At 38.2% G+C, this 144,179-nt stretch overlaps 1 protein-coding gene across 1 annotated transcript; it reads right to left on the minus strand.

Moving 5' to 3' along the window:
* Positions 1-1,584: 1,584 nt before the first annotated feature.
* Positions 1,585-112,250, minus strand: LOC111562870 (neuropilin-1a-like). The gene is made up of 18 exons (XM_023261647.3): positions 111,482-112,250; positions 110,415-110,589; positions 81,110-81,291; positions 68,878-69,105; positions 60,064-60,234; positions 51,797-51,963; positions 36,850-37,005; positions 35,176-35,320; positions 30,946-31,121; positions 29,524-29,679; positions 23,946-24,090; positions 15,462-15,644; positions 14,878-14,922; positions 11,007-11,144; positions 9,101-9,405; positions 7,187-7,283; positions 6,147-6,191; positions 1,585-4,910 (listed from the first exon to the last, which is right to left on the minus strand). The coding sequence occupies exons 1-18, from the start codon at positions 111,573-111,575 to the stop codon at positions 4,636-4,638; spliced, it is 2,883 nt and encodes a 960-aa protein (XP_023117415.2). The 5' UTR covers positions 111,576-112,250; the 3' UTR covers positions 1,585-4,635.
* Between the last annotated feature and the right edge of the window lie 31,929 nt (positions 112,251-144,179).

A 144,179-nucleotide genomic window follows, 5' to 3' on the forward strand; every position in this document is an offset into this window, starting at 1 on the left:
AACTATTACAGAGGTTGTTGGAAAATTGTTCCATCTTTAATGTAATTCTTTATCTTCTTGTCTGTATTGCATTATTTGTATTATTTAAGGGGGTTAGAAACAGAGTGGTCTAACCCCCAAAAAATCCAAACTGAGTTTTATATAATTTCTGTTAAAATTTATGTCTAGAGTTTAGTGGCAAAGTGGTCTAACCCACAGCCCAAATACAGCGTTACAGTGGTGATTTGAATGTTAGATGTCATAGATGTTAGATGCTATGGGAAGAAGCTGGCAGAGGCAGTGTGGTGCTTTGGGTAACGTTCTGTTGGGGAACCTGCAGCCTAAGCAGTGTTACAAACCATATACACCCCTGTACACCATGTACACCCTTTAATGAAAACGGTATTCCCTGATGGCTGTGGCCTCTTTCAGCAGGACAATGCACCATGCCACAAAGCAACAATGGTTCAGGAATGGTTTGACGAGCACAACAACCAGTGTGAGGTGTTGACCTGGCCTCCAAATTCCCCAAATATCAATCCAATGGAGCATCTGTGGGATGTGCTGGACAAACAAGTCTCATCCATGGAGGCCCCACCTTGCAACTTCCAGGACTTAGAGGATCTGCTGCTAACATCTTGGTGCCAGATACCACAGTACACCTTCAGGGGTCTAGTGGAGTCTAGGCCTTGATGGGTCAAGGCCTAGACTCCCCTAGTCATGCAGACGCTGCATGATGCAAATTTTGCATCTGCAGAAGGTTCTGCATGGACTGGTTCAACACTGTCCTGAGGGTTGCCATGTTCAGTATGAGAAGTATAATGTGATTTATGAACATTATGGCACACAAAAATATTATAGTAGATCCCTAAAATAACATAAAGAACTTGTATATAGCATAATATACGCTCTTTAGGTTCCCACTGCCTGATCCTTATAGGATTGGGTCAAATTATGATCTCTTACCTTTAACTAAGAGATGAGATCATTTTTTATTTCATTTCCCCACGTTTTGAGATCATTTGTCTCAAAAATAAGAGAGATGAACAGACACGTACCACCTACCTAAGCAGAATTCAATTTATACAACCGAGCGCATTTTTAAAAGTACATTTAAAATATTATTATTTTAAAAAAGATGGAACTTAACAACACACAGATTCTAAACTACAATTATTAGTTTTATTCCTCATAAATCGTTAAATAATGCTCGATAAGTTAAAGAACAATTTTTGGGTTGCCAAGTTTTTCCTTTAAGGTATTTCCAATACACTGTTTAATGTTCAATTATCTTGACCATTAGGACATCATGTGGCCTAAATCCCCTTTTCAGGCTCAAACAGCGCTGTGGAAGCGTCTCCAAAATGAACTGAGGAGCTAAAATGGCAAGAAGAAGGTCACGTTTGAGGAGGATTTTCAACAATTTGGCAGCCCTAATCAGAGAGCGGTGCCAAAATACAATAAAATAACATCTGTTTCGGACAAAATGTCTCTAAAACTGAAGTAGACAATGTCTTAGATGATAACATTCCTGCAATAAAAACCTTTTTCTGTTAGACTGGGTGAAAATTCTGTTCTGACATTGTAAAGAAACAGGAGAGCAGCTTTTACGTAAAACATTTATTTGATCCAATTCTTTGGAATGTAATAGTCAATGATGAGAGTCTGAGACAACAGAGACGGATGAGTCTGGGCGCTGACCAGAAAGTCAAAGTACAAACAATACTTTTAGTCACATAAGGCCTCACTGCTTTCCAATTTATTTTACTTCCTTCTTTCCTTTCTTTTCATGTTTTTTTTTCTGGATTCGAGACGGCAAAAATTACAGAAACTCTTCTGAAAATAAAACATTTTTCTTGCCATACAAAGAAAAGAAAAATAATAAAACAATGGCACGTACATCAGTGACAGTACAAAAACACAAGGTGATATTATACCAAGTAAATAAAACTGTTACGCTTCAAAGAGACGCATATAAGCTTTTTCGAGAATGAAAAACATCTCTGTAAATTGTACATTTCAGAATTATAAGCATGTCATCTGAAACCGTGTTAAAAAGAAGCAACAATAACACTGTCCTCTCCTTCCTCTCTTTTCATAAATCAACATCATAAACACATAGATTTTTTTTAAATATATCAGTGCAACATTTGTTTTCACGTCGAGTGCTGCAGCATCCTTTCTCGAGCTTAATCGGCTGAAACATTACAAACACATTCTTGCCGGGCTGAAGGTTAATTTGGAAACCCGCGATCTTGTCTGGTTATTTTGCTGTTTGCATTTTTAGCAACAAAAACCTACAAGTCGGCTTTTATAAGAGCAAATTATGAGCATCTCAACAGTCTGAGCGGATTCATTTGATTGGAATCGTTCACTAAGAAACAAGCTAATGATTTGATTTAAGTTGAGTCGAATGATAGAGTGGATTTCTTTCTTTTGTTGTTGTTTTGAAAGCCTCATCTTAATGGAAAGAATTAATGCTCAGGTGTGATGCCACGTAATGCTACATTAAAAATGGGCAAATTTGTGCAGTAAAATAGCAGATAAGTGGAACTACATCAGTCTGTCATATTCGTTTAATGGCTTTTTGATTATTGTAGGTTCTATATCTGCATTTAGTAAGAATTTTTGAACATATAACATCTGTTGGAGGTTAACTGGTTTGATGATAGGTGACATTTCTGGCTTTCAAATCTCAATCTTTTCATCTATATTGCGCTATCAACGAGTGACCAGTATCACAACATGTGTAGCTGCAAAAGCTAAAACACAACAAAGCAGTATTATTAACACAAGACTTGTTGCTCTTGCAATTTTAGATAGAAAAACTATGCAAAGTTCGCTTTTCACAGATTCAAAAGTTGTCTCCTAGTAAAAGACCAACTCCAGATTACAGTAAATAAGGTCATTTTTGTAAGGAAAGGCTCCTGGCAACAAAAAAGTGATGAGGAAAAAGGGGATAAAATGCGAAATGAGGAGCAGGATTCCACAAAAACAACATGCTTGTGCTGCAAATTAATATTTTAAATCTAATTTTCACCAGCTTTCGACAATCAAAACAAAGTAAATAACCCTTTGGTCTCTGCTCTGATCAGCTTGTGAAACTTTAATGTGACTTCCAGGCCACCGTAGCTCTAGGCGAAGGGACGTATGGAGCAAGAACTGTGAAATATGATCAGTGTTTCTGATTTTATTTAGCTCCAGAGAGCACATCCTGACAGAGAACAGCAAAGTCACGGCAAACATGAATTCTTCGAGACAGTGGGCATTCAGAAACCTCCTCATCCTGATGCTGAGAGACACTTGCAAGTCCTTCTTGTGGCTCCCAGACCGCCGGACACCTCTGGTTAAAGGTTTAACAGTCTACTGGTGTCAGAAAACAACCCCAATGATCCATCCTCGATTCATCTTCCTGGTGCTGAGGTTGTCCTTTTTACCCTGTACCAGAAAAACCCTCCAAACCAAAACCAAACAAAACTCCCAAGACGGCAACCAGAGCAGATTCATAACAGAAACAACTCTGCTTTTCTGTACATTTTCAAAATTTAGAGATTAAGGGTGAGTTTGATTCCAACTTGGAAAGGATACTGCGGCACTGGTGTCATTTTTCTATAGAAAAGGGCGCTCAAATATATTAAAACCTATGTACAATATGTTGGATGTGTCATGTGCCATGAAGAATGAGGCGTTCAGGGCCCCTACACGCTTCAGGAGATCCCACACGATTCCAGAATCTGAGCTTGGGTTTCAACAGTTTAGCTCGTGTCAGTACGACTGTCATGAAGGCATGAGGATCTACAGATCTACACTAACACGTGTGATATGTGACAGCACGCTACAACACTAAAGATTTTATCACCGCAGCCTGGAAAAGTGAATGTTTCCTGTGTAGGAACCCCGGACGGAACGCCAGCCGATGGGAAAAACAACCAGCAGAAAACAAGGCAACAGAAAAATTGGAGGAAAAAAAAGGCACTGTCGGAACTAGACGCAGGTCAACGGGTCGCTACCTGCTTCACACACGCTTCATGTGTACAGATAAACATGAGTGAAACACACACACACACACACACACACACACACACACACACACACACACACACACACACACACACACACACACATGCACACACACACATGCACACACCAGCCGGACATACACACCTTAAATGCAGATGTATATGAGCGTGACACATGTACACACACTTTCATACACTCTCACAAGGCCAAATAAAGAGCCGGATATCAGAATAGCAGACTTCACCGCAGCGTCTGAAAGAAAAAGACAAGAAAAACGACAACAAAATCTTATCTTTCCGTAAAATTACATAAACTTTCATCTGAATTGGTCTCAACACCAGCATGTGATTACATGAAATCAACGAAGCACGCCGAAAAACAAATAGAATCCTTAGTTTTCTTCTTCTTTTTTTGTAAGTTTTTTTTTTTTTTGCTGTACAGATTCTTTTTATACACAGTGCCCCCCTACAGGTCAGTCCACTTCCACTGCCGCTCCTGAGAAATAAAATTACATCGGCTCACTTTCAGCCCACCCTGCCGTCCCATTGGTGGCTTCAGCCCTGCGTTTCCTCTCCCTTGATTGGCTGCATCAACGTGTCCACGCGGAGCAATCGCAGCTCCGTCCGTCCGTCCCACTCACGCCTCTGAGTAGTTAGTCTGTCCGTTCATCTTGTCCTTCTTTAGCTTCACGCCGTCCACCAGCTCAAAGTTATAGTTTTCCAGGGCAGATAAGTTCCTGTCCGTCATGCTGCCCTGTGAGCAGGCGCAGTACAGCACCACGCCACAGATGGCGCCCAGGAAGACGCCCAGCGCTGACATGGCGATGATGGTGATGAGGATGGGGTCCAGCGTCTTCAGCATGTTGCCTGGGCCGCCCAGTTCGCTGGTCTCCTGGGAGAGGGAGTCCATGGCTGCAAGAGGCAGAAATAAGATTTAAATCAACTACAAAATGCAGAAATTCCTACTACAGCTTCCATGCTTGTGTGTAAGTATAGTATAGTATAGTATAGTATAGTATAGTATAGTATAGTATAGTATAGTATAGTATAGTATAGTATAGTATAGTAAAGCATAGTATAGTATAATATAGTATAGTATAGTATAGTATAGCATAATATATTATAGTAAAGCAGAACAAAGTATAGTATAGTGTACTATAGTATAGTATAGTATAGTATAGTATAGTATAGTATAGTATAGTGTACTATAGTATAGTATAGTATAGTATAGTGTAGTATAGTATAGTATAGTATAGTATAGTATAGTATAGTATAGTATAGTATAGTATAGTATAGTATAGTATAGTATAGTATAGTATAGTATAGTATAATAAAGTACAGTATAGTGTACTATAGTATAGTATGGTATGGTATAGCATAATATAGTATAATATATTATAGTAAAGCATAATAAAGCATAGTATAGTGTTCTATAGTATAGTATAGTATAGTATAGTATAATAAAGTATAGTATAGTATAATAAAGTATATTATAGTGTACTATAGTATGGTACAGTAAACCATCGTATATTATAGTATAGTATAGTAAAGCATTATGATATGTAGTATAGTACAGTACAGCATAGCATAGCATAGTATAGTATAGTATAGTATAGTATAGTATAGTATAGTATAGTATAGTATAGTATAGTATAGTATAGTATAGTATAGTACAATACAGTAATAGAGTTAAGGCTATTAATTGTCCAAATGAATACAGTACCTACCTACAGTATGTTAAAGTTTGCTCAAGTTAAAATGAGTTCAAAATGTATAAAAATCACTAAAGATTGGATATCAATTGAAGAAATGTTCATTAGATATATGTAAAAAACAAAAATCCCTTGGCATTAAGATGTAATGGAAAAAGAAAAGGACACAAACACAAGTTCATGATTCCGATCCTGGCATTAATTTAATGTTTTGTACTATGCAACGGACTATTCTGCACACAGCAGCTCAGGACCAGCAGCTAGCAATTGTATCATTTTTGGCAAATAGCTGTGATTTTGACAAGGTTATTATGACAATTTCACTGTAAAGATGCAGAAAAGGACATCTGAAAAACTATAAAGATGTGACCAGTAAACATAAGAGCGTGCACTACCAAAATGACTGTACAGTGACGAAGCTGGTGACGGTACTTACGTAAGATGAAGATCTCGGTCGGTGGAGACGTTGGAGCTTCAGGATCTGGAGTCAGAAAACAGAGTCTCTATTAGACTGTATACAACACAGAACAAAGCTGAACAAAACACCACAACATTAAATAACTCTGAGTATGCGACAAATTCCAGAAGCATTTTCTGTTGATATTTGTTGAAGATCTTTTTACATCCCGACAGCAATCAAGTTAAAGTAAATCAAGTTTGACATCTTCCACTGCTAAATATGCCATATAATTGCATTTATTTGTGCATTTGTGCATTTTCTAGTGGTCTTTGTTGTGTTCACTTTCATTTAGGGCTTCATTAGAGTATGAATCTGAATCTGTATACAAGGTTAGATGTGTCTATTCATACAGTTTATACAATACAGACTATTTATATTGTTAATATAACTATTTATCTCTACATGTATATTTAGATTACTATTTCATATTGTCTCTATACATTTATACATTCATATATTAGTGTGTTCATACCACTTTGTCCATACAGTATATTCTATTTATACTGCAACATAATGCACTTTTCTGCTGCTTAAACACCTTAGACATGATGTCAGCTATGAGAACAATTAAAACTAGAGCAGCACCTAATGTTTTTTCATTGTTGTTTACTATATCAGTTATTTTCTAGATTAATTAAGAAATGTCAGAAAATGGGAAAAAAATGTCAATCGTTCTTTCCCAAAACCCAAGAAAACATCTTCAAACATCTTGTTTTGACTACAACCCAACAATATTCAGTTCACTGTCATACAGGAGGAAAAAAAAACTGAAAATATTCACAGTTAGGACTCTAGACTAAGAGAATATCAATTTAAAAACATACCCAAACTGAATCATCAACTGGCAAAATAGCTGCAGCTCTATCATTAAAATTACACGCAGAACATCTACGTTATTCAGATGTGTGAGAATTTGAAGCTGATATCTATATTTTGGTTGTACGCTTTCAAAATCTGGCTTATTCTCGCTCCTACACAGTCTAGCTTCATGCATCGTCCAGCGCTACAACACTCACCTCTACAGTCCTCAGCGTTGAGTCCATCCAGGATCTGGATGTTGTCCACAGCTATGTGACCTGCACTGCGCCTGTCTGCGACGCCTTCAATCACCACCTGAAAATAACAACACACTCAGACGGCAGCTTTCGACACACAGCTGACAAAAAAACTCCCAAATCATGTATTTTAGAGGATATTTAAAGGTGCAAATCCCTGTTAAAACAACAACAAATGAGCTGATTTTGTGAGCATCTTGTGGCAGTCAGACATCTCCCCGACGAGTTGTAAGATAATAAGAGAGATTTATCTCATTCTTTGCTTTTTCTTGGTTTAGTTTCTACTTTCACCTCTTCTGACCCTAAGAATGAAGTAAAATGAAAGAGAATAAGAAAATAAAATCAGTAGTTCACTGTGTTTTTGAACAGTCAAATGCCAAAAAGTTTGGGCACAACTTCCTTATTTTGTTAGTTATTGTGTTTTAGCTTCATCACAACAGGAAAATAAAACTTAACAATCTTATCCGGTAAAAACAGGTTATCATTTTTCTATTTTCAACACGAGCTCACGCTGTTCAAGGAGCCCAGACCCAATCTCAGCATGCAATTTACAAGAAGCAAGAAATGCACAAAAAAAAGGCCACAAGTTTATCACTGGGAAATTCTGAGTTTCCAGTTGTTGCCACTGAGCATGTTTTTGTCTTTTTCCATGAATACTTGTGGACTGACTTTGGCAAAAAACTGGAAGATGCGAAGTCCAGCCAGAACCTTCTTGCTGTGAGATGACACATCAAATTTCACTTTAACAGCTCAACGGTTCTTATATTTTTATTACAATTTTGTTGTTTTGTTGCCTCTTTCTTGATCTCTATGAAGGTTTTACACAAGTTGTTCATGTCAGTTTATGGCTAAATAATGGCATCAATTTGATTTAACTCTCTAAACTTTGAAATTTGCCAGTGTGTTCGGTATCTTTGAAAAAATGCAAAAATTACACCTTTTATCAAAACATAAAACTGCAAAAACAGAAAAAATCTGCAGTTTCAACTCTCTATTGGCTGTTGAACTACTGAAATGTGACGTCCTGTTTTGTCTTGAAAAAATATTGTACATGTAGATTCCAGGTTTTTTAAATGTAAGTAAAATAAATAATTAAAAAAATGAAACTTTTTATGATGAATGGCATGATAACTGACATTTGTTAGTTGTCTCTCCTTCTAGTCATGGTTGTGCTGGTTCCATAGAGGTGCAGGACTTTATACTGCAGTGAAAAATGAACCCACAGTGGATAAAAATGTGACAGAAGCAAATAAATACTCAAACTACTTAAGGTTTAGAAGGAAAACTGTCCAGCTACAGAGGGGAATATCTAAAAATGACAATAAACTTGGAAATCTGATATATAAGGTTAAAAATGCTCATCTATAGCTATCATGTATTGTTATTTTTAGTGTTTAATAGGCAAAAAAATGAAAGCAAATTAATATGATGTCCTGTTTTGTCAGGAAAATGTTCTAAGTCTAAGCTTAAAATTATCATATTTCATGTAAATCACTTTAATCTATGTGTCTCATTAAGAAATTCTCCTAACTGAAATGAATCAAATTGAAAATCATCACCTTTAGCCATAATTTATTGTTAATTTCAGCGTTTGATAGGCGAAAAAGTGAAAGCAAATGAATGTGATGTCCTGTTTTGTGAGGAAAATGCTTCAAGTCTAAGCTTAAAATCATCAAATTTCATCTAAATCACTTTATTCTATGTGTCTCACAGAGAAATTCTCCAAAAATAAATAAATAAAGTTGAAAATCATCACCTTTAGTCATCAATTATTGTTATTTTTAGTGTTTAATGGGGAAAAAATGAGATGAAAAATTCCCAGGAAGGTTCTAGTCTCCTCTGCTGTCATTTTAAAATAAAAGCAGGCTGTATTACCTGATAAGAGAGGCTGGAGTGGGGCAGTAACACTCGGCCTTCCCTCCACCGGTTGCCCTGGTGGCCGCTGATGGTCCACAGGATCTGGCCCTCCTCCGCCTCCCGCCGCTGCTTGATGTGCAGCGCTCCAGCGTGTTCACCAAACATGTGGTACCAGAAGGACATGCACAGGTCAGCGTCTGGGGAGGCGATGGGAAGGCTGTCCAACCTCGCCACCTTCTCCTCCTCCTCCTCCTCATCCTCGCCGGTTTTACTCGGCAGATCCGAGTCGGTCAGCTGCATGTAGATGAAGTTCCCTGGTCCTCCTGCAGGGGGCAGCAAAAGACAAGGTAAGAAGTGACTCTCTGACAGCTTGTCAGCACAATACTGCTCATCCTTAAGTACTCAATTACAGAGTGAGATCTTAAATAATGTACAAAGGCAGCCGGTAAAACTGATTTCTGCACATTTTTGCCTAACACAGGCTTTAATTAGGTTGAAAGCAAACTACTAAAAGTTCATTCTACACTCACTTTATCTGTTAATGTCCTTAATAGAGTGTTTCTCGGTCTTTTCATAGAATAAATACTGAATATTATCTGTGCAACTGTTTCAAATCAAATGTCACAAGCTCTCACAGACATCAAATTCAAGGATTTTCAAGGTTTTGTGGTGAAAACAAAAGGACTCAGCGGAGAAAAATCTGACTGTGCATCACCAAGAGCCTCGTTTTTTATTTGTGATCCGGTTAAGTCAAGAAATCAAGGTGAGATCATTCATTTCAGAGCTGCTGCCGCTGCCTCCACACAAACATCCATCACATCCATCAGGCTGGAATGGAGAGAAGGCCAGAGAGCTGAGGTGTGTTGATGAATTTCAGTGTTTCTTTTTCAAAAAGTCGCAGATTTCAGGGCCATTTATTTGTTGTCTAAATCTTTTAAAGCTTATAACATCCACGCATCCTCCCCACTTCTATTCAGAGCTGAACGCTTATCACGGTAAATAGAGTTTGCACTTCTTTTCGAAGCCGCTGTGAATGATGGATGTTTCAAACTGCCATTTAGGACGTTTGTATGTATAAATGACATTGTATTCATCACTTTTCTAATAGCATTTCTGTCTAATTCGGATTCTGTAGCATTTCTTGTGTGATCTATCTGTAATCCATTATTATTGTTGCTTAAGAATATTCATGAAATGAGATTTTTAATAATAAAAAGCAAGTTATGCTTCCCGTGGTTATTAATACTAAGATAGAGTTGTGTGTTGGCTTTAGTTTGAACCCTCACTTAAAATTTCCGGCAAATGTCCAATAAAACTGAATTTTTCTTTGTAATTAATACCCAAGGATGTCCATAACTTTAATCTCGCCTGTGTTTATCCTATTAAACATGAAAAACAGAATGAGACAGAAGAATCTGCCCATATTTTTGTTGGTAAGTATCCTAGTCAGAGCGAATGTCACACATTTCTCAAGTGTTTTTCTGTTCTGTTTTTTTTTTATCAGTGTGGTCCAAGTTATGGAAATTACTGCCTTTCTATCTGCACTTTATATCCAACTGAGTGGCTCCAGGCACTAGAAAAGCATGACACCACACACAGTATCAGGCAAACTTTTTGTCCTCCACAGCAGAGTTAAGATATCCAGCAGGAACTTCTCTTTACATCCTTGGCATGTTTTTCTCATTTCTTTAAGCAGAAAATTCAGTAGGTGCTGTTGTAAATTCCCTGCAGCTCAGTCAGTATAGAGACTTATTTCAAGCTTTGTTAAAAGTTTTCCAACTTCCAGCACAAGAGGCTTCGACAGACTTTTGAACAGCTGCATGGTAACATCGAGAGCTACCGAGTGCTCTCCCAAAGCATCTGTCAAGTGCCGCTGGTTAATAAAAAAAAAACTTGAACACAAAGGTGAGCAGACATCTCTTACCTGTGTGGTCCAGGGTTGGTCCTCTGTGGACGGCTGGAGCCCCGTTGGCCTCGATGAGCCACTCGGCTCCAGTGCTCGTCTCTCTGGTCCAACCGCAGAACGACGAGAAGTCAAAGTTGCAGGCGAACCACAAGTAAGCTGCAGCAAAGAGACGAAAGTCGCTGTTAGAAGCTACAAAACGCTACAGATAAACTGCCTGGAATGAATGCGCAGTCATCTGACCATAAACATCAAAGAAAACACAAAAACAGGCAGGTGTAGAAGTGAACAGTTCATTCAAGATCCCAGCAATCTGAATCCCTCACTGGCTTCCCACCTGCCAACACTGTTAAATAAGTTTAGTTTCACACTTTTTTTTTTTACTTCTCTGTTGCAAACTTGTTTACAGAAATGAGACCTATCAGTCCGTCAGCTTGCTTGAAGCTCTGGTTGGCACAATGTATTAAGATCTGTGAAATATCGGATCAGCTGATATATTTCATATTCTAAAGACACCAGAAGCAATGTGCTATGCAAAAACCCTGGAAAGTCAGTGAAATTTGGTGACTTTTTGCAATGACAGGTGAAAAAAAATCATAGGCAAAGCATAACTGAGCAGATACAAAGTTAAACTACCAATCTATCAATGGGACTACCAATAGAACCAATGACAGCGAAAGATACTGTTGGGGGCTGCACAGTGGATTGGTGGTTAGCACTTTTGCCTTGCAGCTAGAAGATCCCCGGTTCGCATCTCCGCCTTCCCTGGATCTTTCTGCATGGAGTTTGCATGTTCTCTCTGTGCATGTGTGGGTTTTCTCCGGCTTCCTCCCATAATCCAAAAACATGCTGAGGTCAATTGGTAACTCTAAATTGTCTGTAGGTGTGAATGTGAGTGTGCTTGTTTGTCTCTATGTGTAGGCCTGTGATAGACTGGTCACCAGTCCAGGGTGTATCCTACCTTCGCCCTAAGTTAGTTGGGATAGACTCCACCCCTAATAAGGATTAAGCGGTGTATAGATAATGTATGGATGGATACCGTTGGTAGACTTATGATACCATCACTGAGTTCCCTAAACGCTGACCACAAGGAGACATCGTCCACATCTTCAGTGCCCACTACAGAAACCTCAAAATGCAAGAGTAGGACATTAATGTTGTCTCAAACAAACCTGAATAGCTCAACTGCATTCACAACTCATGAGAAAAATCAAAAACATGGTACCTGAGATACCATGGAAAGTTCACTGTGAGGGTTAGCTAGTTGTGGAGACCCGGTAGAATCTAACAGTCAGTGAAATAGTGTATTATTCTTCATTTCAGAAAGGTGAGCTGTCACAAACAGTCACAGTTGTACAGTTAAATCATTTGGTTGAGCTCTGAGCTTCACCACATCTGTCAGGATGCTGTTTTAATGTTCGTAAAAGACAGATCCGTTTACATACGTCCACTGAAGTACGTATGTGTGACCTGAAAGATACTCAACGTAGTGAACTGTTACTGTTGAAGCAGAAAGTAGCCATGTGAAACGAGGACATAGTCTTTATTCTACTTTTAAATTTCTTGTTTTGTTTCTTACTTTGCTTTGTTTAGCTGTTGTAGAGTAAGGGCTCAGTGAAGTTCATCTTATCTTATCTCGTATCCATCAGAGACAGTTGGGGTGTCAAATATACAATAAGATGACTACCGCAATTACAGCCTGATGCATCCTCTAGTGACCAAATGTCAACTACAAAACCCTTGGCGATAATCAAATCCTTTTATATGTGGAAGATGCTTAAGTCTTCTTTACAGCAACACTGTATGTTTGCTGAAGCATAATACCAGGTAAAAGTAGTTCAAAAGGGTTTTAATAGCAACCTTTGGGAAAAAACACTCCTTAAATGAAATTCCAAGTGCGTTTATTAAATGATGTATGTGTAAAACCATCCACAGCCAAATCAAGTGGTGCCAGAAATGCTGCTATGTGGAAGGAAAGGCTAAAAACTCTGCTCCTGTGCTGCTTTCACTGCTTCATTCAGGAGAGCTGGAGCAGACAGCCTGAAGAAAAGGACTATAAGTCTTGTGGCATCATTATCAGAAAGCTGCTCCTGCTGCACTCAGAGTGTAAACTGTGTAGTGTGTGGAGAGGTCCATGTAACAGGCCTGTGCAGATGGACTGGGGGTGAGGAAGACAGAGTTGTGATTGTATTCGTCGCACAGTGCTGCAGGGCTTTTTCCTTGTCGAAAAACAGAAGACGAAGACTTCAGCACTGATAGAAAACAGCGACGCTACGTTACATATGTTTGGGATCAGCTCTGAGGAATGGAGGGACCTTCCACGGAGGAGGGCGGGGTGCCACCAACATCAGCGGATGTGGCCCCTGAAGAAACCCCAAACAGAAAAAAAAAACAGAGAAAGAAAAAAACCAACCTCCCTTCTTCTCTGCCGGTGCCAGCAGTCGACTGGCGGCAGCGGTTCACCACAGCATCCAAATAAATGCAGAACATTTTCCGAATAGTGGACGTGTTGTTTCTGAGAGGCTAATAGGATGCAGAGATGACCGTGGAGCTGCACGGTAACATCCCCCCCACCTCCAACCCTCCAACCCCGAGCTGTCTTCACGCGATGCTTCAGCTCAGCTAATTGAGACCCAAGAGGGCTCTATTCTTCTTCTGCAGCTCTCACTATGCCTCCCTCCATTCCTCTCTTTATTTTACCTCCCTTTCTCTTCATGCCTCTTCATCCTCCTCACTCACTCTGCCTCTTTCTCCCCTCTCATCTCTATTCACTCCTTCCCACTGGCTTCCCCTGCTCTTTATTCCTCTCTGTCACGGCTGCCATTTTTCTACCTTTCTGCCTATTCATTCCTGCTCCTTCTCCGGCCGGCTGTTTACTCCAAATGAGTTGAATTTGGTGCATTCACAGGGGATGATAAACTGTGACACAGTGCTAAAAAAAAAACTGCTATAAATGACCAAAAACAAAGCCCTGCGTTTGGCTTTCAAAGTGTTTCTGTGCACCAACACCTGCAGTTGGTCCACAGCGTCTTGCCGTGTGTCTAATACTTTCCCACCACGTCTCCCAACTTTCCCTTTCCTGCTGTTGCGGCCACTTTCATAAAATACAGCGCTGCTTTCATGCAGAATTAATAAGATCATGAGTTTTTGAACCTCAGATGCCCTGAGGCAGGTTCCACTTGTTGTCTCTTATTAATGCGACACCATAATTTAATTGTCACCAGATAAAACTGAAGGGAAAATATATTTATGCTGCATAAATTATTTAGCTGCATTTTCACCTTTTTCTCTTTGGACCTTTAAAAACCCTTCAAATTAAGCAGTCTAAGAGAAACAAAGCCCTCTTTTGTTACAGCGAAGGCCATAAACTGTGAACAGGCATTGCAGTGGTACATGTAAGATAACTACAGTGCCATAAATATCCTTTTATTTTTGCCTAAACACATTTTTTTTTTCAATGTTTGGTCTCATTTTCTGCCCTCTTTATGCAGAATATCTTAATCATAGTTTTTTGTTAACATGTCTCAGTCTTCTCGTTGTATTTCAATTGAAATGGAATTTACTGGCAAATCAGATAAAAACACTGTCGAAAACAAACAAAAAAAACCCCACTGCAGATGCATTTAATAGCAAATCTATCAGCCTCTTCTCTCAGCGGCCTCGTTTGTGAACTGGGGCGTAGAAAAAGCCATTTACTCTAATTGCAGTCGGCTTCACTGTTCTTTGTGACTGTGGTCAGTACTGTTGGTGACACTTGAATGATGGCTGAATTAATGCACTGATCTGGCAGCTATTTCTTCATCTGCCAGTGAAATGCTTCGACTTGACTTTGAGAGTTTTTTTTTTCACAGAGAGGATTTGGAAAACGGCAGATTGCGGCAGTCGCACTCACCTGGTATGAAGTCCATGATGGGGTTGGCGGCCGTGGTGCCTCCTGCTACAGACAGATGGGACAGTAAAGGTGGAGTCAAAGGTTAGAGAGGCTTGTCCAACCCACACAGATGCCAACACAAAAAAGCACAACACACCTCCCTCTATGAAAAGTCAATAAAGAGCCATCACGCTCAACAATTCAGTCAGATGAATTTCTTTTCCTCAAAGTTCTCCAAACTCAGAAAACAGAGACAATAGTTGGGTCTGACAGTAAAAGGGAAGATAAAGGAGAATCTGAAAGAGGGATCGGGCAATTAAATTTCATTTCTAAAGAAGGGCAAATAAATAAATGAAGTTGAGCAGAAAAAGACACCATTCAGTCAGTGAAAGGGAAGATAAGGGAGAATTTTTCATGATCTTGCTGCAGCTAGCTTCCTTTGTGTCAAAATGCAGAATATACGCAGTTTTAGTAAACATGAAAGAGGCATGATTTACAGAAGACAGGCTTTTAAGCTGTTTCCTTTTATTGTGTTGCATTTTAGAACTTTTGGAGAGAGCTTTACGTGGGTGGTGGGAACAAAGTGAAGTGTTTCAGTGTTTTACCTGTCACTAGGTCGTAGTTATCGGGCGCTTCGGTTTCCACGAAACAGTCCTCTTGTCCTTCCTCGCAATCGATGGTCAGAGTCGTGCCGGGGAGCGTGATCGGCGCCGTGGTGGTCGCACCAAACGTGGTCATGGGAAGCGTGGAGGCAAGCGGCGTGGTGGGAGGTGCTGTAGTTGTTATGTCTGAAAAGGGAGACAGAAAAGAGACAATTAGTTAGATATAAGGACTGTTAAGAATTGAACCAGATTGAAACTTCAACACCATTAAAGTTGGGGTAGGCAGAGTTTCTTTAGCCTTTCAGAATATTGTGAAATAAGTGGTTTGGGAGGAAAGTGGACTCCAGCTCCTCCTCTTTGCTCTGCTGTCAGGCGTTAGAAAGTTAAAAAATCAAAGACTTTAACCGATCATGGATCTTTTCAGACAGAGGGCATCGTTCCTATTGGCTGTTCTAAAGATGCAGATGCACATCCAATTTTAAAAAAGCCTGATTCAGATGGGAAATGATGCAGTAATTGTTACTCCAAAACAGGATCTTGTATGCATTTCCCCGATCAAGTTTTTGATCCGATCCAAGTCATTTAATCTATAGAATGAATCTGCTGATACTGACACTATTTTCCTACACAATACATACTTTAAATATTATACATTAGTGGTGTGAGTTGGTTGATCCACCAGCAGGAGCTTCTTACTGTTTAATACTGCAGTGACCAGGGGAAACAGTCACTTCTGTGTTGGCAAACAGAAAGCTTGGATATTTAAAGGAGCACCATGACAGAGACTTTTATATTATGAATACATGTTAACTTGATCTGGGATAATCTGAGATGATGATCCAACACTGCAGAAGAACATCTGATAGGTACACCTGCAGTTTTATTTCACATTTCTGCATGAAATCCAGTGCAACCAAAGAATCCAGCATGAGTTTATGCCCCAAAACTGGTCACATAAGCATACAAATGACTGTCATGTGTTGATTATTGAACTATTATTTGTTTCCACAGTATTTTTTGCCAAGTAATTACCACATAGAAAACATTTTTTTAAATCATTATATCAAAATAAGAATTTTTCAACAAATTAGCAGAATTTAAACCAAAAGTCTGCTACACTCATATGTATTGGATCAGTTCAATGACCATGATTCAATGAGGTGATAACAGCCGCCTGGGGGCTGAGTAGGCAGAGGAGGGCATCAAATAACAATGTATATGTTAGTTGGAGCTATAATTTACTTTGTGATTTGTGGTGGTCTGTGGCTTCTGAACAGCTGCCGGCTTTGCTCGGTTGGTAATCCAGCCCTGGGTGGTTTAGTTTCAAATTTAGTCTATACATGACTGCATCTGTGAGGTTTGTAGCACCAATAGAGGATAGAACTTATGGCCTCTTATAAGAAACGAGGAAACATTGTTATTTGAGGCAGAGGGTGTAGTCTTGATGGATACAACAATGACATACACAACTTTATTTGGTCCCTAAAACATCTTGAAATAAAACAAGGAAAAGGACCTTGATCCCTGCTACCGTGAAGACTGGCGTTCTCAGTGTGGTACCTTTATGTCCGTCAAATTTCCTTTTGAGGAAAACTGTCTAAAACTTTTTGCTTTTTCATCTGCTGCCAGTCTAACTCAATTAATATTCACTGTTCTTAAAGTGTACTGGAAATGCAAACAGGAATGTTCATTTATGTTTGCTTGAGCTCCATAAGAGGGAACTTTTTAAGGGAAGAACTTGTGCAAGTTGTGGCTACTTTTGGAGGCAAATTGGGACGAGTAGTGGTTATACATAGGCATAAAACAAACAAACAAACAAACAAACAAAGGTGTTGGTTTTCATTGAATTAAAAGTCTGATCTAAACTTTACAGCTCCTAAGATGAAAACATGAGGATGTTTCAGGGGCTTAAAAGGCCAAGAAAAAAAAAAAGAAACACTTAAGGTTGGGTCAAAGGAAAGATTGAATGACATCAATGTTCAAGAAATTAGAAGAATAACAACAGACATGATAATAAATTGATCATTCATCTTTACAGCAAACATACAGGCCTGAAAATGAAGTTCAATTTAGCCAGATTTAAGACGTATCTATTCATCGAAATAACACCTCCAGTTTAATATTAGCTTTGGCAAAATTAATATTAAACCTCCAGTTTAATATTACCTTTGGCTTATTTATGTAGGGGAATTGTGAGTCACTCATGAAAAGACAGATTGGGTTGGATACAAAACACTCTCACTGACAACTGAGTCTGAATTTCTCTGAAGGTTTAGATCCGACGCTCTTCTTTCCCCATCAAGCACCGAAGTAATAACAACAGAAACTCTTGTAGCTGGTTAAATTCTACTATACAGCCTATGTCTGCCGATGTGTTTTTATGGAAATGAAACAAAGTGAGCTTGAATTAGCATATGCAGGCAACGTAAAAAAAGAAAAAAACCACAGATGGTCTGCATGTAATTAAACTTTGTAAGGAGACGTGTTTGCAACATTTTGAGTGGGACGGAGGTTTGCTCTCGCAGCAGCGTGGATGTAAGAGAGTCGATGATTTAACTCAAAGCTTGGAGCGGCATTAGCGGCGACAAAACATCTGATTAAGCTGCTGAAGCTGATCTGCAGGCCTGCTGTTGGGCTTGTTAGTTTCCCTCCGTTGTGCGAGCTTCACTCGGTATCTTTCTGCAAAAACAGGAAGAGACGCCACCGTGGCTCTTAGATCCAATAACAGAAACCCCTTTTGAGTAGCTGTTATTCAATCAATCCAAATCAACTGCTAGTTCGGTGAGCCTATATCTTGTATTTAAACAACAATTTTTGCACCTTTTGTTCACTTAACAGCATGAATTGGATTTGTTTAGCGGTTAAGGACACTTGAGGTCAAAGCTTTATGATTAATGAGGCGTTAAGCTGCTTCAGTGAGCATCAGGGCACCTACAAGAGGGCTGTGATTTGGATAATTGAGCATAATTGCTATTGTCTATATACTGTGCATCTGCGTGGGTTTTTCAAGTGTACACATATGGTTTTCCTGTGTCTGTACGTGATCCGAGCAGCTTGATCAAAGTCTCAGTCTGTGTCACGTCTCCTGCAACAGTGTGTGTCGTCTTTGTTCTTCTGCTTTTGAAGTGAAACTGTGTTCATCTGGGACAGACGTGCAGCTTCGGATAACATGCCTCCCCCTTTTTTTTTCCACTCTTCTTTTCCACTCCTTCAGTTTGCTGCTTGCTCTATGTGTTGATCTTTTTTAGCTTAAGTTGTTTGTTTAATGATATATGCATGTCTGCCGTGACAGCTCAATGCACCAAAAACTAAAAACAACACATGCAAATTGAGAAAAAATCCTCAACAGTCTGACAAAAACAGGAGCAGCATGTAGAAAGCTGGAATTACATCCTTTGCAGTTGTCTGAATCTGAAAACCAGTTCATGTCCACGTCTGTCCAGAGTCATAAAAGTTGCAGTAAAGACTTTGAAGTGTGTAAGATCATTCAGAAGAGTTAAATTCCTTGTATTTTTCCATTCTTGGCCAAATTATGCTGTAGTAGTGCTTCAAAAACGCATGTTGCTGCAAAGATCCTGCTGAGACAGAAATGCCAAAATCGTATCTTCAATCCAGCAGCACAGTAGCTCAATATAGTCATCATGGTTTCAAAGTAGGAATACAAAATTCAGCATCCGACTAAATCAGAAATATGGTCACAATCTCCACTTCTGTCCCCTCAGCAGGCAAAAAGCCTGATTCACGAGTGGAAAATCATGTAGTAAACATGACTCCAAAGTAAGGTCTCGTATGCAGATCCCGATCAAGTTTTTGCTTTTCTTTACCACCAATCCAATCCAAGTCATTTAATATTCAGCATCTGCCAATATGGACACAATTTTCCTAGAAAATACACACTTGATATATTGCAAATTAGCTGTGGTACTTGGTTTTTCCACCAGCAGGAGCCTCTTACTGTTTAATACAGCAGCGACCAGAAGACACAATCACTTCTGTGTTGGCAAGCAGAAAGCTTGGAAGTTGAGCTTGTAAAGGGGCACCGTGACAGAGACTTTTATGAGGCTTATTAACGTCAGGTTAGTGAACACGCTAGCTTGTGCTGAGATGATGAACCAACACTCCAATTAAGAAAACATCCTCACCAGTTTGACAAAAACGTCAAATGTCAAACATGGTCACAATCTCCACTTCTGTTCCAGAGTAACGTTGTTTAATAGTGGCCAGTAAAGTGTTTTTGCAGAATATTAATCATTGTGTCATCCGGTTATACATTTACATTACACTGTGTCATAATTAATACATGAATTCTTGAGTTTTAAGCCAAAACTGTGTTTTTGTGACATCACTGTGACCTTTGATGACCAAAATTTTATCAGAGTCCAAGTAAACGTGCTAAATTTGAAGAAAGTCCTTCAAGATGCATCTAAGGTCTCGAAAACATTACACAGCTGTCTTTGGCGATAAGGCATAAAAATACAGAACATGACACACTGCAGATGTGAATGAAGTCAGTGTTGAAACAAACAAAAGACTCCAGTAGCTTCATGAGTCACAAACTGTTGCAACAATAGTGATGTCGCAGCTGTGTTCATCATTTTTTTGTGCCCCCTGGAAACATTTCCATAGTCGACAGCCATGACTGAAGCTAGTTTTTTTGGCCTTTGGTTGTGTTTTCTGTATTTACAGCTTGTTTCTGTATTTCACCGCATTTTCTGCATTTGGTCGTGTGTTTTTTTGTATTTGCAGTTAGTCTCTGTCTTTAGTCGCATTTTCCATATTCAGTTTGTTTCTGTCGTTAGTCATGTTCTGTGTCTTTAGTTGTGTTTTCTGAATTTGCAGCATTTTCTTCCAAATGCTGATTCTGCATCTAATTCTGAATTCATTTTGCTTGTGCTTTCTCAAGTTGCAGTGCATGAGCACAATTTTTATTTTGCATATGGCCTGGTTACATTTTACTAGATTTAAGAGGAAGTGCACATGTGTAGTTTGTGCAGGGGGTGCTGGAATTTAGCTGCCTGTCCCTTTCTCTGTGCTGCTTCTCATGTATTTAAGTTTGCAAATGTTTTACTTTGCAGTTCAGAAAAACAGAAAAGAGAAGTAGTTGCTGAGAGATTTGGAGGTTTTCAAGACTTCTTAGAGGTTAATTTAACAGACAAACACAATTTATAGATCCAAAACTTCCTCCCATTTCATGTTTCTTACAAACTTGATCGTCCATCTCCAGTTTTTCCTCTCATCTTTGCCATCATCTTGTCTCTCCTGACCTTTTTTTCATCTTCTTCTACGTTCTCTCTAACTCATAATCTCGCCTGCTTTGACTGATTCTTATCATCGTCCCTACAGGGCAACCAGATACTCCACCAGAGAGCCCACTTCCTCCCTTCATCTGTTCCTCCCTCGGCTGCTGTGAGAGGTCGAGGCCTCCACACACACACACACACACACACACACACACACACACACACACACGCACACGCACACGCACGCACACACACACACACACACACACACACAGTCTGAAGTGTAAGCAGTTCACTGTGCAACGGCTGACACATTAATGCAAATATATCTGAAAACGCTGTTTGCATGCTGAACATTCACATTAACATTTTGTGTACAAACATATTTTAACCTCCTCTGATGGACACTTGAGCCTCGAGAGCCCCTCCACACACACACACACACACACACACACACACACACACACACACACACACACACACACCCTGTAGTGTCAACTTATCTAACATCTGTCCAACGAACTCAAAAGTAGGTAAAGAAGCACATATGTTTGTAACTGGAGGGTGAATGCGATGAAACTGCTTCCATTGTGGAGCATCGGTGCTGGGAAACAGAACAATAGTGCATCTTGACAGAGCAAGTATCAACTCGTGGTGGCAGCCAGAGTTAGAACACAAAAGGCGTCGTTGTTTAGATGAGTATTAATATCATCAGCTACATTTCAGTATGTGTGCTGTGATAAATTCTGACATTCTTCATGGTGCATCTCTGGAGTGCGTCATGGTCACGCATGCAACATGTATGAACGGTCATAAGACTGTGTGACGCTGCACTGCGCTACAATTGTGTTATACATGGCTTCGTGTCTTTTCAAATCATTACATTTTCAGAGCATATTCTGCTCAACCATCTCTGAATCGCCTGAATTTTTTTATATCATAAAATGTTAATATTGATAGAGATATTTATGAAATTGTATATTCATATATCAAATAGTTTGTCAAATAACAATATTTTAGAAATTGCCAGTTGACCCACTTTGCACATATTTTTCACAGATTTGAGGCTGTGTTTGAACAACATAAAAGAAAAATTTTGAAAATGTCACCTATTTCTCATCATGTCAATGATTCAGAATCAACAATATTAGATGAAATAATCTGCTAAGTCTGGAAAATTGATGAGAAATATTAGTTGACCACTGCATTCTCAGTGTTTTTGTTCATTCTCAGTGTTTTTGTTAACGTAAGCTCAAAGATGGGACTCTTCATGACTGCTTCGATTTCTTATTTTACATTTCAGCTCACCAAGAATCAGAGACTATTTGATCTATTAGATAACATTTCAGATTCAAGTCATATGAAAAGAACAAATGAATAACAGTCGTAATTTCAGGCTTTTATCTTTAATTGTTCCTGAGATATTGTTGTTCAAACATGGTGTCACATTTCAATGTGTGAAAAAAATGGGCTGAAAGTGGGTCAGTCTTAGAAAATAATGTATTAAATTAAAATTTCACAGAAATCATTGTAAATATTCATCGTTTATGATAAAAAAAACTTTCAAGGAAATCAGAGATGGTCGAGCAGAAGGCATCTGATGATTTGAGACGGACAATCCCATGGTTTATTGACCACCGCTAGCTGCATGTTTGTGATTTCTACACGGATTTCAAACTCTAGCAGAAAGCAAATGTCCCTTTCTGAGTTAGCCTTAGGATGGGCTGATCAAACCTTCATGTTTAGAATCATCAGTGGTGGTCAGAGGAGGGTCTGCAGCTACCATCCACAGAAGAAACAATAGCTCTTACAGTGGAAAAGCTGCAACCTCCAAGACTGAACTAAGTGCGTCCGGTGAGGGGCATGTTTGTTGTTCTCTTCAGCTTTCATGTGGTTATGCAATAGGAAATACTGCTGGACTGTCAAGGCCGAGTTCTACTTGAATGTTCTAAGGTGTCCCAGGTAGAACATTTGGCTAAAATGACATGAACTGTGGCTTGATGGCATGTTGGTGCTCCAGCTGTGCACAGCGTGGCGCAAACACTGGATTTTTGGCCACAACAACACAACAATTGCCCTCCTTCTACCCTGCTCACTAAATTTGGCTCCCTGTGGCTTTTTTTCTTTATTAAAATTAAATTCAAGTTGAAGGAACACTGTTCTGATGCAATTTGGAAAATCCAGAGCTCACTGAAGATGGTGTTTGACGTGTTTACCTAACAGGACTTCTACGTAGCATTACAACAATAGGGAGTGATGTAACACTACAGAGTCAAATTCAAATGAGCTGCAGTTTTTAAATTCTATAGGCCCAGTCTTGGAATTTTTTGATTGCCAACCTGAAGATACAGCATAGACAAGATTTCAACTGGCAAAACGGACAGCAACCGAAGAGGGATCAGTTTGGCTGGTTGAGATGTATCACCTTTTAAACTTTTATTATCAGCCTTGTCTTCGTGTTTACCTTCAGCATGTAATCTTACAAGGACAGTGTTTCAACTCAAGGTTTCTGTATTGACTTTGAGGACATGCTGATTGAATTTGGGGAAGAGAAATTGCACATTTCGAGGGTCACAAAGTACTTAAAGAGCCTCATGAGCAACTTTGCAGTTTGGCTGACGGAGCATTAGATGATGAGGATTCACTGGTTTTCATCACAATCTGTGTGATGCCACCAAGCGGTTTTGTGGTTGTGTAGTCTTAAAAAGAAATGACCGCTTTTAAACTGGAAAACTTTAGTAAAACTTACAATAATTAGTACTCTGGTTTTAGATGCAACATTTGACTTTGGGATGTCGAGGGAATGACTGTGAGGCATACATTTTATAGTTAATGTTCACTCTTGTGCTTTTTAAAGTATATTTTGAAGTATTTTTATCCGCCACAGACTGTTTCTGCTTGAGTTACCTCGACTCCCTGATGTAAAAAGCATCAGTTTCTGTTATTCACCTACATGTCTGGATGTTATTCACTATGTTTTGTGAAAGATGAGCAGTATTTTCAACCAAGATCAACTCTGCCAAAGCCAGAAACCACAGGGGTTTCCCGCTTTAAAGTCAGCCACGGTGTCATATGAGGATATTAAAAGATAATAAGCTGTTTTCCAGTGTAATTGTATCCACATGCTCTCTGTCTTACTGTTTAGGTAATGTTGTAAATGTATGGATCTGCTGTATCTCCATTTTATGATAGAAACGCAATATATGATGGAAGATTAATACATCTTTAGGTGGTAAATGCGACTCACCGTCCAGTTCACAGCCCAGCAGCTCCAGACGGAGGCCCAAGCCTTCATTGGTGGCTCTTTCTGGGTAGATTCTGATGAAGCGGGTCAGTAATGGACCTGTGGATCTCAGTTCTGGGGTGTCATGGTTCTGATTCCCGATGAAAATCTGAGGGAAATACAAAAACAAATATCTCAGAGCCTAGATTTACTTTATCCGAAGATTCAGACATTTGCTTTTAAATAATTGAAGTTGCAAAATAGAATTTCTGATCCAACCTGGTGCAACTTTTACCTCAGGTGAATTTTAAGCAGCTCAGTTTACCCACAAATAGAGAATTTACAAAATTCCTGCAACTGTCATGAACACACTAAGTTCAAAGGCGTTTCTTATGTGAGTTAGAATGATGTTTGCGGTGAAATAATGATGAAATTCTGTCATCTATATTTGATTCAACACAAGGAATTCTGCAGAAAAATTTTACACATCAGAACGAATCAACAGGTAAATAATAAATCACACAGCAGCTGGCAAATCCAATGGTTCTTTCCAGCTATTTTTAAAACTGTGCAGCCATCGTCGCTCTGCAAAGCTCCTTCCACAGAGGAATGAAACAAACAACAGCGTGTACTGTTTCTGATCAGGCATCAGTCCCTTTGATAAGAAGCTGAAGCAAAATGAAAGAAGGAAACAAAGGCAAAAGCCAGGAAATCAGAACCAGAGGCCGTCCTTTCATATGTCCAACATGGAAGCAGCACAGATGAAAATGGTTACAGTCACACTGGGAGCCAAGCGGCGGGAAACCAAACACAAAACGCTGTCCTGCCTGTCTGAACCGCCGAGGTTTACTTATGCTTCATTTATTACAGGCTGCAGCGTGGCACTATGGATGGAGTTATGACATGAGGGTGTGCTGGAAGAGCTGAGAGAAGTTTAGTTTCAACTTTGAGTCTGTATGTGGGACTAAAAAACACTTTCAAGGTCCCATTCAGCAAATTAATCAAAGTTTCACATGTACTCAGAGTGTGAAATTCAGCTCAAATTACTGGTTAATTTCACCACGACTGTATGACTCCTATTTTTAGTGCTATATGCTACATAGCACCAATTCTTACTGGCTTCCAAAGCTAAGTGGCTAACTCAAGGAATGGCAGAAGTAAACGTATTTATATCTCAACAGTTTTTGTCTCATGCCGACAAGTTTAAAGCGATCGCAAAACACAATAGAAATGTTTTTTTCACCATATGGGACCTTTAAAATTGCTCCATCTATGGGTGCATGCTAACACTTTAGCATGCTAAATGTTGACTGAAAGTGACTAAACGTAAAACTATAGCAGCTCTTTAAATCTAAAACTATCAAAAAGCTCTTAAATTTTCACAAGGTATGATACAAATGTATGTGTTTTATTTAAAAATGACCCTTTAAATGAAAAATAAACAGACAGAGGAGGTCATGGCAGCTAAAAGCGATGCTGTCTAATGACTGAGTGCTATGTGCTAATGCTAATTGTTGCATCAATTATTGGTACACGTGTATTTTACTGCAGTGGCTTGTGCAGAATATTTGGCTTTTAGGCTCATTTGAACATGCTAGCTTCACGAGATATGGAGTGTTTTTCACTTTTTGGTGCTTTGTTTGACATTTGAAACTGATTTAACAGATGATTTGCCTTCCAAACTAAGTCCGACTCATTTGAAATAGTATTTTTTCCTGTTGATCAATCAGTATTAACTCTGACAAAAAGACAATTGTGTGTACTAAAGTTTACTTCAATATTTTGCCAGTAATCTTTGTTAATACTATATATCAGGCAAAGCAGTTATTTTCCAAGATTATGCATGTTTGGTTGATATGATTCCATGATTTAAAAAGCTAATCTCGACCAAGACTTTTTGGGGAGGAAAAGGTGCTAAATATAGATAAAATACAGACAGTTTTCTATTGGAACACTAACTGACAACATGGCAGTAAATAGCAGGTCAGCTGAACATGCAAACTGTTAAATTTACTGACAAAAAGGCTCAAGATTCAGAATATACCAAGACTTATCCATCCTATAATTAGTAAGTATTACTTTTATTTCAAGGTAATTTCCTTTTTTAAAAATATAACTAATATCAAATAAGGGTATTTTTTCCTGGAAAATTTCTACTAATGTATTAGGAAAACACAAAGAAATTACAAACTTGCATGATTGAAAAGACATTACCAGTGATAAATAGCTCTGTAGTTACTGTGCATCAGCTTTGAGAAATTATGAAACTACAGGACAATTACAAGTTGCTACTCCTTCTAACTGTGATCCCTTAATTCTTACTCAACATAACGTATAATGCAAGTATAATACCTCCCAGATTTATCTTCCAGGGCTGGTATTTTTGCTTAGGTAGGACAACCACCACTGCATATGCTCTCATCTTTATGCATGAGCATGTAATGTATGTACAGTGCCCCGGTGCATCTGAATACATGCAGCCGCTCCGGCCTCACTGAGCCTTCCTGCCTCGTCTTTTGAAGAGGTTTTATAAAAAGACACACAGGAAACAGAGCAGAGAGGCTGAGAGGAGGGACGGAGGAGCATCTAGATCTCCGTCTGCAGTAAATCAGCAGGAGTCTGACGGCCAAAACCGTCCTCTGCCTCGCCATCTGGAACGCATAGAGGAGGATGTCGCACCAACGGGGCCAGCCGAGGAGGGGAAGTGGGGTCTTCAGAGCAATGACATGAATTTCCTCTTGTGGATCGGTGCTGAAGTTAACATTTAGAGACAAAGACTGCCGGGTTCAGAGTTGAATGTATGAAAAAAACTGATGTTGATTTTGTTTCATGCTTAAGGATGTAGTAAAAATGGTTTCAGGTGAAAGGTTAATTAAAATTAGAATGATATTGATCAGTTTATGGAATGACGTTAATGGATTTGAATGGTATCAGCCTATTCTGAATCAAATTTCACAAACTAATTGAAAGCACAATATAACAACAAGCATGTGATACAAATGGTATAAGCTGTTTAAGATACCAATACCACAGCAACAAATAGCTTCTGACATTATAGTAGGAGTACATAAATGACAAACTTTTTCTCTCAGCTATGGAGGGAACAAAATTGTTAAATAACTTGGTGCTACCTGCTTTTTCCAATGCTAAAATGCTTCAAGCTTTTAATCCTTTTTGGTAGGAAAGAGTTTACACCAAAATGTTTTATTGTGCGCATATTTTAATGGCGATCATACAAAAAGTGCAAGTGAAATCTAAAGTCTGTCTCGAGTCACGAGTTAAACCCCTAAAAACTCCTATCTGTGTATCAAAGTTACATATTTTAGAAGATTTTCCATGAAAAGAATCCCTTCATGACTTAAAATGGTTTACATGTAACTCTACACCTTTGCTCGAACACACCAGTTCACCTGCAGTTGGCTTAAAAACTGTAAACAACTGTAAACTACACAATGGCAGTTTGTAATCTTGGCGTAATTCAGCCGTACGTGTTTGAACCAGAAATTGATTCTGAAGAAGAATAACATCACAGAAAGTCCAACACCACAAGCTGAGTGGCTAATTGGTTTCTTAGGTTCGTTACGTACGAAGCCACAGAAGTCTAAATCTGTGGTTTGAGAATGTAACTGGAACAATGCTGCTTTTTTGCTAAAGGGCTAGTGGCGCAATAGATAACGCATCTGACTGCGGACCAGAAGAGTCTAACTTTATCCAAACCCTTTACCTCATCAAGTCTAGTACATTCCTAGTACTCCTTGTGTATACCTGGAAGACTGTGCATGAAAAGAGCTGTATAAGAGATTACTGCCCCTTCAACATGTGCCTAAACCTACCTCTTACAGTCAGACACAGCTTTTATTAACGCCATGTTAGTAGTCTGAGAGTAATTTTAGCTCGTTTCGTTGGTAGAGCTGAAGACTGTAGTGGTCCTGACCTAATGGTTGAAGGTCCTAGCTACTTGATCAGAAGGTTGGAGGTTCCACCAAACTGCCACTGTTGGGGCCATAAGCAAGTTCCTGTCTCCTCGAGGGGCTCCTTATCATAAGATAACCCTTTATTAGTCCCACAGTGGGGAAAATGGGGGAAAAAATAACTATTATAACAATAATTATTGCATATCAGTGGTATTGCACAGATTTTCTGATGAAAAGAAATACTGATTATCATTACACAGATTGTCTATATTGCACAAATTGTATGTAAGTAGAGAGCTAATGAATAATATACTCAGAATTTACAGAATGTATTCATATTGTACCAAGGAGATGTATGACAGTTTTTTTTCTGGTGTATAAAAAATTAATTGCTAACTGTGTTGTAGCGTATTTGTAACATATGACATTTGAACAACCATATGGACATGTTAACAAGGTAAAAAACTAGATCAATACTCTAGGGCATCTTTAAATAGCTCTTTTTCAAGAACTAATACATACTGAAAAATCATGTTTTTCACCTGTCTTTGCTACAACCACCCCTCCACTTGTCTTTGATTAAGATTTATGATCTTTTTAGGAAAATATTAACCGTCTTTACCTGAAAAACATGGACATATTCATGTTTTTACAGCCGCAGATCCAGGACTACACTTCAAGTATAAAATTCAGTTACACACTTGAGGTGCTACACTTTATAGCACTTTTGGGTTTCCATTAAAGCAAAAATATTGTTAGGATGGCGATCAATAAGAGAATCATTAAGGTATGAACTCTAATGTTTCTTTAACACCAACATTGTCTAAGCAGCTCCTGTGCAGAGGTAATGATACCATAAAGGGGTTGCTGATATACTGTGAATGGACAGCAGAAAGCTTGAGCAAATGAGCCAGTAACAGTTAAGTAACAAATTAAAAACAAGTGGTGATGCACAAAGAAGCTAATTTTACTCTCCCTACTTCACCTGTTTATTCCCACAAACTTGTCTGTTGTGCGTCAGTATATAAACCACAGTTACTCAACTCTTTTTCCCCCCTCTTTTCTGCCTCCTTCTACTCTGTATTTATTTGTCGCATTGTGATATTATTCGCTCCCACAACAACCTAAAATCCCAAGTTTTGCCGACTACTTCAGGCAAAGCGCCCAACAAGCGGCACACCACCACGCAGAGCTCGTATGAATAGCAGCCTGTAATTTAGGTGCTTCGGTTTCATTCCAGAAGCGGTGTTGTGGCCAGCAGAGCGCCTGTCTGATGGATTTTTTATTTTTTTTTGAATTACAGATTACTTTAGGAGGAGGTTTATTTCATGTCAATAACTTTTAATCTGGCTTTCTGTTAATTTGTGGCCCTGCTTCACAATGCTACAACTGACTGAGGCGGAGAGCAGGAATAAAGACAGGAGGGGAGTGGGAGCTAGTGATGGTAGTCTTTTAGCCTTTCACATCCTTTAAACCTTTCATATGCATTCTTTGTGCTCTTGTAAATAAATCTGCTTCTTGACAAGCTGTATTACAGATAAAAAAAGACAAACAGCTTGTTGCTATGTGATTGGGTCCCATATCACAGGCTATAAATACACCCAACAATGACAAACCCTTACAGCAGTTAAACACAGGCTGGATTTACATTATGTATACACGTGTTTTCTGTCTGTAAGTGAACTAACCTTGGGTCTGGTAGTGTTCTCCTCCTTAACAATGGTCCACTCCTCTCCGTCCAGGCTGTGTCCCACCTTAAACCTCTTCATGAAGACGTTCCTGTCGCGGTGTTTCCCTCCCTGGATCACCACACCGCTCACCATCTTGTCCTGGCCCAGATCCACCTGTTCAGGGTAGAGTTACAGTACTGACAAAGGCTTTTATATCACTGCATTTAACTTAGCTCGAAAACAAACCCCAGGCAGGAGAGGTAAAATATACAGCAGTAGTTCCTAACTTTCAGGGTCAAGACCTCTACAAGGTCACAGAATAAATTTGAGGGATCAGAGCACGGAATTTATTTATTTATTTTTGTCCTAATGTTTCTCTGATCTTTGTTTTTTTCTTGTCAGTTTCACCTTTTCTTGCATCTACTCTTTTAGAAACAGGGGAGTTTCAAGAACTGTGGATATTCAAAGAAGTCTGTTGGTTTGGAGGTTCCTAGAGGAACCTTAAACAACTCAAGTCAGAGAGAAAGTTGCTGGAGGAACAACACTAAATGCAATTTTGCACATTGCAATGTTTCAACATATATAATATAATCAGTTTAGTTCAACTACACTGAAGCGCTGAAGCAAGAACTCAATGTTTGAGTTTTTTCACCTGTAACACTTAAGAAACACACTGAGGAATTATTTTAGGTTATAGTTTTTCAGAATTAAATCATGATCAAGCTATTTATGCAGGTTTTAGAGATTTTTTATGTATATTTGGGCAAGTTACCATCTTCAAAATGACTCTCAACACTAATACCAAGCTCCCTATTTTCCTAAATGTAAAAAAAAACAAAGTTTATTTAAGGACACCTAAAATATTGTTTTATATTTTTTTCTTATATTTGGAGGTTAAAAACAACATAATCATAAACATAATTGAACCCCAAACCCTCAGGAAATGTTTTTTTTTCCTAAGGTGTTTCTCATGGAACCATTTTTAAAGGCTCCTCAAGGACCTGCTACTACCTGTGATGCAGTTATTCAGATAGTAAAGTAAATCTGAGTGGTTATGAGGGTAATTAAAATCTTATATTAAAGAAATTGTTAGATATTTAACTGATGATGAGGCGTCACAAGCAGATTCTGTTTCATTTCTAGGAGTTAACTACCAAACCGGTTGGAAAGATCTGGTCTAGGTGATGCAACTGTTTTTTTCAGTTGAATAAATATTTTCTTGAAGCAGAAGAACAATGAGATAAGAGAATCAAATTGAACCTATTATAATGTAAACAAATGCAGGACACACAACCTGGGATGTAGGTTCAGGGTCTTGCTCAAGGACTTTTCAGCATTGTAGATGTTTCTTGACATTGGTTTTGACCCCCAAATCCCGAGCCATCTGTTAAACCACTAAACTCTCACCGATCCTCATCATTAAACTGAAGTGAAACCCACCTGTAGCCATTCATTTTTGAAGGGCTGCTTGGTCTGCTGTCCGGTCCAGCCTGACCTCCCCGTCAACAATCGGGCATTCTCGGCCACCCAGCCTCGGTCGGCGTAGGACGAAGCGCTGATTTGGGCGTCTGAGATCTGGCCGGACACCATCCCCAACATCCCTGAACACCGATAGTCTGCACAGTGAGAGGAGGCCGAGGAAACAGACAGTGGGTATAAAACTTTTGAAAGGCATACAGTGTGATAAGAAATGCCACTGCCGTCATTATCTTCCCACTGCTTTAGTCAGCGGTTTTAGCCGATGCCCCGTGGGTGCTGCAGCAGCGTTTAAACCCAAGAGTAAAAATACCAAAGAATCATCTATAATCTCTCTGAGTTTGTTTGAGTTTGAACAAGGAATGATGAAGCTTTTTTGTGTCTACAAGGCCTTAAGAGCAAAGCAAGGATGCGGCATCGGTTCTCCTCGGCACAGTTTTTCATGGTACTTGGCAGTTAAGTTGCTCCAGACATCTTTTGTGGATTAAATCTGTCTCGGTAGTCCTTTTATGTAATCCCAGACTGACTCCATGATGTTGAGATCAGGACTCGGTGGGAGTGATGCCATCTGTTGCGAGACTCCTTGCGACAGAAGACTGATCTTTATGACTCTGACATTATGTTTGGGGTCGATGTCACGCAACAGATTTGGGACCAGTCAGATGGCTTCTACATGATGACTAAGGAATCGAAAGTGAGCAGAAGTTTTGTATTGTTCTTGATATGCAGCTTCTATGAGGTCATTACTATCTAAACCTAAGCTTGTGTTTTACTGCTGGTCTGACTATTAGTATACTGATGTGACTGCTGTTATTACTACAGTGGTGTTTCCTGTTACTCTACCTGTCATGTCAGAATACAAATTATACCAGTACTACAACTGTGCTGATACCGTAAGGCCTGATATACTCCAAAACCTACACAATCACAGAGATCGACGTTTGTCGACATGTATGGAATAAACATGTACGCTACTGTTCAAAAGTTAGGAGCCACATAGCAATGTCCTTATTTTTGAAAGCAAAACAGTTTTTTTCAATGAAGATAGCATTGAATTAATCATAAATACAGTCTAGACATTGTTAATGTGGTAAATGACTATTCTAGCTGGAAACAGCTGATTTTTAATGGAATATCTCCATAGGGGTACAGAGGAACATTTCCAGCAACCGTCACTCCTGTGTTCTAATGGTACATTGTGTCAGCTAATCATGTTGAAAGGCTAATTAATGATTAGCAAAGCCTTGTGCAATTATGATAGCACATGAATAAAACTGTGACTTTTCATGGAAAACATGAAATTGTCTGGGTGACCCCAAACTTTTGAACGGTGGTGTATGGGTGTCTTGTCAGTGAAGGAATGCATGATTCATGCTTTGCCACTATGTATAGTCTCAACTACTGTTACTATGGGTTTCAGAAGCATGTTCAGACCAACAGAACAAACTGTTGTCTTCTTTGTGGTTGTTCAGAACTAAAACAGCATCAAAAAAGCAAAGGGTTGCATTTATGAGGGAGTGTTGCTTTAGGTATAAGCCTAGACTGTATATAAAAGATGGATGCTGCCACCGTGATGTCACCCTTTGGCTTGTAGACTACCATTCGGAGCCTCAAGTTCACCATATTGCCATAGCCATCCGGGGACACTACACACACCCGTCCGGTAGTGACTTGTCAACAACAAGTCAGCCACACACTAAAATATACCACACTTTATTGTCTATTTTATTCTAAATGTCACCAATTTCACAAAATGAAAGCCGTGTTGTGATGAAAAAGACTTGAAACATGGGATTGAGACCATAAACTCTTTGGAAAAATAATGACTGAACTAACAAATCAAGTCAGAAGTAGAGTCATTTTCTCATAGACATCTGTAGATTTGGATATCCAGAAGAGTCGCCCCCTTCTGGCTGCTAGAAAGAATGCATGTTTAAGGCTCTCCTGGAGGCTACGTCTATCTTTTATATACAGTCTGTGGGAATATGTGTGATGACTAAACATGACACAAGAAGTTTAGTTTAAGATCCTTGAGTCTAAACATTCACTGGACATCAGAGCACTACGAAGAAGTCGTCACAACCTTATTTTTATCTTGATGAGCATGATGTAAACAGTAGTGATCTTGCATTGATGGTACAAAAGTAATCTACCAGGAATATACACTTGCCAAGACCTAAATGTTACTATAAGCTGAGATGAAACTTGAGTCTCTGAATTATTATTATGTTCCAGACTGGCTCCATTGATATCAACAAAAAGGCTGCATTTTTATAGCTAAAGCTGTTCTGAACAAACTCTTTTTTTTTCCAAAAATATTGAGGGCTCAGACTCTGGATGCTTTCCTCAGACTGCAGTGAAGTCAAGTCAAGTTAATTTTATTTATATAAGCAAAATGACAAATTTGCCTCCAGGGGTTTTTCGGTCTGTGCATCATGCAAAACAGTTTCTAGTCCCTGAATTCAAGTGAAGCAGGAAAGAAATGTTTGCTTCTATGAATCTGGAATTAGCATTTTTTGCATGTGCATCTCACATCATCAGAGGTCAAGAGGCAGCTAGTTGCAGAGTCCTTGGAGTGTACTGAAGATTCAAAGTCTTGCCTCACGGGCATTTCGACACTGACAGACTCACTGACAGCACAAAAACATGACCTTGAGAGTACAATACAATCTGTTGGACAATCAGGCCATTCTGCTTTCTCTCATGTTGCTATTTAAAGTGTTGAAGTAGTAGGAAATATTCTGCAATAATGACCAGCTAATTGGGAGACTTAAGCTTTCTTGGAAGAAGAAAACTTAATGAAACTCTCTGATGCATGAATACAGTAGTGTGGCCATTGTGAGCCAAGTTAAATCCATCATCCATAACAAGCTAAATCTAATATCTGGACTCAAACAGTCATGGTCTCAGGGCGACATTTGCATTTGACAAATGCTTCCACAGTTAGATAAGGCATTCAACAACAGCTCCTGGGGATGTAAATTCTTCCACAATGTGAAAATACAGCTACTCAGTGTTCTTTATGGAAACCTCCTACAGGGATGCCTGTGTGTGTTCCACTGTTTCTCAGCTTATGAGAACCAAATGTCCTCCCAGTGATAGAAAAAGTAGGTTAAACGTGACAAAGGGAGCCTTTCTTCCTTGAATTTCATCACTTCCTTAAATTGCGTGTTTTGGATTAGGAGCTTGGTTGAAGATGGAGTACAGAACTTGGATTAAATGTAGAACAAAAATGAGGATCAAGTTTAAGGTTATGGGTTTTGGAGCACATGATGCTTCATGTGCAATACACACAGACTTTCCCAACAGCGTCACTATATCTCCTGAATCACCTGTCCAGTGACGTGCAGCCCTTTCCCCAGTGAGTTAGAGCCTAATATCTGCTTCATGGAGCTCTCCTACTGAGAGCTGCTTGTAGCACATCAAGGACTGAGGTTTAATGTTAGCGGATGAGTAATGAGGCAGCATGATTTTGCTCTGCTCCACTGTAATGAATAACGGTGTCCTTCTATGGGGGTGTGTGCTCGCTTTGGAAGCAGCGATTATTTTAAATCAACAGCAAGCAGCAGGAGGCTCTCATCTGCCACCAAAAAAGATGTTCGTTTGATTCACGATGTGCGAAGAGTGAGAAAATGTTGAAAGGGAGAGTGCAGAAGCAGGTAAAACTTCACTAATCTCCTCGAGAGTTAAGAAGCATTTCGCACATTTCGCTGCAGTGCAGGTTCAGGGGAAGGCATTTTCCCTTTTTGAAATTCTATAAAATGTTTAATAAAGTTGGTTTTGTATTAAAAAAAAGGGCTGCTGTTTGCAGAGTTTCCTGAACATGAAAGAAAAGCAGCTGTCAATGTAAGCTGCCAAGCCCTGAGCCTCTGCAGTGGTTGCATGCTTGATGTAGCACATCAGAAAAGAGAGAAATCAAATGAGTGTGAGCAAATGCCCACACTGCGTATGTGTGTGTCAGATTAGAAAAAAATTAGATTACATTAGACTTCAATGATGCCTATAGGGACGGGGAAAGTTAATTAAGAAGAAAATAAATGAATGGAATGTGGAAAAAACATGGATTCTAGCACTAACGGGATGTGCCAAGAGTAATTGCAAAGCATAAATCAATGCATCAGGAGTCCAGGCTGGGTGTGCGGTTTCCCATCAGCACGTGCCAGTGTGTGTACCTTGTGTGTTCGCAGAAGTTACCTGACGTCCTGCAGCCATAGATCTCGAAGCGCATGCAGATTCCCTGTTCCCAGCTCATGGGGCGGATACGAATGTAGCGAGCCAGAGTCTGTTTGGGGAGGAAGGCTCGAACTTCGTCCGTTGGGTTGTGGTTCCCCTGAAAGATCTGGAGATAAGAAGAAAAACTGATAAGATCTTCTGGTACTGGTCATTCTTACTGTTAGAGCTACTGGTACAGCTTTTAATAACTGCCACTAGCTCCACTACTTCTGCTTTCACTGTGGCTACAAAAGCACTTTCACCACTGTTGATACTGAAACTACAACTTCCATTCCTCCTCCTCCTACAACTCTGACTTCTACTGCTGATACTACAGCAGCTGCCCTTATTACTGCTGTTGCAACCTCTGGTAAAGCTGCTTTTACTACAAGTGCCGCTTCTACTGCCTCAACATACACTTAATTTTACTTCTGAAACAGAATGTTGCATTGGTGCTATATGTATAGCTACAGCCATGTGACTATAAAGACCGTAAGGCACTGAGATTTCAGTGTGTTTTTTGCAGGGCTGTAGTCTGCATTGTATTATTTAGTCTTTGAAATGCCTGAAATACTACATGACTACACCAGAGTAGTAGAGATGACATTTTTTCTTTGATAGCATTCATAATGGAACACTTTATTGAATATTTTGGTTAACCCTCTGAATCCCAGAGTCTGCTGGTGGGTTTGAAAGATATGTTATCTATACAAAAACCTCCAAAATGGCACCAGAGTCCAAGCTTTAAATTTTTGTGTGACGTGCAGTTTTGGTGAGAAAAATAACTAAACCTGAGCTTAAAATCATAATGTTTGATTTTATTCTACATGCTTCATTTAAAAATTAGCCAAAAATAAATTGTTTATACTCATCATATTCTGTAATATACAAAAAATTCTGCACTCCTCGGCAGAACTGAAAAGCCATGTAGGAATCAGTTGTGACCAACAGTCATGTCACAAAAATTGTAGGACTTTTCGACTGAACTGCAGGCAGTGTTTATACAAAACAGATACAGTAGGACACAAGTATAAAAACAAATTATAAATGTAAGTACTAAAATATGTATAGGATGCAGAGCTGGTGATACCTGGAGTCTTGTGAAAAAATGTTATACATGTTGAATCCAGGTTTTTAAATTTTTATAAAATAAATAATGAAAGAAATTCCCCATTAGTTTTTTCTTTTTTTCGCTTTACAACAATGTCATACTGCACATGCAGTTCTCTAAACTTCTGATCATGGTTGTACTGTTTTCATTGAGGTGCACAACTTTATATTGCAGTGCAAAATGAGCCCACTGTGAGCAAAAATGTAGCAGAAGCAAAAACATCCATAAACTACTTGAGGGTTCAGAGGGTTAACGTCAATCTCTAGAAGTTGTCAGTTTATCTCTGCACCAACTGAGACAATCTCCAGTGCAACAGTGTCCCTTCCAAGAAATTAATTCTGCTCACGCTGAGAGAAGTGGGATGTAAAGCAGACCTTCAGCACACACTTCAGTCAAGGCTCAGCTTAGGCTTGCAGCCAAACACTGTTAGCCTTGGAAAACATTGATTCAGCCATCCTCCTCGCTGATTAGAATGCAGAGTCCTTCATTACCCGTCGATATTAGGTAGATGAACATTGTTACAGCATAAAATGACTCATCATTACCTTCTGCTTGGAGCCCTCCTTCACGGTCACCCAGTCCTCCCCATTGGAGCTCAGGTCCACTTTGTACGAGCGGACGTAGTAGTGCTTCCTGGTTTCTTTTGAGATCGCCCCCTGAGTCCCAACGGCTGTGACGAACCGGAGAAAGCCTAAGTCCACCTGGAAGCACAAGTAATTACGAGGACAGGTCAATGGAAAAACTCCAGGTGGGATTAAAGCTCAGGTAGCTGAGGACATCACATGCATTGCAAATACAGCAGGACATCACATAACTACTCAGCTGCCACTTCTCTACACCATTAAGTCAACTGTAGAACCTGAGCGTGACATTCAACACCAGTTAGTGGCCAGAAAACGGGCAGACAACTCTAAACAGTTAGCTAAAAGTAATGAAAAAATGAACGAAAGAGCTGAATTTTGGATGAAAAGCCTAAAATATGTATGTATTAGCTGAACCATTCCTGAACAGTAATGAATAAGTGTGAAATGGATTGTATGCTGATGGAATGCTTAAATTGCAATGTAATAGCTTGATAGTTATTAAAGAATAATAAATAAAGGGTTAAATGAAGTAGACAGCTCAAAGCCAGCAGAACAGCTGAAAAGACAACAGTTGTGGATAAATGGCTAAACTTAGCAGGCAATTGTTGCTGACAGTAAAAATGATGGACATAGTTGAATTAACTGACCAAATTTATAGCTAAAGGTAAATAGTTTTAAGGTATATGTGTAATTAATGTTTGAAAAAGTTAGCTAAACCTTGGTTAGGTAAAAGTCATAAGCTAAAAAGGACTGCCTTAGCTAAAAAGACGAACCAACAGTTAGCTGACAGTAAAAAGCTAAATTAATTCACCAAATTTATAGCAGTATAATAGATGAATGGTTGAAACACAGAGCTGATACACATTTGAAATACATAGCTAAGAGTAATGAAAACATTGTGGTATTTAATGGTTAAAAAATTTTGCCATCTGAACCTCCGTCAGCTAAAAGCTGAAATTTTAGCTAAAGTAAATGGCAGAAAGTCTAATAGTATCAGATAAATGGAAGTAACACTTTTCTAAAATGCAATACACACTGAAAAGGGTAAAGACAGATAGAAATTACATGTGGTTTAAAAGTGCAGAGTGCATCAGACATAATGAAAAGTTGGAAACAACTGCCACTAACAATTAAAGAAGTGGATTTTTTTGAAAGAAAAGCCTCATGGAGACAACAGACAACTTCCCCTCTTACAGCAATTACTGTCAAAGAGCACTTAAACAAGGAAATGAAAGCCTGCAGTCCACAAGTTTTTAATGTTTTGAGTCCCAATTCAACCCCAGTGCACTCAAGCATGATGCTGTTTTTGTTTTAGGCACTTCTTAAAGTGTCACATCGTGCATCTACATCAAATGAAAGCAATTTCCGAAGCTGAAAAGAAGCTTTTTTGTGGAGGTTTTTCTTCTAGTGAATGCAACAACAGAAAAATAAACACAATTTGAAAGTGAAAATGCAGCACCAACTTTAGCCGCTCAGACATCAAAAATGTGTACTGTCCTGTACCATGTTTCAGGTGAAGCTTGTGGGAAACAAGGGCTCAGATCTCATTAATTATACTGCGATCCGTCCGTAAGTAGACAGTGAAAAATCAGAGCAGGACGCTGGAGACATGAGAACCCCCATTTGTTAACACACCTCCTCTGCTACATGACCAAGACTTTCACAGAAACGTGATGCAGTCGGTATAATCCATGCTGCAGGTGATGGAGACTCTCCTTAATCATTTTCTAAGCACTTAAACCAGATGAAATGAGGCACTGACACATTAAATTATCGCAGTTATTGTGTGAAACCGGGAAGTGATTTCTGATTATCAATTTAATATAAAACAGAACATGAATGCTGCTCATAAACATTTCTTTCATTCTTTTGTGACGTTTGATTGGATTAAACTGTGCATGTCTTGTTATTGGCAACAAAGCCGTCTTTTCCTGCAGCGGAATGGAGGGTGACATGTGATTTGGGTCATGCGTTTAATTCAGACGGGTTGAAGTTTAGGTCCTCGGGCTGCTGGTCCAACAAGGACGTCCGAGAGTGTGTTTTCTGAGACGCTGAAGAGTGTGTGTGCATGTGTGTGAAGCAGCTCAGCGCCAATTTTACGGCTGTCCACCCACATCGCTGGTAACCAGTGTGTGACCTGTAGTTTGTGTGTTTGTAAGCCTCGAGGTTAAGAGGTTGTGTCAACGCTGCAGCAGATTTTATGAAACTGTGACCAAACATATAACCGAAGCAAGGGAGGAATTTCCAGCAGGGGGGGAAAGTTGCTCCCACTTTTTAAAATCTGATTTTTGCATCTGTCACTTTTACACAGCAGAGTTTCTTTCTGTTTCCCCTCAAAAATCCACATTTTTTAAAGACTTTTTGTCGAAAAAGCTGCTCGATGTAATTGGTAAAGGTTGTCAGCTTTTAGTGGAGATCCTGCAAACACTACTAAAGGCTAAAAAAAGTACATTCATTTCATAGATTTATTTAAATTTAATAGTCTAAAAGACATATGAATTCATTATCAGTTAAATATAAAAGTAAAACCCAGTGGCATTCGTAGCAAAGATGCAGCATCTTTAAGTTTATACTATTATTATTATTATTATTATTATTATTATTATTATTACGGACAGCATAGTGACCAATCCAAAAAAAATGTTTTTGTCAAAATTAACGTAAAATTGGACTAAAAAGAAGAAATTAAATCTGGGAAAGCTCTATATCTGTAGCTCTACACAGTTTATACACTTTGACTAAATGACTCTTTTTTGATGCACTACCAAACATTTTGTCCTACTTTAATAACTGTGTGCCCAAGCTTAATGTAAAACACACAGAAATCATGACAACAAGGTTTTTGTGGATACTACCAGTATGCAGAGACAATATCAGAAGTCCTCGAAAACATTTTAATAGGCTAAAAAAAGGTCATTTGGTAGGTATATATTGTGCTGGATCTTTGCAATGTACAGAAATAAAACTGTAAACTGGAGCATGAAACAAATGGTCGTCTAGCTTTATGGGCTCGTTGGGCTCAAAACTCAAGACAGAAACAGAATATGTCAGTTGGAATATTACAGATGTCTCATTTATACCAGTGATCTATATTCAGGCTATGATAACTTTTGTGTAAACTCGGTATGGAGAAAACTGGTAGCTAGTTCACTAGCCAGAAGGCAAGTTAATGCTGACTCAGTGTTCACTCTGTCTTCCATCCACCAGGCGCCTTTTCTTCTACAAAGCAAATGACAGAAAGAGAATACGTCAACAACACAACCAGGATGTCTTTTTGCTGTCTGGCTTCACCAAACAGCAACGCTAAGCTGTTTACCAACTCGGCAAGTCGACTCAGGGTTTCTCGAGCAACCTATGAGCACATGGAAGAGGTGATAACGGCGACAGATGATCAATCGCACACATCGACAAGTCTGGAGCTGCATATTTCTCACAAGAAGAAACAATACGAGCAATTTAAAAACAAAATGCAGCCTGAAAAGGAAAACAGCTGCTGCAGCCAAAGCAGGAAGGAAAGCTTGCCAACTGTGTGAATGCATTAATAAACATATTAATATCACTGATTCATTATTAAGGCACTGGTAGATGTGGCTATAATTAGGCTACGATTGTGTATTTCATTAAATGTGTTGCTTGTATGAAGCCTAGTTTCTAATGGCATGTATTACAATTTTACTTTTATTCTGTCAGCAGAAGGCCTGCTGGTGTTAAACAGTCTTGGCAGCAAGCAAAGAAAAAAAACTTATAAAACATAATTCAAACCAGTAAGCAGGATTACTGCAAATCTTATGAGGTCAACAAGTACAAGGCTTTAGTGCTTTAATCGGTCTCTGTTTTTAGGATTATATCGCTACAGAAAGGCCTGTAGAACAATAAAAATGCTTTGAATTTTCTTGTATATCTATATCTATATATATATATATATATATATATATATATATATATATATATATATATATATATATATATATATATATATATATATATATATATATATATACATATATATACATATATATATATATATATATATATATATATATATACATACTAATGCTGTTTTCCAAAACAATTGATTGGTCAGTAGGCGATCTTCAACATAATCTGCTCCGGAGCAGGTTCGGTTTGCAGCACGAGTTAGAATGGTAAGAAGTGGACCATCGAGAAACTCAGAATTAAACCTGAACTTATCTCACTAACCTTAAATCCTGCTTCGTAGTGTAGATCTCTCTCGCTGCTGTTCACTGCTCGCATTCATAATATCGCCAATTTCCACAATCAGTTGCGGTTTTGTGTGTTCCTTTCAGTTTTAATAAATGTAATTTGATTTAAATAATTCTCCTGGGTGCCTTAAGATACGAATATAATAGTATTTACATCTTATGCCAATGATTTATCTCATAGTAAAAGACTAATGTCACCTGAGAACGCCTGATACTTAGATGGTTCATTCAAAAAAGACAACCTAATTCTGTAAAAGTTCTACGTTACGCATATTTTGCTCGAACTATTTGTTGGATCTGTAGCTGCTTACTAAAAATTATGTCCATATAGAGGGAATACTGACAAAAACTGGAATAATTCATGTGCTAACATAACTGCACAAGGGTTTTCTAATCATCAATGAGCCTTTCAACACCATTAGCTAACACAATGTAGCATTAGAACACAGGAGTGATGGTTGCTGGAAATGTTCCTCTGTACCTCTATGGAGATATTCCATTAAAAATCAGCTGTTTCCAGCTAGAATAGTCATTTACTACATTAACAATGTCTAGACTGGATTTCCGATTGATTTAATGCTGTCTTCATTGACAAAAAAGCTGCTTTTCTTTCAAAAATAAGGACATTTCTAAGTGACCCCTAACTTTTGAATGGTAGTGTGGGTAAAACAAGGTGATCGCTGTCTCAGCCTAAAATAGCTCACATTCGTTGGGGGCTGAGAACAACTTTTCAGTCTGATTGTGCGACTAGACTCACTAAACTTATTGTCTGATTGAGTTAGAAGATCCGGTGGAGGGATCAAACTCAAGTCTCAGGACAAACTCCCTAAAAATAGAAAAAGACCTCCAATTGGCGATGATTTAATTTAGTTTTACACAGAATCAACCAAAGAGGGTCACATAGGGTACTGTGTATTTTTCTTTTTATTAATTAAATGTGATCATCCTTTTTTTCTTTTACTGAGCAGTTTCACTTGTTCAAAGAAATTCTTAAAATAACCAACTCAAAGTTAAATTCCAGTGACTCTATCAGATCTCGTGGTAATACTTTTTTTCCCCATGAAATTCTGATCTAAAGGCTAAAGAAAAAACAGATAAGGACTTATTCAAATGGCCGATGCTTCTTTTTTGTTTTATCTCAAAGCGGCAAAGCAGCATCCAGTAACAAGACGAAATGCTTAAAAAGCAAACGATAGAAGTGAAAGATTTAAACAGCGATAGTCATCATCAAAGAGAGCAGCAGCGATAACAGAACGCCTCAAAGTGGTCTTTATACCGTCCACGAATACTAACGCTTATCTAAAATTAGGAATACTTCGGCAGCGTTGCAGCATATATGGGATTAAGTGTGTATTAAATGAGGCGACTCTCCATTTGACTTCCTTCTCATTCCATTTCAGCTAAACTGCTTGTTTGTTGAGTTTGTAAATTATCAGCTGCACACTGAAAACACACTCAACGCTTCAGTATGTGGGATGCCTGTAATATATGGTGTGTAATTACATTGCCATAGAGACGCTGCTGCTGTGATAGTTGTGCATGGGAAGGCCCCAGAGGCCCGGATTTGACTTCTCCCAGCGTTGCTTTTTCAGGACCGGAGCAGAAAATAGCTTCCCGCAGGTCTGTGTGGGCTCTGTGACTGACAGCGAGACCCCTGGGAAACCATGTTTCGTGGGATCGCTCGCCGCCGCTCCCAGCTCCGTTCTCGTCTGGATTCCCACGAGATGTAACCCCCCGCATGCACGACGCACACCGTGTGCGACAAAGAGGCCATATACAACAAGTTTTGTTGTGAAATGACACAAACAAGCTACTACATCGGTTCTGTTGTTCGTTACAACATCCAGAACTGGGTTATGAAATGAGGAAAAGCAGTGAAAATGAAGCAAAAAAAAGTCCAAAATACCAATTTAAAATGCACTTTTTATGAAAAAAAATTATCTTAAACCTAATTTAGCACCCTGGATGTTTGGATGTTTCTTGCAACAACAACAACAAAAAAAGAGAGTTTGTAAACATAACATTAAGCTCAACCACATTTCTCTCGTGTTTCTAGAGTGGCCGTTTTGCATTACCGAACAATGACGTAAGAAGAAATCGAAGGACACATGATCTAATTTCTGCACTGAAAGAAGCCAATAAATGAGTAAAAGAGTATCACACGACCAAAAGCAAAGCTGCTTTTCTAGCGCTGGGATGAGGTAATTCCTGGAACTAGGCAGGTTAAAGGTGATGTGGGTCAAACAAAAACGTAATGGAAAGCCACATTAGAAAGTAAATCCTGTGTAGTGGGAATGGAATCAAGAGCGTATTTACAGTTTCAGCAGGTACATTCTCTTAATTTCAGCTTTTAATCATCTTATGTGAGACTTTACTGAATATATTTGATTTGTGGAGCGTTAGACAAACAAGATAAATCAGATTTGAAGGCATTTCTTTCATTATTTTTTTTGACATTTTATAGACTAAACAATGAATTAATCAATGGAAACAGCCAATATTAAACCTACAGTTATTTTTTCTTTTATGTTCTGATGCTTAACTAATATCGACTAATATTTAAAATTATGTAGCAGTTGGAAACAAAGCTTAGGGGATTTCACTTTGAAATTATGGTTTAAATTAAGAAATCTAGATTATATATACTTTTATAATGTCCAGTCCCTAAATGGTTACGTCCATAGTTGTTTTTCACATTTTGAAAAAGTTCTCTCTTGCACTTAAAAAAATCTATTTATGCATTCAAAGAAGCATCTTTTCCCTTTATGGATACAGTTTTGCACATATAGGTAAAGGCACAATCTAAATTTCTCAACATATTTTACTGAGATAGTTAACTGTGGAACTTTAGCAAGAAAACAGGGTGTTTCCATATGATTAGTGGAGCAGATCGGATGATGTTGCTCCATGTTAACCCATTCAGACTGGATCCAGTATGTGCTTGTACCTGCGTGTGTTCAGAGGTGTAACAGGAAAAGCATTTACAATAATCCTCCAGCCAGTCGATACACGTTTTCTGCAGCGGCCGGCGCTCGTAGCTCCATTCTCCAGACTTCGTCCATCAAGTGACTGAGGGTAATTGCTCTTCCATCTTCTAATTACTCAACACTTGGCAGCCACTACCATTTATGCCACAGAAAACAGTCACACTTTGAGCTTTCTAATGAAGGGAACAGAATGCAGGAAGGGGACATAACTCAGTCGAAGCGTGGCTTAATGAGATTGAACAGAAACGCCGCTACTTCCTGCCAAAACAGGATACTGCTTTAGCAGTGATAGTAAAAGAAAGAGCCTCAATTAGTCCATTCTCATCTGAGGTTTTAGTGTTTACAGAGGAGAGCGCAGGACTACGGGGAGGCAGCGGCTTGCATACTAAGAGAAAAAGTTTGCTGGAAACAAGAGAATTTTATGGTTGGTACTTGAGGAAAAATGGATGACTGACAGTGGTTTTGTTTTTTTACGGCATCATGTTCACCTGATTATCAAACTCAGCTGCTATTTTATTCTACTCAACATGAGACTTTGTCCTTATTAGCTGATCTCTTGCAAGGAGAAACATATTTGTCTTGTTGATAAAAAAAAAAAAAATTGTGGTAGTTAGCACAGTTAGCTTGAAATAACTTAAATCAGCTTCACAACAAGTGGTACGTGTGCATCCATCTTATCCACTCTTGTGGTTATTTTTCACGGATGGTGCTGCAGGTAGTTTGTTATGTAGCAAGACAATCCTCATTCTTCATTCTCCCAACTAAAATCTGCTTGACTGTTTGTTGTTTCTCCAAAGACAGTTATCCGTTTAGGAAAAAATAGGACATCTTCCAGTCTTTGTAGCCTTAAGGTATTCATCCTCAAAACAGACTGATTAGACACCCCTGTCTCCTAAAAATCACATTACTACAGAGCTAACTGCATTAGCCTGATGTTTATTGAAATGGATGACACAAGACAAGCAAGTTTCATGAGTCTGCTAAATGAGTTGAATGCCACTTGGATTGCCAGAAATACCTGGAAAAGATTATCCAAATATCTAAATACAGCATGCATTTGAAAATGGGTGCCCAACTGCAAAGTAAAGCTTATTTATATCTGTTAAAAGCTGCTAAAGATATCAGTGTAGTCTTTTACATTATTGTAAGAAAACCACCTGACACATTTACAGGATCCTGCATCTGCTGAGTGACTTTTAAAACCGCACTCATATACAGCACGAGAAAGGAGAATTTCTTTTGGAACCTCTAGATATCCTTTTAAGATGATTTTCTTGCTGCAAGGAAGTCATTTTAAAGTGATATCTGTCAGAAAATTCCAGTAAAATGCATCCTGATATCGAAAATGGTCAGTAAAAACTCATGTATGGAGCTAAAGTATTTGACAATTGCAAAAAATTTGGTTGAAACCTTGTTGAAAAATTTACTTTAGGATGATTATGTTTTTGCGGAGTGACTTCAGAAGCACTAGAAACTTTGAAAACCCAACACGAGAAAGTAGAATACAGGGATCCATACAAAATTAGCAAAATGCTAATTAGAAAACCCTGTTTCCTAAAAAGCAACTTTCATTAGTGTGCTGATAGATTTTAATGCTGCAAGGAAGTCAATTTAAGGCGACATCTGTCAGAAAATGCCTGAAAAACACATCGAAATACCTAAGATGGTCAGTAGAACTCAAGGATAGTAGTTTGTAGCTATATAGTGAAACTTGAGAAAATAGTTTAATTCTTGTCCGAAGATCAACACTTAGGTGATTATGTTTCCACAAAGAAACTTTTGGAACTACTGTAAATTTAAAAAACCCAACAATAAATAAACAACACGAGAGTAGAATGCTTTCTTATGTAATCTCTAGGTATCACTCAAAAATTAACAAAATGCCAATACAAAATCACCAGTCTGTTCCTTGATTTTCATGCAGCAAGGAAGTCCATTTCAAGAGATATCCGTCAAAAAACACGCAAGCAAAATAAATCTAAATATCTAAAATTGTCAGTAAAACTCATGTATGCAGCTAAAATGCTGAAACTTGAAGAAAACAAGGTTTAATTCTTGTTGGACTATGTGTCTGTGCAGTGTCTTTTAGAACCACGGAGTCCTTAAAATCTCATTACACAAATTTTAAGGGACTCCTTAAACCTGATGAAAAAGAAGAAATTCTGTTCCTGTTTCCGCAATACTTTCTTCTAGCAGCCTCGAGGTTTCCATCCAGAGTGAAATAACAGACTAATTGGATCTACTGGGTTTTGGGCATCACTTTCTTTGATGAATGACATAACTTACATTTCATAACCTTCTCCTGGCCTTTTATAAATTTAGGATTTATGATTAACACAGCGCAAAGACTCTCGACTTCTTTGATCACAACAGGCTTTAACTAAACTTCAACACATCTCTATGTTATGAGGTCTGATTTGCTCTCAACTCCAGGTTAATGATATTTTCACAGGTCTGGAAGTTTCGGCGTGGATTTCCCCCAAAGGTCTGCTCTTTAACGTTCTCTGGAGAATCTTTTGTCTTTCAGTTTCCCCCCTCTGAGAACACACCTCGCTCACAAGAGACCTAAATGTGTTCTCCAGATGCAGCCACTGAGCTCTTCCTGGTGGCGTCAGAGAGATCCTGAAGACAAACAGCAGGGTGTCTATAAATACCTGAAGCCAGGGGAAGGAAGCCTTTCCTGGGCTTACATCACTGCTCCCAATAACAAGTCAATTTACTACAGCTTGTAAAGATGCACCTACCGGCCAATATCAAGCCACATTTGTGCCAAAGAAGCTCGAACGTAGTCAAATCTGCTATTTCTGGTTCACTTTTAAAGCCAGTAATTTCACTCAGGTTGCTTGAAACTTGTTTTTATCATTCAATTTACGGTTGACGTATTTCTTCTTGAGCATTGCAGTTAATCCCTTCTTGAATAAAAATGTAGCTGCAGATATGATGGGAGAGAGAAAGAGAGGGGGTTTCCCAGTTAATTGCAAATATCCAGAATTCTGATGAAATGAGTCACCACACTGCGAAATATGATTACAGATTTATCATAAAGATAGATAATGAGCTCATTGTCTGCCGCCAACCAAATTACCACCGGGTGACATCACCCCCCCGACAACATTATGAATAGCGACCTGAAAATAGTATCAATAAAATATAAATGTCTTTAAATGAATAATAGAGGAGTTTGCAGTGGAAGAGGCGAGCATGCGAGAATTAACTAAGTCATAATTTTCTTCTCAAGTAAGATGAATCGAAAGCCGTGAGGCAAGCCATGCTGCGCGGAGCTGGCTACGCACCGCACTTAATCAAATAAAATGGAAAATTCTCTTCAAAAAACCACCAGTCATAACTCAAACGCCTCACGGAGTTGGGTTCGGGGGTTGTGAGCAACAGTGCTGGTCGGGAGGCTATAAATCACAGTGACAGGGGGATGGTCTGGTGTTCCTTCAGGAGCGACTGCCAACAAAGCTCCACTTGAACAACAGAAGGACGCACACATGCATAGAAGAGCCGCCGTCGCGCACAAAAACTTGGACTTCTGGATTTGGGCTGCAGGCGTGAGCGTGTGACCGAAAGGTTGCTGATGGAAACTCGTCACCTCCTGTGGCGTCTGCGGTTGGTGTGTCCTGATGGGAAACACTGGAGCTGCTCAGACGGAGCTCCACCAGGTGTTCTATCTCACAGTTTAGCATATTATGAAAAATTAGCATCAAGGTTTTGTGGCTACTTTGATCAATACTACCTGAACTCTCTCGTTCGGGTCTACTCTCCTTCCTGCTCACTATGCTCAGCCAACAGGCCAACATAGCACAACAGGGTCGGTCGACAGCTAGACTCTTCTCCTCTGTGGTTCCCCGGTGGTGGAACGAGTTACCAAACTCTGTCAGAGTCCCTCTCAGTCTTTAAAAAACCTCCTGCACTGCCTGTAGGCACCAAGGTCCTATTATCACACTTGGACTAGTTTTACGGCACTTATCCAGGTTGTTTCCTTCTGACTAGATCCTTGCTTGTCTTGTATCTACTCTCAGATGTACGTCGCTTTGGATAACAGTATCTCTTAATTGGAACTGTAGAATTATGGAGACGGTCTGACGCTTGTGTAGGCTTTTGTTTGAGGCCCCACAAGCAATAAAAGCAAGAAAATCTGAATGAATCTTCATGATATCTACACAAGAAGGGTGTTTGTTTTGATAAATTAGAACTGGAACATGGCAAGGACACAAGTACGTTACTGCTTGTGTTTTCCTGTCAGTAAGGGTTTTAAAAAGTTGCTCCTTTACCAAGATGGTAAAGCAGGAATTCCCACATGTTCGCGGTGTGTCATTTAGTTGGAGATTATTGAATTAATTAAAGCATCTTTTTGCACACCTGGATCGACACTTCGGCATTAACTCCACGGGGCAAAAGAAAGTTGTGTTAAAAAGTAGTTTTAGGGCAGTCCATATTATATGCAAACATCAAATTAGCAAACCTGGGGCAAGGTGTTGCCTCGACAAAACCTAATTAAAATGCCACATGGACACAAAGTGTGATGGAAAAAAGTGCTTGATGGGGACTCATGGTTATTCAGTTGGTCATGTTAAAGAGAAAACGAATGAAAAATTCATAGTTAACATGCTTTTACCCTCTAACTGCACAAAAAAAACCCACTATAACATTTGCTTGCTGTGTCTGCATTTTGTGTTTTCCTTTGTATTAAAAGGACATTTTCACCATAAACGGATGCAAACTGATGAAACCTACAAATTAAGTAAAGCATGAAACATTTAAATCTAAGAATATGGTACAAGAAAACCCAAAATACCTGTAGCTATGTAGCTCCATTTCCATTTAATCACTTACGTCCAGAAGCACCTCAAAATCACTTCTTACCATGCAGTAAAATCAGTGAAACCTTTCATAAGGGAATCTCATAAACACCAAATATTTATGTGTATTCAGCGACCTTCAGGTACACCCAGCATCTCTACTTAAACCCATTAACCTCCATTAAAACAGGCTCCTTCATATCCGTCTAACCCAGAGGGCTCAGCTGTGAGCCGGTAGCTAAAAGTTGTCCCCAGACAGACAATAGAGAGCTAATCCAGCAGCGCCGCCGTCTTCCTGTTCGGACCCCCACAGGAGGGAAGTGAGGGTCTGCTCTTATTGCGAGGGGCATTGTGAGTCTTCCTCTATGAGTTCCTGTCCTGGACAATGGGACAGTGTTGGACGGCAGCCACGCCTTACTAATACTATATCTGAGGGGGGCGATCCCACCTACGACTGGCTTTCTTCGGTCCAAACCACATGGGGAAAACCAGAACCCTGTTTACATTTTTCAAATCCCAATTATAAGTGAGCCGACGCTAATAAGCACCTAAAGTTCTGTTGACCTGTGATTCTGTGCGATCTGATAATCTAGTGCTGAAAGGAATCCAAACAAATCAGATTCTAGTTCCTGTAATTTTAGCTAAGCATGATGGAGACCACTCTTCTTCAGGGGCGTTCAAGAATGCAGGAAAAAACAGCGTCAGACTGATTGCATGTTTGTTCAAATTTGGTTTCATTATGAGCTGGTTTTCAAAAGTATTCTGCTTTACACTTTCCTTCAACTTTTGTATTTTTAAAAAAATGCTTTTACATTGGAGTTTGGATGTTAGAGCTGCATGTGTGAAAGATGCTATACTAATGAAGCATTATTATACTGAAAAAAGAATCGTTCGACCAACTTATAAGAATTGCTTCAACTGGTTACACACGACAGACTTCAATCTGTTAAAATTAAGTTAGCAAGTAGTATTACTCCCACTGGTTGAAGTTAGAGCTACTTAAATACAGTAATTAGGTTTCTCTTAAATATGCTTTGTTGCAACTTAATTTTATGGAAAATCATCTTGAAGTTTCCAATTTTTCCAGCCTAAGTATTTGCTTTACCTAAACGTCTTCATGTTGTCTTTACTCTGCAATCCTATCAGAAGCAAACAGCAGCTAAGATGCAGCAAAATTAATTTGAAGAAAGCAGTAGTTTTGTTTTACTACTTTTCTACCGCTCGGCATCATTTCTACACATTCTCTCAAGTTCCAACTCCAGTTTAAAGGGACAAAATGTCATTTGAAGTTGCGAGAGTCCACAAAACTAAATTTCCATCATCAAAGCAGAGATATACTACTACTACAGCTCAAATACACTATGTACATGGAAAATTTAGCACCTACAGACCAGATATGATTAAGTACATGCTGCAAGAATCTTCCAAAAATACGAACTATCACTGCAAAGTGCGTGGTGACTACAAAAGACACCGAAATGCAGTCAGGCCAACATATTTTGATTTCTGATGTCTCGGCGATACGCACAAGGTGTTCTTTGGTTTCGGTGCCAACAGCATCAACATCCAACCATGATGTAGATAGAAGTTTTAACAGTTTAAAAGAGCAACATATCAGGGTTGGGAGGTTAGCGGTGGGATAAGCAAGAGGACTTTCACCTGGCAGACTGTGGTTTGTGTCCCAAGTTGGACCATTAATGTTTCACTTAGCTTTATTTTATCACTTAAGTTGATGAAAAGATCGTGGTTTGAGCTAAAATACATCCTTTCCCAACACTGGACAGACTCTACGTTGGCCAAAAAGAAGTGAAAGTGACGCCATCACCCGCAGAAAACATTTGACTACAGATTCACGGTGTCTATTTGTGATTCTCTATACGTCAAGCCAATGATCCTGTGTTAGAGAATGATGCCAATGGGTCCCCAGTGCAACCAAATGTGACACTGAGAGGTTCTCGCAAAGCATTTCCTGAAACGTCTTCCACAGAGCGACAACCAAACCGTAGCTAGCCAAGTGTAACACAATAAAACACTAAACAAAACAAACATGCACACACATTAGAAGTGTTTATAGAATGTAAATAAACGTCTATTTTACAACTTTTCCGTCTCATATCGACACCTTCTCAGCTTTTCCTCGGAAACCAAAGCACCTCGCAGGTTATTTATGAGTTTCACAGTTTAATTAGGTGGTGTCATCTGAGCACTAATTATGTTATTCTCACCGGTTTACCCAGAATTATAAATAGAATAAGTGTCTCACAGTACTAATGCAGTCAGTACAATATGCTGGAATGCAGTCTGGATGGAGCCAAATACAACAACAGCTCTGCCTTGTTAGCCCAGTACAGCGGTCCCTTCAGAAAACTCGCTAAAAGATAAGAAATACAACATTTTCATTCCTACATTCAGTTTCTTGCAGGCTTTTATGTCAGATTTCTCAATGAAGATAAGAAATGTCAACTGTGCCGGAGAGGCAGGCTGCGATAAATAATGCAAGTCATCGTTTTTTTTTTTTTTTTTGGTCCAGTGTCCCCATAACGTGCAGAAAAGTGGTGCAAATGAGTGAACAATATTCAGACCAGATGTGAGCGAGATCTTGGTAGTTCGAGTCAAGTTCACATCAAGGACGTCTGCTTGTCCACCGGGAAATGAGGATACATGTGACATGTCAGTTCTTCCAAGTCGACTGTTTAACTTGGAACGGAAATATTTTAGTAATAACTATCAGGCTGGAATTCTGTGGTGCTTGAGCAACTACTTCTAATAATTTCAACATGTATTTAATCTCACTTAATGCCAACAGTGGCCTCTTACTCTTGCTTAACTATGCTGAATATTGTTGAAACTCCTGATTTAACTACATAAGAGGTTCATGCAGAGTATTTCTGACCTGTATCCACTCCCTGATGGTGTCGTCTGAAGGCGTCCAGCCGTTTTCCCCATAGTTGAGACGCGAGCGTTCAGGTGACCAGTTGGAATTATACTGGGAGGAGGCGCTGATCTGCTCCGAGGAAATTTCCCCCAACTCCATCCCCAGTGGCTCCATACAGGCAAAATCTGCAAAAGACACAAAGATTTCAGGTAAAACATCTGCATCTCAAGTGGAAGTTAAGTTTTCCGATGCCAAAAAAGATCTATTGAGGAGTTAATTAATAAGCTACTCTTCCAAACGCTGAGTTGGATGAATTGTAGAGCGCATAAATTACTACCAGGTTACACAAGGAGAATGTTTATGTATCAAAATCATATTAACGGCCCCTTTAATATGAGTTTACAAATTGTATTATTCACATCATTAGCTGGATGAAGTGAATTTTGGCATTTTGCTCTTTGTGCTGTCATTGCTAATGGCTGAATTTATCATCAAACAAAACTGAACTGGGCTCATTGACATACACTGTATCAGAAAAAAAGAAACTATCTCTGAGTCAGGCAGGAAAACAAGTGAGACTGTGAAGGGGAGTCAACACGGAGTAAATTCAAAGAATTCCTGTGGTATAAGTGAATACAACACAATTGAACAACAAGGCAATTTAAATGCATTACATAAAAAGCATCAAGACAATGAGTAAAAGGAAGATGAAACAATTTTTAAAAAAGACATTTGAATGCAATGAAAAGACCTAAATAGATAAAATGGAAAAAAAAAGAAACAAAATGGTAATTAGAGTTACAGCATAGTTTAAGATATTACATGAAAAGTGTCAATAACCTGGATATTATCACACAAAAACATCAAAAACAGGGATACTAACACACAAAACCTGCACATGTAAGCCCAGAACTGTTAAAAAACAAGATATTAATGTACAAAACTGTCAAAAATCTAAATGTTAATGCATAAAAGTGTCAGTAAACTCTATATTATTGCATGAAAGAATCAAAAACCTGGATATTTACACACAAAAGTGTTCATATCCTGGATATTACTGCACAACACAATTGAAAACCAAGATATTAATACACAAAACCATCTATAACCTGGATATTAACACACAACAGTGGTAAAAACCTGCATATTTAAGAACAAAACTGTTGAAAACCTGGATATTAACATATAAAACTATCAAAAGCCTCAATATTAACACACCAAACTATCAATGCCCTGGATAATAACGATAAAGATATTGCACAAAAGTGTCAGTAACCTGGACAAAAAAAACTGTATAGAGCCTGGATATTAACACACAAATTCTAAAGCCTCAGATTTGGTTCAGTGAAAGGTTTCAAAGGAAAGCTTCAGTTTTCTGGGAGTTTGTTCCAGATTTGTGGTGCATAAAAGGTGACATCTGCTTCTCCTTGTTTGATTTTGGCAACAGAAAATTGACCTGAGAAATCTGGATGTTGCATAACGTAGCAGCAGATTCGAAATGTGTTTAAACCTTAAACTACTCAGTGCTTTATAAACCAACATCAGTATTTTGAAACCAGTCTTTTGGCAGACAGGAAACTGGTGTAAAGACCTAAAACTGGACTGTTCTGATCCAGTTTTTTGGTCTTAGTGAGGACACAAGCGTCAGCTCTGAATCAGCTGACTGATTTTTTTAGAAAGACGTGAAAGATAAAGACATGGATGAGTTTTTCCAAGTCCTGCAGAGACATAAGTTCTTTAATTTTTGATACATTCTTCGCGTTGTAGAACCCTAAACATGGGAATCATTCTAATGTGGCTCCTGAGATTCATGTCTGACTCCATGATTGCACCAAAGTGGCATCAAAACCTTCATGAACTGCACCCTGTGTGCACACAGATGGAGCGGAATCCCACCAAAAACCAAAAACAAGTCCTTAAATTTCACTTCAATCCATTTATTTAAAACCACTCTTGTTTTTCTATGGCTAGGGTCATGATTAGCTACTCTGGAACAATGTAAACCTCCTCAGCCCTTTGAACGATTACTTTTCTTTTTGTTATCGAGTCATTTAGTCAATAAAATGTGAGAAAATCATGTTAAATGGGAGGTGATGATGCTCATTTTGCCTAAAACAAAACAAAGCCAATAATATAAAACTGAAAAGCAATCTTCACATTTCAAAATCCATATGCAGCCTGTGTCCACATTTGAGTTAAAATAAGCTATTAACAATTAGCCAGCAATCAAATCTGCCAAGCCAAGATTTTTATTTTTTATTGGAGCTGCAGCAATTAGTCAATTAAACAATTAGTCAGAAATACAACACATATTCTCTGATTTCAGCCTCTAAAATGAGCGGATTTGCTGCTTTTCTTTGTCCTACATGGCAGCGAAGTGAATTAATTTGGGTTTTTAAATGTTGTCGGATGAAATACTTGACAGATTTTACTAAACAGAAACATGTTTAGATTAATTGACGGTGAAAGTACTGTTTAACTGCAGCCTTGTTTTGTGTGTGTGTGATATAAATACACACGAAACCACACAGGCACATATCGCAGCTGATGCTGGTGAGGATTCAACTCTAATTTGGTAATTTTTAATCTCTATCAGAAGGATGATGCACTCCTCTACGGGTTTAGAAAATTCTGCAATCCCTCGGCGTTACGAAACACTTTCGAAACAGCATTTTGGACGGAGTCGACTTGTGTGTGTCTGTGAGGCGGCAGCGTCCACTCTGTAACAGCAGGGGAGCTCAGGGAAGGAAGAGGGCGGCGGGACAAAAGGAAATGTGTGTGTTTGTGTGTGTGTTTGTGTGTGTGTGTGTGTGGGAGGCTGTCTGAAGACACAGGGTCTGCCAGGACGACACAAACACGCAACACTATTCCACAAATAAATTGGGGAGAAAGTTTGCTTGCGAAATTACCCAAAAAGCTGCAGAGAGCTGGATTTTATCTTCCCCAGTTTGACAGTTTTCAGGCACAAAAACCCTCCAATTCTTCCCCAGATAAGCCAGAAAAATGCTCTGAAACTGCAGCTAGACAATGAGGAAAACACTCACATCGTCCAGCTGATTCATCCACAGAAACTCTCAGCTCACATCTCCACAAATTTATCTTTTCTCATTTCTGTTCAACCTTCACGTCCTCCTCACAGCAGGGACAAACATCAAGCCCCGTCCTTCTCCCTCTCCATCTGAAAAGGAAGCGAGGACGTAAAGCGACGCCCCCGCCGACGGTTCAGCTGATCAAAGGCCCTGTTGGAGGCCACCGCTGATGCTGACGGCTGAGACAGAGCAGCAGAAAACCCTAAATTCACTGCAGGATATCAGCGTTTGATTCTTCTGTGGCCGTTAGTGAAGAGGAGTGAAATATGTTGCCTGAATAAAGATTCTTTATTTTAGGAGCATGAAGGCTTGGTGTAAAAATCTGCGTAAATAGAAGGTTAAAGGTTGTTTATAGCTGTGGCTTTTTAAAATCTGATTTACTCTTATAGTCCTGTCAGATGGCCATCAGTCATGTTTAAAATATCTTTATCAGAGGATTTGAAACTGGTTGTTTATGAACTGTTCTATCATTTCAACCATTAACGATTAAAACAGGATAGTTACGCTCAAAACTCCTAAAAATGTGGATACTAACACACAAAACAGTCAATAATATGGATATTAACACATAAACATATTAAGAACCTTCATGTGTAAGCACAAAACTGTTACGGGCCTGGATATTAAAGCACAAAAGTGTCAATAACCTGCACATTTAAGCACAGACTTGTTCAATACCTGGATATTAACATACAAAACTGTTAAAAACCTGGATATTTACACACATAAATGTCAGTAACGTAGATGGTATGACGCAAAAGCGTCAAAAACATGGATATTTACACACAAAAGTGTTAAAAGCCTGCACATTTAAGCCCAGAACTGTAAAAAACCTAGATATTAACATACAAAACTGCTGAAAAGCCAAATACTAATGCACAGCAGTCTCAGTAAACTTGATATTATTGCATGAAAGCCTCAAAAACCTAGATATTAACACAAAAAACTGCTGAAAAGCCAAATATTAATGCACAGCAGTCTCAATAAACTCGAAATTATTGCATGAAAGCCTCAAAAACCTAGATATTAACACAAAAAAGTGGTAAAAACCTGCATGCTTAAGAAAAAAACACACACAAAATGATGAAAATCATGGTTATTAAGACACTAAACTATCAATAACTTGGATGTTAACATACAAAAACTGTCAAAAATCTAGATATTAACAAAAGACACTTTTAGAAAACTGGACATTAGCAGACAAAAGTGTTAATAACCTGGATGTTAATGTACAAAAGTGTCATTAACCTGAGTATTAGTACACAGAACTGTTAAAAACCTGCATATCTATGCACAAAACCTGTATCCTTGTACCAAAGCTGTCTAAAACCTATATAGTCGCAAACAAAATTGTTAGAAATCTGGGTATTAACACATAAAACGCATAACGTTTATGCATAAAAACCTGCATATATAAGAAGAAAACTGTGAAAAACCTGGATAATAAGACATCAAACTATTAAATAATCTAGATATTAACACACAAACTTTTAGAAAAATGGATATTAGCACACAAAAGTGTCAATAGCCAGGATGTTAAAGCACAAAAGTGTTAATAACCTGGATGGTAGTACACAACACTGTGAAAAATCTATATAGTAACACACAAAACTGTTAGAAATTTGGATATTAATACACAAAAATGGTAAAAACCTGCATATTTAAGAATAAAACTGTTAAAAACTTGACTATTAATACACCAAACTGTCAATAACCTAGATATTAAAACACAAAACACTTAGAAAATGGGATATTAGGACACAAAATTATCAAAAATTTGGATCTTAACACACAAAAGTGTTAATAACCTGGATATTAATGCACAAAAATGTCAGTAACTTGGATATTAGTACACAAAACTGTCAACACCCTGTATTTTAACACACCAAACTATCAATGACCTGGATATTAACACACAAAACTGTTAAAAACCTGCATATCTGTGCACAAAACCTGGATCCTTATGCCAAAGCTGTCAAAAACCTACATGTAAACACATAAAGCTGTCTATAACCTGGATATTATCGCACAAAAATGTTAAAAACCTGCATATTTAAAAAAAATATTGTTAAAAACCCTGATAATAACACGCCAAACTATTACTAACCTGGACATCAACACACAGAATGTTTATAAAACTGGACAATCGCACACAAAACTGTCAATAACCAGGATTTTAATTCCTGTAAGTATTAATATTAAGTAAGTAAGTATTAAGAAGTATTAATAACCTGGGCAATAATATACCAATTAATAACCTGGATATTAGCACATAAAACCATCAAAAAGCTGCATATCTATGCACATAACCTAGATCCATACACAAAAGCTGTCCAAAACCTATATGTAAACACATAAAACTGTGTGTAACCTGGATATTAACACACTAAACTATCAACAATGTAGATATTAACAACCATACTTTTAGAAAACTGGATATAGCACACAAAAGTTTTAATAGCCAGGATGTTAACGCACAAAAGTGTTAGTAACCTGGATATTAGAACACAAAACTGTCAAAAACCTATATATTAACACAGCAAACTATCAAAAACCTGCATATTTAAACACCAAAGTTGTCAAAAACCAATGCAGTAACACAGAAAAGTGACAACACACAAAAATGGTAAAAACCTGCATATTTAAGAATAAAACTGTTAAACGCTTGGATATTAACACACAGAAAGCTCAATAACTTGATGTTACCGCACCAGACTATTAAAAACCTTGATAAAAACACAAAAAATGTAGTCAAACAGAAGTTGTTGATTTTCAGTAGTTAACCTCTTCGGCAGGTCGAGCTTATTTTTACTTTAGACATTCTAAATTCTAACAAGTGGTGTGCAGATTAAACGGCACTTTTTGAGAGTTTTAAGCAACTCTTAAACATTTCCCTGCAGCCGATTCAGAGGAATTGTGATTTACAGCATCTGAGCAAATGTTGTAAAAACCAGAGAAAAGATAAAGAGATGCGGTTTGGAGAGAGGCTTTAATTCAATCTACTGAGCCACGCTGGGGGTCTGGAGGCAAAGTAACCGCCTGAGCGACATAATTACAGCTTTATCTCTCGGACAGACGTATCTGAAACATCTAGACCACCTCCACATAGTAGCACGTTGTCATGGACGCTCAGCATCAACAGCAGACAGCAAAGCCGACGACGCCCACATCTTCTGCCCGTGGCGAAAACAAACAAGTGGAAAAAAAAAAAGAAAAAAAGATAATGACTCTGACCCCTCAGGTGAAACATTCCCTGATACTGTGCTGCTGTGCTGAGATAAAACACTGTGGGGTATCTGATAAAATATACACATTTTGGTTAGTTTTTGGGTTTGAAAGAGTGGAAGAGCTTTTAAACAAACTGAACATCTGGAACAATGTACAGAAAATTAAAACAGTTAAATATACCTCAACTTATTATCATTATAATTATTGTTATGTTATTTGTAATTAAATGCAATTTCAAAAATTAAATAGAAATTAAATTAAGTTATTATTTCATTTTGGCAATGTTATTATTTTATTTGTTTATTTGTATTTACATTTTTAATTAAATTAAATTAAATTAAATTTTATTTTTTTTAAATTGAATTCATTTTAACAGTCTTTTTTCTTTTTTCTTGGGTTTTCTTTATTCTCAACCGACACAGACAAGAAGTATTTAATCAATAAAAATAAATTAAAAAAACTTGTCTGGCCTTCTCTTGTTAAATAGTTTTCTAACTAAAAGCTGCAATATAGATAAAAATATTAGTACTATTATTATAATCTTGACCCACACAACATACGTGCACAGTTAACAGGCTTTTGGTCTTCAGATATCAATTTAGAACATCAAACTGCAGAATTTAGGGTTTATTTCTCCCAAATATTGCTCTAGAAAGTCCCCTCTGAACTGTGGTTTAAGGTTACCAGAGTTCAAAAACCACACGGAGCAACAGAGCTTAAATCTCTGCAGACATTCCAACAAGGTCGTAAAGTCAAGTGACGCAGACTAATGGCCTCTTTTCCCGAACATGTGGACAAACACGAAGAAGATGAAGGACTACAGCGAGAAGCTGCATCTCATGGTAACATCCTGTGGTGTGAAACTGGTCAAATGCAGGAGAAGATAAGAGCCGAAAGTAGGTCAAAATGACGGAAATGTGAGCTATAAATGGAAACAAATCCCATCTTAAATGAATTAAAAAGTTATTTGACGGGATTAAACACAGATTTCAGAGGTTGATTGAGTCCAAACAGGGACTGCGAATAATTTTATGGTTTTTACTCTTCAGAAAATTGATCTCAGGAAAGAGATCAATTAGACAAACGAAGACTGACTGACTTGTTTTTGCATTTATAGTAAAGGCTCCTGCTGCAAATTTAAGCCAAATACATCTAGAAAACTATGATCAGCAAAGTTTATTGTAGTCTGGAGCAGATATTTCATAAATAAGATTATTAATAAGCTAGAAAAGATGTTTTTGCTACACAATATAGTCCTTATTTTTTTTACTTTTTTCACAGATTCTTTGCTCTTTTCTTGTCAAACTGTAGAGTTTCAGGCTATAATTTATTAAAATAAACCAATCTTGAAAGGAAACACTTCTTAAATCAGCTTTCATAAAGTTGTGAAGAGTTGCATCACTGCAAATGACCACAAGCCAAAGAAACTCTTTTTTTTCCCTATTTAACCACAAAAACTGTCTCCAAACTGTATTTAAATCACATTTTTAAACAGCGAACTATAGTCAGCAATGATGACACCATATGAATAAATAATAAATATAATACAATATAATAATAAAGCGATATTATTTGAATAATCTATCACCTTCATGGATCCTTTCTTTAGTTGAAAAGTCCATTAGCGCTGTAATATTAGCTTCCCAAATGTGAGGAAATGTTTGTTTCCCAGTTTTATGTAACATTTCTATTCTATGCATTGCGTTTTTCATGTTTTATATGTTATATTAAACCTAATATCTTTGGTTTTTTTTTTGAAAAACAGCTGATACGGACACATCTTGATAGTAATGGACATGATTCATGACAAAAAGATGACCTTATTAACTACACATGTGCAACAAAAACCGAAGTGAAAAAAATTTCCTGTGAGTCTTTATTCGTGTCGTTTGAAGCAAATAAAGACTCAGAAATGTGCCAGAAGTGAACGTTCTTAATGACGTGTAAACTCCACGTCCAGCTGCTCACCCTCATCCTCGTGTCCAGGCGGGAGGCTCCTCTCTCGGATCGTGTAGTTGGCAGAGAATCCCTCCCTGGCGATGGCGTTGTCGGTGGTGATAGTCATGGACAGGATGCCGGTGTAGGAGACGACTCGACCCGGAGACGTCTGACCGCAATATCTGCCGATGTGAGGCCCGACTGGGGGAGGAGAGGAGGGCAGGAGGGTGAGCAAAAGGGCAACACCTGCTTGTGTAAAACTGCATATATAGTATTAATTTACATGAGGACAAAACTAACATCCAAATCAAAAATCTGCATTTTTGCAAATAGTAATTCGTTTTTTTTTCCATGGTGCAGTCATAAAGTTACACAATTTTACTGCATTTGAATAACAAAAAAAAAAACTTTTTGTGTATATTTGCAGTTATTTTTAGGATGACTTATATATACATTAAAGCTGAAAAAATAGTAAATAATTTTTAACAATAATTTTAGATTTTCCTTATTTTGCTAAATTGCAAATATTATCTAGAAAAAATAAAATAAAAATATAAAAAGTATTAATTTATGGGCCAAAAATTGGCAAAATTAAAAAAAAAAATTATGTACACTTGCAGTTATTTTTAAGAAAATATATCTACATTAAATACTAAAAAAATGCTAAATGAAATAAATTTAAATAATAATTAAAATAAGCCCAATTTGCACATAATATCCAGGTCAAAAACTGTATTTTTAGAAACAAACAGCTAATAGATAATTTTACTGCATTTAAATAAGCAAAAGAACCCAAAAACTTTCTGTATATATTTGCATTTATTTGAAAGCAATCTTTAAGTATATTAACAACTGGAAAAATGGTAATGGTGTTTTTTATAGATTTTTCCCAATAACTTTTTTAAATTGCAGATATCCAGTAAACTCTAAAAAAAAATTACGTTGATTGAAAAAAATAAACAAAATGGACAAAGCTGTAAATAATGTCCACGTCACAGAATTTATGGTTTTATTAACAGTAATTTGTTCTTTTCCAACAAATAACAATTACAGTTTTAGTGCATTTAAATCAGCCAAAAATAGAATTTCAGAGATGTTCACAGTTATTTTTAATAAAAATTATGTAGATTTAGGGTTGGATTTTTAACTGTTATTTTGGATTTTCCCCATTTTGTTAAACTGCAGGTAAAATCCACAACTGTGAATGACATCCACACAAAAATCTGCATTTTTGCAAATACTCATTCATTCTTTTCCTGCTGATGTGAGACCCGACTGGGGTGAATAACGGAGAGTAACATCAGCTTCACTGCTCAGTGCTGTGCAAATTCCTCAAACTTTGCTTGGATCAGTTCAATCTCTCACCTCTGAGGCAGGAATAAAGGTGACAGAAACACTCATTTCCACCACATATTGTTTTGACACTTTCTGTTCCAACATTCTCTCTCTCTCGCTCTCTCTCTCTCTCTATATATATATATATATATATATATATATATATATATATATATATAAAAACACACAGGATCGTATCCTTATGAATCACTCTGTCACATAAACACAGCTCTAGACGTCATGTAACAGAATAAGTCACATCCAGTTAGAAATTAATGGCATAATTTTGCTTTTTGAATGTGAGAAAATGATTAGATGCAGGTGTTGTGACAGAAATGAGAGTCAGAATCAGTGATACTCCCTTAAAGTCTTAGAAATACAAGCAGTACAACAGATATATAGATACACAGAAGTAGAAAAAGTATAAAACATAGGATGTGCATTGTGCTACGAGGAATAAAAATCTGACTGATCAAGTAAATCAATCCTGTAATCGACTATGTCAGACAAACCACTGAGGTTTCCACGATCAATAACCAGGCTGATGCTTTATTCAAGGAGTTTAAATTTTACGGTTACGGTTAGTGTTACGGATTGTTTGACTTAATACGTTTTTCCTGAAGTTTTGCTGAAGTTTAAAGGGGACGAGGTTTGAGCAAGAGTTTAATGTAAGTGTACAGTGTAATAAATAGGGTTACATGGAGGATCATTCATTGGAATTTTTGCACATTATTGACTTAAAAAGTGGAAAATTTTTACACTGAGTCTGACACCAGCAGGAATGATTTCCTGTAGTGCATCTTGAGGTACAACAGGCCAATTTAAAAACATGTTTTAATGGGCAGGAATCACGGTAGTGAAGAATTAGCTGCTTTTCTTTGTGTTCTGCTCATTCATAAATCCGTGACATTTGCAGCTAAAGAAGCAAGACAGTGACTCCCCGAGACGTTTTCTTTCAGCTTTTGCCTCTAGTGCAGCAGCATCACATTCAGGTCGCAGCACTAAAGAATCCATTTTTCAGCGAGATAAATCCCTGACAATCTTTGGAAAAAAAAAAAAGGGAAAAAAAAACCTCTGAGGGCAGAATACAGCGCTGGCTGCAGTTTGGAAGGTATTTCCAGAATCTGGAGAATATTTCTTTTGAGATGAACGAGTGAAAGTTTTCTAGAAAGTTTAACTGAATCCTGATTATAAAAAAACTGAATGTAAACATCACTTTTAACCCTAAGTAACATGCATTTTTTACTCATTTGCAAGAAAAAAAAACTTTATTTGCCATCTATTGAGCTGTTTTCTTGCCTTTATGTACATTTCCTGATCCACGGTGCATAAATAATTACCAGAAATTAATTAATTGGAAGTGCACCAAATGAATTTACGACATATAATTAAATAACAAATGGATTTTGTCAGAAAAATTAAGCTTTTAAGGAAATGATTTAGAAATTATAGCCCAGGAAAGTCACGTTTATTATCAAAAATAACTAGATGAAACATACTTTTCCCAAAATTTCATTCAATAATTAATTGCATTTATGTTAATTTAAAACAAACAAACAAACAAAAAAAAACCAACCTTAAATGACATAACTTTCAGTTCTGTGGCAAATAATAATAACCAATTTCTGCTTTATTTCTTGTTTAAACCTGGTTTAATAGTGTAGCAGACGAATTATTTTAGACTGAGATGCTTAAAAGAGTCTTTAAAGATTTACAGAACAATTTTTTTAAAATGGAGTTTGGTTTTTTTTGCAAGATAGTTGCAAAAAAATAGTTGTAGATTTATGTTCAGGAAAAGAGCTGCAAAAGAAAAAAAAATGGCCAAATTGTAAATTATGTCATAAAAATACAATTACACAGTTTTACTGCATTTAAATCAGCCAAAAAATATTATTTTATATATATTTGCAGTAATTTTTTAAAGAAATATGATTACACATATCGCTAAAATAATATTTTGGCTGATTTAAATGCAGTTTAGGTTTGAAAAAAGAGATTTTTCCTATTTTGTTAAACTGCAGATAACATCTAGTTTAAGTCAAAGAATTTAAAGGCTACAACTGTGATAACATCCGCATAAAACTCTCCATTCTTACAAATAGTAATTTCTTATTATATATTTTTAAAATTATTTTATTACTTTTTGAATATATATTTTTATTATATTTTAAATTTTATTTTATTGTCAAATTATTTATCATTTATTTTAATTAAAAAACAAACTTAAGCTGAAGTGACACTACGCTTTGTGTTACATGGCAAATAATGTGAGAGAATGTTGTTGATAATAATCCATTTCTGCTTTAATTTCTGGTTTAAAACTAAGATGGTTAAAAGAGTCTTTAAAGATTCAGAGAAAATGTATGAAACTGCAGTTTGTTTTTTCAAGATTGTTGTAGATTTATGTTCAGGAAAAGAGCTGCAAAAGATAAAAACTGGACAAAACTGTAAATAATGTCATAAAATTTGTATTAACTGTTATTTTTGATATTCCCAAATTTATCAAACTGCAGATAACATCTAGTAAACTCAAAGAATTTAATGGCCACAACTGTGAAGAACATCCACTTAAAAATCGGCATTTTTACAGACAGTTATTCTTTTATTTATTTTAATTTGAGCCTTAGGGGTTTAAAACTGGTTTAATTGTGCAGAAGACAATTACTTCAGACCAAGATGGTTAAAAGAGTCTTTAAAGATTCAGAGAACATTTTTTAAACTGCAGTTTTTTTGCAAGACAGTTGTAGATTTATGTTCAGGAAAAGACCTGAGAAAGATAAAACGTGAGGCATCCAGCTACACATTTCTTCTGGTTAAAAGGCTCTGAGTCGCTGCTTGTCCACAGTTTGCTTCCATTTCATGTCGTTCTTATCTGGGAGAAACAATGCGAGGCCTGAGCTGCTTCAGATACTGTATCTGCAGGACTCGACGAGGAACATTCAGCTGTCACACGCTACAAAAATTACACTTTTCTAACATTTTCCTGCAGGTACGGAGGAAAAACAACTCAGAAAAGGAGGAAGATGCATGAGGCAATCTGAGTGGAATGCCGAGCTCCAGTAATCTGACGGATTATGTTTATCAGTTACAGTTTAAAGCAGGTAGTCGACAATCTGTGACGGATTACATTTAGGAGTGTCTCAGCCTTATCAGAGCTGCTGTGAAATGGTTTCTGATGCAATCAGTCCCCGGAAAAAAGGAAAAAATCCTGCAGGCAATATGGCCGCATATGCACTTAAGGAAATGGAGTAAACAAGAAGAGAAACTGCAGGAGAAAGTTCAATTCCAGGAATGATCGGTGTGTTAGCGTCAAAATCACACAAATGAAATGAAAAGAGCTTGGGGTTGTGCATTAAAAAAAAAAAAAGAGCCTAATTTATACATAATGTCCACGTCAAAAACTGTATTTTCAGAAATGTTAAACAAATAGTAAAAAAATAAGTGTTTTTTTGTGTATATATATATACAGAAAAAAATCTATTTATTAGAAATATTTGCACTTATTTAACAGAATTATGTATATCAATGAGTGAAAATACAGATATTTTTTCTTTTATTTCCCTTTTTTATGTAAAATTGCAGGTATATTTAAAGAAAAAAGGTATCAATTTACTCATTGTAGGAAAAAGGGACAAAACTAACATCCACATGAAAAATGTGTTTTTACAAACAGTAATTAAATTAATAAAACTAAATTTCTCTAGTGTGCAGTGATAAAGTTACGGTTTTATTGCATTTAAATTAGCAAAAAACTTTACTTTTTATATATATATATATTTGTATATATAATGATGCTTTCTGGGAACAATTATGTGTATAAAAAATGATAAATAATTTTTTAACAGTTATTTGGGATTTTCCTTATTTTGCTAAATTGCAGACAGTATTGAGGAAAAAAAACAAAAGAGAAAGTGTTTATTTACAGACCAAAACTATAAATAATGCTCACATAAAAAAATCATTATTTTTAGCAATGTTAATAAACTGTAAAAAAAAAAGAAGTGTTTTACTGTATTCAATTTTGCAAAAAAAATCAATATATATAAAACTTATTGTGATAAATTTCTGATAATATCTAGTAAAATCAAAGAAAAAAAGTATTAATTTACACGTTGACTGTATAAAGGACAAAGCTAACAAAAATCTATATTTTTACAAACAGTAATTAAACAAAATTAATTAAAGTATATTTTCTCAGAGGGCAGTAATTCAGGTGACACCAGTTTTATTGTATTTCAATCAGCAAAAAAATAAAAAATTGGCTACTTGCAATTATTTTTTAAAAGAAAAATATGTGTATAAAGGATTGAAAAAATGGTAAATAATTTTTAACTGTTATTTTAGATTTTTCCCTATATTGTTAAATCGTAAATATAATCTAGAAAAAAATTAAAATATCATCTGCTCTTAACATTGCAGGTAATATCTAGTTCAAAGAATAAAAAAATAATAATTACATGTTGATTATTAAAGAAAAGAAGGCAAAACTATAAATAAAATCTGTATTTTTACAAATAGTAATTTATTATTTTCCGAAGTATAAACTCAAAAATACAGTTTTACCGTATTTAAATGAGCTTAAAATATCATGATTTATGTATGTGTATATATATATATATATATATATATATATATATATATATATATATATATATATATATATATATATATATATATATATATATATATATATATATATATATATATATATATAAAAAAAAATTATTTTACAGATATTTGACATTATTTTTACAGTTTTACAGATTATGAGCCTGAATGTGTTTTTTTCTGGTGCTCTTCCTTCACCATTCTATTCTCATTGTTACAGTTTACAGACACAGATACAGTTCTGCCCTTGACCTGCTTCCACAGCTTCCAGACACATCTTGTAGCCTTTATATGACAACTGAAGAAACTCTGATAATAAAAAGAAGCCATGAAATAGGGCTGAAAATGAGTGAAGGAGAAGAAGAAGAAAGAAAATTTCATCAAAAAAACATAAAAAAAACCAACAGAAAAAGGACTTGTCAGTCAAGATATTTATAAGGCTGCAATATATTTGTGAGCAAATGTGTGCAAAAATGCCCCAAAGTATAGAGATTTCTTTTGTTTAACCCTCCTGTTATGTTATGGGTCAAACTGACCCAATTTCAAGCATAAAAAACATCTAAAAATATTTTTTTGGTATGAAACGTCTTCTGCTTGGCTTAATCAGTGTAATCGACATAGAAAATGAAATTTCACATATGTGCAAACCCACCCGGAGCAGGAGAGGTGTCCCATGTTAATTTATTAATTCCATTAAAAGAAAATAATCTACATGAAAAATAAAATTTAAAAAAATCAATGTCATAAAACTATTGTATTTTATATGTAGGTCTTTCCAATGTACATTAAAAAAAAGTGAATTATCCTCATTGAACCATGATCTGTGAGAGCTAAAGAACACCACTGCACTAAATAGTGATGGAAAAGGTTAATAATGAGTTAATAATACGATATAATCAATGTTTATTGGGATTTTTTTGTTTGTGACATTTTTAGATAATTAAACATCATTGCTGTTCCTGAGACTCAAACCTAACAGGAGGGTTTAATGCATTAAAAACCAAACTAAGGAGCGTCAGATGTTTGTTTGTGTCGCATTTCCTTTTGAAGAGCTAATTTAGGAAGGGGAAAAGAAAAAACAGCAGTGCATCATGGGAATGTTTGATGTTTGATGGGATGAAGAACTACATCCTGGTCTTTAACCCTGCTGCAGAGATGCTTTGTTATCTGCTGCGACACACGTGTTCGCTGGGTAAACATTCGGCTTTAACATCACACACACACACACACACACACACACACACACACACACACACACACACACACAGATCATTTGACAGGAGAAGCCCTGGCATGTTGTGTATGCTGGCACAGCTTGAAAGTGTATGTCACTGTCTGTATACCTGTGCCAGTCTTTGTGTCCCTGGTGTTCCCATGCCAGTCTCCTCGCTGGCAGGAAGCAGGCAGAGCTTTTGGGCACAGCGGCGAGTATTGTGGGCATCCTGGCAGCCGCCGCAGGCCCGTCCGAGGTATGCAGCCTCTCGCGATTATCTGCACGCTGTACGGCTAATTAGACAACAATAGGAGCCGAGAGGACGGCGTCCAGGCGAAGGGGAGGAGAGCGAACAGAGGGTGGAGCAGGTTGCGTCGTTCGTGGGGTTTTTTTCTCCAAATGTGGCGGGCGGAAGGAACAATGAGCAAGCTGTGAAGGAGCCTCGGTTTTTTCTGCTACATCCAGCCACACAGGAGGATGAGTTTCAAGCAAAAAGATTGGAATTGAGACAAACGAGCGTCAGCCGAGGTGCTAATGATTAATGATTGTTACCTGCTGGAAGCTCCTGTGTGGTTCTGACATGTTGGGAAGCTGTGGTGAGCTGCTAACAGGCACATCTTAGATCTAACTCTGATTTAATCTCTATATGAGCGGCACCGATGCTCTCACGGAACACAACGAGGAAGCAAATGAGGGCGTTTTCCAGCTTCAGACGCGTTGCTCTGCAGCAAAACAAGTTTGAACGTGTATTTCCAATAAATATTCAATTAGCAGTGTGCTGTTGATCTGTAAACTGTGGATACAGTGAGGGTTACGTTCCATTAAATTGTGGGGGTGTTTCTGAGTCCCATCAATTCCCGCCAATACATACATGTTTGCAATGGCTTTTAATGCTCAAAGGAGTCGCAATACTTTAGTATTTTATTTTGATTTAATTTTAGAAATTGATCTTATCAGTTGTGAACCTATTCCGACTAGGTTTCTCGTATTTTACATTTATTTTTACATTTTATTTTTAATTATTAGCAGTTGAGCTTAGAAGTTTTTGTCCCGTTTGGTCTTGTTTTTTATTTTTGAACATTCTGATGTATTTTTCTGCATTAATCATACATCTTTCAAATAATGGCAAATATCTTTAAAATATTCATATTTTTTGCTGATGAACATTTTAAAAGGAAAAAATTCCATTTATAAACACACAGACTTTCAATGTGGATATTATTTACAGTTTTGTCCTGATATTTCTTTATAGTCAAGATGTAAATTAATATTTTTTCTGTAACTTCACTAGTTATTATCTGTTATTTAACAAAACAGGGAAAATCCGTAAAATAACAGTAAATTGTTCCACTTAAAAACCATTAAAAACAGACATTTCTCTTTAAAGTACAAATTTTCATTGCTTTACTTTCTGTTTACTGCACATGTGATGCTCGGATGCTTGTGAATTTATTTCCTAGCAGCATAATCATTTATTTAGCTGCGTAAATCATGTACAGTGAATTTAAATAGTTTGCGAGGGTGACGTTGAGAAAATGTTTTCATTCAGGCAGACACAGATTTCACAAACGAGACGCTGTAGCTGCTGCTTTTGGTTTCTGACATTTCTACCTCAGTCGGAGCTCAAGCCTCTTTCTTGGTGCAGTTCTCTCTCATTTACCAGCTGGAAGTCCAACCCTCGTGCTCACCTGCAGGGAATCCGTCCCAGATCTCCAGCCAGTCGTATCGGCAGAGGGCCCCCGGCGGCGGCGTGGTGTCGGGTTCCATGTCGAAGCTGTCGAACTCCACCACGATCTCCGACATCTTGGGGGCGAAGATCATGAAGGTGCAGTCCAGGTTGTTGGGGTACTTCTCTGGGAAGCCCGGCGTCTTGATGACTCCTCTGGGGAGTGTGAAGTTCCTGGAACATTCTGGACCTGCGAGGGGGGAAGGCGACACACATGAGTTTCTGAAACGTCAGGAGGTGTTTGGATAGAGTGAGTAATTCTCGCCTGGACAGAGGTGTGAACCCTGAGGGGGGTCGGAAAGTGTTGTCACATCCACGTCGGTTCGAATGGGAGCTGAAATAAGTTCTGGTCTTGTAATAAAATGCCTTTGTGTGTGTTCTGTGAAGGAATAATTACCCTTTCTAGGCTCATAATGGCCTTTGGGCATGCAGACGCTGCAGGAGATTAGATATTGTCTGTTCTGACGTGAGTAAGCAGACGAGTAGCCTCCATATTTATTGGTCTGTAGTCTAAATTTGACTCTTTCCCAACTAGAATATATACCTGAAGATCAGAGAGACTCCTCAGAACTGATGCTGGCAATGCTTGCATTTACTGCTGCACTGTTAGCGTCACTTCTCCTTTCTGTTTACTGCACGTGTGACGCTCAGAAAATCAAGGTGTTTTTTTTTTTAGCACATTTTGATGTATTTTTATGCATAAATCTTGTACAGTGAATTTAATATGATCTTTAATTTACAAAACTGTGAACTAACCATTGTGTAAAATAATAGTCACCATTTTTCAATCCTTCATATACATTTTTCTTTCAAATTAAGGCAAATATCTTTAAAATATTAGTATTTTTTGCTGATGAATGTTTCAAAACTATGCAGACGAGTTGTCTCCATGTTGGTCTGTAATCTAATCTGACCTTCTCCCAACTCCAATATGTACCTGAAGATCAGAGAGAATCCTCAGAACTGATGCTGCCATTGCTTGCATTTACTGCTGCTCTGTCAGTGTCACTCCTCCTGATATCAGTAAACATTACTCACAGCCTAAGTCATCTAAGTCATCCTCCTCATCCTCTCTCGACATCGCTGAAATTCCACATCATGTTCAAAGGTGCAACTTTAAAGCACCGAATATCTTTTTATCGGCTTTAAACTGTGCTGCCAGATTGTCATTTCGAGCAACTTTACTTTGGGTTGCTGCTGCTGTTTACCGCATCCTCTGAAGTTTATATTTCTGACCTTTTCTGTCGGCCGCGGCTGAAAAGGATGCAGACATTTTGGAAATGCGCACATAAACCAAACACCATCAGCGTCTGACCTTTCTGAGCATCTGGAGCTTTGGCAGCTTTAACCATTTTTACAGCTCTGACCTCTTAACACTGTCTTTCTAAAGTCTTTAGGGGAGCTTTTCTCAGAAAAATATGGGGAAAATCTGGGAAAATGTTGCACTTTCAAACAAGAATTTCCCACTTTTTTAAAAATTGTTTATTAACCGCTTGACATCACGGCTTCTCATCTGCATCAATTGAAACGATTTCTAATAATCATGCAACCCACTCGGAGGCAGAATGTTTGTTTGTTTGGACAGAATTCATGTGATTTCCTCCTAATCAGTCGGCTCGGCTGTGACTGGTCTCCTCCCAGCTCGGAGCCGTCTGTGTTGTGACTGGGATGGAGGGTTTGACTGGTATTTATTGACGACCTACAGGCAGCAACATACAGACCCTCAGAGACACAGCGGGATTCAATCATTAGACACATCCCAACACTCACATGCAAACCTATAAAAACGTCCGACCACAACCTCATAATCGCTTTTCCTGCAGTACAGAGAACACGTGCTTTAAAGACATGTTCAGTGTTTTTATGAGTGTATTTTTTAAACCATATGTGTTGCCTTTACTGGAAAGAAAGAAATCTTTAAAAAAAAATGCAAAAACTGTAAAAATAACATCAAATATCTCTAATTAGATGATTAAAATATAGTAAGATAGTGAACTTTATAGTCAAACCTTGTGAAAGAATTACTATTTGTAAAAATGGCAGACTTTCGATTGTCACATTATTTAATTTACTTTTAAAAAATATGTAAATTAATACTACATTTTACAACATATTATTTGTAATTAAACAAAAATAGACGTTTAAAAAATTCAGTCTTTAATATACATGCATTTTCTTTCAAATATAAGCATCCATCTGTAAAATAACAATATTTTTGCTTATTCAAATGCAGTGAAAATATTGTAATTTAACAGTCAAGCATTATAAAGGAACAAATTATTTATTTGTAAAAATACAGGAAAAAATACAGATTTTGGATTTGGGCATTATTTACATTATTATTATTATTTTTAATTGTATGTTAAAAATATAAAATGTAACTAATGTCCACATAAAAACTCTGTTTTGTTTTTTCTAAATTAAAGTAATTCATCCTTTCATAATGTTTGACAATATTTTTAATGGAATTTAATTAACAAAAATCTTATTTTACAGATGCTTGCTTATATTTGAAAGAAATTTTATGGAAATTAAAGACAGAAATTACTGTTATTATAATTTTTTTAAAGAGATTCTCTGTTCTGTTAAATTACAGCTAATATCTAGTAAAAATAGGGGAAAAAAGTATTACTTTACATGTTAAAAAATCTAAAATGTAAATAACGACCACATAAAGTCTGCATTTTTTGAATTTAATAATTCATTCTTTTATAATGTTTGACTGTTAACTAACAATATTTTCACTGGATATAAATTAACAAAAACATTATCATTTTAGAGATGTTTTCTTATATTTGAAAGAAAATTCATGCATATTATTTATTTTTAAAGATTTATATTTATGACTATTATTATTTTATTTAATTTTTTTTACATTTTCAATTTAATTAAATTTTTATTAAATTTTTATTTCATAATTTCTTCTTCATCTTCTTCTTTCGATAGTTGTTTTATAATTTTCTTTCCTTATTCCTAGTGTGGCATCAACAGCCAAAACCAAACTCCTTGTGTATTGTGTACGTACTCGGCCATTAAAGCTGATTCTGACAGCTTTTGCTCAACAAAAAGAAAAGAAAAATAAATAAATAAATAAATAAATAAAGCTGATTCTGACTAAATAGTTTGCGAGTTTAAATTGCAATTAAAACCAAGTTTTCATTCAGGAAAACAGATTTCACAGATTTTCCCCCGTAGCTGCTTTGTTCCTCTACAGCTGCACATGATGATATTTTGCCTTAAATTATTGTAAGAAGGTTTCTGGAAATGTGATCCTCCTCTGCAAGACAACAGAGCCCACAGTCTGACCTACTAGAGCTGCGTAAAAGCCTCACAAACATCACATGCTCTGCTCCATCTCTGGATTTTATAATGAAACCTTTCAAAAGTCAATTCGAAATAACAACACGTGACAGAAGCACAAGCAGAGGGTGGTTTCTGTAATGCTGCTGCCGTTTTTTTACGTCTGTCCACGGTGTTTGTGAAATTTCTGAGCGTCGTCTCGCATCAGTCAAACCCCGGCCGGCGCTTCACGCCTTCGCTTGTCGTAAAAGTGACGCGAGCGACGTTACAAGACGGTGAGTGATGTGTGGCGGCGCGAGACGTCCACCAGGGTCAAGCGTCCCTCGAAGGCAGCAGCAGAGAGCGTGTCTGACCGAGTGTTTCGGGGGGGAAGGAGGTTTCTGGTGTCGCCGGGCCAGATGTGACCTGCATGCCGGTAAACACGAATCCACACACAAATAGAAACACAGAGGCACACACACTGGAGCAGACCCCTCGCTGTTGACACAGGTGGTGTCATTAAAAGGGCGACATGATAAATGATGAGGAAGGACGGGCGGCAGGGGATGAGGCTTCGATCCGGCTCAGCTGGCACACTCTGGAGTGCAGATGGGTTGCTTGAATCTGGGTTGACAAATCTGTGATGCTGGATGTGTGTCGAGGCTAGAAATTAATGCGATTTCACGGCATAGAAAGCTCAGGATACGAAAACTAATAATGCTTTTTGTTAGGGTTTTGTTTGTTTGAAGCCCCTGAACCCCAAATCCACCAGCAGGTCAAAATGACACAATGTGTTTTTAAAAATTTGAAGAAATGACACCATTTTAGGGCTGCACAGTGGCTTGGTGGTTAGCACTTCCACCTAGCAGCTAGAAGATCCCCGGTTCACGTCCCAGGATGTTTCTGCATGGAGTCTGCATGTTCTCCCTGCACATACATGGGCTGTCTGAAGCTACTCCAGCTTCCTGACACAGTCCAAAAACATGCTGAGGTTAATTGATAACTCTACATTGTCTGTAGGTGTGAATGTGAGTGTGCTTGTCTCTATATGTAACCCTGTGATTGACCAGGTGTCCCCTGCCTTCACCCTAAGTCAGCTGGGATAGACTCGAGCCCCACCGTGACCCTAATGAGGACTAAACGGTGTATAGATAATAGATGGATGGACATCATTTATCAGAACCAGAAACTCTAAGACAGAAAGAATTGTGACATTGTCTACTTTTTGAATCAACCATTTATTACTTTTGGTTTCAGGAGGAAACAACCGAAACTTCCACTGTGAACTCATTCCTACCCTCCTTACTGCCATTTTGTACTCTGTAATTCATCGACCTCATTGCCAATTTGCACTTTGTATACAATGTTTGCACTAGTATATAACTACGTTTGTGTTTTCTTTTCATTCCTTTTTATTCTTATCTTACTTGCTCAAAAGTTTGGAGTCATCCAGGCAATTTCATGTTTTCCATGAAAACTCACACTTTTATTCATGTGCTAACATAATTGCACAAGGGTTTTCTAATCATCAATGAGCCTTTCAACACCATTAGCTAACACAATGTAGCATTAGAACACAGGAGTGATGATTGCTGGAAATGTTCCTCTGTACCCCTATGGAGATATTCCATTAAAAATCAGCTGTTTCAAGCTAGAATAGTCATTTACCACATTAATAATGTCTACACTGTATTTCTGATTCATTTATTGTTATCTTCATTGAAAAAAAAAACTGCTTTTCTTTCAAAAGTAAGCACCTTTCTAAGTGACCCCAAAATTTTGAACAGTAGTGTCTATATTTATATTTATATTTATATAGGTTCCACCAAACCAAACTTTTTTGTACCGAAGTTGCTGACTGACATTATATTGCACAGAGTTCAGTGTCTTTATCCACAGGAATTATTCATTTTCACTCCGTAAGTTTTCCTTTTCTTCTCTGTAATTCGTACACTTTGCAAAGTCGGGCTGCATTGGACCTTCTGTTGGCCTGGTTTTGGCCCCTGGGCCATATGTTTGACAGCCCTGGCCTATATCATGTAGAGCAACCGTTTTTTCCCCAATATTGAAAAAAATGTTGCAAGCTAATTCCAGATTTTTTTCCATTTTTGTAATGGAAACTTTGGTCTTTACATTTTTTTTTCTGATTTATGACCTTATAGGTGCATTAACTGCTGTCTCCATAGAGGTGCAGGACTTTATACTGCACAGGAGCTAAAAAACGCCCAGATTAAAGCAAAAAATAGCATAAACTAAACGGCATTCAGAGTCCACATACCTCCACCAAAGCTTCTGTTTCTTTCAAATGTGCAAAAGTGTTACAAAATTCAATCAACTTTACATAAACTTTAAGATAAAACATTTAATTTGTTTGACTCGATGTGACTCTAGTGCATCATTTGAAGTTTAAATGTCTCACAAAACAAAACAAAAAAAAGCTCCTAAAAAAGATCAAATGAGCCAGAAATATCTTTGTATATGTGAGTGTGTTTGTGTATTTGTTCTAGGAGGTTGCATACACGGTGCGCTGAAGCATGTCTGTGTTATTGTGTTACGTTTCCAGCACGCTGCCTCTTATCTCCCATCAGCCCGTCCTCCGCCCATTCATCGTTTTATCAGCGACCCTTCAATCAGCTGCAGCTTCAAGAAAATAAAAATAAAAAACTGAACCGCTGAGACAGACATGTGCTTCTGGTTTCTAAACCTGCAATAAAACAAGAGCCAAATATAGCTGCAGGACGACGGCGAGGCCTCGTTTATGAATGAAATGTGCCGTGTGGTCAGCAGAGGGTGGAGTTACGGTTAAAAGAGACGGATGCAGCGCCGCAATCATTAGTCCTGAGATTTAGCCACCGCTGCCAAGTGGCATCTTTAAAGCCAAACATGTCATCTGAATGCTTTTTGTGGGACTGTTTGGGGGTTTTCTTGTCTGTAATGACAGACGGGGAGGAGGAGGAGGAGGAGGAGGAGGATGGAGATGAGGGATGAAGCCACAGACAAGAATATAGAAAAGGTAAGTAGACACACATGTGACATCAAGCACTCAAAAGAGGAAAAACTACGATCTGACTCTGCTGTAATCTACCACTAATGTCACTTTTATTAATAGCGACTGCATCCAAGGTGGTCGTAGTCACAAGAAACCGGCACTGACTGAAGGAAGCTGCAGTTTCCTGTGTGAAAGTCTCACTGCGAGCCCAACTGTCCACGACTTCCTCACAGAGAGGTTTAGCACAACAGCATCGCACTGCTGCTGCCTTCAGAAAAGTAGTCTTTACTGACACAACTGAGATGATTTTTGTGTAAGAAAACACAAACATGCGTCATTTCTGGGTGTTTGAACACACAAATGTTGCAGTTTTTACTGAGGATTATATCAATAACTGGTTTCCTGAATATAACATGAAAAATCCTGGCTTCATATTGTGCAAACTTAGATGAAGATTTCCTATTTTAGCAAGAAGTGCACATTCACCCGTAAACAAAACCAAAAAACTATTTTTGATCATGTACTTATTTAGCATAATACATAATAATAGACACATTGCATGTGTCTAATTTCTTTTCGATTTTACAAATAATACAGAGTTATATTTTACTGAACTAAATTAATTTTATATATATTTTCAGTATTATTATTTCAGTATTATTTTACTTTTTTTAAACTATTTTTTCTGTATTTATATTGTAGAGAAAAATATTGATTAAGTAAGAAAAATAAGCAGTAAATTCATATATCTAATGTAAAATAACACATTTTTTAAACTGTGAATAATTAAATCTTACAAATAATTTAAAATAAAGAAAACTGTATGTTTTTTTCATTTAACAAAAATAGTTAAAATACATTTGCAAAATTTATGAAAATTTTTTGGATGTGTATTTGATGGATGAAACTGTTAAATTCAACTTTAATACTGTAAATATATTTCTAAAATGATATTAGTAAAAGATAACAGAAAAAGAATAACCAGATCTGTATTAAAGAATTATATTTAATTACAAAAAAGGTGAATAAATATGTTTATTTCAGTGTATAATATCTATAAGCGCTGATAAATTGTGACTGTAGCGCAAGAATACTCTGTCCAACCTGAGATATGTCTGTCACAGTTTTTCTCAGAGATAAATCCATTAATTCTAACGATCAACTTTATAAACTTTAATGTTAAACTGACAAACACATTACAAAAAATTACGCATAAAAGCTAATTCTACATTTGAAATTATGTAAAATTAACAGTAGACTCAGGCTCAGGCAATTTGAAACCAAATATGACAGTATCTTCAATTTTTGGGGGGATTTCCATTAAGTAGTAAGATCCTTACATAAAATTACATGATAAAACTAGACAAATAATGGCATTTTTCTGAAATATTATGCCTGATTATTTGCATTTACAGCATTATTTGACTATATTTATAGGAAAGTTTATTGTTTTAGTACATGTAAATATCCTTCATTATACAATAAAAAGCAAAAAAAAGAGGTTATTTTCAGGTATTTAACTGTAATTTTCCGGTACAGCAGCTGTTTTTTTAAACAAAGAGTTTGTAGCAACACATAATAAATTTAAATCTGCAGCAGTGACTTAACACACTTAATTATACATATTTGGATCAATTTGAATGTCTATCTTTCTTTTAAAATCTTGCATTGCTGTTACTTTGCAGTTGTATTATGTATTAAGTGTTTGCTATTTGTGAACAATCAGCATATATATATATATATATATATATATATATATATATATATATATATATATATATATATATATAAAAGGTCTAATATCTAAAATTGAGTTGTTTTTGTCGAATTGTGTCGGTCTGAGACTTCAGGGTTGACTGACATTCACTATTAGAGGCATAAAAACAGAAAGACATGAGATTAAAGGACAAAAACAAAAAGAAATCGACACAAAGGAAGCAGTTTTGTGCAGAGACTAAAGCCTGTTTGTAACCAGAGCGGCGGCTCCATTTAGTTTCAATGCGCTGCTCTGACTGTGATGGATTTTAAATGTGGCGAAAAGCAAAGCGGCAGCATGGCAGGGAGATTACCTGAGTGAGTACAAGTGCTGTTTTTAACTTGTTAGGAGGTGGAGGACCCATATTGAGGCCAACGCACACATTCGCACAGACTCTGTCCTAGTTTCAGCCTCTCGTCTCTGCCAGAGCATCCATCTCATCTGCAGGTCACCCCTGTTGCCTCCAAGGACAAACAGCCCATTAGCTAAATGAGCCTGGGGTCTGTTACACCTGTCTGCTGCACACACACACACACACGCACACGCACACCCACACGCACACACACACACACACACACACACACACACACACACACACACACACCCCAAGGAAGCCACACAAAGAAACACTGACAGAAACACTAAAGCACATTAAAAAAGCAAAGCACGTCCATATACAGTGAATTCAAAAAGGTCGATCAGCACAAACACACAAGTGAATTCCCAGCTGGTTGTGGAGCCGCAGCCGGATGCACTCGACAACAACAACAACAGGAAAATCGTCGCTCTGTATCTCTGACAATCACAAGGTGGGACTAGAGGCTCTCAGACCCGACGTCTTTGCTTCATTCCTGCCGGAAAGATTCAAGCCAGCTCAGATTTGCTCATTTAGAAAGTGGTGAGACAAAAAGTTTCCACAAGCAGCAGAGAGTCAGTAGCTGCTCTGGATCACACAGACCAAAATGAAATATACGGTTCAAAGGTAATTTTTGACCAAAAAGTCAATTCAGGCTAAATAACATATTAGAACGGGGGTAGTTCTATGAAAAACCTGTCAATGAAGATCAAAAACACATTTTTAAACCATTTTTTTCAGTGTTTGAAGTTCAAACAGTGAAAAGCCTTCAAAATCATATAAGGAACTAGTTGTTTAAAGGACTTCTAACATAATTTTGTGTTTACATGTTGCTTTACTGATAATTTGAGGTTATTAGTTCAGAATTTAACCACAACTAAGAGACATGAGCACATCCCTCCAATTTCAGATCGTTTACACTGACTTTCAGTATGTTTTAGGATAGATCTTGAGATCATATAAGTAACTAGTTGCTTCGTGCAAATTCTCACATATTTTTCTGTTGAGGTTATTAGTCCAGAATTTGACCAGAACTATGAAACATGAGCACATCACTCCTATTTTAGCCTGTTTACATTAGTTTCCTGTATGCTTTAGCATAGATTTTAAAATCATGAAAGGATCGCGCTGTTTAAAGGATTTTTTCACGTAAATTCTCAGTAATTTGTCTTTACTTTTACTGGTAATTTGAGGCTATTTATCAAGAATTTAACCAAAATCAAGAGACATAAACACCTCACTCCTGTATCAGCCTCTTTACACTGACTTCCAGTATGTTTGAGGATAGATTTTAAGATTATATAAGGAACTAGTTGTTAAAACGGCTTATTCATGCAAATCCTCACATATTTTTCTGTTTACATGTTGCTTTACTGATAATTTTCAGGTTATTAGTCAAGAATTAAACCAAAACCAAGATATGCAATCACATTGCTCTTACTTTAGCCTCTTTATATTGATGTTTTGTATGCTTTGAGGTAGATTTTAAGATTTTCTAGCACTTTAAAGATCCTTTATAACCTCTCTTAAAACTAGTATTTTCAGGTTTACCTTTAGCTTTACTGATAATTTTGAGGTTAGTAGTCCAGAATGAAGAGATCCAATCACTTTGTTCCTATTTTAGCATCTTTATATTGGCTTCTGGTATGTTTTAGGATAGATTTAAAAATACTGAAATCATATGAGGCAGTAGTTGTTTAAAAGGTTTGTCCACGCAAATTCTGAGCTACCGTCTTTCAGCCTGACTGATAAATTTGGGTTATCAGTCCAAAATTTAACCAGAACTATGAGGCACAATCACATCACTCCTTTTTCAGTCTCTTTAAACCGACTTCTAGTATATTTTAGGATATTCCTGAACGTTTTACTGATTACTTACAAAGCCCTATATGAACTCTATTTAAGCTAAATCTCTGACCTTTTAGCAGCAGTTATACACTTTGGAATCCAAAATTTGAGATCTCTTCCATACTTTATCGCAAAGTTTTTTCTGATCTTACATGAATTTGAACTGCCTTTGTACTGTCATATACTTCTTTCAGTAACACATTCACCTTTTCTAATCATGTTGTGTTTTCTTTGCCTTTTAAAACCTAATGGTTTTACAATTTATGTTCTGTTTTGCTGCCTCATGAGGCCCCTTAATAACTTGGATTTTGAAAGATGCTCTATAACTCCTATTAATATCATTTTATCCATTTTATTCCACCAGCCTCTTGCTAACTTCCAAATTCACCATCACAGGTGTCGATTTCAGCTACAAATGATCCAAACTTCTACTTTTTCTTTAAGTAAATGGGAAGGTGACCCCATAACTCCCCAGACGTCTCTGAATCCCAATCTTATCATTTCTACTCGAGATCAAAGCCGAAATGTAAATCATCAGAATCTTTGTGGAAGCTACATCTTTAAAAAAAAAAAAAAGAAAAAACCTTAATGAAAAATGTTCAGGAGGACGAGCGTCCCTTCGATACTTTGCTGACCTACTTTTAAAAGATTTATTACACTGACTTTCTAATAACATCCTGTCATTCATCAGTCACGGCTACACTTTGCACCCTGAAATTAAAGTTGATACGAGGAGATCTTTTCTTATTTTTTTTAAAGTTTTGATATCAGAAGTTGAGCTTTACTTTGTAGATGAGAGAAGAGACGAGCGAGGAGAAGCTTCAGCTGGGCCTCTAACCTCGCTCCTAGCGCCGCCGTGCTTCTCGTTTAAGCATAAAAGAGCACTTGCCGATCCGTTTTTCAAAGTACAATACAGCACTTTCTAACATGAGGCCACCTGGGGATAGTTATTTCTGGATCCTGTGATTCTGTGAATGGTTATTGCTCTCTGGGGTGCAAATGCATGTTCCCCTTTTTTTTTGTTCATCTGATTTATCTCCAGTCCCCATTGGTGGAAAATTGAAGTGGCCACAGGAGACTCTCTGCTTTGGCGGCTACTCCAGTGGACCCAGGAGGGGAAGAAAGCAAATACAAATGTAGGACACGGTAGCAAGGTTCCTTCCTCGTCGGCCAGTGTTTATGTAGGTCCGTCCTGCTAGCATCCTGCCCCAGCTGGGACTCGCCGTTCCTCCGACGAATCCTGGGACCTTCGCGTTTATTTGGCCCCAAGTTTAGAAGGTCAGTGTACCAGAGGCTCAACCGCGGATGTCAAACACACACACAGGGGGATATTTATAAACCCTAAGTTCTCAGAAAAGGTTGCGACACGGTGCAACTTCCAGGGTTTATCACAACAGAGATGCTGCTCATGTGCAGTTTAAACAGCAATTTCGATTTATTACAAGCGTGTTTTGGGGAAAGTTCATTTCTTGTTGCCTAGACTACTGTAATTCCCTGCATGTTGGTATTAGGTAATCTCCCCTTCAGCATTTAGCTTTTTCACACCACCACATAGAAACCGAGCTACTCTTGTGCTTCAAATGTGACGTGAAAATGATCTGTCTCTATGCTACGCCTTTAAAAACCTAAACTCTCCTCCAGGTCTCCAGTGTTTTCTCTATTGAAGCAGCACAAACAGGAATTTAAAGCACAGATATGAAGAAATGTGTTTAATTTCTTTCTGCTGCTGTCCTTGTGCAGCCTGCCTTTCTCATAAAATATGCAAAATGATTAAAAAAACAGATAATGTTTCATTGTATGTAGCAGGGTAATGCATGTCATCGATCCTAAAGCGACTCTCTGGAAACCTGGCTGAAGTACAAATGAAGTTAAATTGGCTGTTTTCCATGAGGTGATTCATCAGCGGAGTGTATAAAAAACAGAACAAACTTCAGCACTTCAGTTTGAATCCACATATCAACACGAACCTGTCTTGAAGACCTCGTAGCGGACGGAGAATCCGGCTCCGTGGGTCTCGTAGTCGGACACGAACTTGATGAGCAGCTGGCTGCCGCTGGAGATGATCGGAGACGGTGCGATTTTGCCGCAAAACTTCCCCAACATGGGCGAAGACTCGTCGCCGCCGTTGTAAACCTCCACGTAGTCGTACCTGCAGGAGAAAAGAGAGGAGATGTGAGTTTGTGTTGCTGCAAAACACTTGGATGCAGATGTGCTGATGTTTAGATCACAATTGGTTGAATTTTGCCATTTGTTTTTCTGTCCTCTTCTCAGGCTTTTCAATAATCTGTCTCGATTAGTGGCTATTTAAAGATTCATTGCACTGATTTTACATGCAGCTCCAAATGTTTAACACAAAGCTGCTGCTACAAACTACAGGAACTTTGATGAAAGATGCTACCAAGGTGCATTGTGGGAAGGGTAACTCGGCTATTGCTTCTTTTTAAAACCATCTTTTGCAACTTTACGGAGCACAATGTGAAAAGAGACATTAATAGAAGTTGCTCTAATGTACGACCATGTCCTGAGGAATGTGGAGTGTGGCAGAGACAGATTTTTAAATAGCTTTTAGACACACCCACACTGTAAAACCACAACAAAAGGACATCATATTCGTCACTCTTAAGCATGTTTTTCTGACGCCGGGAGCTCCTGGATTTCGACTGAACCGAGGCGTTTCCCTAAATACCAATCTGGTCAGCTGACCGGCTTTGTTTGAAATGTTTAGTCTTCTCGTCCTTTAAGCTGATGCTGCTTCTGGAACAAAATCATAACAGCTGTCGGAGAAAATTCCCAGATACGATGACAGTAAAATGAATTATTCAGCTGCAGGTGAAAAGGGGAATACATCTCAAAGACAAGCCAACGAGATCGGATTTGACTCTAGATCATCTGTGAAGTCTCACAAACTTCCTCTTCGAGTATAATGTCTAACCTCATGTTTTGTTCTGTATTTTCACTGGAGTGCACCTAAAGCAAAAAATAAAAAACAACATTGTGTGCATGTTGTCGCTGCTCACGGTGATAAGAAAATATCAGCTCTTTTGTCAAGTGCAAATGAAAAGAAAATCAGATTGAGCAAACTGCAGTTGCGAACCGAGTCAGAGAGTCTATAAGATTGGAAGCGAGGCTCTCTGGAGAGGGAGGCGGCGATAACAAAAATATGAACACATGGCAGAATGAAGCACCGGGAGGCTGGTGGGATCCCACTGAGCTCACCGAGAGACTTCATCAGTCTCCGCTGTCGGCTCGGACCTCCCACCACCGCTGCAGCGTCGCATCCTTTACCAGCCGACACCCTTCTGTCCACCCACAACAGCTCAAGTGTGTGTGTGTCTGTGTGTGTGCTTTTGTGCGTTTTGTGCACATTGGGTCCGACTTTGCCTCTGCTTTCGTGCCGTCTTCAATGTGTTCGCATGAGCGAATTCTTAAGAGTGTGTTTGTGTCTCTATGAGGAGGTGTTTATGTCTTGATAAACACCTCTTTATGCTCCAGCACAGAGTCTGCAAAACATATATGCAAGGTGGATTCGGGACTAAATAGCTGATTGCAAAGTACAAAAACTCAAAATAAGACTCACCCTCAGTGCAACTTAAATTAGCGTATACCAAATTAAGTTGGCATGACACTGAGTAAAAACAGTGATGCAGTGATATTTGGTTTTTCTACTGTTATATAATGCAATATGACAGAATACAGTACTTTTTCTACAAGATCACTTGATTATCTCTATTTGGAAATCATTAATCGTTAGATTTGTGTTTCATAATCAACCCACAACGTGGAAGGTTTGGGAATGAGGGTATTAAAATATTCCGCCAATTGGAGCAAAAAAGAGAGCACGCTAAAAGAACCACCTTAAATTCAACCTCCGACGCAGAGACAAGGATATAACACCAAAAAGCCTCAACATCAAAAACCCATCCCAACAAAGAACGCAGAAAACATGAACGTAACTGACCTACAATCATTTAATATAGATGTACCCACAAACAAATTGACCTTGCGCTGAGCACGTGTACGTTACGTACGGATACTGAATCGCGTGACCTAAATATGGAGCGGGTGGCGGGAAATGATGGGACTCAGAAACACCCCCAAAATTTAATCAATTGTTCCTTGTATCATTTCTGATGGATAAGTCCCTATAAGTCCGCAGCGGTCGATTTGTAGTAGGATCTCAATCATGTGATTGTCAGCAGGCAGCTGACGTAGCGTTCACTTGTTGTCATAGTTACAGTGACGCTGTGCTGCTATCTCGCAATGATGCAGAAATCTTTAACAAATCCGTGGATCCAGACTATAAGACACATCACTGCCAAAATCTAATCACTTGGTCTTTGAGTCATTTCTGACCTTCCCTGGAAAGTTCATCCAAATCCGTTTTTGACAAATGTTGCTAACAGACAGACAGACAGACGGACAAACATACGCCGATTGTCACATAACTCTGCCGCGTTCGTTAGTGGAGTAATAAAGAGCTGCAATAGATCTTTCTCAGATGGTGCAACACTGACAAAAGCATCCAAAATTTATATTTTTTGCTTTAAAATGCATTTAGATTCACATTCAGAGATTTGTGTGTTGATTCAAACAGTCAAACAAATGATTCATGTCGCCTCGTCCAATGCAAAGCTCTGAAACAGTGCAAGTTTTTGGTTGACATCATTCTTTCTGGAGTTGAAACATTTCCACCCAACTGACGCAGCATTTATTTGTGCAACCGTATCATCCTCAGAGAGGTTTTTCACACCAGTTTCTTGCTAATTTCTAAAACAAAACCTCGGTGTATTAAAGAATTCTTAAATTAGAAAAAAGGCTTCTCCTGCAGATTTGATTTGGAAAATCAAAGCTTCAAGTTTTGTTTTAGTATCAAGCAGCAAAAACCAGTTGTAACGTGATGGGTTTCAGTTAATCCGCCTTAAATCAGTCAAAACGGAACAAAGTATCACCCAGCCCTATACTAGGAAGTCAAAATTAACTTCACATCACTTCTTACTTTCTATTTGGGCGTGTGAACTTTTGTGGCCTTGCAATGCAACTATTTCTGCTGCACAGGTTGCTTAGTATGTGAAAAAAGTTAACTTACACTTGCAAAGACACATTTCCAATGACTCAGATTTGTTTTTTAAGAAGGAATTATTGAAACACATGCATCTTTGACACAAAAAACAACAACAATCATGCATTTTGGTTCTTTAATAGATTTATTATAGGCCTTTTAAAAATATGACAAAATCTGCCATAATACACATCGTTTTGTGGATGTAAACTTTTGTTTTTTCAGGACTAAAGAAGGAAACTTTTAACACAACTTGACATTAATTCCTGAATTGCCAACAGCAGCTTACTTTAATGCTTTAGGAGCTCCAAAATGTAGACAAGACTGCCAGAATATCTTGTGTTTTTTAGATCATAAAGATAGCAGCCGTAATAAACAAGAACTGTGAGTAAATTGTGTGATGCCATTATCCTTCCTACTCTGTCCAGCTACACAAAAAATCTTCAGGTTCAAGGTCCGACCTCTTAAAAGCTTCGGTCTGAGCAAAAGAAAGCGTGACAAAAAAGCACATTTCAACCTTTTATCATGAATGATTCTTGGCAGTGAAAATTACAGGATGGAAGTATTTAAGCAGCCCAACATTTTTTACATCTCCCTGTGTGGATAATTGAGCTGATTTCTGAAGCATCGCTGTGGTCTGGAGGTCTTCGCTGGAAAACTAATCAAGAAAGCAGAGCCACATCTCTTTTGCACTCACTACCTAACTTTCTGCTGGCGGCGTATACCAAGTTGCACATATCAGACGTGTTTGATGCTATCAGGAGAGTTAAGATCACCGTGAAGACTCCTGACAGATAATCTGAGCCGACCATCAGTCCTTTCCCAGCTCCAGATTTCCCCGTTTGGCTGTCGGAGCGGGAAAACCCAGTGGAAATCAAGTGGAAAGCCCAGGATGCCTCAGATATCGGGGTCTGAGAACATGTAGGATGGAAAAATCATTCTTCACAGCAAACGTCACATGATGACGATGATGTTTTCTTCTGCTCCACTTCATCACACGTCACTGTTTGGACATTTGTCTTTTGTTATTGCCTGAAGGCACTTTGTAGCTGTTTCAGTAAGTGCTGCACAAACAAAGCATATTAGACAGAGCTTGTTATATGATATACAAAACCTCTCCCTCATACAGCCAGCTGTGGAAACAATTCGGCCTCGCAAAGAATTCCAGCCGATGCGGGTAAAAACAGATCAACAGTAGCTGCAGAACTGGTCGGTATCATCTGTGGTGATCTGGAGTCAGACAGAAAATCCATACCAGCTTTGGGGTTTCTGTGTTTTCAGGCCGAGTCTGACCTCCGACCGCCCAGACAAGAGGACACAAAGTTTTCCTGAGGAACTTTTAGTTGGGTATCAGATTATTCCTTTAGCGCAGCAGCCTGCTGGTCTCAGGTCAGAATGTGTGGAATCACAGGAATGTATGTGTAATGAGACCCTTCACTTCGAATGCACAGATTCAAAAACAAGCCTCCCGACCTGCAGCCACATAAATAGCCATATTTGCTAGAGCTGAGCTAGAAAAGATAAATACACCTTGAGCATATTCCCACAGAAGCCTTCATCAGGTTTTGACTGAAGCCAGATGGACTGATGAGCTTCCTGATGGCTAACAGCATTAGCATCCAGACAGACGGTTTGTTAAGTTTCAAAGAGTCTCTTTATGAGCATGACATGGGGAATTTGCTTTTCTCTCCCAATCTGTCACAGACATCTGGATTAGAAGGTTCTGAGGTCTATATGTTAATGACGGACAACATGCGGGACAGAAAAAACAAAGCTAGTGTGTAGCATTAAGCTCTGAGGATTTGTCTGGATTAACCAGCAACTAATCTTTTCGATCATAGTGGCGCTTTTTGGGCTTCTGGAAACTGAAGTATTAGCAGTTCAAGGTCTCGAGCAAGTGGACAGAGCCATGAATATAAAGCCTTTTAATGTGTTTTGAAAGATTCCCAAGGAAAAGTATACTTTCTAAATGTGTAAACAGGCTTTTCTTAAAGATTATTTCTTGCCTTTAGGGAGGAATAGCATAAAATGAAGCCCCGATGTTGCTGTTCAAATACTAAATCTGCACATTTAAGGAAGTTGTCAGATTTACTTTCTCCAAACCAGCAATAAGATCCTTCTACATTAATAACCTCAACAATTGAAACTGCAAAATAGAGCTGCAATTATTAATTGATTAATCTATTAGTTTCCAGCTGTTCAATTAATCAGTTTGGGTAATTTCTAAACAACAAATGTCAAAATTCTCTGATTCCAGATTCTAAAATGTGAATATTTTCTTGGTTTCTTTCCTCCTCTATGACAGTAAACTGAAATATATATGGTTTGTGGACAAAACAAGACACTGATCAACATTTTTCATCATTTAATAGATTGATAGAGAATCAGATTAATCAGCAAGAAAAACAATCATTACTTGCAGCACAACTGGAGAAACAATGGACACAAAATTCAAAGTTCATCACCAGAAGCCAAACATTAAGCTCAGTCTTCCTTCTACATCTCATTCATGCTGCAAGTTATTTATGTAACTAACATCAGGATGCTTATTTCTGCAGCGAAACCCTCTGAAAACACAATTATCAAATCAGATTAATAAACAACCTCAACACCGGCACATTCCTCAGCTTTCCATTTCGTGAAGCATACAGCAGCCCTCGGACAGCTCGGGGCATAAACACTGTTTTCCGATGTTTAAATCGAGGTATGTGTGCCGCAGGTGCACAAAATCTGCTCCTCCTCTGACTTTATTTTCCCTCTTTGTCTCTGAGTCTTAGTCTCCATGTGTTCGGCTTTACATGCCCGGTGAGAAATGGACTTAAGTGCTCACTTGTAAAGTCTTAGTGCCGACGGTGATGTTTAGGTGATGGCATTTTTATTCATAGCATCGAACTCCCACCTCTCCTCCCTCCCTCCCCGCCTGCCTGCCATGTCTTACAGAGGCTCATAAAACCAGAGCCATGGGGAGAGAAAGAGGCGTTGCTGCATGCAGATGGCTGCGCTCGCCTCAGTCGGTCGCTGCAGCTCGTCCTGCAGGCAGTCGGTGTTTACGCAGACAGGACGTTTAATGAAGTGGCTCTGTCTCTTCACACTCTAGTTAAGGAGAGTCTTTGAGTCGGCAGCCCTGCAGCTGCCTCCTCTCCATCCCCTCACATCACTCATTAACTACACCGGCCCTCCCAACGCAGCAAACGTCTTGCTCAAGGGCAGAGTAGCCGCCGTTTAAATTAACACCTCACGCTATGAACCACGGCGACGGTAAATGGTGAAAAGAAGTGCAAGGAAAGGTCAGAAAACACTCTTCAAGATGCTCTACAACTCAAACTACTAATAAAACAAATCCCAGATCGACTGATTTATTCAGCAAGGGCCGATAATTATGGCCGTTTTCCTCAGAAAAATCAGACAACCGGATGAATGATGATGTTTTACCCAACTATGTAATTTTCACTGTGGAAATGTGGCCCCAAAAATCCGTTATGTTCTGCTACTTTTACAATATTCCAGTTTGATTTACTTGTGAGAATCTCTCTGAAGGCCGTCCTCTTGCTGCTCTGATGTCGTAATCCAGACGATAGAAGCTGCGGGTTTTTAGCAGAAAAAGGTCAGAAATGCTCGTATTTCTTTCCCCTGGGTTTTGCTTCTCAGGCTGTTTGCTCTAAAGCATGTGATTGGTGGAGGCTGTTGTGGCCAGGAAGCTCTCCAGACACGACGCAGGGCAGATTAAACTAAAGCTTCTTTGTTGGTGCGATTTCCGCCTGTTATTCTAGTAATTTCATTTACAAACTGCATAGTTACTCTGCCAAGGAACGCGGCGGAGTTATGTGACAATCAGCGTATGTTGGTCCGTCTGTTTTTCTTTCTGTGTGCAACATTACTCAAAAACGGAATAACGTATTTGGATGAAATTTTCAGGGAAGGTCAGAAATGACACAAGGGCCACCTCCTTAGATTTTGGCAGTGATGTGGCTTATAGTCTGGATCCACAGATTTGTTAAAGATTTCTGTATTGTTGCGAAATAGCAGCACGGCTTCACTGTAACTATGACAACAAGTGAACACTACGTCAGCTGCTTGCTGATGATCACATGATTGCAATCCTACCATGAATCGATGGCTGCGGACTTATCGAGAATTATCCGTTGGAAATCAAATAACGCCTGAGCAGCCTTGGCAGAGTACTGCGCTCTCTCAGTGCTTTTCTTGTTTTTTCTATTTTTCCAGCACTGATTAAAAAATTAAACATTAAAAGGTAGCGATCTTGATGCAAGAAGTGATTCTCTTTTTAAAAGATGCAAATGTGACACCAAATATATTGTTTAGTATAAATTTGGTGCTCATTTTTAGGAGCAAACAGTGACAACATAAATAAGACTGGAGTTAAGACAGATTTTCCAACAGTGGTCTGAAACTTTTTTATAGAAATAGAACAATAATCGCATTTCTAATTATCTATTTTTTGCTGGATATGAACACTTTTTTAGCTAAAGTGTGTGAGAAGTCCTTAAAGTTCTCAGAGTAATGGAAAGTTTAGTCATCTTTGGTTGTCGTCAAATTCTGAAAAATGTGCGATCAAGTCAAAAACTTGTGAAAAATAAAGCGACTGGAACCAGAGTTGCATACTTTCAGTTTTCCACTGCTTCTGCAGCCAAAACTCTGCTCCTGACTTTGACTCTTAAAGCAGTAAAGCTTTATTTAAAACTACGAGAAGCGGATGGCTAGAATTAGCACAATTTCCAACAGCAAAGAAAAAAAAATCGCACCTACGCAATTTCACAGATTAAAAATAAATCCAATTCGCTGCAGCAACAGAAGAAAATGTAGTTATTAAGACGTGACAGATACAGTCAGTGCAAAGCAAACTGACTACAGCAGAGACCGCTCAGCGCTGACCATTATGCCAAATTTAAAACAAATGAGCATGTGGCAGATTACCACTTTAAATAAATAAGCTCCAGACAGAGAAAGGGGAATTTTTCACACGGCCCTAAATTCCATCCCACCTCTTTCCCGAAGCTACTGGAATCCTGAGCCATAAGCAGACACCCTCCACTCGTACATTGCAGCTCATTAACATGCTCGCCGTGTTGTGCTGCGTTGTGTTGCGATACCTCCTGCCTCAAACGTCTTAATGCAACATCTGGAAGGTATCACCGGAGCATTTACGGGACGAACTCAGAGCTGTTGTTACTGTTGTTCGCCTCCTGCAAAGCAAAGCGAAGCAGGGAGTGACTCAGTGTTTCTGCAGAGCGCCGTCACGCCCCTCCTTCCCCTCCGACGTTCATTTATTCCATCCACCTCTCTTTCCCTTCGTCTGGATCTGTGTGTGCAGACGCCGTCTTCCTCTCCAGACGTTTAACGCTTCTTCCAGGAGCTTCTCTACATGCAGCCCAAACCAGATCTTCACGTGTTAAAGTTTGATCAACTGCTGTAATAAACTTCTTGGCATGCCCACTTTTCTCCAACCGGCCTCATCTACTTCTGTCTCCTTCAGTGGTTTCCTTCATTAGCCAGAATGGCCTTTAACAACCTCAGCAAAAAGACGTGAACTTGTTGCACTCGGCGGCAGACAGAGAGCGGATTTGTAGCAGTGTGTTGTGTCCAGCCACGTTTCCCCAAACTCAGCACATAGTTGTGACGCATCATTGTCCCTTATGGTGCAAAAATAACTTCACCAAAACAGCAAAAGGACTTTTTCTTCAATAGCTGAGCCAGAAATTTGCTGCTGATGCTTTAAATAACTAAAACACTGTCTGCTGTCGAACTGTATTCTTTGGACGTTTGCCTGAATACAACATAGATTCACCTTTTCACTGGAAACAGGAAGCCAGATAAAATATAAACTGCAGACACCAGTGTAAGGGTGAGCTTACTTCCTGTTTTCATGAGTTATTTCTACCTGTCTGAGTGCTAACCCCAGACACGATGGAGCACACGTAGTTTGTAAGAGGCATAGTGCTTTTTATATCTGCTTTCTGTATCAGTTTACTACAGTTACCTCTCACAAAGCAGCTTAGATGTTCAAAAACAAGCCATATTTCTATACAATTATCAAAAAATGAATGTAATTGGAAGCAAACTTTAGAAATATCGCAAAAAAATGTAAAAAGAAAAAGTGAATTTGGCTTGTTTTTACATGAACTGCTTTAGAGTGCGAAATGAGGTTGCAAAATGTTGCCAGGAGAAGCCGGAAACAAAAGCAGCTGTTACCGAGATACTAAAAAAAACACTAAGAAGAAGAAGAAATTAACAAAACTTTGGAGAAAAATGGAGGAGTTTCTGGAAACTGCTTTCAATCAGTAAAATTACAATTATTTCACATTAGCAGGTATTGGTTTCATGCTATCCACGGACAAAGACAATGAAAGAAGCAAAAACAGCAGATAAATCATTTAAGTTAAACATTCAGTATTTCACAACTTTTTACAAAAAGGCATTTTAATCTAGTATTATGTCCAAGAACTCCTTTTCATAAAGTTGGAAACCACCTGAAGCAAACATAAAAACTTTTTTGCAAATTCATATTCATATTTCCCTTTTTTTCCCTAATGCAGTACTTTAAAATGTGTATAAAAATATGTCATAGAAACACAGCTACAGTTGCTATCTGAGCTTCATTTGAAACAGAAAGTAGAATATGTGATAAATCTTCTCATGTGAGGCCCAGGTCCTCTCAGGTACATTTAAAACAAGTCTTTTGTTCACATAAACCTGTGGTCTCCATTAAAACACCACAGTCTTGCTAAGTGGTTTTGTCACTTTTGAAAGCCGACTTTACTCTGATTCCCCGGAGACTTAACCTAACCTGAACCCAAACCGCCAGACTACAAGCCTGACCCTCAACTCTAACCAAGTCAACCAATTTAATAGTTTTCCTTATTGGGACCAGCTTTCAGCCCCTAAACGCAAGCCAAGCCTCCACAATGTGACTGTGTGAACAGATTTTCATCCTCCCACACACACACACACACACACACACACACACACACACACACACACACACACACACACACTCACAGGGGATGCTGTAGGCTACAATGTTCAGATTTTGTAATACATGAGTGGCTTCTGTGTTTTGCTGCAGATAAGCTGACCAGTCACGTTCTGAGCTCTGCTGGGAGGCTACAGATGGCACGTGTGTGTGTTGCATCGGAGTCTGCGAGCAGAGAACACTACGATGCCACCTGCCACCGCACACACACACACACACACACACACACACACACACACACACGCTAACACACACACCAGTCCATCCCTGCTTCTCACCTCCCCCGTGTTCACCGAAAAATCTACATCATCTCCTGCTTGCCGTCTCACTCACACACACCCCAGCTCATGTCATTTTCCTGCAAATACTCTCAGTCTGGCCCCTGCTGTCTCATGTACACTCACATATTTGCATGAATGCCAAACTACTCACATGCACAGCAGCCGCATCGATTCAAAATTTCAACTGTCTCATCTATACGTTTCACAATGAAGATCCAGTGAATTTAGTGCAGGTGATGTCTGTTCTCCTTCATCTTTCACCTCTGGATCTAAAAGCCACGTTATCTTTAAATAAACTGACAAAATAAGTCATTTATCAGAGCCACAAAATGTAACAACAGAAAGAATTCTCAGATTTTCAACTCTCCCACAGTCCTTGAACTACTCACCCATTACTCACGTATTATCTAAGCTTAAAAGCGTGATATGCCATCAAAACCACAATACTCTACATGATTCATTTAAAAAAAACTGCCAAAAATCAACAGTTTGCATTACATAGATTCTGTAAGAAAGAAAAAAATCTGTGGACTTTTGCACAATCGAAAAGTCATTAGTGACTCCCCTACAACCAACAGTCACATGACAAAAATTCTTTATGGCTGAACTGCAGGCAGTGTTTGTATAGAGCGGATGAGAAACAAGTATGGAAACAATTTAAAAACGTAACTTGTAAAATATCTGTAGTATTCACAATCACATTTTATTTCCAGTACTGGTGACACCAAAAATGTTTTTCAAGTTGATTCCAGGTTTTATCAGCTTTTGTAGGTTAAATAATCCAAAGAAATTAAACTTATACAACATATACACTACCAATCAAAAGTTTGAGGTCACTTAGAAATGTCCTTATTTTTGAAAAAAAAATACATTTTTTTTCAATTAAGATAACATTAAATGAATCAGAAATACAGTCTAGACATTGTTAATGTGGTAAATGACTATTGTAGCTGGAAACAGCTGATTTTTAATGGAATATCTCCATAGAGGTACAGAGGAACATTTCCAGCAACCATCACTCCTGTGTTCTAATGCTACATTGTGTTAGCTAATGGTGTTGAAAGGTTCATTGATGATTAGAAAACCCTTGTGCAATTATGTTAGCGCATGGATAAAAGTGTGAGTTTTCAGGGAAAACATGAAATTGTCCGGGTGACCCCAAACTTTTGAATGGTTGTGTATACATTTATACTTTTACGATGTGTTTTACTTTAATCAATTATTACATTAATTGTCAACTAATTTGATAACTGGTTAACAGTTTGAATTTTTTTTAAAGATATCAAAGTCAAAATCTTCTAACTGCAGCTCAGTATTTTCTGGTTTGTTTCCTCATCTATAACAGTAATCTGTTTTTTGTTTGAGTTGTGAACAAGACATTTCAAGGACAACCTTTATTGTAAAACCAAACAACTAATCAGTTAATTTTAAGATAGCCAAATAGATGAATCAGCAGTAGAAACAACTGCTCATAGTGCATTTATGTATATTATCAACATGTAAATTGTGAAGTCTTTTTGAATGATATCAGGACATTTTGATTTTATATTCACAAGGTTTCATTGTTTGCCCGGATACAGCCTGAAAATAATCTGAATTAAATGTTTTTTCTTGCGACGGTTTTCAGGAAAGCTAAGCTAAACAGCATTGTTGCTCGTTAGTTAGCCTATTTTGCTAACTAACGAGCAATTTCAAGCGTTGACGTCCCATCATTGACAAGCAAAAAGATGTGGTGTCGTACCTCTTTGCTTCCACTCAGCACAGATTCTTACTCTAAATACATTGAACCAAGTCTTAAAACACACACACAATACGAGACACTTTCCCAAAAAAATTATCTTACTTTCAAAGTCAAATATTAGTCTGAGAAATATACACTTGTATTTCCTCTCAGATGTACGTCGCTTTGGATAAAAGCGTCTGCTAAATGAAAATGTAGAAATCTAGACAAGGACACGCTCACTGATGTTTGCCTATAATTTCCTCCTACACAACTTAATAAAACCTACACCCTCCTAAATAATAACCTGCAGAAATAACCTCCTTTGCTGATTCCACTCATCCACTCACATTCATTTAACGGACAAATTACCGAACGACCAGCTATCAGATTCTATAAATGGTAAATTTGGTGTCAGATGATGAATTCTTTGCAAAGCTCAGTATCTGCAGTGTGACGATAAAGGCAATTTCCAGAAACTGAGAAAACACATTTGAGGAAATCCTATTAAAGCCACTGGGATCACACACATCCAGCCTCAGAACGTGCCTCCTCTGCCCAAAAAATAAATTGGGCCAAGCAGCCAGAGTATGAATATCCTCATCCTTCACCTCGGCCGTGCAGATACAAAGCCACGGCAGCGCAATCCTGCTGGGAAATTAAAACGGGAGGCGAGGAGGAGGTGGAATTTGTTCTCATTTAGGAAGCCTTAATCTGACAGAAGAGGGAAGGAGAACATGTTTCCTCCCCTCCTCTACTCTCTTCCACTGTTTAGGGACCCTGAAGGATGAAATGAGGTTTGGTGCAAACTCATTGCTGTTTAATGTGGAAAAGCTGAAAGTCAAAGCCGACATTTCTGAGAGCAGCAAAGTTTCTCTGTTACTCATGAAAACAAAAAAAACAAGCTGTCCTTTTTTTTGTAATGAAAATCCACTTGCGAGTGCGAACCCTTCGTCTGTGCTCAGAAAACGAGCTGAAGTTGAATCAGCTTCATAAAATTCGCTGCTTCCTGAGTCTGTCTGGGTAACTTTAGACTTAAATAAACACAGAAGGGCGTTTCCGAGTCTGAATCAAGAGAAAGTCGAAACTTCTCGGTCTGTACCTGAGAGATTTGGGAGGAAAAAGCCCCTTTGTCAAGCAACACTCAATCTACACCTCTCTAAAGTGAGTTAAGGGCAAAGCAATAAACACCGTGTCACTTCCACTGCACTTTGACATGCGTTAGCCCCTCGACAAGTTCATTTGCAATCACAGACGGGCCTGCCTGACTATACATTCGTCCCTCTCGCTCCCCAAAAAACATGTGACATTAATTATCCCGCTCCATTCAGACATAAATATAGAAACTCCAGCAGGGATTGTTTCAGAGAGGCCAGCTGACAGACAGAAAGATGAACAGCAAACAGTTGGAGGCTGTGAAACCGAGAAAAATTGTTATTGAGCAGAACTGCCTGCTGGTGTTGGGACTTAATGACTAACATTTGAAAAATAAACCAACTTATATGGAGATTAGCCCATTTGCAAAATTAGCTTTTCAGTAATAAAAACAAAAACAGCCAAATTATTCTTGCGTTCTTTGAGGATTACTGCCTCTGGAAGCTCGGCGCTAACACTTTAGCATGATGAACGACAGTAGGACGCTGCCATTAGTTACTGATGGCAGATTTCTATGAGAATACCATTTGATTAATTCAAGGTTATGAAACATTTTCACAGTTTTTATGACCAAACATATAATGTACAGTTACTGATAGCCTCACGAGAACCAGCTGAAACATAAAAATGCTCCTTACGTGTAAATCACTTCACACTAAGGGACCATTGCTCATAATAAAGACCCTTATTTTAGTGTCTTTTGTCAGTTCACAGAGGACTTTGATGCAGGAAACTGGAGATTTCTGTTCGGGGTAAGCATCAAAACACTGCAGCTACTTTCTATTACAATCCATTTTAACCCTGTGAACCCCAAAACATGCAAGGGAAAGTAAGTTGTTAACATGTGTTTAAAAGACACTCACAAAAGAAATTTCTCACAGTCCTTGAACTACTCATCTACAATGTGACATTAAATCAGGAAAATTACCAAAAAATCTAAGCTTTAAATCATGATGTTTAATCAAAGTACCAAAAATAACACATTTGCTCTAACCAGATCGAGTAAACAACTAACAATTCTGTAGAAAAAGGAGTGATTAAATCATCTCCTCTGTTTATGTGGGATCCACTGACAAAAAATGTTCCCAAAAGACTTAAAATTTGACAAAACACTAAGAATTCTCTAAAGTGACTTAAACTCAACTAAAAAAAATTCAAAATGGTTCACAATTATGGAAAATTTGACAAAAAATGACTCAAAATGTTTCCACACTGACTTACACTTCTACAAATTCTGTAAAATAGAAACAGGAGTGATTAAATTAGGACACTCTCCTTTTTATGTGGATCGACTGACAAAAACGATTCCAAAATGACTTAAAATTCTCTCAAACGACTCAAAACTTTTCAGAAGTAGTTAAAAAATATTGAAAATGGTTAAAGAATTGTCCAAAATGACTAAACATCTGATTAAAATGACTCAACAATTTTCTAAACTCAGTCAAAATTCTCCAAAATGATTTAAAATGATCTCAAAAGACTCAAAACTTTTCCAAAGTAGTTAAAAATTCTCTAAAATGACTTCAACTTAATTCAACAAAGTCTTCAAAATGGTTCAAAATGTGTCCAAAAATGACTTAAAATTTGACAAAATACTTAAAATTCTCTAAAACGAGTCAAACTCCAAAAAAAAATCTTCAAAATGGTGAAAAAGGGCTTAAAATTTGACAAAAAATGACTCAAAATGTTTCAGAAGTGACTCAGAATTCTCCACTGTGAAGTCTCAATGCACTCATATGCCACCAACAGTCAGTGAAAATTCTGAGAATTCCCGGCTGGACTGCAGGCTGTGTTTATGCAGAGCAGACACTAGGCAAGTATGGAAACCAAAAAACACATACATAGTCAAATATTATAGAAGGCAGATTCACCATTCTTCTATTGGTAACACCTGTGGGTGCACAGAAAAATGTGTTACAAGCTGTAAATAAAACAAAATTTACTTCTGGGATATTTTACGACTTACTACAATGCCATTGTTGTGGACATTTTTAAATTCTCTCCAAATCAAGCCAAGGTTGTGCTGTTTCTATGTAGAGTCATGACATTATATTGCAGTGAAACATGAGTGAAAATGTGACAGGAGCATAAAAAACAACCAGCTTGATGTACACTATACTAACTGTAAGCACAGAATACAAGAGCGAATGATGTTACGCTGACACGCTGATGAATGCGCCGTCGTTGCTTTCAACACTCACGCTGACTAATACACTCACTTCCCTAAAACCTGCTGAGTTTCCTTCAATCAGCATTCTGATTCAAAATTACTGAGAGCTCATGATACAGAGTCACCCCAGTGGTCACGGTTCATGTAATGAACAAAAACTACACCAGAAAACAGTTTAATCAAAGAAAAGCCGCTGGTTTTGTTTAGCAGCCAAGCCGACCCCAAAGATGTCGGTCATCAGGCCGAATACATTCATGTCTGTTGCATCCATTTGTGTTGTGCATGCGTATACCTCGTTGCCTGCAGCACATTTTAATCTGTTTATCATCTACCCCAAAGATCTATTTGCGTCTTCAAACCTCCATGTCCCAGTTGGAGGTCACCCTTAGGCGTTTCTACCCAGACAGATACAACACATTCCTTTACAAGCCGAGAAAGAAGAAAAAGACTTTATTGTCCATCCTGCTGCTCCACGACCAGTTTAGCTCTACTTGAGGCGTCTTTCCCGTCATGCGTATTTAAAAAGGACAAAGCCTCCCGGGCTGCTCATCCTCAGAACACAGTTTGACCCACTGACTGACCTCCAACCTCCGGATCCCGACACTGACCTGTTCTGGAGCTTGACACCGCGGCCTGAATCTCATGGCCTGAAGATCAGTCACTTATATCTGGTAGATGGTTTAAATTTCTGAGTGGCGTCTTTGACTTTTGGGACACCCAGACACATGTAGGTCAGTTTGATTTTTACGCATTTGACATAGAAAGAAGTGGGTCAAGGCTTCTCTCTGTCTTTCTCTCTAAATCTGGCAATTTGTATGTCGTAAGGGTCTGCTACGTGCCTTCATGAAAAACTGTAATAAAGGCGAAAGCATTTTGAATTCTTATTACACAGTCCATTTAAAGGTATTTTAGAGTTCACACTGGGCCATTTTCACACTTAAGCCAACTGGACGTGTTTCTCTGTTTTCCCTGAGAGCTTTGCGGAGGTGTGAAAGCTGCTGAAGCTGGACCTCAGTGCAGAAAAACACTTGATTCTTTTTGTTATCAGGACCAAAGTGCCTGGAAAATGAAGAGACATGTCTTTGGTATTTACAAAAAATCTGTATTTCTCAGATGTTTGAATACTGTGTTTCAGAAAGGACTCTAGTGTGGATAGAAGGTCGAGCTTAAGCCCCAGAAACCCTCCTAAGATTTAACAGGAGCCATGTCACCAGATTAAGTGTAATCCCAAAAGTGACACCTACGCTCACATCTCATTGGATGAAAATCACCAAATTTGTTCCACCGACCAATCCAGCAATCTATCAAACATCTGTTTCCCGACATCTGTCCTTTTCATGCTTACTGTACATCAGGCGTTCATGGCGGACCTCAACATATTGTGCTTTAACACAAGATTAAATAGCAGCCAATCGAAGCCGCACACAAAAATAGTCCAAAACAAGCTTTGCCATCATTGTAAAATCCAAATGTTTACTCTGACGGACGCCCCTTTGTTGTGAGTGTGTGTGTGTGTGTGTGTTGTTGGGAACATCTGGAGTGTATCAGTGACTGCATCCTGTAAATCCTGGGATTGCAGCTGTGTGTGTGTGTGTGTGTGTGTGTGTGTGTGTGTGTGTGTGTGTGTGTGTGACGTTGTCGACTGGGTTTCCCCCCCGTTCTCCTGCTAAGCCCTCTCCTCGTTAATCTGCTCGTTAAGGATCTAATCTGACATGTGTTTTCATTTTGTGTGTGAAAGTGCGAGTCTGCGCTGGTGTGTAGTTCGCCGATGAATCCACAATAGGTCCGATCATGCTCACGGCAAGTTGCTAGTTTTATTGTGCGCGCACTCAAGTGTGAGTTTTCTTTGTTTGTATGTGCAGCTTGCACAGTATGGATGCATCAGTGTTTCCATATGTGTGAGGCGATTCACAGGGTTCGCGACCATAATTGTTTGGAAAAGCAAATCTAAACAATATTCACTTACATAAGAGAAACAATAGCAGGATTCAGAGTTCACCCTTCCTCCCATTAGACAAATATTTGCTGCTGAAAGACACGAGTCAGCTGGTGAAAGTCTGTTTGTTCGCCAGTGTTTGTCCTCTGTTCTTACTTCCAACTACCATATAAATGGTGGAAGTCAATAATTATATTTGCTCATAGTCTAAATAAATCCTAGAATTCTGGCACCAAGCAGCATCGTCGACCAATTTTAAAATAAAATTGTCTTACATGTTCTTTCAAACTGCTTAAAAGTGTTTATTTGATCAAAACTTAGTGGCCATTTTGTTATTTAAAGTGTCTTCAAAATGGAAAATCTAAGTTTCACTAAAAATTCAGATAAATGTTAAATAATAGTCACATAAATTTGGTCTTGGACATTTTATAAAGGTTCCCTTGCATTGAAATGTTTGTCAAACCTGTATGAGCTTTTTCTGGAAAAAAAATAATTGAGTTAGCTTAGCTTGTTAGCTAACGAACAGACAGAAATCAGAGTATTCTGACTACGGTGTGCCGTGAAAAGTTTTGTAAGGCTTTCCTTGCACAAAAATATCTATGTCAAACCCACTTGAGCTTTTACTGGAAGAATTAATTGAGTTAGCTTAGCTAGTTAGCTAACTAACAGACAGAAGTCACTTTATTTTGACTGAGGTGTGAATGTTTTGTTTCTTCTCCTTAGCTTAACATACCAAACTGACATCTATGAAACCTACATGAGCTTATTTAGAACATTTAAAGTTACCTAATTCTGAATTTAAATATTAAATGCATTTTTCATGGTATAAATACTAAATAAAATGTCTTTTAATCAGCTTTTGTGGCTAGCTGGTTAGCTTAACTTTGTTAGTTAGTCTCATGCATAGCACACACATCTTTAGTCTAAATCATACTGAGAAGGTTGGATGATTGTAGTTCAGAAAGGTTCAACACTTTCAGTTTAAAACACTGCTTTTGTTCAGTCTCACATTTTTGGTTCAACTTTCAGAATAAACAAGTTGCTCCCTGTCTGGCACCAAAAGCTAAAAGAGACAGAAGCAACAACTAGTGAACAAGTGTTGAGAGTATTGAATCTACAGTCACAAGGTCACACAAACAGAACTCCAAATGAATATTAATGCAGCTCTCTGCCTTCTGGGTGTGTATGCTAACATATTAGCCACATCAATACTCCAAGGCCATAATATTTCACCTTTTTGTTGAGTCCATAGCTTCCCTTTTTAAAAGTAGATTTTTACATTAATAATGTTGCAAACAGCCTTTGGTGATAATGAGGTTCAGATGTAAAGAAGTGAAACAGCAGCTGTAGGTGGGCGACGATTAGCTCAGTCATCATTTCGGTAAACAGAGCCAAGAGCTCAGATTGGACACAGTGTAAAGTTCACCATCATTTGTCAAATGGGGCAGAGAGTGACAGAGGGGGAGAGCATATGGTGAACAGAGGAGAAAGTGGGATGAAAACATAACAAGTGCACATGGAGAAGAGAGCATGACGATGGACGGAGAAGCAGAAAGTGATGGAGCAGGACGTGAGTGAATGAAACATGTGACAGACCAGCCTGAGGCCAGAGGAGGAACAGTGAGAGGTCTGTCACCGAGGTCAGGATTAGACTGACCATGGCAGCCAGCCTGAAGCCCTCCTGCCTCTCTGAGTCTGCTCTGATCTCGCTTTATCCTTACTCTACTTTTTTCTCTTCACCTCTTTCCCCTTTGGTTTCTCTTCATCTCAGAGATCAGTCTCCTTCGTATGTAGCAGATTTTCTCCTGGTTTTCCGCCTCTCCTTTCCCACTCCCGTCTTCTTTTTCATCTCTATTTCCACCTTTTTGTGACCACAAAGGATTTAATGATCAAACTAATGTTCTGCTTGGGCACTTTAACCTCAGCAGGAAGGCTTCCCAGACTGAGATCTTGTTGCAACGTGGGAAATGGTGCCATTTGGGAAAACGAATATGGCACGAGAAAAGAGAGAAGTGCATTGATACATGGGGTGGTTTCAGACTGCACCTACTGAAACACTGAATATTTAAATCTCGTTTGCACATAATGGTGCTGAAAACCTACTTAAAATAGTTTTTTACAAGGATACGTGAGAATTTTCAAATTTGTCAGTGCAATACTGAAGGAAAAATGCAAACGAAATGATATCACATTGTTCATTCAGACTACAGAACAACTATTGACTTACCTAACTCTCATGGTTCTCTTGCACTTCAAAGCAACAAATAGAAGGAACACAACACTGCAAAACACAGGGCAAACAACTAAATTATTTTTGAAGGCTCACGCCTCAAATTTCCTTGGACGCGGGCCACAGGCCAATCGTTCTGTCACAGCAGCGCATTTAGTCTTCCTGTTTTGTGTGGCCGCGGTGGAACTGAAAAATACAACCATCTGGAAGGTACGCTTTTATTTTTCTCTAAAAGTGGCAAAGTCAGACTGAGTGCTGAGCACAGGGCTGGTGAAACAACGTCTCGGTCTGAAGCCACATAAAAAAGGCTGAGATTCGAGACAATATTTTTGTGATGTGGCACAAACACAAGACTAAACAACTGACGACGGTGCTGCTGACTAATGTTTTACATTTTCACGAGATGAGGGAAGTTTATCCAACCGTATATTCACCAGTCATCCTTCTATCCATAATACCCTGCCCTTCTTCAGATTAATTCATCCATTCAACCATCTATCCATCCGTTCACTGAATCATTCATCCATTGATGTATTCATATCCTGCCATCCATTATTCAGAATCCATATATTTCTGTCTACCAATCAAATTATGCATCAAATAACCAATCCATACTTTCACCAGCAGCCAATAATCCATTCATTCTCCATCCAGGTACCCGTTCCTTCATTCATTAATTCATTAATCATTCTGTCCTTTCAACCTTATATTGATTTATTAATTTGTCCTGCCATTCTTTCATTTATCATTTATCAAACTATCCATCTAGGAACTCATCCATTGCTAACCACTGTAACTGTTGTTATTACGCTATGGATGGGTAACCTATCTGTTTTCCCATCCATAACCAATCAATCAATTCATCCATTATTCATCTGTTTGATTAAGTTATGGATGGGTAACCTATCTGTTTTCCCATCATTTACCAATCAATCAATTCATCCATTATTCATCTGTTTGATTAAGTTATGGATGGGTAACCTATCTGTTTTCCCATCATTTACCAATCAATCAATTCATCCATTATTCATCTGTTGATTTATCTACCCAGCCTGCCATCTTTCCATTATTACCCACTGATTCTCCATTCAGCCAACGACCATCCATCTATCCATTCATTCATTCATCTTGTCATCAGTCCTGCAATCAGCCAGTCACCAACTGATTTATTGATCTGTCTCGCCCTAATCTATCAACGTAACCATGCCTCCATTGATTCAGCTTTTCATTATGACATCTTTCTCTTATCATCTAATTATTTGTTTTCTCATTCATCCGCCAATTCATTAACTCACGATCAATCTGTAGATTCATGCATCCATCATTCATCCATCTATAGATTTATCCATTCGTCCATTTATAGATTTAACCATCCATCTTTTGATTCACCCATCCATCCATCTATAGAGTCATCCATCCATCATTTATAGATTCATCCATCCATCATCCATCCATCTATATTCTTCCATCCATCTATAGAAACATCCATCATCCATCCATCCATTTAAAAATGCATTCATTCACTATGCATTCATCTATAGATTAATCCATCCATCATCCATCCATCCATCAACAGATTCGTCCATCCATCTACAGATTTATCCATCCACCTATAGATTTATCCATCCATTATCCATCCATCTAGAGATTCATCTATCCATCATCTGTCATCTAATCATTAGACCAACCTACCATTCTTCCATCAGTCCATCCATTAAACATCATCTGCTAATCAGTTGTTTCTTCCATTTATCACACAGCAAGTCATTCATTCATTCATTGTGATTCTTATCACTATCATCCAGAGCCCCATCCATTCATCTGTTGTTCCATTTATCTAGTTCTGCCATTCATCCATCCTTTTTTTTTACTTCATTCATCTTCCTCTGCCACCCCATTAACCATCATCCATCATTCAGCTCCATGTCTATTCATAATTCACTCTGTTGCAACAATAGCACATGCAAACCTGTGCTTTATGAATTTTACATATATGTAAAATTCATAAAGCAAAAATGCCCTGTATAATATATTATCTGCATGTAGAATAGCCTGTGTAATATCAGTATTTTCCACATTCAAAGGAAGCTGTGCATCTACATATGCAATAGTCTGTACAATTTCCACAGTATTTACATATGTTCCTAGTTTATTTGTTATTTTTCTGCTGATGGTTCTACATTCTAGCACTTCCCCATTTGCTACTGTGAGATTACAAGTTTCCCCAACATGGGATTAATAAATGCTTATTGTATCGTATCTTATCGTATCGTACCGTATCGTACCATTACGTATCATCACTAATCCTGTCTGATTTATCTATCAAACAACTGATCAATCTAACCATCTTCCATGGATACATCAATCCACCATCCTTATATTGTCCAGTGTCCAGCAACCAATCCATTAGTCCATCCTGCTATCCAACAAATATGTATTTTTCTGCATTCAATGAACTACCTATATATCAGCTGATCCATACTTCCACTTAGTGATCCACCCATTTAGCAATCATCCATTATCAATCTGCAATCCCTCGTCTATCAGTTTCTTTAACCAGCTTCAACTCAGGTATACTTTATCAATTCCTGATCCATTCTTTAGTAAGATCAACTTTAGAAACACAAATTCCCACCAACCGCTGCACGTACAGACACATAAAATGTGTATGTGTGTTCGCTTTCATGTGACACCTCCAGGCTGTGGGATGTCGGTCCTGTGACTGTCTCTCCACTTGTGGAAACATTTTTTGACTAATCATGGAGCATTTTGCCTCGGGACACACTGCGAGGAGGAACCAGTCCTTCCGTCGCTCTCCCTCTGGCTTTTCTCGCTTTCTGTTTTTTTCATCACCCCTCCAGCAGTCTCCTCTTTAGGATGGAGAGTTTGCTGTTTATGTCCCCGAAATGTCAAGATGCAGCAAAAACAAAAATGTGTTGCTGGGAAGAGAGAGCTTAAAGAGGGGGAGGAAAAAAACAAAATCTCCCCTCGGATATTCTTACACTGTTATTTCTTATCATAGGGTGGTCCACGCGTTGTGATGTAGTGTTGTAATTATCTTTTTAGCTGTACACACTTTTCCTCAACCTGTCTCATCTACCCCTGTTTCAATTTGTGGGTTTTACACTCAGTTTCCAGCCTATTAAGTTCATCTCGCCAATGCAAGTCAACAGAACAGCCCTGTAATAACTTATATTTTCATGAAGGTTACAAAGTTTCTCACATTACTTCAGCCTCCACAAGTTTCAACCAAAAATCAGCATCAATCATAAATAAAAATCAGGACAACTGACTGTATGTGTTTAAGAGAGAAAAGGAAAAGCCAGAGCAAGTCACAGGCAGGAATTAGCAGTGGGAACGGTGAAATTCAGTAGTGCGTTCGGAACAGTGGTGGTGCTGAAAGCTTGGAGGTCATGAGACTTGGCTAGTGGAAAAACTTCCTCTCTTTTGGATTCTGGATTCTGTGGTTTTCTCTGTTTTCTCAAAAGGCAGCATTGTCAACACTGTTTGCAGCTGGTCAACAACTCAGATTAGCGTATGGGAGTTCATGGAAGTTCAACTTTGCTATCGGTCACTGAGTTGGGCCAGAAATGTTGTCATTTTAAGTGGTGTGGAGACAGAGTTCCAGAGTCTTCTTTCATGACTGCTGTTTACGGTGGCTTAAATTAAGATGGGTGGCACAACATCAAGTTTTAGTAAAGTGTTGTTCTACCATGAGCCTCCTGGTCTTTGGCAGTCTATTGTAATCTTCAGGAGGGATGACCACCATTCTTCCAAAAGATATTCACCTATTTATTGTTTAAATGGTAGGAGTGGAGACTGCTGGACAACAAGTTGCTCTGAAATCTCACATTTGTTCTGTTCTTCTCAGTTTTCAGGGCTCTGCCTATAATCGGTCACCTATTACTGTTGTGTATATGATATGGTCTGGCCATTTACCACACTAATTCGTTTAAAAATCTGAAAAATATACCTGTATTAATGAAAACAATTGTATATTATATCTTTAGCTTTGTTGTCAATCCAACATTTGTCATTTTTATTTAAAAAAAATAAACAATTTTTAGTTGATTTCGTCTGTGAACTTGTAAACATTCAGAGAGCCTGTTGATCTCAGTCCGATCAACAGGCCAGTAATACAAGAGATCGAAATAAAAAAAACCTAATTTTCTGATTAAGATTTTAAGTTGCACACATTTTCATGGGTTTTGTTGACATAATTATGTTGATAATTGCATCAACTTAATATTGTATGTAATTCAGACTCAACTTTCTGCATGAGTTGATTTAAAATTAAATTCTAGTTGATGTAACTTAATGAAATTGGTCTGATAAACACATTTTACAACTTAGGAGCAACTTAATTGTAAAATTTTGCCAACCTAAATGATTATAGCATTCAAGCACATAACACTTAAACATTCATTTTATATAAGAAATATCACTTGGAACAACCTCATTTCTATGAGTGACCAACTTAAAAACTTGGGTTTATACTATGACTCATTAGGCAAGTGCTAATTAAAAATACTTTTGCTTTTACAGAAAAACCCTAATTCCACTAACTTAATATAGTTTGTTGGTTGAACATAATTTTATTAGAAGTTGTCATAACTCAAAAAAATGGATGGAAACTAAAATGTTTTGTTGACTTCAAACATAATTCTTAGAGTGTAATACTTGGGATATTCAGGTTAGGATTGTAAGAACAGAAAGGCTAGAACCAAATAAGGTTTGACATTTTGGTTTAAAAATAACTTCAGTTATCAGGTTTGTCTCTGGGTCCAATTTGGGACTGATGAAGATTGACAGAAGTGCAGAAGAGCAGATGCTATAATAAGCTACCTGCCAGCTTTGTCTACCAACAAAGGTTAATGCACAACTTTTAATTCACTGTAAAATTATTCTACTTTGGGCATTTAACCACAGAAAAGTAAAAAGACTGCAACAGACAGCAACTTCATTTAGCAAAAAATTTCAATAAATCCAATATTCATCATGGAAAGGTACGGAAAAGGTAGATTTTCCCTTTGAACTTGTGTGAATGTGTCCTTGGGAATTTGCAGAGTCTGTAGTGTAGCTGTGTGCAGTAAAGAGCGAACTCCAAACATACTGTAAGTGACAGAAAGTTAGTGCTGCCTGTGTGTGTGTTGTACATGTGTGAGGTGCAGACTGTGCCAGTGCAGCCTCGTGTAGGAGGAAACAGTTCAGCCAACTCCTAAAAAGATGTCCCAAATTATCCGGCCACCGACGCATGTTCCTTACCCATGCCTCTGTTCTATTTTACCGCACTCCGCAGGGATCCACTTTGTCGGCCACGCTATTTCAGACGTGGACGTGAGACAAGACTTGTTCTGGTGCAGCTCCAGCTTGGCTGCAGAGGCTGAGCCGACGGATCTTAATGTGTCTGAGGGAAAGTGTTACTGCTTCTCGTCTGTTCGCTGAGCACAGAATTTGTCACTTGAGAGTTTGTGGAAGTAAAAGGTCGCTGGTGGAATTATCACCCAGGCCGACTGTTTTCCAATAGCTTGCGATGCCCTTGTGAAACCACAGATTCATCTACTTAACCTCAAAGTTCAGCTCAAAAGATGCTAGGGTGTCTTTTTTTTTTAAAACAAATTTAAGAAAGTTATGATCCATAAAGCTACAATCAAGTGTTTTACGTAATATTGGTATGTTTGGGACAGAATGGCTGATTTTAGATCTAATTTTAGCACACAACTCCTCCCATTTTTCATGAATCACAGTTGTAGAAAACACTTCCTGGCTGACAAATATGTATATTTAAAAATACTGTAATTAAGGACCATAATTACAAACCCTGGACCATGAGGTTGCACGGGGAAGATATTTTGTAAGACAGATGGTGGAAATGTAGTCGCCGTTTGCTTGCGGACGCTAGTGCTGTGGTTTCTCCACACGTTTCACACCAGTGAAAACTTGGTCCAATAATTTAAGAAATGGGCAAGCAGTGACATGCTATCTAATGATGGAGCAGGTGGGGTTGCCATTCTAACAATTAATTTCAACTATATATATAGGTATACTTGATTATGTCCCCACTGGTTTAATTCTATTAAATCTATTAAAGTCTACTTAAAACAAGCACTGATTCAAAGTGGGTTACTGGATAAGAACAGCGCTTTGGCAGTGATTTTTATCTACAACTGAAAGATTAATTGTCTGACAAGTAACTGGCAATGATTTTGGTCATCATTTGTTAATTTACGCCACTTTTTGGGAAAAAAAATACCTCTTATTTTTTGTTTCCAGCTTCTCAAATGTGAGAATTTCCTTGTGTTTATCTGATTGTTAACAGAATTTGCTCGATCTTTGGACTGTTGGTTGGACAGAACAAATAATCTGAAGATGTCATTTTGGCTTCAGGGAAAATGAAAGGGACATTTTCTTTCTTTCTTTCTTTGAGTAAAAAGTCTACAAATTAAAATGGCAGGTCAACTGATATGGCTTTTTTTTTTAAAGTAGGAATCAATGAGACCAATATCCAATATTTGGAACCAATTTGCTGAAAAATTGTGGTATAAAAAAATCAGACAAGACAAACTCCAAATCAAAACTTCATTGCCTTTGATGTTGTTGGTTTTATATAAGTTTAATTAAGAAAAACGTTTCAAAATGTATCCATGAGTGTTGACTAACCAATCAGACAGAGCTTTGGACAGGACATTCCTTAAGATCACAGAGCAATTGCTATAAACAGAGATGGCTGAGCCAAACTAGCTTGTTTTTGGATTCATTTTTCTTATGGGAATTGGTTAAAAGGAATAACAATACTGACAGTTCTATTGTAATAAGAAAAAAAAATTCGGTCCATAATCAGTTGATCCTTGGTAAAAAGAATTGCTGCTGCATCTTTAGATTTGCTGCGAGCAAGACTGGAATCAATTAACTTTTGACATTTTAGCTTAAAAATTGCTTAATCAATTATCAGAATTGTTACTGGGTCAAATTTGGATCCAATAAAGATTCAGTATCTTGTTCCCAGGTGTCTCCCGGCTCTCAACAGAGTCTCACAACTTTAAGACGTTAAATTCAAGGTAAAACATCATCTTCTCATTGCTGTTTCCAATTAAGTCCTCACTAACTGCAGCATCACATTCAGTAGCTGACATTATCCCGTCCATCAGAGGAAATTAAACTCAAAAGACACGATCAGAGAAAATTCTGAAGTGGTACTACGGTCTCACCAAAGGCTCGAGGCCCCCCTTGATGGGCATATTTCGAACATTTGACTCGTTCCCAAAAACAACACCGCTCCTGCCAAGTCGGAGAGCTATGAGCTACACCCCGTCATCATCCAACATAAACTCGCACAACAAATAATGAAACCGATCGAGCAGAGCCGAGGCCCCTAAGAAAACAGCCCAGTGACGTGTTGCAGGGTGGCCAGGCTGTTGAGCCGTCACAGGTTCGATTCCTGCAGGCCTGTCAGGCTTAATGTACAAATGTCTTGACTACAAGATGTGGAATCAAGTGCATGTTGAAAACAACCCAGAAACTGAGCTAGAGGGGGACAATTAGATGCAGAAATAGATTAATTTGGACAATTTATGACTTAAACTTATTTTCTTTGCAATGTTCCACACTTTGCCACCATTCAGACGTACACTACTGTTCAAAAATTTGGGGTCACCCAAACAATTTCATGTTTTCCATAAAAACTCACACTTTTATTCATGTGTTAACATAATGGCACAAGGGTTTTCTAATCATCAATTAGCCTTTCAACACCATTAGCTAACACAATGTAGCATTAGAACACAGGAGTGATGGTTGCTGGAAATGTTCCTCTGTACCCCTATGGAGATATTCCATTAAAAATCAGCTGTTTCCAGCTACAATAGTCATTTACCACATTAACAATGTCTAGACTGTGTTTCTGATTAATTTAATGTTATCTTCATTTAAAAAATGCTTTCCTTTCAAAAATAAGGACATTTCTAAGTAACCCCAAACTTTTCAACGATAGTGTAAAACAGCATGATATTTTTCTAACCTGAACAGCCTCTGCTGGTTCTCTGCCAGAAGTCTATGTGCTCTCTCACTAGTTAATACTAAAACGATTAGCTCATGATGGACCCTGATGACACTGTAATATTTTATTTTACAACCGCCTTATTCCAGCACATTAACCTATGGAAAAGTAATTTAGTAGACAATAACACCCTGTAGTTGGTGCTCTACGCTGCCAACCACTGTCTAAACGTTTATCACCAGGATTTATTACATTTCATTAAGTAGTCAAACAGCATTATTGCACACTTACACTGCCCCGTGGGTTATCACACAGAGTAAGGTCAGTGTAGAATCAGCTTTGGAAGAAGCTTTCCGGCATGTTAGCCTGCATCGTGGTGGAAGGTGTATAATCCACTGAAAGACACACAATATCCACTATCTGTCCCGAGCACTAATGGTTTATTAGTCCCTCGGTGGTGAAACATGATCCAATAGTATTGGAGGACCCCATCTGTGAGACAGCGCCGGACAGCTATGGCCGTGATTTACACAGGAGCCGTTTATGGAGCTTTTAAAAAAGACAGAGGAGCCGACATAAAAACAGGCTTATTTATGGAAGAGAGCAACACATGGGCTGTTGTGTGGATGAGCACAATCGAGTGTGTGTGAGGAGGGGTGTGGGCTGCATGGGTGCTTGTTTACAGGTTTTTGCACAGTAATGCACAAGAAGAAAGTGCCATCAGAAGTGCAGGAATGGCATTTAGTGTCTATGAGCAGCGTGCTTGTTATATATGAAAGTTTTTCTAATGTGTATCAACCAAACAGCCTCCTGAGTGACCACAATCGAACAAAGCAGCATCAGTGACCAGAAACAGGGCTGCATACATGTTTATTCATCTATAACTGGCCATTTTCATGCTTAGTCATGGTCACTTGGTTCGAAAAGTCACAAAATGGTTAAAAATCATCATCACAAGTCCCTAGTATCCACATTTTGTCTGATCTGGAGTCCCAAATCTAAATATGTTCACTTATCTGTCATATCAGGCAGAGAAAAGCAGCAAAGCTTCACATCATTTAACAAGTTAGAACATTCCTGCACAAATAAACCGTTTGTTAAATATCAAAGCTGCTGCTGATTAATCTTTTTGTCTATCCACTATCCAATTTACTGCCTTGTTGCTGTCTTAATAGGAAATATGAAGGTAGATGAACAAGTGTGAGGTAAAAAAAGAAGAAGAAAAAACAAACAGATCAAAGCATTAACTGGTGCCTCTTTCAACATCCTTCTAAAAGCCCAACGCAGCAGCACTTCTAACAATTTGTAAAATCAGTTTAAATCCAGACAAACAGGTAAACTCAACCTCCAAAATGAAAAGCAAACACAGCTTCTCTATTCCTGCAAAGAACAAACTCAACTCCCATCAATCAAAAGTTGGTCCAACAACACTTTCCAAGTTTGCTCTCCTCTAGAATCAGACCGAAATCCCAGCCAGGGACAAATTCTTCTTTCTTATCAGCATTCCAAAACCCATCAAACCCCATTTTCCTCTGAAGTCACTGCCTGCTGCCATATCTCATCCTTTACACCTCCAATTCCCTGGGAGCAGATGTGTAACTCCTTGGCCAATAGGTGGCAGAGTTTCACACTGTATCCAGGCAGGATTGAGGAGAGAGCAAAGGAGGAGGGTGGGAGACTGAGAGGAGAGAGAGAGAGAGAGAGGGTGAGAGAGGGTGAGGAGTGAACTCTTACTTGCAGTCTCTGTCCTCCAGATCAAAATGCGGATTGAAGTTGATGAGGATCTTCTGACCCGGTTCAGGGGCGGTGATCACCCAGACGCACTGCTGGGAGGGCGGGTAGGCGCCGGGATAGCCCGGGGAGGTCAGGTAGTCCGCGGCGTGGATCTCTATATTCCCTCCGCATTTATCTGCACCGCGAAAAAAACCCAGAAAGGCAGAAAGTTAGAGCAGAGAAATGTACTTCGAGCTGCACTCTAATGCTGACTGATGGCGCATTTTTGGCGTAAAAGATCTAAGTGCATCAGGGAAGGGAGGGAGAACTAACAAGTCCAGTTTGGAAACACCATAAATCCAAATATCCAGAGCAATTTTTATGTTGACAAATAAAAAGAGAGCACAGATTCTTGCGCTAAGAGCCCATCGGTACATTGGAACTACAAATTCACGCAACAAAATGTCTTATCGCATCGAACAAAGGTGCTAAAACTTTACGATTGTACTAATTTGGAAAAGGTGTGGTATAAAGTGAGGCTCCTCTACATCCGCGCCATAAGGTGTGATTACGCCCATGAAGGTGAAGGCAGGCAGGATGATTACATTTAATTTTCTCACTGAATGATTTATTAAATTGCTTGTAGCCGAGATCATGCTTCAGTGGCGCCGCGCGTAAAAGCTCCAAAAAATGCGTCTTTGAATGGATGAAGCGAACGGAGCTTAAAGACAAACAGTCTCATTTCTATTAAAATGAGGAAATATTAATACAGCGACTTGTTGTGCAGCATAGTTCGTGTCTGTGGTGTCTGTGAGGTCATTTATGCTTCTTGTTCTGTATTCTTGCTTTAATCCTTTTTGGCGTATTTTGCGCAAAATTCGTATTTTTTCATGTGTGTAGAGTAATTCTAGTAAAAACAGTATTTGCATCGGCTTAAGTTGAAGCCCTGCAGAAGTGCTCCCTAAGGGAAAGCAGAGGCAGAACAGGTGAGAGGTAACAATGGTGCAAAATGATGCAAAATGGATCAATATTCAGCTAAGCTGCCTGTTGTCAAGCCACATGTATTCATCCAAGCAGTCAACACCTACCAGTCTGAGTCAACGAAGAAACCAAGACGACTTGGGTGAAAAGGAACAATAGCAATCCACTACGCATCCTTATTAGACAGTACAACAAAGACATTCTGTAGAAATTTTAAAAAGAAAGAAAATGAAGACAAACGGAGGGGAGGGGAACAAACGTCCGAGGAGTTTACGTCCAGAGAGGAGGAAAAAATAAGCAAAATCTGTCTCAAAGTAGGAGATGTGGTTGTTGTAGGGTCCCCAGCATCCTGTGAGCTTCAGCACCGGAGCCCTGCGTCTGTCAGGGAGCAACTTGCCATCTCCTCGAAAAGCAAAAAAAAAAAAAAATAATCCAAACGCAGAACACGAGAATCAAAAAAAGGTTGGAAAATTCCGTTCGCCAAAAGTGGCAGCTGTGCGCCTCGATTCTTTACTCAAATCTCTCACTTTTGCCACCAGACAGGAGCGATACGCATACTTCCAAGTAGGAAACGAAAGCACAGAAATCACTAGTTAACCGGTGTTCAGTGAAAAGCAGCCGCGGGGAACATCGGAGCGCTTCTCTCCAGATCTCCACTCCTGATTTCAGCCCAGCTCTCTCTCTCTATCGTCGCACCGTCTGACTGACCGCCACAGCAGAAATGTCAGGAATACGAGGCGAGTCAGTTTAAAGTAACAGCGGAATTTCCACTCCCCAAAAATTCCTGCTCCGAGACGCCGCTGCGCGCAAACCAGCAGCGACCGACCGACCGCGCTACAAAGAGGGCTGGAGCAAACTGACACCGGTGCGCCCTCTGTGCGCTCCCGACGCGTGCATGCAGGGCTGGAACTGGAGAGGAGAGAGAGAGAGAGGACGAAAAAAAACGAAAAAACAAAAAAGAAAAACGCGGACGCACACTCAGGCTGGCATGTGGGTTTGATACGAGGTGTGGACAGTGAACACATGAGCAGCCACAGCGCATCAGAGTCACCAAGAGAAAAGGATTCAACAGACATTTATTCGTTTTGTCCTTGGTGACCCAAATCTGATAGTTTGTCCCACTGACCAGATATGATCACATGTTGATTTTGATCATGCAAATGTAGATAATTTACATACATGTTCAGGGTTGGGGGACTTTCTTTTAAAATGTGAAAACATATATATTTACCTTTTGTTTGTTTAGTGTATCAATTCACTGGAAATAAAGCTTGAATTGTTAATTTACAAGAATTATGCTTTATTTTTCCCCCAAATGGACGTGGAGTGCAATAATATATGTGTGTGTATATTATAGTATCAATTAGATTTTTTGCCATATTGATGAACGATCATCCGATATTATTGTAACAAGAACTGAATATGGACGCAGACGCAAAACGTTCAGCAAACATATTTAGTTCATAAATTAATGATATTTAATGGTTTTGTATTTCTATATTAATGTATGTCAGTGGATAACAATATAAAACATTTATTGTCAGATGCTTCGCTGCTGTGTCAGGTCAATGTTCAGTACATTATAGGAGTTATTGTGTGATCATTCCTACGTTTCCCAGAATGCCTTTCACCAACCACCTGAGAAAACGTCTGAACCTGTTGCATGCTGTTTTACATGTGAACAAGGCAGAATTCCTATTAAAAGAGCAATTGGTTGCCCCAAAACACTTAGTATTTTATAACAGAACTGAATTTTCTTCTGTTTGGATGAATTTAGGTGGATTTTTTTGATCTTTTGTGTTGATTTTGACGCAAATGGCAGCTCAGACAACCGAATGAAAATATAAATGTAGCATGCAAATTGTATTTTCTGGCTTGGAGAAAAAGAGAAAGAGGTTACATTCAGCTAATTGTGTAGAAAAAGGGTGTAAACTGTTCAACTAGTGACAAAATGTCAACCACTGAGTTAAACTACAGCCTCCTCAGGTTTGTATATATGAATGATTGGACCTTTAACTCTTCCATAAGTGGGTCAAAAATGAGAATGAATGTGTTTTATGGTATTTTTTGCCATTTTAGTTCAGAATAATCATTTTGTATCATTGTTTGTATTATGATTTGGTCCACACAAGAATGATTTCATGTTTGAAATATGTTTATTTTTTTTATTTTATAACAGATTTTGAACATTTTGATAATTGAAAAAGAATATTACACAGAACAGCAATAGAAGAATGTCAACATCCATTCTGTTCACATCTTTCCACTCTTTTCCTCAAAGTCTATGCAACCCTTGTATGATATTATCAGTGATAAAGAGCTTGGGGTCAGTAACCGGGTCATTTTTGACCCACTTAGGCAATTAAGGGTTACAGGATAATGATCAGACAGTGTGAACGGTACACAAAGCCAACCCTAAATGAAGCTTTATTCAAATGACAAGGAGAGATAAGAAGCAGCTGTTGGCATGGTGGATGCTACATGTCAGTTATGGCCTCAGCCAGGCACTTGAACGTCCACAATCCTCATCTTCTAAGAAATAATTTCAGACAGTTGTGGATAGAAGTGTCTGTCAACGGGATCATGTCTCCCAGAATGTCCACCAATTTCACCGAGTCCTTCAGGAAGAGCATCAATAACTTGTTTAACCTTCATATGTTTGACTCATTATTGACTTGTGATTTCTGGTCACAATCAGCCTGTCCAGTATATTCGTATTTGATTGCTTCATGACATTCAATTCCACTGTTAGAACAACAAATACTTCAGTCAGAAACAAGAATAGATAGAATTTTATCAAATGTAACATGCTGTTCTTGTATTTTTTCTTCAGTACAGATAATTGATCATTTTCTTTTCACAAATGTCACTGAAGCCACTTAATAAAAGCTTAAACTAACATCTTCAAAACAACAAACTCCTGTGACAAAAGTTGGATTTTGCTATTAAAAGCTGTAAAAGAGGCAGAAACATCTGCTCTGCTGAAGGCTAAATACCACCGTGAATCTGCCCTCACTTCCTGCGACGCTTAAAAGCCCGAGAAACAGTTTACAGTCAGTAATATTCACTCAAATTACACGTAACGCAGGAAGATGGCACTTACAGGACACAAAACTACACAGCGAAGAATAATAAAAATGAGAAAATAGTGGAATTTTCAGTGCATGACCTTTTGCTTTTCTAAAAATTCACTCTGTGGTCCTGCTGGAGTAAACAGCAGAACAGTGTGTCTCAGGTGTAGCTGCCTGTAATTAATGAGAGCCTGCTTGTTCAGCACACCTTCCCCGGCTAAATAAAGATAAAAATGTGATTATCAGACACTTATAAAAGCTGCTAATGGCTCAGCGCGCTGTGCTAAGCAGCGTCATTCATTACAGCTGGGTGCTTTAACAAAAACTCTCATTGTGCTTTTTTGCAAACAAGAGCCAGTTTCCATCAATGTTATCCTCACTGATGAGCTGCAGTTTAATCTCTTCAAAAGGAAAAATGAATATTAGAGGTATTTTAAAGTAGACTGTAAACAGATTGAGGTACAGATGTGCATTTCTAGCACTGTGGGCACAGAGAGAAGAATACGCTAATACTGTACTGATTGAGTCTAAATGTCAAGAGCAACTCTGTAAAAATATAACAATTTGCCAGTATTTTACTGCAGTTTCACAGAAAATTGCGCTATGATGGTTTACATTTTTAAAAAAATATATTAGTTTTTGCACTAATGTTAAGAAAGAACTCAAGCTCACACTGATTATTACTTGATTTGAGGCTGTGACTGAAAAAAATATGGTTTGTTTTGTTTTAATGTTGACAACCGTGTGCTTATGTTGCGGAACTTTGAGGACACCAATAAATAAAAATGACACTTTACAGTTGGTAAAATTACTTTAAATATAATCTGTGTTGTATATTTTCCAACTTATTTAATGAAACAATTGTGCCTTTCAAGCACTGTAGCTACAGAAACTAAAGAAGAATACAGCAATATAGGACTGTTTAAGTTCAAATGACAACACAATGCTGTAAAATGTTTAAAAATTGCCAATATCTTACTGCAATTTTACAAAAAAAAACTTGCTATGGCAGTTTAAAATTCTAAAAAAAATTGTTTTTGGGTTTGAAATGGGAATAAATACGGTTTTGCGTTTATGTTGAACAACTTTGAGGTCAACAATACATAAAAATTATACTTTTCAGCACGGAAAAGGTTTTTAAATATGATTTACTGTCTGTTTTGCATATTTTCCAACTTATTTAATGAAACAATTGTGCATATCTAGCACTGTAGCTACAGAAAAGCACCAATTAAGCCTTTTAGCTTCAATAGCATTTATATTCTTGCAAAAAAATCTAAGTAAAAAAAATGGAAGTAGCTTCAACCTTAGATGAGAGAGAATTCAGTTGGAAAATGGGTCTGTTAAGCTTTAGCATTTCAGTGAGTAGAGACACTGGTGTTCATGCAACACCAAGTCCATCTTTCAATGCAGCAACAATAGCAACAGGAGCAGACACTAACCGACCGACAGGCCGGCAGCTGGCCTATAAAAGTTAATACCCCTGGAATTCCAGACAGTTGGCAGAAGAAACTTGCCTAAAGTCTTACATGCACAAAGAGTCACCGGTGCAATCAGTTCACTCTGTGCTAAATTTAAAGACTGAAAGTGCAGCATACAGAACAGGCTGTGCACCTAGCTGGTATGGAGCTACGTGCATCGAGCTCGATCGCAGTGAGGACAAAGATCTCTCGAGAAGGAAAAGACAAACGTGTGCGAGCCTAAACAGAGCAGACGATGGAGAGGGAGCCGGAGTGAGCGGAAAGAGTGATTGAGTGACATAAAAACAGAGTAAGAGATCAGCAAATGAGCAGCTGAGTGGCTTTTGGCAGGGAGTGGGGAGATACACGACTCCGTTCTCAGAAACAGTTTGCCTTTTAATCCAAAAGATCTCAGCAGACTTTAAAATGTTTCCACTCTGTGTGTTCAGATGTGATTCTAGTTTTTGGGGGTTCTTCAGATTATCTGCTGCGATCAGAGTGCTGACAGTAATTTCAAAAAACCAAAAACAGAACCCTTTGGCAGCGCTCAGAACGGCGACTGAAATAGCATCAGTGGCAAAAGGACACAATAGTGACGCACGTTGGAACCAGAGAGCACAACTCGTGTTTGGGCATCGACGACAGATTTGAGCTTCTTGACTGATCACAACTGTTGTCTTTTGTGTCGATGCCGCCTGCGGTTGATATTTTTGGGCAAGTTTAACATCTTGATTTTCTCCCGTTTTAACTCCAAGAATTCACAAGTCATTAATCAGGATTTAATAAAAGGCCAACAGCCCAATAAATCAATGTAATGCCAGTTCATGTCCATTAATTATAGGGAGTTTGTTTGCTCTGAGGTTGAGATTAGCATGTAGGTGAGTGTGAGGACGACGTGTTCAATGCATTAGTAAAAGCAGACTTAAGTCTCAATCTAATGATATTTTAACATGATTTGTGACATTTTCTGTGTAGCTTAATTTGTCATATAGACCTTAAAATGCATGTTTTTTTTTCATCCATTGCTGAACTGCATCATTTCCTTGCCATTTTTTAAAATCCTTGTTTTGCATTTTCTCCGGAACGAAGGTAGGTGACCATCAGTTGGAGCGTTTCCAAGGTTTGGTTGGATTTCAAACTCTCCTGAATGAATCATGAGTACAAAAGGTGGGTGACGGTGTGAGGAAATATTTGAAGATAAAAACCTGCAGTGGAGATAAAAATAAAAGAAGAGAAAAAAATACTTTTAGCATTTTAAAAAGAGATATCAAATCAATTGTGCCTTAATAAATTACTGTAAAATGACAAGAAACTTTTAACAGCAGTGTACCGTTTTTCCAAAATATAGTTAAATATTGTCAAATGTGGCATTTTTTTGCAGCCAAAAACAAGAATTATTAACAACAGTCTACTGTAAAAATGAATTAAACAAAACATTTTGTGCACAAGAATTCACAAAGCATCGTTTTAGAGCCGTGACTTAATGAGAATACTATTGCTATATTTACATTGATGCCCTAAACACTGCATGATAGTGTTTTTAGATTGAGTTAAATAGTTTTTGCCTGGTTTTTGCCTTCAAAATAAATGTTCTAAATCCATTTAAATGTAACTTCCCTAATCTTTTATCCCTCATTGTTTCAGCTGTTTTAGTGGTAAATGCATTTGCAAATGTTAAACAGTGATAAAACAAGATAACATTTACAAATTCCAGAAAATTACTTGCCAGATATTGCTCAGAAAACAGAATTACACAATATGAGAAGTGCAGTATCTGATATCTTACTGCAGAAAAGCAAGTACTGAAAATAAATACAGGCAAGACTTAATAAAAAGTAAGAGTAGAATATAAAATTCATAAGTAATACTGGCAATGACTCCGAGGTTGCAAAGTAAAATCACACATTATAAAGAAATATTACACATTAAATCAAAAATAATGGACACCATTAAGTGAAATATTGCACATTACATTGACATGAGTCGGTAGATCTCAATTCTGGATCATGAATATTGAAAACAAATTGTTATTTAAGCTATATGTCTGCAATGAAAAGTTTCAATGAAGAAAATGTCCTAATTTACAGTTAACTACAGTTGCAGTTAATGTTGATTCCAGTAATATTCGGTATTCATGAAGTGCACCTGTAAAATCTAGTAGGGCTGGACCTGACTGTCCGAATATTGGATCGTTGTGGTGGTATCTGAATACTAATTTTGAGATCTGAACACTTGGAATTCCCCCCATATTGAAATAATTACAATAATAACATGAAATAAACCATATACGGTAGTTACATTGTTAAGTGACTACCTTGTTTGTATACTGAGGACAACATTCAATAAAAATTGGAATTTATGACAGATAAAATTACTTAAAATGCGATTTACTTCCTGTGTTGCACATTTTCCAGCTTATTTCCTCGAAATTTTCATCATAATTTCCTTCAAAAAAATGGTAGGTCGGCTTTAAAATATGGGACCTCTAACATGAAGCGTCTTTCTAATCTGCTGAAATTTCAGACATTCTATTCTGTTTTTGGTAACTTTCAGAAAGCCCATCGTCCACCGAATACCAACAAAATTGCACTTTCTTTTTCTTGTAAAAATCCACAAACCAGCACACAGTGTTGGGGAGCAGCGATGCTATTTTTGAGGTGTTTAGTTACTGGTCTCAGATAAATGATAGCTCATAAGACCGAGTTGCATTCTGCAGTCTGTTATTCAACCACCAATTCCTCACCTCCAGAAGGTGCAGGACTGTGACCGACTTCTGCTGAAGGATGCATCTGATTCGCTCATCGACAGGGTGGAGATTGCTGGTTTTCTAAACTAGCTTCATTCTGTTGAGCTGTTTCTTTTGAGCAGCTTTCATAGTAACTTCCTACTGTTAATGAAAACATTCTTCTACTTTCTATGTAGCTTGCAGCTTCACTTGCTTTACTTTCAAAGCGGCTTTCTCAATACTGACAGTGCAATAGAAGTCAGTAGCCTACATTTATGTTCTAATGTGGACAGAAACATCCTGTAATGCTTCAGCCTTTCAGAATCTGATGGAACAAATCTTCTATGAGAAAACCTGTTGAGCTGCAGAAGCTGGTGGAACAGATGCTAGCTCAGCTCTGCACACTCTGTATACTCTTACAAAGGCTTGAATGCATTCACAATAACAACCGTATGTTCTGCTGCCTGGCAAAGAACCTTTGCACACACACACACACACACATTTACAGTTAATGTGTGTGTGTGTGTGTGTGCACGAGCAGAAGCCTGCATACCCATACACACAGCAGTGGAATGATGGAGGAGGGGTGGTATTTCAATAATGACACAGTCATATCTCAGTAATTACAGGAGACGCTGACAGTGATCCATTAGCCTGCTGTGGTGGGCTGAGAGCAGCAGCTACATGCCGGCTAATGCTGGGCTTCTGCTGCACAAAAAATGCTCTCATTGCTGTGTTTAGGTGTAAAATCACACATGCTATTGTTATGCATTAAAGGAGAATCTTGCTTTATTCCAACCTGACGTGTTTCCCATTAACGCCGCTGTGCTAACTTTGCACTCTTCATGTTCGTTGTAGAGATTCAGGGAAATGAGGAGCTGCACAAACAGCTTTAAGCAGAAGAATTAGCCTGAGCTCCCTTGCAGATTTCTAAAGAATGCAGATTTTAATGTAAATCTCGTTTCTTTTCGAGGCTGACTCAAAGTACGTACAGAAACGGACCACCTGGAACAGCCATTTTTGTTGATGGCTGGTCTTTCTTGGTCTTTTCTGCAGTTGACAGAGTAGATGAAACGCCATCTACAAGGGTGCTTTGAAAAGTTCCCGACCTCACCCGGAAACAAGGGTGTAGCTCCCATTTTGGGGCATAACTGTATACTATGAAGGCTTATATCACTGTCCACAAAAATGCAAACATTTGAAGCAAATTAATCAGTCAACCTGCGCCATCTGATCTGTTTCTACCTTAATCTGTTTCAGAGTGGTGATGAGGTCATGCATGCTGTTGAGGAGTATCTGGAGGCTCAAGATGTGACTTTCAATGGTGGACCAAGTGTGTTGAAGTTAAAGGAGTCTTTGTTGGAGTATAATGCAAGAACAGTCTTTCTCCTGTCACGTTTTTCTGGTGAGGCAGAGAACTTTTTGAAGTACCCACATGCAGGACCACAGAGTTTATCAAGGATGCAAATTTTCTAGTCGAACAGCTGAGATTGTTTTCATCCACGTGGTCATGGAGACTTCACAAGTGTGGCATCAGTAGGTTCCACTTTTTGCAGCAAATCTTTTCCTTCAAGGTCACAAGCAGATCAGTGAGAGCAGTAGCACTTCTAGTTTCTTGAAGTTAGTTGTCTTTTTGGATGTTCTGTCGTCTCATCTTCTATTTGATTTAGCTTCTCATCTGCAGGCAGCTCTTGTTTCAATAAATCAGCCAAACATCAAGCTGTTGAGTTTCAGAGAAAGTATGACCACAGTGAAAGCTAACTTAACACACATAATCAAACAGCAGTGATCAGGTTAGCTGGCAAATGTTGTACAGTTAGCAAAATTCTAATTTCTACGTTTGCATTCAGTAAACCCAAAAGCAAATGTTTAAAATGTACAAAGCTGCAGGAAGCTCATGCTAACTGTTCTGCTTAATGTCATTCACAAGCTGTTCTGTGCACATTTCCACGAATCTCTACAGCAGAAATGAAGAATGCAGTGTTACCACGATCCATACAAAACCCACAGTGGAAGGCCATTTTGCTAACTGCACTGGGTTTAAATGAACCAGGATTCTCCTTTAGTGCATGAACTGACACTTACATTTCTTTGTTTTCTACATGCACACAGACATACGCATGTTCAAGGACACACATGCAAAGCAGTATAATGCAAGTACAACTAATATTATTATATATTGTCTTCATCTACCATAAACCCCGATGCTATTTTTTAAATGATATCTACTTGTACTGAGATGCAAACATTAACACGGTTAAAATTTTTTTACCCATTTATTTCTATAATTTGATGGTTGCAATTTGTACTACAGTAACACTGATCCATCTCTTCACAGCGATATAGTTATTTTCTATGAGCTTCGTCTCCCTGAACAGTTTAAGTCAGTGAAATGAAAACGTTAATGCCAATGCTTGCAGAACGATAATGTTCTCAAAAGACAAATACACTCATATGCGTTTAAATTTTCAGTCTTTCACAGCTGGTGACTTGTCAAACATCTGGCACTTACTCCTATAGGCCACAATCCTCTGCTTTTTGGAGAGTAATCTACAACTAAACAACCAATACCCTGCTGTTTCATTTAAGCAGTCATTTTTTTTTTACGTGTATGTTTCTCTTCTTTATAAATGTAATTTACATGTATATACATTTCTTTTTATACCTTAAAATTACACAGTAGGCGTGATAATAATCTGTGCATCGGTAGGCGTAAGCATCACGTGTGAATGCAGTCACATGAAAAGCATCACGTCATCACACAAACATGCATTAATGTGCTTAAGTAGAGATGCATGCAGGCACCTCTGAGCTCCTCTTAACACTCCCCCTCACAGCTTGTTCAAAAGCTCCCCTTTCTAAAACACACACAGCATTTATCAACCTGGTCTTTTAACGTATACGCATGATGTACAGCTACACACACACACACACACACACCCGAAATACCCACATTCGGAAAAGATATTTCAACACAACACGAGGTCATGACACCGACGATAAGATCTCATTGCCTGGCACTGAGACACGCTGCCTCTTGGTTCACACTGTGGGACCAACACCAAGCTTTTGTGCTCACACACACACGCGCACACACACACACACACACACACACACACACACACACACACACACACACACACACACACACACACACACACACACACACACACACACTCTTACTTGTGGAGTCTGGCTCTGCAGTGGTCTTGCCACTTACACCTCCCAAAGGACTTAATGATGAGACTCTGGATGGGGGAGTGAAATGGACGACGCCAGCCAAAAACGCCTTGTTTTGAGGACTCGGATTGTGATAATTACTGTCGTTACCAAGGAGGCGATTTGAAAAATGAGGCTGTAACAGTCGTCCAGCTGTAAATAAAGGAGGGGAGGCTCATTTGTGGGCTTGGCTAATAGCATTTTAGGTTGTTGGAAATAAAACGTTTGATCACTAATATTCTTGCGAAACCACAAGTTGCCAAATTTACAAAGTTTTGCCCAAAACAAAACATTTACTGGACAGATAGTTTGTTCACGGAAATCACATATCCAGATGATAAATGCACAGATTTAAAACAGGCTCAACAGCAGATTAAACTGATATTTTATCAACAAAACACAACAGAAATGCCTAACGTACATTATGTGGGGTTTTTTTTAGAAAAGAGGAAGGAATAATCTTTTTATTTTTACAGAAAGCTTACAAGCTACAATATACAAAATATTTATGATTTTAAAAAAAAGTTTTATTTATTTATTTATTTATTTTTTTACAAAGGTCAAGGTTTGAAGGTCATTTATTTAAAATTTAAAAGTAGGGGACCCAGCAGTAAACCCTGTGGAACTCCACACAAAAAACATTTTAATGACAAGCTGTCTTTTCATAACACTAATTGTTTTCTTACCTAAACCATAACATTTCAATACCATTTAGGTTTTTGAAACAATTATACAGATATTTTAAGAAACACATGCAAACAGTGCTTTAGGTTACTCAGAGATTTTTTAAAACGCCTTCTAAAATGAAGATTTTTTGAAAAACTCCAGTTTACGTGTATCTGTGTGGTCACCATTTGGGAAACACAGTGTCAAACCTCAGTGCGGGCATGTTCATTGTTGTTTTATGTAATGAATATGTGCCTGAAATGGCAACAACAACAGCAGATATATATACCAGTGCCTTTAAGTCTGGTTTGCAAGATTACAAATTAATGTTGGCCTTGTTGCAGTACTGTGTACTATGTTACATAGTGTTGGTCCACAGCATCTGCAGAAATAATAAAAACGACAGTCTTCTATTGTATTTGATATTTCATTTATGTAAAAAGAGCGAAGTCAAATACCATATCTTTCTTCAAAACCACAGATTCTGTCTTTACAACATGACATTGACAGTACAAAATAATGATAACACTCGAGTTCAACATTGGTTTTAGTTGTTATGTTGGGAAGCTGGTTCACTGTAACTAAACTTATAAACGTAATAACTGGAGAATACTAATATTTATGAACTCAGGCAGAAAAACTATAAAATATAAGAAGTTTCTCAGCTGCAGAGTTGAAGCAAACAAGACTTTTTCATTTAAAGAGTTATAGCTAACGAGGTCAAACACTCACTAAAATGTTATATTCAAGTACTAAACACCACAGAGATAAAAAAAAAAAAAAACGAGAGGAGATAAAGAAGATTGTCAGCCGGTTTACTGAGCAGCAGTTTGCCTCTGAAACGCAGCAGGCTGGCAGTGGCATGTGGTAATTATTAGAATGATTTGTACACCAGCATTCGACCTGTCAGCTTGGCCCAAAATCTATTTCATACGGAGCTCCGAAGGCTCAAACTCCGAAACTTCGACTCTCTTCTTAGTGCTGCGAAACTCAGAACAAGTTCAGAACTCGATATTTCCCAACGCAGAACAAATCAGACATTTTCCAGGCTCTTGTAAAAATATGATTTTCATCAGCTTGTCCCTTATCTTAAGAGCCGTGACATTAGATGCTGAGTCACATCTGAGTCAGAGACAGCTGAAAGTCAGACCTTTTCTGCCTGTCATCGGGATTTGAGCTCTATTACTCAGTCGGCCCACCGAGTCACAAACACAAGGTTTCCATCCAGCAGCAGAAACAGTAGTGAGTCAGAAGTGATCGGATCAAGTCGAACACATTAAGCAACAGTTTGTCAGTCCCTCCAGTGTTTCACCACAACGCTACAGGAAAAGATGACCTCATAAATAAGAAAAATAGAAAAGAATAAAATAGAATAGCTTTATTGTCATCATACATGGGGGCATGACGAAAATATAAGTAGCTGCCACTGGACGGTGCATTAAAACAAACTAAATTACCAACAATAAATAAGAAAATCGAATGTACATATAAGCAAAACTTTATATTAAAAAATATGAAGATTTAAATTACAACTTCGTATTTTATCATTTTTTTGTGCTTTCTCAACCCTTCGATGCATAAGTGGGTCAAAAATGACTTGGTGAGGTTGTTTTCTTGCAATATGTTTGTAATGAAAAGTTGTTAGCATTTCATTTTCCAGCTATTCCTCATAAAACATGTTACTGAAATCATTCCATTTAAATTTTTAAGTTACCTTTGATACTTTTAAAGAAATTTTGATGTTTGTATTACTATTACAAACTTAGAAGGACGGAGAGCAGCAACACATGGAGGAAAAGAGTGGAAAGATGTCCACAGAATGGATGTTGGCATTCTTCTGTTGCTGTTCCGTGTAATATTCTTCTTTTTTAACTATCAAAATGTTCATCTGTCAATCTGTTATAAAGTGAAAAACACATTTCAAACATAAAACCATTATTTTGTGGACAAAAATATAATACAAACAATAATACAAAATTATTAGTCTTGACTAAAATGACAAAAATGCCATAAAAACACACGGATTCTCTTTTTTGACCCACTTATGGAAGAGTGTAGGGTCCAATCACTCGTCCATCTGTGGGTTAATGTTTAAATGATACCAACTGTCTTTATAGTGCTTCTTTTTGCAGTGGGATCATTTAAATTTCTTGCAGACTTCATTTGCTGACAAAAGCTTGATGCTTTATTCTGACTGGTGATGGTTAAACGTGTGCAGAACGCATTTTGAGTCACATTAAACAAGAGGCACAAACACACTGAATCTCTACTTAACTGCATATAAGTGTCCTTACAGTGTTTGGCTCTAAATCCATTCAGAAACTGAGTTAGAATCTCTGACTGTTGCTTGATAGTTCTGCTTTTTATATTCTTCTTGTATGAAAAATATCTTATTTTACAATCCAGCTTCTTCAGATATTTGACGAAACTTGTCCCAGATGCAGATTTGAGCCTCTTTCAGCATCCAAAGCAGGTTTTTTTTAACTGAAGCTGAGACCACTTCATACATTTGTGCCACAGAATGATGTTTGCCTCCCTTATTTTTAGGGGCAGCTGTTCTAAATTTCCTCCTTTCATTCTCTCCCTCTTGGCACAAGTCATCATCGATTTAGCCCATAAGCCCTGGCTTGGCATTGAGCAGTTTCGTGGGAAGGCTTAAGAGCAAGTGCCAAAATCTGACACTTCCAGCCTCGCTGATACTTTGTCAAGTGATATGAAGAGCTGCCTGTCAACAAAGAAACAGTGTCCAACGTCTCTGTCTTCGTGTGAGAGACGGAGGATGGGGCATTTCATAGCGCTGTGTTACATCAGTAGGCAAAAAAATGGACACCTTACACAGTTCAGTGCAGTGGATATGGAGATTTTCTGTACAAATACTGAAAATATGCAACAAAACAATGAACATTAATGGATATTCGGGAAAAATAACAAAGGATAGCAGTGTTGTAGTGTGAATATTTCTCTTTTACACGAATAACAATGAAAATAGTCTTGGCAATGCATTGATGCTTCTCATTTCTGAGTAACTATTGAGTTCTTTCAGCTACTTTACAAGAAGAAAACTCACAGAGAGTTCACTTTAGTTACCTTTACTTGACTGTGTTTCAGTTAAAGTCCCCAAAATCTGTATTTAAGTTGCAAACTTCTACAGAATCAGTTTTATGATGTTCTGTTTATCTTGCAAATATGGTGATATACAAGCCACTAGTTCACTAATAGATCGACTCCTCATGAAGAAACCAAAACATCAGACATGAACTCTGAAATATCGGGTCAACAGAGTTCAACCACTGTCTGTTCATGGAGGTCTTTTTTTTTTTAACAACAAGCTCAACATGTCACATCTGTGCAAAACACACAGGCAGCATCCCCTGCAGCCCTTCGTGCCCCTGGTATCCCTCTCAAAACCAGTTTTCTGCTCCAATATAATCACTTTTGCTCATTTCACATAACAGATTGTTTGTCCTGCTTCTCTCAGAGGCTTGAATCAGCAGTTTTAGATGTTATCAGCCCATTAAATGGATGTTATGATCACAGAAGATCTTGGTTTGGTTTGACCGTTTTGTACGTTTCCAGGGTGACGACTCCCCTCCCAGATGTTGTGTATTGACACGACTCCAAGACATGGAGTCTTTATCAGATGCTTTCTGTTCATCTATGATCAGAACAGACCATAACCAGACTTCTGGCCTCCTACAATATGAAAGGAGCTTCCTGTTGGCCTGAACGTATGGGAGTGATGGGTGGTGATAATGTCTGAATCAGTAGCTGGAGGAGGTGTCATGTGTTTCTGTACATCAACCACAATTTAACAATATCTGCTTATATCTGCTTATATACATTGCTAATGTTGTAATGTGAGCAGCATCAGCTAAATCTGACTAAACCAATCCTAAAGAAGCAGATTTCACTGTTAAACTAAACTAAATAATTCAGAAAAACGTAGTTTCTCCCCAAAAAATAAAAAGAAGAATAAATAGTAATGATAATAATCGGCAAAAGTGAGCTTAATTTAGAGATTTCCACCAACTCATCTTAGCTCCTGCAGAGAAGTGACATCAAGATTCACTTTCCCTGCTAAAAAGGAAGCACATTTCTGCACCGTTTCATCTAAATATTCAAACTGAAACGGTTTTCAAAAATTCCAGGACGATATTTAAATACGCATTTCACGTGAGAGTGACTGCAAATAACGCCTCCGATTTCATTTCAGCACAATATTTGTCTGCTTTCTTCTCCTTGCAGTTTGTTCAGCTTTCATCAGAAAAATTAGCAATTAAATTAAACCGGGACTGGAGCGGATCAGAGTGAATGAACGCAGCAAATGGAAGCAAGTGGGAGAGTGAGAGTGTCAGGGCCTAAAGGTCAAACAGAGTGTGATCAGTGACCCGGAGCTGGTAGCGGGAGGCAGCTTCACAGTCAGGGAGGGATCCAATGTGTGTGTGTGTGTGTAGACTTGTGTTACTTGTGTTGTGCGGATATAAATTTGATTCTGTATCTTTCGCAGACACAAACTGCTTTACAACAATATCAAAACAAAAGGAATGCTAATAACAATAGAATTATATATGTACACTACAGGCCAAAGGTTTGGAAGAAAGGTCCCCTTTGTACAAAAAATGATCATAGTTTGCAACAAAATAAACATGATTCTTACATAAAGAGTCACTCATAAGAATACATTTTTACTATAATTATCAGGTATTTGTGTCTGTACTCTTGTTTCTTTATTCAGCTGTTTCTTTCTAGACATTTCTGTGGTAGTTATAGAGATATGGACACAGTTGAGATTTTAATGGGATTTTTGTCTGCAGACTCTCAAAAACCAAAGAGGTGACGTCCATCCATCCATGATCTATACACCGCTCGATCCTCATTAGGGTCATGGGTGGCTGGAGTCTATCCCAGCTGACTTAGGGTGAATGCAGAGGACACCATGGACTTATCACCTGTTTATCACAAGGCCATGCAATCTTGCATTCATACCTGTGGACCATTTAGAATCACCAGTTAACCTCAGTATGATTTTGGACTGTGGGAAGAAGCTGGAGAACCCAGAGAAAACCCACACATGCACAGGGAGAACATGCATGCAGAAAGACCCTGGGAAGGCTGGGATGCAAAGCGGGGATCTTCGAGTTGCAAGGTGAAAGTGCTAACCACAAAGCTAACTGGGATTTGTTTTTTTTTGTTTTTTTTTTTTTAACTTTTGCACTGAAATTGTGACTCTTGCAAATCTTCTCAACTCCAAACTAAGCCCTTCTTTTCTTTTGTTAACATTTATTCAGCATTTGCCTGATAACATCAATGTATACCTGAAGCTAAACTGAGGAAAATGGTGCATATCAATGAAAGTAAAGTCTGATCATGCAGTAAATACATCCTGCAGCCTGTTATATGAACTGTATCAAACTGTTTGAGTTTACAGATTTAAACTGTCATGGTTTGTCAGTCTTTCACGGTAAAAATTCAGATTTTTTTTTTTTTTTTTTTTTTTTTTACAGTTTACAGAGAGGAAATAACAGCATGAAAAATCATCTCCAGTTCCATCTTGGGTGCAATGGATGGAAATTTGTGTTAGATATAAGGATGAAGGTTTAGGTAACTGCTAATTTTGCAGGATATAAATGCAAGTCAATGTAGTGTTGTCTATTACCACATTAAAGAGACTCTAATACAAGAGATGCAGTGAGATGTTTGTGTCTATAGTGAGTTTGCAAACATAAACTCAGGGAAGTGTGTGTTTTAGCTACGAGAACAGAGAAACTGTGAGATAAAGCTGTGTTTGTGCGTTCATGAGGCTTTATCGCCGTTCTTTTCAAACATGCTGTGACCGGCCCGAGACGCCGACACGGCAATTACAGCGTAGCGGCTATCAGGGGTCAGAGAGCAGCGAGGTCACTTTGGTTGACTTCTGAGGACCTGAGCTGTTAATTAGTGAGAGAGAAACGTCGTGGCCACCGGCTGTTATTTTATTACTCGTTCCAGCAGAATGTTCTCTTGTGCTATGCAGAGGTTACTTAGCTTCCTTTAAACTTTGACATTTATACACCAGAAGACTGTTACAACACACCGAACACTCAGGACAAGACGCCTCTACTCGTATTTACGGCTTAATTAGAGCTGTCTAAAGTAAAGTCATGCAGTTATCCCTCTCTGATTGCTGATTAAACCCTTTAAAACTCATCTTTGTATGTCCAAGTTACACGTTCGGAAGTTTTTTCCATGAAAATAATCCCTTAGTGTCTTAAAATGGTTTAAATGTAATTCTGCATCAATTCCTTCTCCAGAAATGTGCAGATTTATGAAGCTAAAAACTTGATTTTCACTGAGGCGAGGCTTAGATTCTCTTTGGTCACATGCAATATCAAGGAGTGACAATCCAACTTGTTGTACACAGTGACAAAGTTGGATTCAATTGAGTTTTTCTATCTCAGGAATACTGGGAAAAAAAATAAAAGTATTAAAAAGTAGATTAATTCAGCAGCAGTACATTTTATATATATATATATATATATATATATATATATATATATATATATATATATATATATATATATATATATATATATATATATATATATATATATATATATATATATATATAGATAGATATATATAGATAGATAGATAGATATCAGGAAATCCCTTATAAAATGCAAAGAAATGTTGAAGTTGTCTTTATCAATGAGTGGGCAGGTTTCAGAGAAATTATTTCTGAAGAGGATTAGGGGTTTAATGAAGAAATCGCTTCTACTTTAATGGAGTTTACTGGATTGAATTTATTCCCAGAAAACAGGATTTTTCTGAGATCATAATGAAATCACGGGTTTATCTGTTTCAGTATTGTTAGAAGAATTATACTCACGTTCATTGTGGTTATCATTGAATGACTGTAAAGGTATCTCTATGCATATGTAAGCACTTCTTGTTGAGAACTACATGTACATTTTAACTGTAATCTGTATGTACTCACAGTAAGAAACATGAGAACAGGGTTGACGTGTTCCATATGATAAGATAATGCAAGTGACACTTTCTCTGTTAATACATCTTATGCTGATGCATGATGCCGCCCCTATGTTACATGACTGGTTGAAACTAATAAAAAGACGCAGAGGAGATACAGACTCTTCGGAGAAGGAAGGCTGTAAGCAGCGGTGCATACGTCTAGTAAAAGTAATAGATCTGAGCTCTTGAGTACTGTCTTTCCTTCCTGTGCTGTGTGTGTGTATTTTTCAGGTTTAAACCCAACAAGTACACAATACACTATTGGTCAAGAATTTTAGAACACCCCAACTTTTCAAGTTATTTTTTTTATCAGAAATGATGCATGTTAATGTCTCATTGTACTCTGAAATGAAAGCATAGAACAAATAAACAAATGAAGTAAAAAAAAAATCAAGTTAGAAATCAGAATGTATTCTAAACTTCTGACTCTTCAAAGTAGCACCTTTGGCAGATATAACAGCTGAACACACTCATGGCATCCTTTCTACAATGGAAATCAAATATCCTTCAGAAAGTTCTTCCCATCTCTGTTGCAGAAGTTCCCATAAATGTGTGGGACTGGTATTTTGCTTTGCTTTCACTCTTCTGTCCAGTTCATCCCAAACCAGCTCCATGGGTTTAAGTCTGCAGACTGTGCTGCCACTCCATGTTTTCAAGCTTCCCATCTTGTTCTCTTTTCCTAAGCTAGTTCTGGCATAGCTTGGACTTATGATTTGGGTCATTATCTAACCAAAGGTCATAAATTTTGATTTATCAGTCCATAAAGCTTTCTTCCAGCCTTCAGTAGTCCTCTGGCAAACTATTCATGGGACTTGAACTACTTGAATTTCAATTAAAAAAACTGTAAAAATTGGGGTGTTCTAAACTCTTGTTCAGCAGTGTAGTTCATGGTAGTCAATAGTTCATGGTTATCCCTAGGTATTAATGGATGAAAAAAAGGCATTATTTTGTTTTAATTTGAGAAATGAAGTAAACAGAAGATTAAAAATGTGACACGCTGTAATGAAAATGGAGATTTAACAGATTTATGCTAGATTGTGAAGATAAAACCTCTTACTTGTAAAGAATATTTTTGAAAAGATCTTTCCAATGTTGTATGTTTTTTAGTCATTACTGATCATTTACATGTAACCTGCAAACTTTTACAGAATCTATTTTATGATGCTGTTATGTATATCTTGAAAATATGGTGATTTATGAGCCATCAGTTGACTAACTGACTGACTCTTTATGAAGAAACCAGAACGTCAGACAAGAACACTGAAATACCGGGTCAACAGAGTCCTACAACATGTTTTAATTTCAACCACTGTCGGTTCATGGAGGTCTTTTTAAACAACAGGCTCGACATCACACATCTGTGCAAAACACACAGGCAGCATGTTAATATGCAGCTTTCCGTGTGTGACTCCTTCTATCTACCGGCTGGCATTTGAATGCTCATTTGTTTTCTGCCGTTAAACTGAGGCGACGACACAAAACACCCATCAAAGATTGTATGTGAGCTAAGCCGCTTGGATTCCAGCCATCGTACTAAGATAATCTGCTGATATTTGTTCTCATTTGTGGTGGGACAGGAGTGAAAAAAGAGCAGCAAAGATGAAGGGGTTGATATTTCTCTTGCATCTTTTGTCGCAGCATTCCTATTTTGCAGGGCTTGCTTGGAACTTTGAACAACAAAAGTGAAATACACCACCGTTGAAAAGTCATGAGTCACCCAGACATCTTCATCATCAACATCATCATCATCTTCATCTTCCATGAAAACTCCCACTTTTATCCATGTGTTAACATAACTGCACAAGGGTTTTCTAATCATCAATGAGCCTTTCAACACCATTAGCTAACACAATGTAGCATTAGAACACAGGAGTGATGGTTGCTGGAAATGTTCCTCTGTACCTCTATGGAGATATTCCATTAACCCTTTGCATGATGCACAACATGGGTCAAAAGTGACCCAAATCCAATGGAAAATGGGTATCTCTTGACCCACACCACGCATGAAAGGGTTAAAAATCAGCTGTTTCCAGGTAGAATACTCATTTACCACATTAACAATGTCTAGACTGTATTTCTAATTTATTTAATGTTGTCTTTGTTGAAAAAGACTGCTTTTCTTTCAAAAATAAGGACATTTCTGAGTGACCCCAAACTTTTGAACGGCAGCGTATATGCACTTCATGTATCTTCTGTACCGAGTAGAAAATGGTACGATTTCTTGTGTAACATACTAGCTTTTCACTTGAACAAACACCACCATTACCAAGCCGGAGGGTTTGATTCGTACGCATTTATCTGCAGCGCACTTTAACCGAAGTCATCCACCAAACTGGCAGATATGAGCAGTATTTACCACATGTGTGGTTATAGCTCAAAATGCTACATGGCAATAATCCTCACGGTCCACACGCTGCACCAAAAAGCCATCCAACATCATTTAAAAAAAAATTAGAGTAAAAAATACCACACGGCAACACTCCCATTACCAATAACCTCAGCAAACACACTCCTTCTTCACATGGCCAACCCCACTATCACTGTATTTACATTACCCAGAATAAATGACCCTAATCGAGTGCGGCCTGCAGTTCCTAAATCACCCAAAACAGCCACTGCAGCCTGACAACATGTTCAATTTTCCAGCCGCCTCACCTCATTTTTATTCTACGTGCAATGTCCAGTGTCATGGAGCAGCGGTTTCGAGCCCGAGCACGAGGAATGGAAAGGAAAAAGAGGAGGGGGGAAGAGAGAGAGAGGAGAGGAGAGGCCTGCGATGGTTTAAAGCACCATGCATCTTTTCTATCTGACGGACTCCGCTGGTTACCGAGTCGATGGTTCACTGGGCCATGAAGGAGCCGATTTGTTCTCCTCCCCAAGACGAGCTCTGGATCCAGCTAGCCAGCACACTGCAGGAAAAAAATATCCATCTTAACAAGTCATTTAATCTGGAGTCCTTTATATTTGTCTTGAAAAATAAAAACTTGCAAATGCAGATTTCTTCAGCACATTTACTTCAAACAAACAAATGACTCCGCTGGAAACTTTCCATTTGATTAAAGCGAGAAACAGGCTGCTGAATTAGAAACACACTGACAGAGAAGATTTGGTTTTTCAGTCAACTGTTGTTCATTTATGCTGTTTTGAAAGATGATGAAATTTAGTAAACTCACTAATTAAAGCAGGATATGAACTCCCTGCATTTAAAGACTTCCTGTTTTGCAGTCTAGAGATGTCCTGCATGTGGATATAAGAAGTGGCGGTGAAGTTGGTGGAAGGAGAGCGCTGTAAATCATAAGACACCTCATTCTGAACAGAATCTGATAAAAACGGGGGATTCTTAGAAAGTACAAACAACACTGAGAAACTATATCGACTATCAAATCCAGACTTCCTCATGAAAGACTTGGCCTGAAAATAATTAAAAACGGCAGAAGAAATGTGATAAGAGCATAAAATCACAACTTAACTTCAAGAAAGGATCATTTCACTGGAAAAACTGAGGAGATGATATTTACTAAAAATAGTTAAAATAAAAACCCTACTTTCTCTACAATACTTTTACCATGAAAAAAAATCACAAAGTAACAACACAGCTAAGAGTGAGCTATGCTTAGTTTTCTATTGTCAAACTGTGACAGAAAGTCCTCTTTTCATATAAAAAAATGCAAAAAAAAGACAAATATCACCCTCTCGCTCACACCAGAACTGTCACAAGAGTCTCTAAATACCAAGGAGGCACATACAGTACACAGCCTGCATACATACAAGTATACTGTATATACACCACCATTCAAATGTTTGGGGTCACTCTGACGATTGAATGCTTTCCATGAAAACTCACACTTTTATTCATGTGCTAACATAACTGCACAAGAATTTTCTAATCATCAATTAGCCTTTCAACACCATTAGCTAACACAATGTAGCATTAGAACACAGGAGTGATGGTTGCTGGAAATGTTCCTCTGTACCTCTATGGAGATATTCCATTAAAAATCAGTTGTTTCCAGCTAGAATAGTCATTTACTACATTAACAATGTCTACACTGTATTTCTCACTCATTTAACATCATCTTCATTAAAGAAAACTGTTAATGTACAACAGAAAGTTGGAAAAATATGTGCTTTGAGCCTACTGGAAATACATATCATTATTTTATTCACTAAAGTTTTCATATACAGTAGCTCACTTGTTTGGCCTCAACTCCAACCCCATAACAAAGGGCCCCCAGGGGCCACCTTGCCCAGCTGCCCCCTAGAGTCTTGGACTGCCACTGCTGACCTTTTGACCATAGCCTTTGATCATTGCATAAAAAGGCAAATCCATTATTCTGGCTTTATTTTTCATACAGAGTGGGAGGTGATGTCAGCACGATGTTGGAGACGATGCAGAAATGGTCTTTAGTGCACATAAAAACAACTAGTATTAGGGGATTTCTGATTTCTTTTATATATGCAGAAAGCTCACATTTTGAAATGGTGGGGACATGACCAGATTGTGAAAATGATGAAGGAATTAGTAAAAATATCACTTTGCAGAAGTTTGATCTGCCTTCATAATACAATTACGACAGTTTGTTGTACAAATATGCATATTTACAAAGTTCCAGTTACATTCTTTGTTGTGATATGGTCTTAACGTATCACTGCACGGATATGTTAGTATCTACGCAGTGGAAACACAGCACAGACGAGCAACCGGCATTGTCGGAAAGGTGAAGTTGTGTGGCTTTATTTGAGGTATGCTACACCACACTGCTATTAACAGTTTTAGAGCAATTCGGGAAGAAGGAAAATGAATTTAAATGCAGCGGCCATCCTTCAGGCTCTAAGGGTTAACACATCAAAATGACTTTCAAAATAAACTTTTTTTCAAGCATCAAGTATAATTTCCTTGGTATTGCATTTATTTATATTAATTGAAATGATACAAGAATTGACAAGCTGCAATAATGATGCAGCAGTGCTTTAAGCTACATGCTAACATGCTCCCAGTATTGATTTATGACCAAATACAGCATCTGCATTCTATAAACCTGCATGTTGTGATTAAAAACTGCTAGGTCAACAAGTTTTATTATCGTTAGCTTGTTCCCCATCTTTATTTAACATGCTAGCGTGCTAGCATTTTATAATTAGCACATAATTTGCACAGTTGCCTTCATGATTTCATAATGTTGCTATGAAAAGGTTGAAGAATGTCACCGCATTTCTTTGTAATTCATTCAGTGACTGTTGAGTCAATTAAAGTAGGAAAGCAGCAGGATTCATCCTCTTGGGTACCATGAATGTCTGTACCAAATTCTATGGCAATGGATCCAATGGTTGTTGAGATATTGCAGTCTAGATCAAGGTCATAGCTATATGGTATAATCACTAAAAGGTAGTATAAGTCACTTCAAAACTACTCGCATGGTTACCAAGAACCAGTACAAACAGTGTAACTACATTTGACTCTCCCTATCATCTAATGCTGTCTATTTTCATCAGGATGTCTCCACTTTCAAGACCCGGTTTCAGCACTACAAACATCCATCCACTCACAGAAGTCTGCTGAGGGGCAAACAGGAACACAGCTGATTAACTGTGCTGTTGTCTCTGTGTTCTGAGGCCTAAACAGGCCGAGAGTGAGTCATTCAGAAAGTAGTTGGTCTGTCAGTGGAGACACTGTCACTCCATCACATTGATTACTTGGTCAGACCAGACGATTGTTTACAGGTCAATCAATAGCGAGTGCAAATTGTAATCACAACTAACACACACAAATGAATGGGAGCGGCCATTCATTCTGCTCATTCAGGAGTTTAGGAAGTGCGGCCTCATGCAAACACGCATAAATCTATACATCAATGCATCACATCCGAAGCAGGTCAGCTTGTGTGTGGGCGGGAACATACGTGCTCCCTGATCAAAAGGTGTCATATTAAACAGAGCGTTGCCATGTCAGCTCAGCAGCTCCGTCTAAACATGGAGCGCTCATATCCATCCACAGCTCGACTCACATCTCACTCTGTCTCTCATTTAAAACTCACAATTACAATTCACAATCCAATAATTATTGAACAGCTTCTCCTTATTTATGTACCGATCTGAGCAGGGCTGGATTTACTTCTTTTAAACCGAATGAAGTGCAAACAGCTCTCAAGCGAGATTCTATTATTCCCTTTGGAGAAATTAAAGCTTTATTTCGAAGATGAGTTTTACGACTCTCGCACTAGTTGGTATTTGGTGGAAAGCAGCAGCCGCTCATGGTTGTCTGACTTTCCATTTATATTTTTCTATTTAACAGTCGTCCTTGCACACCGGTTCCCTGGCTCCATCGATTACAGGAGGAATCAGTGGGATGAGATGTATGAAAAACAAGACCTTCAAGCACATCTGTGAGCTTTTTCATTGATTCCGTAAAGACCTTTATTAAAGTTTACTGGGAACATTTTTGAATTGTTCAGTGCTGCAACATCCTCATACAGCATCAACACTGCAGGTAAGTGTAGTTAAGCTCAGATATATGGACATTGAAATGCACAAAAATATTTGTGCATATCAAATTGGACAGAAATGGTAAATGCGACTCCCAGTTTCTGTCTCGCAAACAGAGGAAGGAAGCTCGAGATTATAGTCTGAGAAAACCGAAAACAAAAAAGTAGCCTAACGTAACTCACTTTTTTAATTTGGCTTTTTAATTTTCAGCTGGGGCCGAGGGTTTGTTCAAAAATTAACACCTCACAACAAACCGTGATTTCCCAGAATCAAAGTTGTAATAATTAAAATTGGTGCCCCATGCGTTAATTGGTGGGACAATCATTTGTTGAGTCACAATAAATATATTGTTTATCCAGGTTTGTAGCAGATTTATCCCTCAAAAAAACCCTCAGTAATCACTGAAGCAATGCGTCCACTTTTTCTAATTTGTCATTTCTGGACAAGCTTTTTCACCGTCACAAGGAGATTCTGTCAGCTACAAGATAATGCTAGCTCTAAAAACAAAGAAACTGAGGATATGTTTCCTACAGATTTCATAGATTTTTATTCATAATCAATGACTAGTAATTGGCATAAATATAAATTTACAGTTCAAATGAAACCCCTATGTCAAAAACACAAAACTTTTGCTTTTGATAATTAATGTTTTACATATGTAGCTTTTCAAAATTTAGCCTGCAGTGTTGATTGGCTGTTACTTATGACAGGTAACCAGTCAGATGCTGTGGGCCGAGCTAGAGATAACAGCAGTAGCTGCATCGGAGCAAAAATAGTCATTTCTGAACGTATTTATCTCATCATTTATTGAAATCCGTTAAAAATAATACCACTACCAACAAGAAAAGCACTCAGAGAGTGCAGTACTCCGCCAAGGCTGCTCAGTCGTTGTATCATTTCCGGCAGATATGTCCTGATAAGTGTGCAGTGGTGCTTTTGGAGTAGGATCACAATCATGTGAACATCAGCAGGCAGCTGATGTAACGTTCGCTTCTAGTCATCCCTGAAAATTTCATCCAAATACGTTGTTCCGTTTTTGAGTAAAGACAAACAGACGGACAAACGTACACCAATCATCACAACTCCGCTGTGTTCTTTGGCGGAGTACTAATTAGAAAAATGCAGAATATCAGATCTGATAACTGGTTGTTCCTTAGTTTTATGTTCTGCCATGCTGACTACCTTTCATAGAAATACATGGGTTTGTTTCTGACTACCTCGTTTACTGGCTTAAAGGAGAAAACAACAGTGTTCTCCCATTGTGTTGCCAAACCTTACAGAGGAGCGATAAGATATAGAACGTGCAATAATTGCTGGTAATTACAATAAAAGAGTATTAAAACATCTCAGGACAGTATAAAAATAGTGGTTAGATTTATGTTTTTATATTTGTATGTTTCATTTTTACCAAAGAAAAGGATTTAGCAGGAATGAGTTCTCTGATGTCATGACTCTAAACTCTAATATGCAGCACAGTCACCTTGGATGTTTTACTCACGGAACAGAATTCATTCATTTTCTTCTTGTATTTTCTGGTTTTGGAAAGACTATTAAAAAAACAAGACAGACACCACCCTCAGAAATCTTTACATACTGAATACTGCTTGCATTACAGCCACATACATAACATCATGTTGTTGACATGTGGAATTAGACCGATGCGGTGAAGCTGAAGACGTTGTGGTAAAAGTTACACGTCTTTGAAATACATTTGCTGATTTCAACACAAAAATAAATCAACAACAACAAAGCGTTGCTCGTTCTGGGTGCAAAATGAAACCAATAAAAAGAACCTGCACAAAAACAGTCTCCCAGCCTCGCTGCAGAGCGTCACCTTCGGCCACTGGATGTCTTTGGAGTACTTTTGTAAGTGAATTTCATAAGTGTGGCTCAACTGAAAACAGAAGCCTGCAGATCAATATTTGAATAGAAGCTCTTTGGTTTACTCCCATGTGAGTGTGTTCACGTACATGTGTGTGTGTGTGTCTGTGTGTGTCGGGCTGCCTCGGGCGCTGCTAGTGGGACAGATGCCAGACAGTTTACTGTCTGGAATTTGATGGAGTCTGGTAATGTTTTATATGCACTCCTCTCCATGATACATTATGAATGAAGCCCACCTTCCATCAAAGAGACAAAATAACGGGGAGTGGGCTATCAGTTGCATGGACACAGAATCGCACATGGATGTGCATGCATGAAAGTATGATTCATTTAATCATTCCAATTTTCTTCTTTCTCCTCCAAACAGACACATTTGTGCTGCTAAATGAAACACCCAACCCAGATCTTCTTCTCACCGGAGGCCTAAAATTACCTGTCAGACTCAAAAGTGAGAATTAGCCAAAATGTCCTCCTTCCGAAGGCCTGAAACTCAAATTTGGTCCTCACAAAGACAGACATTCTGGTGCACACACTCACGCGGCAGTAAAATTTTTAACTCATCTCTCAGTTTGACAGTTTTGGCTCACGTCTGCACCACAGAGAGTCACATGAACACACACACACACACACACCCACACACACACACACACACACACACACACACACACACACACACACACACACACACACACACACACACACACACACACACACACACACAGTGATCAACACATGCACACACAGCAGTAAAAATTTTATCTCATCTCTTATTGAGGCAGTTTATGGTTCAGAAACACACACTGATACACTCACACACACACATACAGTAACCCGGACAGCGACGGACTTCACTGGATGATCCAGCGGCAGCTCGGCCTCTCTCCTCTCTCCCAACCCCGAGGTCTCCTATTTCCTCACTTTCCCACAGACGTCTCCTTCAATGATACACTATTGATTTATTGTCCAGCGCATGACAGAGAGGCCGAGCGAGAAGATGCTGAAAGAGGGACAGAAAGATATTGAGCCAGAAAAGAGAGACGGAAAGTGAAAGATGTTATTAATGTTGCTGAACTGTTTGTTGTTGCCGTCGTCACACCGCAGAACTCGGCTGTATTTGTTGACGAACCGTGTTTGGTGTCTACCATCGATAAAATAGCTGCATTTCCTTTTTTCTTTTAGGAGAGTAAATAAAATATACTTTTGGAAAGTTAAATGAGTCGCTTCCACCCCAGAGCTTTCAAAGGTCACCTGTTAATGACTATAAAGCAAATGAATAATTGAGTGTGGGAGACGAGACGCCAGCCAGTGCATTACTGTCTCCTAGGCAACATATTGGCTCTTCTGAAAATTAAATTAGGCAGACATCTTTTTAGTTTGCCATTTTTGCATCTTTGGATGAAAATCTAATGAAGGTCATTTACATTTACACACTAGTATGTGAATTAGATCACCAGTAATGGAAGACAAGAACAGCATTGCAATTTATCTGTCCAAACTCTCCATTTTTGGTCATTATTATCTCATTAATCACATTTTTTGACTCCAGTTTGGAATGAACCTGTGCACATGGTCACCACTGTCTCTCAAAGTCACATTCCCATTAAATAACCTGCACTTTTAATTATGTTTGGACAGAAACATATTTTCTGCCGTGTTACATTTGTGATGTCCCAAATTTGTTTCAAATCAACATATCTTTGCTGCTTTTACTGTCGCTCCTTTTTAGCTGGTAAATACTGAGTCTGAACTCATCACCCTGGTAACTCAGTTTCAAACGTGTAGAGAACGTGTCACATTTTTGCTGAAATTGTTGTCGTTTCCTCAACATAACCAAGCAGTTTTGGCACCTAAACCTAACCAAGCTTACAACAAGTAGTTACTCCGCCAATCACAGTCGTCGTGGACGCAGCTTAGCAAAGGATGTGGCTTCGGTGTTCCTTTTTAAAAAGTGACAAGTAGAACTGTTGTGGTGGAACATTTACATGCAGTTAGTTTAGTCCAGTGATTAAAGTGGATAATTCATCCTAAAAGAGGCTACTTCACTGCACAGTCCAAATTATTGGCAAAAATTTTAAATTTTCAGTATGATAAGTTGATGCTGGGAGGTTTTTGTTGTTGTTTTCCACTATGACAAAAACAGAATTGCACAGATGCTACATGTAGCCTAACAGTAAGTGAAAACAAAAGGTTAACAATGAGCAAAAAAATTAAACTTGGCTCCTTTATACTGGAAACCTTCCCTACGATGTCACAGTTTTACTTTTTGGGGATAAAATTTGTTTCTTTCAAAATGTAAATGTAAATGATAAGAATGCCCAATACCCGATAGTAATTTCCAGATCATACACATTTGATGTTTCTGTACATGAACTAGAAACTCTTACTGTCTGATACTGTTGCGGCCAGAGGAAGTGGCCACTCCAGTGTTGGTAAGCAAAGTTTAGCTTTTAAAGGAGCACCGTGACAGAGACTTTATGAGGACTACTGACTTCCGGTCAGCAGAAAAGCATTAGATCAAGGTGGGTTGGACTAGTAGAATAATGGTAGTCCCGATGAATATCTGTTTTTGTAGCAGCATTTACCATTAGTTAAATCTTCCCTAATCATCCCCGATTCTCATCTTAGAATGGATGGAGGGATGGCATTTTTGGGAAACAGTATTGACAAATCCAGATAAAATGATCACATGGTATCAGGTTTTCCCAGCTAGCAATTAGAAATCTCAGGATGCGGGCTCGTCAAGGTTTGTGAAACTAGAATGTGATGTGCATATGAACAGTGCTGCATACTAGAAAAGCCTGATCATTTCTGTGATGTTGCTACAACATATAGCTAATCAAGTAGACAAATAAACACAAAAAGAGCTCTTTGTGTGTTGCAGGTATGCTGTCATAAGATCTTTTAAAGGTTCTGTATACAATCAGAATTACAGGATGTACACTACCAGTCACAAGTTTGGACAAAGCAAAGGGAGGCTACTTTGAAGAATCTAAACTATAAAACATGTTTTGACTTATTCCACATTTTTTGTTTACTACATAATTCCATATGTGTTCATTCATAGTTTTGGTGCCTTCCGTGAGAATCTACAATATAAACAGTCATTAAAATAAAGAAAAAGCATTAAATGAGAAGGTGTGCCCAAACTTTTGAGTGGTAATGTGGTGTTAAAGCACCAGCATCTAAAACCACAACAAAAGGGCAACAACAGTTCAATATGAGGGACTCACATGCACCAACATGCAAAAACATGCATGACTGGATTGGCTACCAAAACACAGAACAAAGAAGAATTACAACACACACCGAGGAAGTGTGAATTCTGCCAAGGACACCATTAGTCCACCATACATTTATACAGTAAATAGCTGCTATAATGATGCTACATAAAAACATTTAAGGAGGCAAAGAATATGACCGTGCTGCCAGTCAAAACATGCTAGCTGCTGTTTTCTGGGTCACACTCTACCCTCTTGGCATCTCAAAATGTCATTTTGGGTTGACAACACTAAATGGCTCCAAACGAGGAAAGAATTTTTTTTCTTCCTCCCACTTCTTTCACAATTTAGTAAATCCAACCAACCATACCTTCACTTTTTGTGCCTGTATGACATATGACAGATGTGTTTAGCATTTCATATCAGGAGTTTAATGCATTGCTCAAGGGCACAAGAGTTCCTTAAATAGACCTAAATTTGTTATTAGACTCCCTATTTATTTTGTAGTTTCGTTTAAGTATTGTGGGTGCAGTTTCAATTTTATGAATTTGTATGTTGGACAGATGAGTTTAATTGATTTTTAATTCATTTACATGTTAACAAGAAGCGTCGGTCAATAAAAAGCCGAAAAAGCACAAAGCAGCAGTAGAATAATTGGTTAACTCCCATCTAGTTAAAGCCGGTACGCTGACCTCTGACCTCCTTATGGATGGGTGCACACAAAAATGAGTCTGCCATAAAGAATCCCACACATTTCTATTCATTTAAGAGCAGCAGAAGATTCTGTTTATCCACTGCAGAGTGAAAGGAAGTCTGCACCTCTCTCTCTCTAAATATATATATTTCCTTTTCTAAAACAAACATACAAGAACAACCCTCCTCAACACGCTGAACAGCTCATCTGTCTCAGGGAGTCCAACACAAAATTAGGGCCACTCTCTGCTCCTAGTTGCCAAGGCAACCACTCAGAAATATAGAGGCTTTTCTGCACAGGGACTGGCAGCATGGCCATATTATTTACCTCTTGCTGAGGCTGTAATCCCTGTCACCTACCTGCTGTGTTGCAGACTATACCTCTGGAAAAGAACATCCAACCCCCGCAAGCAACAGCACACCACCCCCCCCCATCTAGAATGCACACACACACACACGCACGCACACACACACACACACACACACACACACACACACACACACACACACACACACACACACACACACACACACACACACACACACACACACACACACACACACACACACATTCCCTGCATCGTGGCATAGTGGGTCTCTAGGAACAGCAGGGCCACAGTTACCATGGCAATATCGATAGTTATCTTTTTTGCCCCCCCCCCCCGTCAACAGGTGAGCTCTGTCAATGTAAATTTTGTCACGCTGTCACACGCCGATGAGGAAGTCCGCATGCGCACACACAAAGAAAGCACACACAATGTCCTATCTGCATATTTCTGCCATAAAATAAATATTTGGATAAATATATTATATATGTAATGATGTGGATTTGCATAAATACATACTCATGTAGGAATTTGATATAAGTGTATTTATCTATATGTAAATATATATGAACACATACAAAAAAAAACACAAATTAAGCCTCCCACACAAGAATACCCTGCAAAAATACATACATGAATATAAATATGACATACATGTACACAGAGATGTGGAAGCATGCAGCACTATATGCATAAATACATGCATGCATACGAGTGCACAGTTTTCACACACAGTATGTTGTTTTTATAAGAATTCAAGCACACACCATGTCGTCCCCCCCACCCCACCCCCCCCAATCAGTCAAATCCATAATTGGCCGTCCATTATGCCAGAGTTCATTTGCATGGTTCCAGCTGAAGTGTTTACCAGATGTCTGTGGGTGTCGCTAACATGATTAGGCTGCCGTTCCGCTAATTTATTGGGTTGATCATCTGGGTGCTCGTCCATCATCAGTTGGATTAAAGGAAACGCTGTGAAACTGCTGCTTTTCACCACAAAACCTGATGTTTGCGAGAGGGACGGGGTTCTGTCCTCGGTGTGCGGAAATGCTGCCGGTGACGCCTCGACGTCCCTGTAGAACGGAAACTCTCCAAGTTGTCATCGAGTCTTTGCAGCAGCGTAACCATGATGGATTTCTGTGTATTTATCATGGCTAGTCTTCTAAGTGAGACCGGTTCAGAAATTTTGCAGCAGGACAGACTTTGATTTAACAGTTTAGGAACACTGGGACAGAAATGTTGGGGTTGAGAAGAAAATGTGTGACTTGGTTTTATATGTCCTGTGCTTATCTGTCTATAGAGAGCCTATAGAGTATTTACCCTCCCTGGATGTTTTCTCCATTTATTGCTTTTCAGCATGTAATTGTGATCCATTTAATTGCGTTTACTCACCCAGAATGTCCACACAAAAACGTATTTTTAGGAAATAATTCCAATGTCTTTATGGTTTAGTTACATCCAAGATTATTGATTCATATGTTGCTGCATCTTCTAGATTCAGGTGTCTTTATTCTACAGTCACTGAGACACGTTAACTACACTCCATTTCACCAACTGTGTCACTTCTACAATCAATTGGCTGCACTTATTAAATTAGAAAGGGTGAGTACTTATGCAGTAATTTATTCTACATTTTATAATTCTATTTAATTGACACTACTTAGCATAAATCTGCTTTCACTTTGACACGAAATAGTTTCTTTTTTTGTAAATTCTTGTGAAATAAAAAAGTTGAAAAGCAATAAAAAAGAGAAACTTCTCAGAGGGTAACTACTTTACATAGGCACAGTTGTATTCATTTTACCATATTCCAAGGTCTAGAGCTTACATAGTTGTTGCTCAGTTTTTACTTTTGCTCCATTTAATTACCTTAAGTATTATTTGAATTCAAATTTTATGCTCAAAAGACCACAGGACTGACAGGATTCACTGAATAACTTGAAGTTCTGTACGTTATCAGAAAAGCATTGTAGCCAAACTTGCATTTCAGATGAGTCCATCACTGAGCTGATATTATATTCTTTAATTAAATGCGAAAAGCTGATTTTTCTT

Source organism: Amphiprion ocellaris, chromosome 10 (assembly GCF_022539595.1).
Source record: "Amphiprion ocellaris isolate individual 3 ecotype Okinawa chromosome 10, ASM2253959v1, whole genome shotgun sequence".
Classification (NCBI taxonomy): Eukaryota; Metazoa; Chordata; class Actinopteri; family Pomacentridae; genus Amphiprion; species Amphiprion ocellaris.

Excerpts from the sequence above, each read along its gene's own strand:
- LOC111562870 (XM_023261647.3), bottom strand. The coding sequence starts at position 111,575 with ATGTCTTTGTTGTACTGTCTAATAAGGATGCGTAGTGGATTGCTATTG. Across the intron at positions 110,590-111,481 it reads TTCTTCGTTGACTCAGACTG|ATAAATGCGGAGGGAATATA; the intron begins GTAGGTGTTGAC and ends TTCGCGGTGCAG. Across the intron at positions 15,645-23,945 it reads GCTGGGCTGTGAACTGGACG|ACATAACAACTACAGCACCT; the intron begins GTGAGTCGCATT and ends CTCCCTTTTCAG.